Genomic DNA, 133,119 nt, shown 5'->3' with positions numbered 1-133,119 from the left:
AGACCCGGCCTTTTGCCTAAAATTAATAATAGAGAAAAGAAGAGAATACAATTTAGAAACACATATTGCATTTATTGACTTTGAAAAAGCATTTGACAAAAGAAACATATTATTTAACATATTAAAAGAAAGACAAATACCAAATAATATCCTGAAAGCTATCATAAGTATATATGAAAATAATCAAATACAAATAAGATTAAATCACGAGCTATCATATACGAGAGAGATAAACCAAAGGGTCCGACAGGGATGTCCCCTCTCAGCAACTTTTTAATATCCACTTAAATGAAATAATAATAAAATGGAATAAAAATTTACATCAAGGAATTAAACTTTCTCCTACAGTAAACTTAAACACTCTCCTCTTTGCCGACGACCAAATAATAATTACAAATTCTGAAGATAATTTACAAAAAGCTATTTTAGATTATGGTATGATAATATCAACAGAAAAATCAAAAACTATGGCCTTTAAAGGACAAGATCCAGCAAGAACTAAAACAGTAATAGATAACAAGATCTTAGAACAGGTGAATTCGTTTAACTACCTAGGATGTATGATCACATATGAAAAAGATATAAACGTAAAAATTTCAAAATATTTAAAAATAACAGGTGTAATTAACTCTATATTTAAACCAAACCCTAGTTCAAGAACAAACCAGACTAAAAGTATACAATACATTAGCCCTACCAACCTTGATGTATGGAAGCGAAATCTGGACAATAAAACAAAAAGACAAACAAAGATTAATAACAGCAGAAATGAAGTTTATGAGAAAAACTGCAAAGTATACCCTATTTGATCACAAAAGAAATTATGAAAGAATTAAACCAAGAACCAGTAATAGAAAAAATTAAAAAATATAAACATAAATGGATGGAACACGTTCAAAGAATGAAAACAGAAAGATTACCAAAACAAGCCTTAAAGTACAAGCCATTAGGAAAAAGAAAATCAGGACGTCCTCTTAAACGATTCAACGATGACTTCTAAGGCCGGAACAGGCCATGCTATTCCTAAATCCTTGATACGCATGATGATGATAAGTTACTTTTTCTGAAAGATTTTTCATGTACAAAACAACGATCCTATTATGATTTCAATCATAATTATGAAGTACTATGTTAATAGTATATATTTTGTAACCATTAAAACATTTTTTAATGTGATTAAAATATGATTACTGATCAGAGGAAATAATACGTCAAACTCGCTGTTAAGTATTTCTTAATCAGTTTAATATCCTTAAAGCATGAAATAAAGTAAGTATTTTTTATGTAGAAAGAATTTATTTCATTCAACAGACGAGAATAAATTTTACAAGAAGTTTTTTGTATAAGTAGGAGCGATGCTGCTGGCTATAGAACATAGGAGAGATTCTAGTCGAATGAATTTTGGACAATCCCTAAATTCTGGGTGATCTCTCATGAATGAAAATTACTAAATTAAATGACATTTAAGGATCCTTTTACTTCATAGTACTTAAACGACTAGATTATTTAAAGTAATATAATATACCAGGATTTCCGACATCAGCCATATTCTAATAAGACTAATTCTATATTACATATATATATATATATAATAAACCCAAGGTAAAAAAACTTTCAATATATATATATATATATATATATATATATATATATATATATATATATATATAATAAACCCAAGGTAAAAAAACTTTCAATATATATATATATGTGCCGAAATGACGTAAATAAAGCATTGATCTGTGTCAGTAACGCAAACGAAAAATTTAGAGTAATTTTTGCAAACATTTTAAGTTATTCTAAAAGTTTTTTTGTTTTTTTTTTCATTTGGGCAATGAATTGTCGCTTTTACGGATAACTCTACTATTAATTAGTGTAGCATTTTTCACTTTATATTAGTTTTTAACAACTGTAACGAAAAGTAGTGCAAAATAAGTTTAGCCTGCGGCCTACCCCAGTATTTAATACATCATTATCATTAAATTTAATAATTTTAATATTAATATGTAATGTAATAAATAGCTTTATGTCTTTTCTTCTTTTCAATGAAAATAACAGCACCCTTACTTTGAATTTTATCCGCCATTTTGAACAACAACAACAAAAAATAATAATAATAAAAGTAATAAACAGTTTATATATTATGTGTGTGTACTGCAAGCCCCTGTCTTACGACATGTCAGGTTCCAGACTACAACCGTATACCAAATTTCGTCAAATAGCGAATCAATGCATTGTTTTCCCCACCTGTAGTCGCACGTAATAATTTAATATCGTTTTGTAAGCAGTCATAAATGCCGAAATGACGTAAAGAAAGCATTGATCTGTGTCAGTAATGCAAACGAAAAATTTCGAATAATTTTCGCAAAAAAGTTCTAAAAAAAAATTTTTTTTTTTTCATTTAGGCAGTAGAATTGTCGCTTTTACGGATAACTGTAGAATTAACTAGTGTAGCATTTTTCACTTTATATTTGTTTTTAACAACTGTAACGAAAAGTAGTGCGAAGTAAGTTTAGCCTGCTGCCTGTCCCAGTATTCAATACATCATTATCATTAAATTTAATAATTTTAATCTTAATATCTGTACACCGGAGGTAAAGGGCACTATGTCCATTTTTTACACATCCGAAGTAAACGGTTACTTGTCCACTTAGTGCTCTTTACCTCGATACCATGATAGTACATAGTGCCCTTTCCAATTGGCTAATCCACTTATTATTATTATTACACACAGGAGATAGTGCTTTGCACAACCGAAAAGAGCGCGAAACAAAACATTAAAATATACCTAAAACTCAATTCCGTAAAAAAATGGACATGGTGCCCTTTACCTCCGGTGTAGAGATATGTAATGTAATAAATATCTTTATGCCTTTTCTTCTTTTCAATGAAAGTAACAGCACCCTTACTTTGAATTTTATCTGCCATTTTTAACCAAATGAAATAATAGTTATAAACAGTTTATAATTTGCAACTAAACACAATTTATATATGTAGCGAGCAACGACGTCGTAAACCAACAACTCACGAAAACTGCCTATAGGTGGATTTACGAAAGCATCATGTTGTTAAAACTTAGTATTAACGAATCCAGTGTCATATAAATGGGTACTAGTCTTAACTGAGAAGCATCATATTCGCAGATCGTCGTAAGGCGGGAATATACAGCGTTTATATATGTATATATATATATATTTATACAATAGGTGGCGTACCGTTGCATTATATCACGAAAATGGATTATATATATTATTATTATTACAACTTATTACAAATTCGTCACCAACACGCGAGATCATGTACGTTATACGTAAAATTTTTCAACTGTTGTACAGGCAAATAATATTTATCACTTTTAAAAACTAGAATTTTCATAAAAGAAAAGCTAAGTTTCCGACGTATAATAATAAACACTTATCGTTCGTTATCTTATTATCGGAATGGATTTGCCTCCTTCATGCGCCAAGTGTCGAGAGGTCTCGCATCTGTGATCGGACATTGGAGGCCACACATAATAATTTATTATTATTATGTCAGGCCTCCAAGGAGTCCGATGACTCACCGCGGGAGGGAACTCTAATCTGCTAGAGCTACACTTAATTCTACACTTCTCTTCTACTACTTAATTCTCCAACTATTACCATAAACACCATTCACCGCCCAGCGTATTTTTTTTCTTTATTTTGCGTGTGTCCTCCTGGCTAATTTGCATGTATGCGGGATGAAAACCCGAGTTTCTGGAAGAAAAACCCTGCTACATGCGTATAAGATCGGCTACCTCACCTTCAATTTAAGAAAAAAAAAAACATATAAAGAGTCCTCTCGTTACGACGAGAGTCGAATGCAAGTCTTTTGGAATCGAACTACGCAATGTTCCGTTATTCTTCGAATCGCGCTATACTTATTATTAAGAGAGACCTCCCGGGAGTCAGAAACTCATCGAGGGAGGCCATACTATTCGCACCAGCTGTTATACCTGTTCTTGAATTCATTCATGCCACGTGCGTGTGTGGTACACACATGCAAGTAACATGAATGAATTCAAACATCATTCAATCCAATCACACAACACTATTAGAGAAAAATCTAGCCATAATCTCCCTTATTGACAGCATTCATTCTCAACTTTAAAGTATGTTCTCGCATCCCTTCCCTACCTTCATAAATTTATTTAATTATACAAGATTTATAATTACTGTACACCCACAGATGCGAGACTCTTCGACACTTCTGCGCATGTCAGAAGAAGGACAATCCATTTCGATAATAGAGTAATCAATCCGTCTAGTGAGATGAGTTGTTTATTATTACATGTCCGGAAATTAACTTTTCTTTTATGGACATTGTGGTTTTTAAAGTGATGACTATTTTGCTTGTATAACAGTTGGAAAATTTTACGTATAAAGCACGTGATTTCGCGTGTTGATGATCAATTCGTACATCCTTTATTTCTTTCTCCCCTTCAGCATAAAATGACTGTTCTTGGCAATCTGCAAGTCCAGGTTCTATGAACTGTGGGCGTACAATAAATATATAAATTTATTTAATTAAAACGCACCGATTACCTCAGCTAATAGTTCAAGTTATCTTATGCAGTAATATAATAACTTTAATCGACTAAGTTCAATAACTTTCGCATAAAGTATTTCAGTTTGGCATTTTAATTTGAAATATACAAATTAACATGTTAGATCGAACATCCAAGTAAGTAATCAGTAGACTTGTCTTTCTTTATAATCACTTGTGAAATTAGAGTTATGTGTATTATGAATATGTTTGCCGCGCCACAAAATAAAATAAATAAATAAAATAAAAATCGCATTCGGATAGTTCTACACAATGTGAATTAACATGTCAGTATACGCAATAAATAAGTTTCTTTGGAGGGAGGTGTCACCTATTATTATTTTTTTTTTAAATTTTAAATATTTATTCTGTTTCAAAGAAATTACATGTACTCAAAAGTAGTTAAACAGAGATTAACATTATGATATAAAAGTTACAATAAGTAGATTTAACATATGTAAACGAATAATAGTGATAATAATACACTAACAGTTTCAAAATCTGCTAAAAATATCAAGTGAAATAACTTCCGATTTTAGGAAGATTATTACAGAAAAATAAAATTTTTCGTTAATTTATACTTAAATTTATCATCATCATCATAAATATGGATGTTGACCTTATGATCTGTTCCGGTATGTTTTTTAATCTAGTAACCTCTTTTGAGGTTTCTACCTGGTCTTCTCTTTCCATTTGGTTTATATTTTATTAATTGTTTGGAATATCAGGTGTTGGCCATTCGGGTTACATGTTCTACTCAATTTTGTTTTATATAAGATAAATATTATTTGAGAAATCAGAAAGAGACAGAGAGAAAGCTGGGAAAAATTTGTATCATACCCAGAAAATGATAATATACACAATAAGACCCAATGCCTATAAAATACTTAAAACTAATTTAAGCATAGTAATAATTAATAAAGGGGAAGAACAATATTCTGGAATATAGTATCGATTTGATATTATTTACATTTGGCTACTACGAGATTCAGATTTCATTGTGTTACTTTCCTCTGAATATCGTAAAAAATAAATAAATTACGATGATCTCGTGATGGAAAATAGTACTTATTACTTAAATAGTTGATTTTCAGGTAACTAGCGTGTATTTCGTGCTAATTAGTGAATCATCAGTCAACCACAATCAGTTAAACATCAAGAATCACAAATCTGTTATGCTCATGTTTTTTTTGCTTTTGATTGTTGGCGAAACATTGAACATAATATGACTAAAGAGAAATCACAGATTTCTGTGTACAAAAAAAAAAAAAAAAAGCTCCATGTCAGCTACTTTACACTATTGTATGCAATTGTCATAAACACTGTGCAGAGAATGCCAGAAAAATTATCCAAAAATAAATGATCGTTAAACGTTAGTTTAGTGTAGCAATGAAATTGATTATTCGAATAACATAGATTCAGTTTCAAAGTTATATATCTAAAATAGATTTAAATATAAATAAAATATTTGTGAAACTTTATTGTATTTGTTTTCTATGACTTGTTTTACCTTGACAGGACCCAATAAGATTTGAACTTAATAAGTGTAGGTAAATGTTTACTTTTACAGATATCGTTTGTTTTTCTCTTTCCTTCACCCTTATTTCAGACAACCTTTGTTTACGGAACTAGGCTGCAAAACAATGTCTTATAAGGGAGGGAGAAAAGAGGAGGGGGGAGGGGGGGTCTGCGGATAACTTTATTGGCCTTCGGAAGCACCTCAGGAAAGAAGTGGGGGGGGGGTGAATACTGTGTACAATGAGAAATTCCAAAAAGAATAATCTTTTCCTTGCCGCAAAACTCTCGTAGCCCATCATATGGTACCTAAGTTAACTTCCCAAAAAAACATAAAAGCGGAGAAAAGTGTAAACGATGAATATTAATTTATTCATAATATTTGCAGTTCAAATATTACACTATATTAATACTGTATCGTATTAATATATTAGCAATGCCTCGAATGCAGTATTCTAAACTGTATCACAATCTCATATATAATCTCTTTGGAATACTAGACAAGCTACTTAGACTTACAAGATTAACAATGGACAGCTCAGAAGCACAGAGTCCTTTCCTATAATTCAAGGATTAAAGCCAGGAGATAATCTCCTCCAATACTTTTTAATTTAACTCTGAAATATATTATCCAGTCGTTGCCAATAGAAGACGAAAGACACCTTAGTAAAGAAATCAGTGCAGATTGTAGCATATGCAGTTAGCATTAATTATGTCAAGAACCCAACAGAAAGCAGAACAAACGTATTAGAAATTATAAAAATCAGCATATGATATAGGGCTAAAAAATAATCAAGAGAAAACTAAAGTGTGAAAATTAGAAGCCTTGAAATAGAACAAGTAGAACGATTTAAATAAATATTTATTTAACACTGATTATCACTAGCCAACCAAATGAGATGGTAGAAGTGCAGAATGGTATTCCATTCAATAAAGAGTAATCAGGCTTTTTATTCTCTCTCTCTCTCGTGTGTATTTAGCTCAAAAGATATCCAGTGGAAGAATAAAGTAAAAATATATAAATCGATAATCGTTGTTACATATGAAACGGGGATATTTAATAGCGAGGATGGAGTATCTGATTTCAGCTTTTGAAAGGAAAATTCTAAGAAAAATAGTTGGCTCAGTGAATGATAGTGGTTTCTGGAGGATCATATACAACCATGAGTTATATACAACCATAACTCTACAAAGAACCTATAATATCTTAGTATAATCAAGTTCAAAAAGTTGCAGTGGGCATGACATGTTTTTCGTATGGAAAATGACAGCATGATCCCTCTCTCGTAGACGTTTAGTCTGCCTTGTGTCTCTTCTACAGATACTTTCATGAACAGTGCTCTGCTGAATTGGCCACTATTATTTCTCCGCTCCCCTCCAAAAATCATTAAAACAAGAGCCACTACTAACCAACACTCTTTTACAGTCCATATTAAAACTCACCGAACCAACTTCACTGCCTCCTCTTTTATTCTATCTACTTCTGTCCTTTGGAACAGTCCTCCCCCTCTCCACTCTGCCTTCCCCAAAGATTACAACCGTCAGCAGTTCAAGCAAATGTGAAAACAAATTCTTTCTTTCTTCTATTCCTCTTGCCCACATACGGCACTAGTGTGCTATACGTCTTGTGACTTTTTGTATGTGGACCAGATATTAAAAATAAATAAATAAATTAGTAAAATTCTTGGTAAAAGACCAAAAGGAAAATCAAGAATAAGATGGACACATACCATTAGTCAAGATAGCAACATATTGCAGTGTCCAAACTGAAGAAGTAAGGCCCTAGACAGAGTTGGAGGTAACAAATCCAGGATCCAGGAGGACAAGACTCGATTTTGGCTGTAGAGTCATACGAAGAAGAAGAAGAAGAAGAAGAAGAATGCCTCATATTTACTATCCATAGAAATGAAAATTGGCTGGATAATAAAATGAATGTTACACTTACGGAAGATATGTGTTCATGAAGATCCGGATATTACTTCATTTCTTACTCGTCCCTCCCCCCCCCAAAAAAAAAATGCGCATATCAAGTAGCGTGTATTTGCTCTCCAACCAACGGGCTGCAGGTTTAGAATTCGGCCGTAGGCACGGATGCTTGCAATTATTTTCAACTGAAAGATGAATTTCATCTGTCTGGTGTGAGACCACGGCCCTGCTTATTAGAGGTCAGAAGTAGCTCAAAAAAGTTTTATGCTTGGTCTCTATAGAGCAGTATTAGATATATAGAGCAGTAAATAAGGATCATAGCTCCCCATAACCGTATAATAACTAATCACCTTATTACAATCTTAATACTGTTACTTGACATTTTCATGGAAACTAATGACTCATCGTGGAGGGGGGGGATCCTCTCCTGCAATACGACAGCTCATTGTTTTCCTTACTCATCCAACAACACAGCGCCATCCCCCCCCCCTCCACCCCGCACCACCACCAAAAGCGATAGTGTTTTGTGTCTGTAAATATAATAGCTTTGGGATATACAGTACAGTCTGGATAAAATGGGTAACACGCCTTACAGGAAACAAAGTTTGAACATGACTTGGATATATATATATATATATATATATATATATATATGTGTAGAAAGTATTTTACCTTGGGTATAATAAATGTTAAGAATACCAAGCAATTTTTAAACCTGGTTTTACTCCATTTCCCAAGTAAGCAAACAGACAAATAAGTCAAATTTGCGCCTGCAAGTGATGCAAGTCTAGCTGATCCTACAGGTAGTGCAAGACCAAGGCAACTCGTGGTAAAGGTGGCATGAGCTCTGATCACTAATCTTTATATTTACCCTTAATGCCAAAACACATCTCCAAGAAGGAGATGCATGATGTTTTGTATTAAAGGCAAGACATCATGCATCTCCTTCTTGGAGATGTGTTTTGGCATTAAGGGTAAATATAAAGATTAGTGATCAGAGCTCATGCCACCTTTACCACGAGTTGCCTTGGTCTTGCACTACCTGTAGGATCAGCTAGACTTGCATCACTTGCAGGCGCAAATTTGACTTATTTGTCTGTTTGCTTACTTGGGAAATGGAGTAAAACCAGGTTTAAAAATTGCTTGGTATTCTTAACATATATATACAGGGTGTTCGGGATAAATTTGACAGTTTCGTAAGGAAAAAGAAAATCTTCTTTGTATCTATTAAATTTAATGAATTGACAAAAAAACATTACAGGCAGAGTTAATTACAATACTATCAACAAGATTTACTCAAAATAACCACCATTAGCATCGATCACAGCTTCAATTCTGCTTCGGAACCTCGAACAAGCTGATGCTACAGTCTCCCTGGGAAGGGCCGCAAAAACTGTTTTAATTTTATCCATTAACTGGGCTTTTGTATTACTGGAAGTGCGATTGGTGTCTTTTTCAACTGCGCCCCATACAAAATAATCCATGGGGTTAAGGTCTGGGGAGTTTGGAGGCCAAACATTTGGACTGGTGAAGTCGTAGAAATTTTCAGACAACCATTTTTGACTTTTCCCAGAGGTGTGGCAAGGGGCCGAATCCTGCTGCCATACATACGGCCTACCATTGGCTACCCTTGTTATCCAGGGCTTGACTACAGTTAGCAACTCCACGAACAAAGCCCGAATTCCAATGCCAGGGTTCTTCAACACCTGTTCCTGCAGATTTGCGAGGAATTCTGCTGTACGAACGCAATCAGATCGTCTGCTAGGGATCTTTCTTCTTGCTACATCCTCGTAGTCACCATTGCAAGTCTCTAGTTCATGCCTGATTGTTTTTACTGTATTCAGGGAGCATTGGGCAGCAGTCGTAATATCCTTATTTTGATGGCGGGCACGAATCATCATGATACAAGTTATTCTCTTCCATGATTCAGGTGGGTTCCAGCTATCCATCCTTTCTGACATCTTGTATATGAATGAAGAAGGGTCCAAACTTTTAAATGAAGAGAAGTGTGTGTTAATACATGTAACTTACGGAAAAATATAATTAATTATAAATATGTCAAATTTATCCCGAACACCCTGTATATACCGGATGTCAACAAAAATGGTATTTTTACTACAAAAATAGTTTTAGCAATAGTTAATAAATAAAAATTATTAACTTGCGTATTTTTTTTAAATTTCAATCTTCATAATATCATCATAATATTTAAATGTATAAGTATTGAATGTATATTTTTTAAATTTTATTAATTTATGTGCATTGTGATTTTTGAGGGGACATAATTAGACAAGGCAGATTTACGCATAAGCTAGACAAGATCATGTGACACGTGACAAAGCCTTCTTATTAGTATCGCAAAAATGAAACGTCTTTCTTTTGTATTGGAACATTTGATATAAATGTTATTAATGAAAAATTGAAGGTAAATTATAGTTTTATAAACCCGAAATCTTAACTGATAAATATATCTCATTCTGCAGCTGAGTATTTGCAAAACTAATTCATTTGTTCGTTTATTCATGAAAAAATTGGAATAAAGAAAAAAAATCATTACACAGAAATTGCATTCGTTTTAGAATCAAATTCAAAAACATTCAGCAATAGAATGTCTTTTCTGGGGAAAAAAATGCAATCTTATCTAGTATCGGCTTACGAAAATTTTGTTGAATGCTTTATAAAGTTTTATTTTGCATGTAATTTTTGCTGTTATTTGTTTCATTCCTAGTTTATGAATTTATAATTGTTTTTTTTAATTATGCTATGGTAATATTGTAATTGCGCAGTTAATAACTTTATTTATAATTAAATATAAATACACTACTGTATAAATAATAAATAAAAATTAACTTTTCTAATATTTAAACAAGAAAGAAAAAAACCAAGTAATCCATATTAGCATTAACAATTTCTTAGAACCGCTTTTTGTAAAAAAAAAAAAAATTATATATATATATTTATTTATTTATTTAGTAACCACAGCACTCTTGAAATGCATGCTTAACTGATTTAACACAGTAATACACATTGGATGATGTCATATTCTTCCCCTTTACGTTCTTGTCTCAATAGACTACATTACTGAGAAACTACTGTGTAAACACCATTTGGGTGTTTACACTAATAGCGTTAATAGGATTAATAGCATTAATAGGATTAACTTGTACAATACTTGACACAAGTTGAGATATTCCTGGAATTTCCAACCTCGAGAGCTTAACTGTAAACGTTCTCCTTTTGGGGGTTGACTGTTGTATGAATTTTATTTCTAAAATGGTACACAAATAACTTCGTTCTTCATCATATAAAAAACGAAAATTATTTTTTTTCGGCGCCAAGTAAATATCTGTAAAATAAAAGATGCGAGTAGCAGAAAACTGAACGCCTGTAGAAGAGTGCGAAGTGAACTGGTGATAGACGAATCATAAATCGAGCCTAATTGTTCTTTTATGTACTGAGATGAATATTTGCAGACAGTCTGAGAACAATGATTGAAAGAACATTTACAATTTGTAAATGATTAAAGTTGTTCAGAGCTAGCATATTGAGCGAAATCGAACACTTTTTTTTTTTTTTCATGCTAAAGAGAAGATATGTTGTATGCTTATCATAAGAAATTGAAAATGACATCTAGATATTTGGGCTTTATCAACAGTAATTCATTTTAGACAAATTATGGAAAGTACAACTACCTTAGAAATGATTACTTTAATTTCCAGACGTTTCGACCTTCATATGAACGTCATCAATTACACAGAGACAAGTTATATTACATTTCAAACAGTATGCCAAAGAGACAATGATTTGATCAACCGTTATTCTACTGGCCTGACCTCGAGTTAAAATAAAATAAAATAAGTAAATGAAATAAAATAACTACATCAAACCTATATTCTATTTAAGACAACATCAGAGAAACATTCTAAAAAAAAGTCAAAGTACGGTATACTTACGGTGACCATACGTCCTTTATTTAAGAGGACAGTACTTTATTTCACTGCTCTGTCCTTTAGGTTTTTTTTTGTTTTTTTTTGTCCTTTATTTTGTGAATTGAAATAGTAAATTGAATATTGGCGCGCAGCACACGCCCATAGAAACATGAAACTGTCATTTCACGGGCACTCGATGGCGGCGCGGCATATATGGCTGCGTCATTGATGTGCTTATTAAAATATTGTAAAGCTATGTCACTAGTGAAAAGAATGACAAGTCCTGTCAACGTAGATGGGTTGAAAATTTTAAATATTTCACAGATAAACATGTATTTTTTAAAAAAACATTTTAAAAATAGTTGAATTTTGCTTATGTGTCTCCCTGGATCTAATGCCCCCCACTGAACGAGTGTTTTCATTAGTGAACAATACGTGGCAGTGAAAAAAAAAACAATTAAAAATCGAAACATTGAAAGCCTGCATTTATACCAAATGCAACTTTCACATGAATTGTATAGTTTTATGAATTTTTAAAACAGATTTATTAAAAAAAAAAAAAAGTTCATTCTTGTGAAAAGTATCAAAATGAAATTTGTTAAGTAATAATATGATTGTTTAAAATGCTATGTATATGCTTATACTGAGAAACTACTGTGTTATTTAAGCACAGTAGAAAAAACTACGGTGTTTTAACACGACTTTATATATAACTCACGTATTATATATAAAGCTTTTTAGTTTTAGTGACACAAATAAATACAACCTGCTTTTTTTTTTATTATTATTATTATGAACCAATTTCTGATTTGTCCTTTATTTTCTCCAAAACAATGGAAGCTGTTCCCCAGTGGTCAATTGGTTAGCGTCCGGTACTTATAAGACACTACATGTGAGTTATGCCGGCCTGGTTGGCCGAGTGGTTAGCGTATCCACTCTCCAGCCAAAAGGCTGCGGGTTCGAATCCTGCTGTGGGCATGGATGTTTGTGATTGTCTGTGAAAAATACTGGTGGTGGTGGACAGTAGATGGCGTTGGTGTAGATGATGCGATTCGCTGTAGTTGGCGGATTGAGTGGTGGAGATGGAGAGTTGTAGAGTAGGTGCCTCCCTCGATGAATCTTGGACTCCCCCGAAATGTCAAATAATAATAATAATAAAATATGGTCACTTTATTCAGTGACCATATTAAAGATGTTTCGTCCTGTTTCAAGTATATAGAGCAAATTACAAGCGCAATGAATTCGGTATACTCCAATGTGGGCCAGCGGAGGAAGTAGATCTGTGGATGACTTGAATAAGTTCTTTAATTTTGCAGAAGGTTTAAAGGTGACATGAAGGTTGTATTTCTGTAGTATTCTGTTTACTTTATCTGATATCCCTTTAATGTATGGAATGGTTACCGTTTTATTGTATTCTAGTTTATTTTTGTTTTTAAGTGAGGTCTTGTGAAGCATTTTGTTGATAGTATTTTGGCTGTAGCGATTTTTCAGGAACGTATTGCTAACTTTTAATTCATCTTTAAGTGCTTGTTCACTGGAACAGACCGTCAAAACCCTGTTTCTTAGAGTATTAATGACACCTAGTTTTTGTGTTGGTTGGTTGGTGGTAGGAGTTCATGAGTATATATTGGCCGATATGTGTAGGTTTGCGGTAAATAAACAGTGAAGGAAAGACTCCAGGAAGGAAGACGTGTGCCCGTGTGTATCTAAAAAAGAAAGTGTGTTCTTACTTTCAATCTCAGTTGTGAATTGTATCCGTTTGTGTTGTTTGTTTAGGTGGCTGAGTTAAGTGTCTAATGTCTAGCGGCCATGGCCGTCAGATAGCGAAACACATCATCAACGTTTTTAAGCCATACTTTGGGTTTTAAAGTAAAGGAATTTAGAGCATGTTGCGCAAAAGCTTCCTTATAAAAGTTAGCAGTTCGGGGGAGGGAGATAACCGTGAGCCCATGGCTGTGCTTTATTTTTGTTGGTAGAAGTGTTTTGTCACACAAAATAGCCAAAACGTAGTACATGTGCAAAGAGCACTATGATATCGGGAGGGAATTTGTTCTGTAAAAGAAGAATTGTGTCATTGATTGGGATGTTTGTGAAAAAGGCAGAGACGTCAAAACTGACTAACAAATCACTTTTTTCCAGGGTGATGTCTTTATTTTTGTTTACAAAGTGTTGTGTGTGTGTGTGTGTGTGTGTGTGTGTGTGTGTGTGTGTGTGTGTGTGTGTGTGTGTGTGTGTGTGTGTGTGTGTGTGTGTGTGTGTGTGTGTGTGTGTGTGTGTGTTTAATAAAAAGAAAAAGAACTAAAAAAATAAAGAAAGAATTAAAAGTTATCAGCAATACGTTCCTGAAAAATGGCTACAGCCAATATACTATCAACAAAATTCTTCACAAGACCTCACTTAAAAACAAAAATAAACTAGATTACAATAAAACTTTAACCATTCCATACATTAAAGGGATATCAGATAAAGTAAACAGAATACTACAGAAGTACAACCTTCATGTCACCTTTAAACCTGCAAAATTAAAGAACTTATTCATGTCATTCAAGGATCCACTTCCTCCGCTGGCCCACCTTGGAGTATACCATATTCATTGCACTTGTAATTTGCTCTATATACTTGAAACAGGACGCACAATTCCTATTAGAAAAAAGAAACATAAACGACACATTACATTTAATAACAATAGTAAATCCAACCTTTCTGACCACACCCTGAATACTCTGCATAGAATTGACTGGAAAAGCACCAGTTGTTTACATCACGCCAAAACGTAGTATGAACGTAAATTTAAGGAGGCTTGTGAGATTCTTATCAACCATCCTAATCTGAACAACAGTGATGGTCTAAAAAAGTGAAGGCACATATTCCATCCACATAACCTTTCTCCCTAAGAGTTAATTATAAATAGGACTGCAAGTAATCCAGGATCGTAATTCTAATATAATAACTGTTTGAAATATAATATAACTTGTCTTTGTATATATATGTGTATACTCCAGATGACGACCTTAATATGAAGTTCGAAACGCTGGGAAATTAAAGTAATTATTTCTAATAGGGTTGTAGTCTCCATAATTTGTCTAAAATGAATGATGATCACCTGTAACACTAAAAGAATGGATTTGTCGATAGTAAGATGGGAAGAAAAAGCTTTTTTGTTATTGTTTTTTTCCAGTTTAAGGTTTGTAAGCACTGATGGTAGTGAGATTGAAAGAAACAAGTTTGACAAATCTCACTGAAGAATAGTCGGAGGTTTAAGGTTGTAGAAGTAAAAGGTTTAGAAGTTTTAATAATTGGTACAGTGCACATTTTTTTTTATTTTTGTTGTTAAACCGTACATGAAAGGTAGAAGACCCTATAACTCATGAATGACGTGTGTTGTGTGTATATGATAGTTGGGAAAGAAGTTTGTTCACATTTGTCTTAAAGAGATGGAGGTTGCAGTTGTTGGTGAACACTTCACGATGAAGACTACTCTAGAGGGCAGAGGTAGATGGAATAAAAGAGGGCGAAGAGAAACAAGTTCAGTTTGTTTCCAATTGTACCGAAAAGGAATGTTGGACAGCTGTTCTTATATTAAATGGATCAGTAGGCCTGTTAATACAAGTGCACCGGTTGAGCAGTGTCCATGGAAATACCTGCAGTAAAGATACAGAACTGAAACAGTGCATCTGTGAGACAATGATTGAAGTGAAGCAGTGAGATAGGGATCATCTATTGCTCTCCTCTAGACAGTATCGAGAATTTTTAGGTATCCCAAAACACATGATCAGCATTCTAAATGGGCGAGTTTAGGATTTGTAGAGTAAGTAGTAGGAAGAGCGAAAAGTAGAATATCGAGCAGAAAAGACTGCCAATATTTTAGAGGCTTGGAAAGTTACTGGTGTGGTCTGTTCGTGCTAGGAGAATTCAGAGGTAAATGCCAGCTTAAGGAGGAAGATCTGATCCTCCTCTGGTGTTTTCAGTATTACTGGGAGTAAGGGTCGCTGAGCTGGGATTCCTTATACGAGAGAAAAGGTACGACTTTGTTTTAATGGCATCGAAGATGATCAGGTTATCCTCACCCCATTGAAGGATGGTATGGAGATCGATATCAGGATGCAGTGTACTGCCACCCTTTTTATAGCATTAATGCTTAAATATATACAGTTTCATAGATAAGTGATCACTGCAATCAATGCTTTTAAACTGCAATTTTGAATAATCCCACAATTATACAAAACATTCTATATCACCAATCAGTGCCTATATTATTGTAGCAATAATATAATAATTAATGATAACTGTAATAATATCATAACTAATCTGTGCTTTCTAAATATTACGGAGATCACTTTTTTAAATAAAGTAGCAACTGAGATGGATAAGAATTGTAGCAATAATGGTTACAAATGACAGGACTGTATTATATTGGACTTTATAAATGACAAAATACTACACTCTGGATTACTGTATATATATTCTGTTGTTGTCTGTTTGATAGATATCAGTGTATGGAGGAACACAGTTAAAGAAAATAAAGTTGACAACTGGAATGTCTCACAGCTTCGTTCTTCTTGACTAGAATGTTTTCTTATCGACTTCCAGAATTCGATGGAGTTACCTAATCAGTAATAACAGTAATAATAATTTATGCATCAAGTAACCATAAAGTAATTATAACTAGTTCGTGTTGATTGAAAATAAGTACACACTTTGTGATTTTTGTAATTCTTTATTCCATAACTGAAATACACCCATCTTTAATTAAGACATTGAAGTAATTATGAGTAACAAGTTTAGAGTTTGTATATCAATTGGGAAATAGTTTTATTTTGGATGAGCTGTATCCATCGTCTTGGCATATATTTTCTATCCTTGAATTCCTTTTCATCTTAAGATTCTCGATATTTTCTTTTAAGGAATACGTGAATGAGTGAAGTGGATTGCCAGAGGTGGTTGTGAACGACAATCCACAAACGACAACAGTAAATAAGTTTAAGAAGATGTATGATAGATATTGCGTTAATGGATATTGTGGGTCTCCCGCGATGAGTCTTTTAACTCTATGCAGTACCCGTATATAATAATAATAATAATAATAATAATAATAATAATAATAATAATAATAATAAAGATTACACCAGAACTGTCACTGCGTTGGATAGTTGTTAATTGAATTCCTCGGCTTCGAAATATCTTTTTGGTTGTCTACTTAAATGACAGTTTGCATTTTCAGGAATCTCAAATCTAAAATATAATATTTTTTTTTGCAGTTTGTGTTAATTGTCGAAAATTACTTAAGCTTTGATAGCAAGTCTTAACAGAATGTCATCCATGGTTTTTTTTTTTTAGTATATATTAACTGGGTTGTATTAATTTTAATAACTTTGAGCTTAAGCATTTATAGCGACGTTGTTTTGGATAGAACCGGATCAATTCTGTAAGTACTTTTAATTGCAAAGATTTAATTATAAAAAGTATCAGTTCACCAAACGTAATTATAAGCGATGTTAATTCTTAAATATATAATTATAACGGGTGTTAATTATAAAAAAGTAAGTATATTATGCAAGAATATATAAATTCGCAAAAAAGCAATTATGAAAGTGTAATTAAAATAACACCAATGTTTAGATCACATTTAAATTAAAAATAAAAACTGCTATGTGACTTAGGAAAAAAAACAAGGAGAGAAAGAAAAAAGAAAAGATAAGAGGAAAGAAAGAAATATAAAAAGTGGAATGTGTCGATTTACAATAATAATAAATAAATAAAACTAGAAAAGGCACCAATTTACAAATTTAACTTAAAAGAGGCACTTCACCACCTGAAGCTTAGTGTTTAAGGAATTTATGTTGAATTCTAGAATCATAAGCAGTACAAGAAAGATATTATCCGCAAATTATACTTAGTATCTTAACCTGTGTTGTGGTCAACACAACTAGATTATAAATATATAATCTAAGTCAAATACGGAACAAATACTTAGCTAGACTGCTTAAATTTCTTCATCATGCTTTGTTTTAATATCATACGAAATGGTGTTATAAGTACAATTAAAAATAAATATTCCTGTTTCAATAATGATCATACATGTAAGATACATAAATACGCTTTGGATAATTGTACTTCGCAATTAATATTTCCGGTTTCTGTAAAAAAAAAAAAAAAAAAAAAAAAAAATTAAAAATTAAAAAAAATTAAAATTCAGCTTCGGCACTGATGTCACTTGTAAAAAATATTCCTTCCACATAAGGGATTACTTATTGTGTCAGAAGGTATTCATGAATTTTTGTTTTTTTTGGGATTAGTCATAAAAGAATTTTGACTACTCCCAAGTGCAATCAATGCTAAATTTTTGATATCCGCCAGATATCAAAGTTTGCTTTGAAGAATTTTGAAAACGATGAAGTAAATATATGGAAATAAATACTACAATAAGCGAAACAGTTATCATTGGGAGCCAATTGAATAAATTTATGCGGAACATTGAACACTAAACTAATAGTAATTGGATGAGTGAAAAAATGACCTCAATGGCAAAATCATATTTAAAACCAAAATATCACAAGCATTATTAGTATTCAAATATGTGTGAACAGAGCTAATCTAAGCTAGTTTGAGAACACAGGTGTTTGAAGCAAGAATGGTAGAGCAGAATAAAGATCTAGAGGAAGATAAAGATAGAGGTAGATCGATGCAGTCAGAAGTGCTTAAGATCGAAAAGTAAGACTTAGTTAAATCTGATGAGAGGAAACTCATAATATCTGATACATTTCTTTCGAGTCTCCTCAGTACTAAGAACACCAAAACGCGATGATGAAAACGGTGATTGATCTCTCTGTCCTTCTCTTTTATTTTCCTCTAACTCGCTGAACAGAGACGGCTGTATATCGAAAGATGAGCCTTTGATGTTTGGAATTTTAGAACCTAATGTAAGCCTAAACTGATCGTCCTGGGATTAAATCGCAACATTCAAGAAACAAAATGTTCTGCATTACAACTAGTATTTCAGGCGTTCCTGTATTTTATGTCCCTAACTGGACAAAGCAGTTTTAGTGTCCGATTTTTTTTCAGACACCATTTGAAAAGAACTTATAAGAGAATATGAAATTCGAGTTCCCAGGAGAAAATAAAGCCTCCATCACAGTATGCAAATATCATCGAAGGTCAACTCACTTTCTGTTTTTTTTTTTTTTTAAACCTAACATTGAAATCAAATACAAGATTACAAATTAGCACCATTAATGTAATATTTACAAGTATTTTTAAATTAATATGCAACGGCTAAAATGCAAACGTTTTGTGCTTTCGATATTAAAGAAGCTAAAAACTTTTAAATTTAAAATTTAAATTTAATTATAATAATGTTTATTATATTTTTTAAAGCCTGACACACACACACACACACACGAATTCTGTGAATAGCTGAAGTTGTGGTCTTTAGGGAAGACAAAGTAAGGGATCTGTTCCAAAGAACAGAAGTAGTAGAACGAAAGAGGAGGAAGGGTTGGTTTGATGAGTTTGGAGGTCAATGGTTTCGTGCTTCTCGGAAAATATATCACTGTAGGATTCATTTTATCAGTCTTCTGCAAATCCGTCAGTTTATCACAGGTAATGTCTCCTGACTGCAACCATTTGTCATAAATTCTTAACACTCAAAACATAATCAGGCAATACATTCCACTCTCCGCGTAATAAAAAAAAAAAAAAAAAAAAAAAAAAAACACTCTTCATTCTATTATTCACCACTTCCTTGGGCAATAATTAATAATAAAATTTAATAAAAAATAAAATGTAAATTGTTTATCATTTTATAATAAATTTTAAAATTATTTTATAATAAATTTTTAAAATGTTTTAATAAAAACCACAATTACCAAAACTCTCATGTTTCGTCTCTGCAGCTGTCTTTCCGGATTATGTAAAAAATAAAAAAAAATAAATATTTTAAAAATAATACTTCAAGATAAAAATAAAATCGTTGTCTCCCTCACCTCTCACAGTAATGATATACCGTACTTAGTTTGCCTTTCGTGGTAGGACTGATATAAAGAAAATGACAGACACCACTTCTGGACATTTTTATAGCCACCACCACAAAGTAACTAAATAGCTATATTTGTATATTGCATATTTGTATATTTTTCTAATCTTGCTTCCGACGAAACTGAAATTAAGGTTTAGCCTTTGCAAATATTTCAGTAAATGTCAACCTTTAAAATAATTCCTGTTTTCATTTTTTGTCTGTAATTTATACAGCATAATTAATTGCTTATAGTACATTCACTTCAGTATCACACTCAGGATTTAATCTTGGGGGGGGGGGGGGCGAGTTGAGTAGACGATTTGAGAATACAAACTACGCATCGCATACGACCTATGACTGAACGTCTGAAATGATCGCTAATTCATAAGTAGTATAGAAATAGAAGACACGGCACAACACGATTTTTTTAATAAAATGAATTTTAATTAGGAAAAAATTTTTTGGAATCTTTTCTAGTGTTTTTTTTCCTTTTTCTTTGTGGGGGGGTCCAGGTCCCCCCTCTGGGTGCGCCACTGATTCACTTTACCATCGTTAATTTACGTACTTTAAATTTAATGTATCTACAATGTAAGCCCTTTAAGTCCAGAATATTCGTCGTACCTAAAAATGACTACACCATTTCCGCAACAAACACGTTGACCTTCTGTACAGCACTTAAAGGATTAGACAAATTGAGGGCAGAGTGCAATTAGCCAACTTATCCTAGTCACGTTGGTTTAATCAGTACCGTTATTTGACAGACCATGAAGTGTTCAAAGACACATCCTTCGTTCTCGTACAAGCCACAAGGGAAACAAGTCATTTCCTTTTGCCGCTACCCTGTCGCGTGCAAGGGGTTGGGCAAAGGTTCCCGCCAAACACATCCCACTAGCAATTATGACAAGTCACAGGTGGTGTTACAAAGTTCAAACACTTCCGACTGGGATCACGTGAGGATTGGAAAAGTCATTCTGTACTTGTTTACGCAGTATATTCGGCAGAAAGATGTGCATCTAATGTCTAAAGGGTTTGGTCTACTCCCCCTTCCCTTCGCCATCCCATTAATGGTAGTAGCTGAAAATACGAACATCTGTAAATAAGCTTGTTTTCCGACGAGCACGCCGATTTTGCTATTCTACCAGGTCGTCTGAGAACAATAAAAATTTGGCCTTGTTAGATTGCCAAGAAGCAACGCATGCGCAGTATTGATGCTAAGATACTGTTTACTTTAAGAACTTTCGCTTGAGGAGAAATTATATTCTTTTTATTTTTAATTAACTCATTTATTTATATTTTTGTATTTTTTATAACTTTTTGTTTTTAATTTTCTTTGTAACCAAGCGAAAAAACTTCCTGCAACGTTCATTATGGCTGATAGTACGATTATAATACACTCACATAAGCAAAAATTTTTTTAAAAAAATAATATAATAAATTTCAGATTATTTACCACTTCAGACTTATTTCTGAACCAAGTAAGTTCTATCTAAACCTGAACGAAATTTACATTCGAAAATAACATAACAATTTGAGCACAGTTATTTATCTTTTTGTAGTCTGAATTCATTTCAAATACATGCAGGAATGAGTCGCACATAAACAATAAAAAACGAATGTTTATGAATTCTGTTTCGCATTCCTTGTGTTTATGGGATCAAAAGTGCATAATTTAAGATATTAAAATGAGAAGCAACTACAACATTCGAACAGTAACCATGAAACTTGATTAAATACCATATAAATGTACATTAGTTCGTTCTGATTTTAACACATTAATTTATGTACTTTTTCCGCAGAAAAGCTTTCACGAAAAACCCGAAACCTGCCAGAGTTAAACATCATTTTATTTTATTTTTATTCTTTCTATGTGGCTAATATGATAAAAAACGTTTCCTGTTTGCATTACTAATGTATAATCCTGATTTGCCTAAATGGGAACATGTAGATCAGTGTTTCCCAAACTTTCAGTATTCGCGTATCCCTTTTGAAATTTTAGTAACACTCCTCTGAGGCAAAGGCAGTTTGAGAGAAATTATAAACATATTTCCGTCAAACACGGAGAACTATAAAGGCATCTATTATTCAATATTTGTGTTATAATAAATTACGAACATCATCATCAATTGCCTGATATGTATTCTCAAGGGATGTACAGGCCACGCTGAGAGTTCATTATTAAATTACAAATACATAAAACCATTTTTTAAATTATTAAATATATTACAATAAATACAAACATGATTAAACACGTATAGATGCACGCATGGGTGGGGAAACAATCGCTGAGAACCGTTATAGTTTAAGATACGAATGATTCCGAAATTTATCTGGGAGTTCCGACTGCGTGATTCGAATTATTTGAATTTAAACTGTTAATGAAAACTATTTGAAGCACGCGGTTGGACACGACAGGGCTTTCATCCAAATACTGCCCTCATGGTGGTACGTCCATACATGCTAAGACACACATTTTATTTCAAACTTTCTTTAAATAGAGCGGTGCTGTAACTTTGCATCAAGTGAATGGGTAAATGAGTGGGGATGTCAAATCAGTGTTGCAAAGTGTAAGGTTTTGAAATTTGGGAAGCAGAGATGGGATGTAAAGTACACAATCCGTGGAAATATCTTTGAACTGGTAGGGGAGATGAGAGATATAGGAGTGATTGTAGACAAGGACCTAAAATTTCGGGGACCTCTTACTAAAATTGTGAGGATAACACGGCGGATAATGGGAATGATGCGAAGGGCACTGACTTGTAGAAGTAAGGATGTTATGGTTCACTTGTATAAGGGTTTGATCAGGCCACATATGGATTACTGCACAGATCTGGTCACCTGGTTTTCAAAAAGATGAAGATGTATTGGAAAAGGCTCAGACACAATTGACTAAGATGGTTTCTGGTCTCTGGAATGTAGAGTATAAAGACAGTTTGACAAAATGCAATTTGCAGAAATTAGTGGATAGGAGAGGGGTTATGATCGAGACATATAAACTGTTCAGGGGTTATTACTAGATTAATGTGGAGGAGGTTTTGCATAGAATGGATGAAGATAGGGAGAGAACAATAGGTTATCCCTGAAAGCTTTACAAGGAGAGTGTGAGCAAGGTAGTGAGAAGCAGGTTTTTTGCATGGAGAGTGGCGTGATTACAATGCATTTGTCCGAGAGCGTGGTGAGCGCAGAGACGGTGAATATATTTAAGGACTGTGTGTGTAACAATGGGACCTCCCATGATGAGTTTTTGACTCCGTGGAGGTTTTTATAATTTTATTTTATTTTACTTTATTAATATTAATAATAAAGTTTTATAATTCATTTTTGATTTATTGAAAAATGAATTATAAAATAGATGACATGCACTTATATGCGAAAATACGCATATTTTTATTTTACTTTATTTATTTTATAATTTTATATTACTTTATTTAAAAAAAAAAACGTTATTTTTATACATCAGTTCAATCCTTCGTTTCAGAGATGTCAACGCTACATAAATTTGGAAGAAGCAAGACGGTATACTGTCTTTAACAATTTTTAACTTGACCTCATATTCTCTTTTTAAAAAGGTATACGCAAAATATCTTCAACACTGTCTTCAGTTGTCAAGAATAAAAATTATTGTCATTTCAAAACAAATACAGTTATATAAGGAGTTATATAACTCCTTGTTATATAATATTCAATTCAAAAGGAAATAGTTATATTTCCTTTTGTATTGCATTAATGAAAGTAACTAATCCTTAACAGCTTTTATTGTTATTTAGAGCTCTTCAACCGTGTTCAATACTGTATTCGGTACGACGTATTCCCCACCTCCAGGTGAATTAGCCGATTTTATACTAAGGTATAAAGCATTTTTTCTAACTGAACTTGAGTTTTTGATCCCCTAAAACAGACACATCTTCCAGAGAATATACGCAGTTTACTGATAAAAATTACATACCAACCAATAACATTATATTAGTTTCATAAGATGGTGCCTTAGCTATCCCAATTAACTTCATTGCCGTTGGATCATTCATAATCTAAATAAATTAATTATAATCATTCATAAAGCTTTTTCCCTTCACTCTATCTTATCGGACCATTAAATAATATTATTTCTTCACTAATTGAATACATGTTGTATATAGAAAAATTCCTAATTTATGTTCACGCGTAGACCTACACTTTTTACCGTGTAGGCATTCGGAACCGAAATCCTACGGAATAGGTTGGTTATTCATTATTCCTGGAGGTATCCTATGAGTGTAGCCTGTGTGTTCAGGCTTGCCTGCTTGCAGGATGACTCCCTCCCGGGGGGAACCCTGCTGCCCACGCCCAAGACCGGCTAACTTGGCTATGGCTGAGGAAGATCATTGAGCTTCTCGCGTCGTCGACGGGAATCGAACCTAGGACACTCCTTCCCGAGGTATATGGTTTCGAAGTGCATAGCCACCAGGCTAACCGCGCGGACTACAAAAAAAAATACAAAAGTTAATTCTTTTATTTAAAAAAAAAAAACACATGCATTTATGAGTTAGCCGATCTCATACGGAGGTAGCAGGGTTTTTTCTCCCGGAAACTCGGGTTTTTCATCCCGCATACAGACAAATCGCCCCTTCAGAACACACGCAATTTACAGACAAAACATACTAGCTGTGGTAGTGGTGGAGGTGGGCGGTAGATGGCGTTGATTCGTAGTAGTGGTTCGGTGTAGTGGTTGAGCCAGTTGTAGGTGTCCTCCCGCGATGAGTCTTCGGACTCCTTGGAGGTGTCAGGAATAATAATAATAATAATAATTATCTGCCAGGTGTTATGTTCATATAAAGACATAGAATAAATTTAGTGCATATGCATTATAAATGATTATACAATCAATACAAAAAAATATTTTTTTTTTTTGTATTGATTGAAAAAAATGAAAAGAATTGATGGAGAGAAAAAAATTTTTTTTTTTTCTCTCCATCGTATATGTACTAAATCCAGCTTGTCTGTTTAGCGGGTGGAAAAAAACCGAATTTCCGGTAATAAAAAAAAAAATAAATAAATAAAACTGCTATGACCATCTGATACTGGCTAACCCAGCTTTGGTTGAAAACATCCTGGAAAATGTTCCTCTCATCGTTTTATACAATATTGGATTTATACAAAATACGTCATTTATACGAACTAAGATATTTCAGCTTTGGTTATAGATATGTTGGAGATATTATTATTATTATTTGACATTATTATATGATGGTGGCATTTGGACACCTTCTGGAAGTCCAAAGACTCATCGAGGGAGGGCACTTACTCTACAACTCTGTCTCCACCACTCAATCCACCAACTACAACGAACCGCAACTACACCAATGCCATCTGTCGCCCACCACTAGTATTTTCATAGACAATCCATGCCCACGGCGGAATTCGAACCCGCAGCCTTTTGGCTGGAGAGCGGATACGCTAACCACTCGGCCAACCAGGCCGACCCAGATTCGAATCCGATCTAGGACGCGAAAAACGTTTATTAGGGTTTTTCGAATGAAAGTGATACGGAGTAATAGGGTTTTCTTTGCAGAAACTTTTTTTAATCCTGTAACTAGGCAAACGAATCAGGAGAGAGCACATATATGTACATCAGTGCCGTATGTGGGCAAATTTAGGCATTTAAGTTAACTGAATATCACATACATTGCGTTAGTAGTCGATTTAGTGAACAAGTCAAGATTTCGCAATGAGGTTGCCAGAGTAAACCGAATATACAGCATATGCACTCATGCAGAGCACGTTAAAATGCTCTAGATTTAATGGTATTTACCACGCAAGCACGCATACACAGACGCACGCGCGCACGCACACGCACACGCACGCACACACACACACACACACACACACACACACACACACACACACACACACACACACACACACACACACACACAATTTGTTTGATGTCTGTTAAAATTATCGAACTTGGAAGAATATGTTGACTACGCCAATACCGACTTCGCTATCATACACACAAACATAAGAAGCATAAAGAGACACTGGCTTACATTGATAACACCGCTCAACTACAACTTGTCAAACATAGACGTGCTAATTCTCACCGAAGTTGCCATAAACGACACAGAAACTTATGCATACAATATTAATGACTACCAGTGGCACACCTTATTTAGACCAAACAAAACAGGAGATGGCATTTATCAACGTAACCGAAAAACAAACTCGTTTCGAACATGCGGAAACACTAAATCACAAATAACAACAAACATAGCATCAAATACACAATAAACATAATATACAGACCCCAAGATAATAATCCACTCAGCTTTCTGCATAAATTAGAACATGGCTAAGCGGAATTGAACCCTGTACAACGCATCGGCTCCTCCTAATAACAGACATTAACATAAATACTCTTGACCATTTCTTCAACGACTAATACCTTGATACAGTAGGTCAGTATAACATAAACCCGACAATGGTGACATTCTAAATAGTATTACTCTAGCGGAAAATTTATGGAAAGGACTAAAAACGTCATCCAGTAACACTCATCTATAAATATTATACAAAAACACAAGAAATCAACCAACAAAAAAAAAAAAAATCTCCGCAGGACAAAGACACTACTATTATCAAAAGTTTACAGAATATAATGAATATATGAAACAAACATGGACCTTCCTAAACTTCGCCACAAAATTTTATTGCAAAAAGCTTTGGTGAGGATAGAAACCAAAAGGAACTAGCAGACTTAGTCAACTACTCCTTCACAAACAATATCATACACTCAAAAAAAATAATCTACCAACGATCAACAAAAAATTACCAACACAAATTCAACAGCAAACCATGTATTTTCAACCAGTAACAAAACAGGATCTGAAGGAAGCACTCTTACAGCTAAAACCAAAGACCACTCCAGGAATAGACAAAATAAGACTCACAGACCTTTTAACACACTTTGAACAAATAAATCCAATACTTTTGAGACCCGTGAAAATAATATTTTAGACTGATATTATTCCACGACAATTAAAAACTGCAATAATTACGCCAATTTAAAAAAAAAAAACATGACAAAATAAATGATACACAGAACTACAGAACAATAGCCAACTTACCAGTCATCTCCAAAATTCTTGAAAAAATAACACACTAGACTACAGAACTATTTACAGAAGTACAACATTATATCACTAAACCAACACGGTTCCCAGAAAACAAAAAACACCATCACCTTGTTAGTAGATATCGCCGACGCCATAAACATAGCTCTCGATAAAAACAAGTTCGCTGTCCTTATACTTATTGACTTAACTAAAGCTTTTCACACACTTGAACATACTGCTGACCAAACTACATTCAGTCAGAATAAGAGAAACATTGCATACCTGGTTCAAGAACTATCTCACAAACAGAACACAAATAACAAATATAGGCTCACATTACAGCGGGGCTATACAGATAAAACACGGAGTCCACAAGGCGCCATATTATCACCTACCCTGTTCAACATATACATTAACAACGTTCACAACTTGGCCACACGAAGTAAAATATATCAATATGCGGACAACACCGCGCCACTAACATTCCACAAAGACTCTTTCAAAGCACAATTAGATCTAACCGAAACTACAACTTACTTCTACCAAAACTCAATTACAATGAATAGCACCAAAACGAAGATATTAACTACACATAATACGATAATCATGCCCCGCACCATGATTCGTTACACTATCCCGAATACCGCTGCATTACAGACAAAAATAGCTGCCAATATCCCTAAATCACACCCGTAACACATGCAAAATATCTTGGCCTTTACATAGATTGCCACTGTAAATTGACAAAACATACGGAATACTTAGACCTATGTAGGTATTCCATGCTGACATACTAAACTCCATGTATAACAAAATCTTTCCAAGTAAAAGACATGATTCCATATAACGTAAAAAACATCTTAAGGGTAGTCTAAAAAGTTCTCGACCTCGACCATAGATGGCAACACTATCGGAGCGATTTTTTTTTTTTCTAAGTTGGTACATCTGTCATTCTATCATAAGCACCCATGTGAAATTGCAAGTAATTCTATCAAGTAGTTTGTTTTATGCAGCTGTCTGAAGCGAAAGTGTAGTCTGTATCCCTTGAAATGGATAAAATTGAGTATCGTGCGGTTATAAAATTCTTTGTAAAAAAAGGTTTAATGCCAAAAGAAATTCATTTGAAGTTCATAAAAGTTTATGGACACTCTTCTCCTTCGTTTTCGACAATTAAGAATGGGCTGCCGAGTTTAAACGTGACTGTACCAGGCTTGAAGATGATCCACATGAAGGACGTCCAAAAAGTGTAACAACACCAAAAATCATTTGCAAATGAAAAAGCTTTGCGCAAGATGGGTGCAGCACTTGCTCACAGCACATCAAAAACGCACTCATGAAAATCTCTGAACAGTGCTTGGAACGTTTTAACAAGAATAAAACTAATTTTGTGCGTCGATTTATTCTATGGATGAGAATTGGATTCACCTTTACACACAAGAATCAAAACAGTAGACAGAAGCTGGTTGTTCAGCGCCAAAGAAGACAAAGTCGGTTTCATCAGCAGGAAAAGTCATGGCATCGTGTTTTGGGATGCTAAAGGCATTTTATTTATTAATTATCTGGAAAATGGTAAAAAAATAACGGGGAATATTATTCCGGTCTTTTAACCAGATTAGACGAAAAAATTCGTGAAAAAAGACCCGGTTTTCAGAAGAAAAAAATCATCTTTCATCAGGGCAATACACCTGTGCACAAAGGTGTTTCGGCAATGGGAAAATTAAGGGATCTGCAGTATTTGGAACATCCACCCTATTCCCCAGATTTGGCTCCCTCTGACTTCTATCTCTTCCCAAAACTAAAACTCTTCTTCGCTGGTCAGCGTTTTTCTTCGAATCAAGAGGTGATTACAGCTAGCGGGGTTTTGCAGATCTTACTGAGAACCACTACAGGGACGGTGCAGGAGCATCTCTGGAATAAATGGTGCAGGAGCATCTCTGGAATAAATGTATTAGTCTTAAAGGAGATTATGTTGAAAAATAATTTTGAAATTGTAAGCCTATCCTGACCATCAAAGAGAATGCTGCTGTTCTCAACCCAGTTCTAAGTCTTGGTTTTCGAAGTTTTATTCTTATCACCTCCCTTATGAAGAGGAAAGACTTTACCGTCTTTGAAACTGCTCAATGCAAGACTAATGCGAAAACGGTAGGTGAAAATCGATACAATATGTTCATAATCGATAACCCTTCGGTAGGTTACAGAAAACTGCACTTAAAACTTCCCAGTATAAAAAAAAAATCGTATTGAAATATTTCAGAAACTGCTAACATCGAGAATGAAAGCAGGTAGGATGGAAAGAGATTTCCTCCTCTGTTTTTTTTTTTTTTTCAAAAATAAAATAAATAAATGAATAATATGATTTTAACAAATTTCGAATTTAAAAAGTAAAACCCTTATCAGGCATATTTTAGACAACACTAATTTTTTTTTTCTCCAAATACTTCTCCTGTTCCGATTCAACAAAAATTACATAGCTACTTCTGTGGAATTGTTATGAATATGTGCTCAAAATTTTATGAAAATCTGACCAATGAAGCAGTTACGTTGAGTACAAGGAAACGTTTCTTTTCAATAAGAGCCAAGTAAGTAAGTATTTATTTACTTATAGAAACGAGAGAGGTGTGATACTGAAAAGTAGAGTAAATAAAGTTATCCTTTATTATTGTATTGTTTTTGAAGAAATGATCTCTAAATAATTAAAAATAAATAAATAAGAGGCATTCTTCAATTAGGTGTGAGGTGAATTTCATAGCCGATGTGAGACCACCTCCTAGCTTATTGCAGACCTGAAGTGGCTATAAAAGTGATTTATAATTCGTAGATAAATAGAATTTTAAAAAAAATCTTTAACCTAATATATATCTATTTTATTCTCCGGATGATGTTTCATTTATTATTATTTCTTTAAAATTTCCTTAATGTCTTCCATTTTTCAATTAAGTTCTCTTTATTTTCTTTCCCTACTTATACAAAAATCATCATAATCATTTATTCATATATGAATAAGGAAATATATGCAGAAATATTCATATATCAATTCATGTAGATAAAGTCTAAGAGAGCCAAGTTTCTCTCTTTTGTAACAAATAGTAAATGTCAAATGGCTCATTAGTCTCATCTTGAAAAAGAAGTTTGCTTATGTATTGCTGAAACTGTTTTCTTGGTCTTCTTTTTCATCGTATCGATTAGTTGGGCTGTGGAGAGCAAGAACACTAAACATGAGAGTGGATGTATAAGTTGGTGTCTCAACTACCGCAGGTGACTTTTTTAAATTATTTTTATTAAAAATCTTTACCGGCTTTCTTCAATAATAAAGTATTCTTGATGATGCTAACTGCTCGTTGAGTAGTGATGTTCCATGTGGTGTGGGAACTATATGGCTTAGCTGGTGGCCTTGTGCGGACGAATTTAGGTATTTGTGACGATGAGATTGGATTTCCAGATATTAGCTAGACTTTTGTGGAATTGAAGAGCTTACTTTCTTTTCACTATGTCAATTAGAGTATCGATGTAGGAATCAAGGTACTGAAAATCATTTACTTCTTCAAGAGTGTGATTATTTAGCCAAACTATTTCTTTAGGACTTTATTCTTACTGCTGTTGACTGCCAACCCAATCAGTGTTGTATTTTTAGATAAACTCTCTAAGTGGTTTTTTGTCAGTCTTAACTTTAGAATCAATCAGCACAACATCATCTGCAAAACAGACTGTTTATGTGTTTTTATTCTGCCGAATCTTCGAGAGTTATTCTGTATCTATTTCCTATAAGTATGAATTCATAATCAAGTGTAATAATAAAAAGATACGATGCCAAAGAGTCTCCCTGAAGAACTCCAGTGAAAATAGGAAAACTGTCAGTCATCTGACCGTTATCCATTGCTCTTGCGTGATAATTCTGTTACGGTTCTGTTATTGAGAAATCTATCAAGTTTTAAGATTAAAGGAAGGATTATTTCTTGCTCCTTCCAGCAGCCTCCTAAGGTGTTCAAAAGTGCTTCTGTTTTTCAAGAAATCTACTTGATTTTTGCGCATAACAGATATTGCATATGGTTCAATTCAGTTTAGAACAGTGGCGGCTTGTACATAAGCACTGCGATACTGCAGAACCTCCAAGGGTAAAAACGAAAATAATTAAATTTTGTTTGTGTTTATAAATAATAACAATACTTATAACATTATATAAATGCAATACAACATGCTGAAGGTTACAGCTTATGGTTCGACATTGATTGAATAGTTAATAATTGGAATTGTTCGATTAACGATTTAGATTACGAAACAAATGCACTGCGATCTAACGGAGTGTCGGAATTATCACGTTCGGTCAGTTAGGGCTAGACTGCTCGTTGAGCAGGTAGCTACAGATAAATTGTATGCTTACGCGCGTTATTTCTGTGAGATACGAAACTTTTATTATTGATGTGTGTTCGTGGTGAGGGTGAAATATTTTTATTGAAAAATTTTGTCAAGCAAATATAGAAGAATGGATTTTATTTTCAAATAATATTTTTAATAAAGCAATTTTTTAATATGTAAATTTACTTGTTAATAAATTGGTTACTGATTAGGATAAAATGAATTATTTTTCTCATTTTGTATATGCAGCACCCCCACTTAAAATTTCACCGGCAGCCACTGGTTTAGAAGAATTCTATTATTGATTTTCAGCTTGGTAGGAAGTAATTTAATTAATTTATAATTCTCTGGGTTGATAGTTGTTTCGAAAGCTTTGTCCCCCCCTCCCATGTTTAATAGTCTCTGCTGTTATATCATCCAATCCAGGTGCTTTCTCATTCTTTTGGATTTTTAGTGCGGCTTCAAATGAAAAATGAAAATGAATCTCTTCAAGTTACATATGATGAGAATAATCTTTTTGGTTATAATTCTGGCAGTTCACGGATGAATTAGTGAACATTTTTTCAAAGTAGTTCTTCCATACTAAGAGTTCTTCACTTTTATCTTCAAGTATCGTTCCGTTTTTATCTTTTATTTTTGGGTCTTCTTTTGCTCTTCCTTTCTTTGGTGCATAAGGAATTAGCTACCTGGAACATTTCTGTGATTTTGATATGGTTTTTCTGGTTCACGTGGAAATTTTTTCTATAAATTTAGAAGGTTATAATATTCCATATTTCAACTAGAAGAGATTCATTTTCATTTCTTGAATTGTGGTACGTGAAACACCCCCCTCCATTTTTTTGCGATTCCTGAAACATCCGATCCTATTTTTGCATTAAAATCTCCATGTGTGATGTTAACGTTACGTGTTGGGAAAGTGTCGAGAAAGTCTGAGAGTTGATTGTACAGGGTGTCCCAAAATTCACGCAAGATTTAAATTTAGCGCCATTTGTGCGGTCAAGTGTTGCCAACGAGAAAAAAAAAACGACAGCGTGTCAGCTGACAGTTCAGGGTTATTAAAAATGGAGCGCTACACGAAAGAACAACGTATTTTCATTGTTGAGCAATATTTTAAAAATAATGAAGGTTTGGCAGCTACAGTTCGCAATTTTCGTACAAAATATGGTCGGAATAGTGATTTAACTTCATTAACTGTGAAAATATCTTTCAACAAGTCGTTCAACAGAAAACATCGAAGCAGTTCGTGAGAGTGTTGCTGAGAGTCCAGGAACATCAATTCGGCACCGTGGTCTTGAATTGGGCATTTCGAGAAGCTCTCTACAGCATATTCTCACGAAAGATTTGCATCTTTATGCTTACAAAGTTCAATTAGCTCAAGAACTAAAGCCTACTGACCACACACAGCGAAGAGAGTTCGTTGAATGGATTATGGAACAACAACAAGTGCATGCTTATTTTTCGAACAAAATCATCTTCAGCGATGAGGCTCATTTTCATCTTGATGGCTTCGTTAATCGACAAAATTGTCGCATTTGGGGTTCAGAAAATCCACGAGTGATTGCTGAGAAACAAATGCATCCACAACGTGTCACTGTTTGGTGGGGATTTTGGGCTGGAGGCATCATCGGTCCATTCTTCTTCGAAAATGCGGCTGGTAAGGCAATAACAGTTAATGGTGTTCGCTATCGCGACATGAAAATCCAATTTTTTTGTGCCTAAATTGCAAGATATGGATGTGGACGACATGTGGTTTCAGCAAGACGGTGCCACATGCCAAACAGTCCGAGAAACAATTCAATTACTGCATGAGATATTTCCTGGTCGTGTAATTTCCCGTTTTGGTGGCCAGAATTGGCTGCCCAGATCATGTGACTTAACGCCGTTGGACTTTTTTCTTTGGGGTTTTTTGAAGTCTAAGGTTTATGCCAACAAGCCCACGCCTTGAAGGAGGAAATTGAGCGCTGTATCAACGAAATTCAGCCACATTTATGCAAAACGGTCATGGAAAATTTCGACAAAAGAGTGCGTATGTGCCAGCAAAACTGTGGAGGCCATTTATCCGATATGCTATTCCATGCATAACCCTATGCTGTATACTTTATGAATCAATAAGAAATTACAATTTTTAATTAAAAACCTGTGTTTTCTATCAAAATTACTTCTTGCGTGAATTTTGGGACACCCTGTAGAAAGCATTCGTGGAGTTTTTACCTGAAGTCTCAGTGGGTTCATAGGTAGAAGTTATTATTGATTTTCGGTTTGAGTTTAAACTTATGGTCATTATTCTATCTGTGACGCTAAAGATATATGAAATGCAATTATAGCTGCTTTTGTTGACTAGGATTACAGTTCCTACATTATCAGATTTGTCTGCTGAGGTGTAGATAAAAGTTCATTTTTTTGCCGTTTGTGACATCATTCCATTCAAAGTCTGTTTTCCATATGTGTTCTTGGATGCAGACTACATCGAGGTTTGTTACAAAGTTCATGATATTTTCCACATTTCAAGAGTTTGCGAACATTGTAAGTAGATACAATGAATGGGTTTCTCCAGAGTTCTTGTTTTGAGTGTGCATACCTTTCCTGCTTTAGCTTGTGGATTTCCCTCGAAAGCTTTCGCCGACAGGCTTCATAATTTCTTTTTGAGAAGAAGGAATGGAGGTTTTCAATACATGATATTTGTATATCTGTCATTCCTTTCCTAATCTACAGAAATCCACATTTTGGGTGATTGGTCCTTACACTTCACCAGCTACGTTAGCTTACTCAGCGTTTCCTGGGTGGCACCAACAGAGATGCGACTTGGGGTTTACCTCCCTCCAAAAAGGTTATTATTATTATTATTATTATTATTATTATTATTATTATTATTATTATTATTATTATTATTATTCCAATCAAAATGGCAACTGCATGACCTCCGAGGATGACACAGAAGTCATGTACTTGCCATTTTTGATTCTCATCTTTATTTGAAGTCATCATAAAATCTTTCCCATCTTTATTTGAAGTAAGCATGACATTAATGGGGAAAAAAAACTATTGGATATCAGCTTTATATTTTTGAGAAGAAAAAACCTAAACACCAAAAAACTATCGAGGAAGAAAAAACAACAAAAATCGAGTTATAAGCAGCGCCATCACCAGGCAAACCTGGAAAGCTACATAAAAAGGTAAGATATAAATGTATCCAATCTTCGTTATTGTTTGGTTTTTATCACAAGAATAATGTTTGTTATTTATTTTTCGTGATGTTATATTTAGTTCATACAATTTGTGATTCAATAACGATCATCCTGTTCTGTTGTCAATAATTTAAATATTTTAAATAATGTATAACTGATTAAAAGGTTTTTGGAAATTTCACGCAAAAACATGATTCTACTTTTCGTCTCTTGTTAACTATGTTTACCATATACCGGAAGTATACATTTCACACGTCAAAGTTCGGCTTTGTGAGAAATAGTTCTTACCATTTATGGGAAGTAACACTAATGCAAGAAAGGTCGTGTTTAGGATCGTCGAGATTAAAGCTGTCATAGTTTTCTATATTGGAGTGGAGAACAGAGATACGCTAGTAGTAAAGAGCATTCTGTACGTCAAAGGTCAGAATGCTCGTAATAGCAATAAAGATCACATGTTAAATTTGATCTATTGTGATATTACTCAACTGCAAAAGTTATTACTAAACAAAATATTATCCTTAATTAAGGAAACTGTACTGAACTGGGGAGGGGTATGTTGAATTTCTATTAGCAGAAATAAAGATTGCTTGTAAGGAAAAAATAAGTAGGCAAAAATGAATTTAGCGTATCTTTCACTTAAAATAACGGGGAAAATAATTATTACTACTTACGTGGCAGGATCGCAAGATACACATACAAATGAAATGAAAGATGAAAGCAATATATATAATATTTCTACATAAAATTTACTTTATTTGTATATTTTGTATATATTTGTCCATGGGAATCAGGAAAATAATAATAATTCACATCTCATTGTCCAGCTGGTTTAGTATAATTGTTATTCACGTAAAAATGAATAAAAAATAAAAATAAATCCCCGAAAGAAAACAAATCTAGATTATTCAAAGTTTGAGAACATGCATTGCGTCTTTGACTGATTAGCTAAGATGTATTAACATAATTTATGCATTTATTTATTTATTTTATGAGTTCCATCTCAAATGGTAGACTTATCATACATTAATAACGGGAATGTGCGAAGTGTGATTTCTGGTTGCATAAAATGATATTAAGAAGGATTTGACAGGCGACATACATCTGTTTACTGATGATGCAAAGATAGGTAAGGTAATTAGGAACGCTGCTGATATGCAGTACTTGCAGAATGATTTGAATAGGCACGGGAAAATGGATGTCAGTAAATGCAAAGTCATGCAATTTGGCGTGAAATAAACATTATTTGGGCGGTATTATGCGAGAAGAAACTGATGAGGCTAGGGATCTTGGAGTGTTAGTAGATAGCAATTTGAAGTTCAGGGCAATGTATCAAAGATTGCAAATACAGCTCAAAAGATAATTGCAACGCTGAAACGAACTTTCACATGTAAGATAAGGATGTCATTTTGCCTCTTTACAGGACCTTGACAAAACCTAATTTGGACTATTGTGCGCAGGTCTGGTCTTCTGATTTCCTTTGTAATTCTGATACAGTGGAAATTGCAAAGGAGAGTGTTAAAAATGATATCAGGATTGAGGAATACTGGTTATGAAGACAGATAGAGAATTTGTAGACTGCGGACACTAACAAACAGGAGAAAGAGGGGTGATATCATCGAGACTTACAAACTTCTGAATGGTTCATATAGGATTTCTGTTGATGGTGGGAAAAGGACAAGAGGGCAACCTTGGAAGCTAGAATGAATGTCGCTAAGAAGGGGGTGAGGGCTAGATTTTTCTCTCAGAGAATGGTGCGTAATTGGAATGGATTGCCATTGGATGTTGTGTGCAAGCAGTGTGAATGAATTCAAGAACAAGTATGATAGCTGGTGCGGGGTACTATGTGGCCTCCTTCAATGAAGCTCTGGCTCCTTTGAGGCTTCTCTTAATAATAATAATCTAGAAATCTGTTCCACTGTCTGAACATGAAACTGTTCAAATCACTTCAGAAGTCTTAAAAATGCAGGGTAGTAGTTTCACACTGGTTAATGAAATTCATCTACCGCCTAAAAAGATTAACAAACAATCATTATCCATTTCCATATGTATCCTTAAGGGGGCATGTAGAGGATAGTATGATAATATCACTTAATTAACTTAACATTATCACTTGCTTCTTCTCAATAATTTTATTTCATATACATTTCTCGCTTAGTAGGAATTTCGGAAAAATTAATGATACTGGGGCAGTTGCTAAGTGTCGGTGTTATAATGCATCAGTGGGAAGGTATTTTGCCACTTATCAAAACTGTTACATTAAAAAAAAAAAAAAAAAGGGACTCGCTTAGCTACGAATTTGCCAAGGGCACCAAAATCTAGCTACAGAACTGCAGAAAACTATAACAATCTGGATCGCTACGGTTGATTACGCCATCCATAAGTCGCTGGATGGCGCCACTCTACACAAGGAAGATCATGTGGGGTATTTGTTGAAAATAAAATAAAATATTTTATTTTCAACAAATAGCGTAATCTTCTATGTGCAGAGTGGCGCCATCTAGCGAGTTGTGAATTAAAGTGAAAAAGATTATATATTATTATTATTATTATTATTATTACGGGCGACTCCAGGGAGTCCTTAGACTCATCGAGGGAGGGGCCCTAAACATCATGTCCACTCAACTATACAACATTCTCACAGTATCTATCATACCTTGCCTTGAACTCACTCACCGTCATAGCACCCGCAACAGACTCTGGCAGCTTATTCCACTCATTTACCACTCTATAAGTAAAGAACCCAGCTCTAACACCCCTGCTAACCACACTCTTGTCCAGCTTCCATAGGTGTCCCCTACTCCTAGTTCTCCCACCACCAGTCCTGATCTCAAATGTGCACAGTATACAGTATATGTTTCATGAAACAACCAGAGGCGGATTCAGAACAGGAGTGGATTTCATGGAGCGTGAAACGTCTACAAAAAGTTATAGCAGTTCTAAATGTTCAATTATACAATAAAAACGTTTATAAAATCATAATACAAACTAAAATTGGAAATAAATGGTATATATAAAAATAACATATGAAAGTTAGTAATTACTTACTGATAATTACAATTAATCATTTAATTATAACTGAATTATATTAATGAAACCATTTTAAATATTCCATTATCGCTCTCCATAATTCCCACGAATTCTCCTGAAAGTAATCATATTGTTTTTAAATAAAGTTTGAGTTGTTAAAGGATAAAGTACGCATCAAAAACGACTTTTGATTTGTACAATTTGGGATTTCTGTAATAATTATTTGCTCTAGAAATGTTGAAGCGCACAAGGGAAGCGCTGAGTTTCGGGTTGTGTGTGTTGTATATTAATATATTGCTGACATATTCAAAAGATAAAATGTATTGCACAGCGTCAACTACAACAACAATAACAAAAGGAGAGATAGAGACTTATAATTGGTGTAAAATGCTATCGTTTATTTTTCCGTAACGTAATTTTATGAAATTAAAAATGTTTCCCCATTAGGCAGTTTTTCCCGATACTGAACTATATGCTCTAAATTTTCATTAAAAGTTTGAAATGTACGATTCAAAACTGCGATTTTGAAATAAGATTGAATTTTTATATTATATTTTTATAACGGGACTCTATTTTTATAATAGGAATGCTATGACTGTATGATGGAACGATGATAAATCTATTGATTTAAGAGATAGCTTTGATGATAACATGACGGAGTGGAAGTGTCACTCTGATTAACCTATAGGGTTATGTATCCAAATGAAATTAACTGCGTGATTTACATCCCTTCTCAAAGAAAAACGAAAAAAAAAAAACAGTTTTTGACGTTTTTGCTTGGGTCTGTAGAAATGGCATTTGTTTTCATGGTATCAGGAAGTATGACCGTGTGCGAGTTCCATTCTAGTCCCGAACAAAAACTCATAATGGACTATAGGAACTTTTGTAGATTTTTTCAGCCAATTCCTCAGCTAGTTGATTTTTGTCACAGACAAGTAGGTTTATTTCTACCAGAAACTCGGACCTTTAATCCTGTAACTAAAGAAAACGAAAGGTAGAGCACACATAAATATGGATAATGGAATACAATGATGGCAGTAGTTGTTTTCTGTACTATCCTTCTGCATTTCCATGAAATCATTTATTGTTTTCTGCCACTATCAGTGATGGCTAAAGATGTAGTTGTACTGCACATCAGCCTACAAAAAAGTTAGGCCGCTAAACGATCTCATCTACTCCTCTTGAGAAATAAAAGCTGTTAGAGGATTTTATTTTACTTGTCACTGCTTCATACGGTCCACTAGAGCATCCATCCCTTCACGCATGGAGAATTTCCGTTATACATTACTCCCACTGAGAGGTTTTTAACTTTGTCGTTCCCTAATCAGTGTGAATTCAAAAAGAAAAAGTTGCAGATGGTGATTATTTAAATATTTTGGAAATACTTTCTCAGTTACTTCTATATCTGCGACTTAAAAATATTTCGTTGGCAATTTATGAATTTAAGAGGTCGGAAAATATGAAAGTAGTATAGAAGTTGATTTAATTAATAAATTAGTAGTTGACATGAAATTCATAATAATGTAGTTTCATTATGTTCATAAACATAATTTTCTTGCTGGTTTGCTGAGTGGATAATGTGCCTATTGAATGCAACCGATAGGCTATTTTTTCATTCATTGAAATTAAAATGAGTAGCAAATATCATATTCAATTTTGGAATCAACTACAGCTTGAATTAAAAAAACAAACAAACAGATTAATAAAAGTCTACGTTTCGACTATATATGTTATTTAATTATTATTATTATTATTATTATTATTATTATTATTATGAAAAAAAACAATTAATAATAACCAACTGGTGTCATCCTCAGATAAGCTTACATATAAGCTTCGAGGATGAAAGCAGAGAAATTAGTTCTCATCCAAGATGTATCATATGTAACCAAGTGCATGTAATGTACGGATCACATGTAAACCAAAGTATGTAATGTATGTATTATACGTAAACAAATGTATGTAATGTAAGTATCATATGTAAACAAATATAAGTAATGTATCATATGTAATCAAATGTATGTAATGTATAATAACTGTAACAAAAGTATGCAATATAGAGTGATTATATCCATTGATATTATATATAGAGTGTAAAATTGCAAAGAAACATCTGTAATAATCATCATTATGAATGCTATAATAATATATGTTGTAAACAGTTATTGTTATTATTATTATTTAAAAAAAAACTTTATGTACGAGAAAGTATTTGTTATGCATAATTGTCTTCATATATGTCTTCATCAATAAAGTTGTAAAATTGTAAAGTTTCATTGTTCATTGATGCTGCTGTCGATTTTTTTTTTTATTTTAATTATGATTGTGAAAAGTGCATAATGTTAATATACATTCAGCATGTTAATAAAAAAAAGTAATTGTTAATGTGAATTGTGAATAAAAATGAATTGTAAAATTAAAATGTAAATGACAAAATGCAAAAATAGCTGTTTATCTGTTTTAATGTAAAACTGTAAAAATGTTTTTGTTAGGATTACTATTAATTTTAACTTTAATTATGGTATTACATTGTCCTAATCATAATAATTTCAATAACACTTAACAAAATGTACCCTATACTCATGTAATTTCTACGAAAGATAATAAACTGTGTTAAAAATATATATATATATATATCACTATTATTATGGACAACTGCAGAGTCCTTAGACTCATCGAGGGAGACCCTAAACATCATGCCAAGCATTATCTAACATTTGCGCAGTATCTATCATATTTTGCTTTGAATTCATTCACAGTCATGGCACCCATAACAGACTCTGACAACCTATTCCACTCATTCACCACTCTCCAAGCAAAAAATCTAGTCATGATACTTCTGCTAACTACAATCCTGCTCAGTTCCAAGGATGGCCCCTAGTTCTCCCACCACTAGACCTGGTTTGAATATTTTCTTCTCTATTAATCTTATAAAAAACCCTTCAGTAATTTGTATATCTCAATCATATTACCCCTTTAACGCATGCCAACCAATTTCTGTAACCAACAAATCTTCAACCTGTTCTTGTAAGGTTCATTCCGTAGACTTGCTATCATTTGATCACTTGCCTCTGGATCTTCTCCACCTCTTCTTCATCGCCAAGAAACCCAGGTGACAGTTCTGTATGCAGTAGTCAAGATGGGGGGTCTTATGAAGGTTCGATAAAGAGGAACAATAACCTGCTTGTCTCTGCTCGTCAAACTATTCTTCAGTAACTAAGTAATCCAATGAGCTGCTGTAGCCATTTTTGCTATGTGCCCTCAAAACTTTATCTCTCTATCCATTACCACTCCTAAATCTGGTTTCATCAATTTCCTGGAGTACAGTTCCATCAATGTGGTACACAGCTGGTAATCTTCACTTCAAAGTGCATAACCTTTCACTTTGCCACATTAAGCTAACATCCATTCGCCTCAGCCCCTTGCGGTTTCACATGCCATGGCACTAATCCAAACAAGCTCCTAAGCTTGTCATACTTACCAGCCTTGTAATTCCACATAACGATGGTGGTGGTTTTTCCCTTTAGTCGTTTTGTCCGAGCCTAAGTGACCTTTCAAACAAGTACTCTTGCCCACAAAGTGTTCCTGGTGAGATTTTTACAGGGTAGATCACCATTGCTCTCCCCAACTTCCCCATTTTATCCAGGCTCGGGACAGGCATATAACTGACAAATCAGATCTATGACTGTAATCCATTTGCCGGTTTTCCCGTTTTGGGAAACGAAAAACCCGAGTTTCCGAGTAAAAAGAAGAAAACCTACCTCAGTATGAGACCGGTTAACTCATATTTCGTCGAAAGAGACCAGATAAAGGTTCCTCACGTCTTGGAGAATCGAACCCAGGTCTTTCTGACCAAAGAGCTTTGTCTATACTGACCTATGGAGGCTCCAATTCGACATATACCCCCCCTCTTAACTGAAAATTCCATACATTTAGCTACCTCCCAGGTCAAGACCATATGATCAGCTCTCACCAGTTGGTGGCAACATGGTTATATTAGCTATAGACAAATTCTCTGATGCATTTACTAGATCTGGCACTCTCGAAGCGCTAGTATATTCCATCACATGCTGCCTCAGGTAATTATTCCTTAGTAACTGGATAAATTCAATTTCCTTCATCCCACGTGTCCTCTCCTCCTTCTAATCTATATTCCAGTAGTTGAAATCCCCCATAATAATTTCCCACCCTCCAGTCGTTGAGCTTATTTGTCGATGTATACTATTCCCATCATCCTTTTCATTCCCTGGTCTAAAGAAGCATCCAATTGTATATTTTATTCTGCTGGCCTCCACTCACACTAGATAGCCTCAAACGTGCCATTTTCACTAATCTGCAGTTGAATGTATACTCTCTTTAGCTGCAGTTCATTGATTATCATCAATATCACTCTTCCCCATTAATTTCTCTCTATCCTCCCTGAACACACTATATCCTTCATATTCTGTCCCACTAACTATATCATTTTCTGTCTATCCTGATGCTTAAGAGCTATCTCATTCTGATTTGTTAGCGTTGGTAATTCAGGCATTTTATGCACATTCTTACACTCAACTGCCTCACTGATATCTGCCTAGCTTTTCCTCTAAAAGCTCTGAACACTTTTTTCAGATTCTGAACACCAAATCCATTCAGATACAAACCATCCTTGTATATCTCCTTTCGCCCATCAAGTAAAGATACCATCCCCATTATTCGTCCTCCATTATTCCGCCTTCCTCCTCTCTCTCTCTCTCTATCTATCTATATCTGTGTATATATATATATATATATATATATATATATATGTATATATAGTATGCTACTTCACATCTAAAACTACCTAATTCGTCTGGCCTGACCTCTTGTGGTAAAAAATGAAATAATTATAAACAAATATAATTTTGTAAAAAATTTAAGTAAGATTAATAATTACTTACATCAGGCAATCAAAGTTTTCTTGATTATAACATCTGGTTCTGGTACCATACTTTTAGTGTTGATACTTTATTGTAATCATAGATTCCTTTTTATATATCTATTAAAAAACTAGGATCTTTTGTTGGAATTTTTGAATCTATATTTACTTTAAAGTTGTCATTCATCTGTGGCATACCATGCCATACCTAGCAGTACACTATTGGTGACTATGATATATCGCTAGTTGCTGTAATGTAGCCCTGTGTATTTAGATGTATATATTACTGAAGATGACCTTAATGCAAAGGTCGAAGGGCAGAATTTTATTATTAAAGCTTTTTTTTTTAAACATATTTGTGAATATGTTTTGATGATAGATGAATTCACCTGGTGGGAACCCACCGCCTTGCTTATTAGAAGCCCTAAATGGCTTAAAAAAGTTCAATGTTTAGTCACTAACATCCTGAAAATCTAACTTTTAATCGATCAATGTTTTTCTTTTCCTTTTTTTATGTTCGTCCCACATATCAAAGGTCACAAGACCTATAATTCTACAGGTGCTCCATCAAAACTGATGGATAAGTGATTAAAGTGACAAATTTAGCCTAAAGATATTGATATATTTCGTAAAGGGTGGGAGGTTGTACTCAATGGGGAAATCAGTATGCAGGAGACTATTCCAAAGAATAGAGGTGGATGGAATGAAGGAAGATGATGAGAAGTTACTTCAGTGTGTTCGGAGCTGGACAGCGTATGGGTGTAAGCCAGTGGCTGCTATCGTGTAAAATCCTTGCTGTTGTTTTTCGTTCTAAACATTACTTCTCTTCCTCTCAATTCCTGACACTTTTTATAAGTCGCAAATCCGTCTAACTTTGGAGTACTGTTCCAACATTTGGGATGGAGCACCCAAGCTCTCTAAGAATTCTTGATGATATTAGAGAACGGAAATCCGCTTAATAAACATCTCTTTCCTCACATACTGTATTCTATTTAGTCTCTTTATCATAGGCAGTCTGTTTCAGAATTGTGCCTGTTCTATAAGTACGGAACTTTCATGGGCACTGCCCCTATGAATTGACTGTTACCATTCCTCCACTCTCTTCTAACCATAGAAGAATAGAGTTAGAAGAGAGTGGAGGAATGGTAGCAGATCATCAAGAATTATTAGAGAGCTCTTGGGTGCTCCATCCAGAATGTTGGAACAGTACTCCAAAGTTAGACGGATTTGAGACTTATAAAGTGTCAGGAATTGAGAGGAAGAGAAGTAATGTTTAAACGAAAAACAACAGCAAGGATTTTAGATGATAGCAGCCACTGACCTACACCTATCCGCAAGTTTGTTTCACTTGGTAAGACTATAGATTATATATTCAGTTCAATCGTCGATCCAAGTATAAGCAAACAAAGTTTGCGCTTGAAGTATCTTCAGGACTGGCGCAACTCGTGGTAAAGGTGAAATAATAAACTTAGTTTGATCCTTTATCCAAGTGTGAGCAAACAAATTTTGCGCCTGAAAATATAGTATGGGTAGTGGCCCTTCCCTTAATGCATAACATCATACATATCGGCAAGGAGATGTGTTTTGCATTATGGGAGATACTGAGATGGGAATGATGGTAGCTTGGCCACCTTCGCTACGAGTTGCCTGGTGTTGTACTACCTTACCCCAGTCCTAAAGATATTTTCAGGCACAAACTTTGTTTGCTCACACTTCGATAAAGGATTAAACTAAATTTATTATAGTCTTACTAAGTGACAAATACACTTTCAAAAGGTGGAAAAAGTTCTCATCACTTGCCTTAGTATCTTTCATAATGCAAAGTACATCTCCTTCCGGATATGTATAATACTATGCATTAAGGGAAGGGCCACTACCCAAACCGGTTTCGGCTTTTATTGAGGTGCTGTTTAAGTAAAGATCTCTCTAAATAATAAGTGGTCCTCCAGACCACTCCCTACGAGTGACCGAAGGCCCGTTCAACTCAGCGTTGTTCCACTCAGTGACAGGCTCACCTAACCGAGAACTTAGCGTTGTTCCACTCAGTGATAGGCTCACCTAACCGAGAACTTCTCAGCGTTGTTCCACTCAGTGACAGGCTCACCTAACCGAGAACTTCTCAGCGTTGGCTCTACCCAATGGCAAGCTCATCCCCACCACCAGATAGAGCCATAATCTCAGCGGCGGACCCACTCAGAGACAGGCAAAAACCTACTCCAAGCAGAGTCTCTCATACCACAAGGAAAGGAATTACTTCCACCTTGGTATGACCACCTCTGGTCATACCAAGATGCAAGACGTTGCTGACTATAAGGGTGAAGCAAAATGCTTTTATAATCCCTGCTATCTGATAAGGTTGCTGTGTGAGGAAAAGTTTATGCGCTAAGTGCTCTGCCTGAGTGGGTGCGATTTAAAGATCTTCATTTGGAAGTAGGATGGCCTTGGGTCTCCTATATTTGGAGAAGTCTGTTTCATCATAATTTGCTGCTTGTTGCACTAATTCATTTGGATGTGAAGAGGATGCTGAGAAGAACTTTACTGCCGAAGACTGCAGGAAAGAGTAGATGTAGAGGATATTTGTATCCCGGTGGAGTTGGACATTTCTGACATACCATGGTGCATTTAAGATCATGCGGAGACATTTGTTTTGCACTCTCTGTAGTTTGAGGATATTTGTACTTAAGGTATAGCTCCAGGCTGGGGACGCATAAGTAATAATGGGTCGAATCATCAACTGATAAAGGAGCAGTTTTATTTTGGTATCCAGCTTGCTATTCCTATTGATAAGAGGGTAAAGCTGTACAATGACTCTTGATGCTTTTGTACATGAGGCTTTTATATGTGGACTGAAGGTTAGTTTTCTGTCCAGCAGCACACCCAGATATTTGGCTTCTGCTTTCTAGGGAATCTTGATATTGAATAGGAAGATGTCATCTTTGGGAGATATTGAGTTTTTAGTGAAGAGCATGGCGATACTCTTCTGAGGGGTTACTTGCAATCTCCATTCCGAGAACCAGTGCTCTAATCTCTGCAGGTTTTCTTGCAGTTTCTTGGTGACAAGATGCGGTATAATAGATCTGGTTAGTATAGTTGTGTCGTCTGCGTATAGGGCAATGATGGATGACATTGGATTATGCGGAATGTCCGCCATGTAAATCGTGAAAAGTATCGGTGCCAGTAGGGACCCTTGAGGCACTCCTGCCAAGATGCGTCGCTGGGTAGATGATATATCATTTAGTTTGACTTGCATTCGTCTGCACTAAGAAATGACTTTATAATTTGGACTAGATCTAATGGAATGCCAGCTAAAATCAACTTGTATAGTAGTCCAAAGTGCCATAATTTGTCGAACGCCTTTTTTAAGTCAAGAAAAACTGCTCCAGTGTATTGGTGCCAATTGTAACTTGTGGTAATGAATTCGATTAGTCTATGAATTTGTTGGGTGGTACTGTGAAACTGGCGAAAACCAAACTGTTCTGAAGGAAGGATGTTTAATTTTTTTACTGAAAGTTGAATTCTGGAAAGGATAGCTTTTTCTGCTATTTTGCCCAAATTAGAAATCAGACTTATGGGACGATAACTTTGATGCTGCTGAGGATCCTTGCCCGGCTTGTATATAGGAACTACGTCTGCCAACTTCCATGCAGAGAGAAAGTACTTAAACCTGAACATAGCATTTATTATTGTTGTAAGATATACGATGGCCTTTCGGGGTAACAGTTTAATAACTTTGTTGGATATGCCGTCAGGCCCTGCAGCTTTTTTATTCTTTAAGTTCTTTATAATGTCATAAATGTTTTGATGGTGGGTTATAAGTGAGTTGGATGGTACAGGTATCAGGCCGTTTTAACACGTGTCTGACGTGGCGGTGGACTTTGTAAATATGATTGAAATTTAGATTATTGTATGAAGGGCTACACTGTTTTTCTAAATTTTTAGCTATAGTTTCGGCTTTTTCTGCATCTGTGTAAACAATGTTCAGGTCAGATTTGAGAGGAGGAAGAGATTTGTTTTTGTTTTTGATGTTTCTCAGGAACTTCCAGACGGTTTGATCACCAGGTGATATGGAAGCTAATTTGTCTTCCCATAGTTTGTTTCTGTGGACTTTAAGTGCATCTCTCACTGCACTGTTTATTTTGTTGAGATATTTTTTGTCTTGGAGTGCTCTGGTATTGTGGTATCTTTTTCTTGCTTTATTTTTTTCCATGATTAGGTTCATTATGTCATCTGGTAGTCGTTTAGGCTTGAAAGCAAATGTTTCTGTGGACTTTAAGTGCATCTCTCACTGCACTGTTTATTTTGTTGAGATATTTTTTGTCTTGGAGTGCTCTGGTGTTGTGGTATCTTTTTCTTGCTTTATTTTTTTTCCATGATTAGGTTCATTATGTCATCTGGTAGTCGTTTAGGCTTGAAAGCAGTTGAATTTGAGGTGATAGATGCTATGGCTATGTTGATTTGATCAGTAACTTTATTGACTGCAGAATCAATTTCTTCCTTGAAATTAATATGAGGGACTGGATCAATGTAGTTTGGAAGCATTTTGGATAGTTTTTCCAATGGAATGAAGGTGTAAGGCGAAGCGGGAAGTTCCCTCTGATAACCCAGTTGGAGCAGAATAGGATTGTGGTCTGATGATAATTCATTCAATGATTCCAGGGTGTACTGCAGGTTGACATTCTGAAGGACAGCTATATCCAAGACGTCGGATGAGCCAGTCGGACTGTGGTGAGTTGGCACTGAGGGGCCAGCCACAGCTGCGCAATTTGAGCTTGTGTAGTTAAAGAGGATGCGACCATTCCTATTTATAGACTTACTGTCCCAGGCGTGATGTTTTGCGTTTAAATCTCCAGCGATAATAACCGGTAGTTTAACTCCGAGGATAGCATCCAGATCTGTGGTCAGCAATGTTTTTGATGGTGGGTTATAAGCAGCATAGATTTTTATGTTTCCGACAAAGTTTGTGATGACATTGATACCTGCGACTTCGAGATTAGTGGTTGTAGGAATGGCTACAGCATGATGATTGATGTGATTTTCGATGAGGATGGCTGTACCACCACCGCTGTAATCCAGCCTATCATTCCTGTAAAGTTGATATCCTTTGAATTTAGGATTGTCAGCAGGTCTCAGATGAGTTTCATTAATTAATAATATATACGGATTATATCTGTCATCGAATTCCTGCACTTCTAGTGCAGGATTTTATTTTTAAAGCCGTTGGCATTCCATGCAATAATCATTAGAGAATCCGGGGTAAATTTTTTCCTATGCATTGGAGAGTGCAGATAAAATGGACTGTGTTTGCTACAAGAAACTTTTTGTAGTGCTGAGTGATGGATTTGCGTTACTGGAATCCTGTAACATATTTACAAGAGAAGACGTGATGATGGCTGTTATATTTGAATGTGGATTTGGCATATTCTGGTCACAGACCTCTTATTTGGGGCGTGCCACGTCAGCATATGTTCTTGTTTAGTGTTGAAGATTTATTTTTTTTGGGGGGGCTCAGTTGATGGTGGGTGAACACCTGTCATCTTGTTCAAACTAATAGGAGCCTGATGTACTTGAGCTTCTGGGACTCTCGTTTCTGATAGTGAGGTAGATTGACTGATTAACTCAGTTTGCCTGTTTTTGGGTGGCAAATGCATCCTCTGTAATTTGCAGGGTGGGGGCCACCACCACAATTAGCGCACTTAGCCGGGGTGGGTTTTGGCTTGGAGCAGGTATGTGTGGGGTGGGTGTCACCACATTTTAAACATCTGTATTGAGCTTTGCACAACTTCTGGGCATGACCAAATTTTTGGCATCTATGGCACTGCCCAGAGGAGGCCCTCTTCCTAAGTGGCTCCGGTGAGATCTTAAGCCCACAGATTGTCTTCAAGTTATAAATATTTTTATAGATATTGTGTATTTCCACCAATACTAGAGGCATAGGGGTCTTGTTTGATCTGTACATTCTGCTAACCTTTATGGGAGGCAGATCTTGCATGTTGAGGTCAGCAGCTATTTCAGCTGTTTCAATGTCTTCATATACTCCTCGGAGTACCACTTTTAAATTTTTTTCCGAGGTAAGTGTGAAGGTATGGTATTGTATACCTCTTACATCCAATTCCTTGGTTAAATGTCTATAGTCAGTCACTGTAGCGGACTAAATTTTGATGCCCTCCTTTGTGTTCTTGGCAGTAGAGTAATTTATCTGCAGGTTGGCCATGGTGGCTCTTAAGGCTGTCCATCTCTGCTTTTCCCTAAGAATGACTGGAGGCACATTTTCATTGGTGGAGGCAGAGGAATTCATCTTCATCCATGCCATTTTCGTTTGCTGACTCCGAGCGAGAGTTTTGCGTTTTTTGCGCGCGTGCGTCTCTCCTTGATCTGAATGAGTAGAGTCCGAGATTACTAGATTTAATTTTTCCTCCCTTTTGAGGAGCGTCTTCATTTTGATCTTCATCAGTCGCGGGCAAAGAGTAAAAATTTAGGAAGCCGGGCCATTCAAGCTCGAACGTCTTAAGGAGTTTCTTTATGAAGCTGAATGCCAGTCCTTTATCTAGAGAGTCTATAATGATGTCAGGATCTATCATGTTTGATGGCCATTTGAGCTTAAACTTCCTTTGAAGTTTCTTTACAAGAATAAGCGCTGGCTCTTCATTCAGAGAATCTGTGAGGGCGTCCAAATCTAACGCATTCATCATTAACGATTTGCGTATAAACGCAAGTAATTCCTGCAAATATATGGATCTGAAATAGATGTGCTAACAATGGCGATTCTAACGGCTGTTAGGCCTAACGAATCTCCCTCGTTGCAATTACAATCTACTTACCTTTGCTGCTGTTCTTAAATACAGTATAATCCGTAATTGAATAACTTTAATCACGTCTCTGCTAGTTAATCTAGCTGCTACACTACAAAACTAAAGTTTTTCATATTTGATTAACACGTTCTACCGAGAAGAAAATCCACAACTGTCATCAACGAAATGCCATGCTGATCTGTGTGCGCGCATAAGTCATACCAAGGTGGAAGTAATGGAGAAGTCATATTTATCTATACAAGTTGCCAAAAGGTGTCACACCTTATTATTAAATTACTCTGGATTAGAGAAAGATGTTGGAAGTGTTTTCACTTGGTTAAACTATAAATTATATATTTAGTTTAATCCTTTATCCAAGTGTAAGCAAACAAAGTTTGCGCCTGAAGTATCTTCAGGACTAGGGCAACTCATGGTAAAGGTGGAATAAGTTCTCATCACTTGCCTTAGTAACTCTCATAATGTAAAGCACATTTCCTTGCGGACATGTATAATGCTATGCACTAAGGAAGGCTCACTACCCAGACCGGTTTCCCTGTAATAAGTGTGGGATTACCTCTCCAAAAACTTCTGGGATCCCCAGATCACCTAATTATGAGCGACCCTCAGGATCAAAAACTCAACGTTGTTTCCTCAGTAACAGGCTCACCCTGTCACCGAGAAGAGCTCTCAGCATTGGTTCTACCCTGTGGCAAGCTCATCCCACCACCACCGAACAGAGCTGCTCATATTTTTCATTTGAGGGGTAACAGCAACAGCCGTGCTGCCTCAGTAAACTTCATTGGCTACAGAACGGCTATTCACCAAACAGGCGTCCAACCGGATTCGAACTAGAGGTTTTGTCAGTGGGAGGCTGACCCAGAGGTGGTGATACCAAGGTGGAAGTAATGTGAATTGAAAACTTTTTTCAATCAGCTATTTTTCAATACAAACAAAAAATTTCAAACTAACAGGAGGTGCTGTAAATTTTTGTGATGGTTATTAATGAGAGTTTATACTTTTTTTTAGAATGTATAAATATATAAATATTTGATTTATTCAAATAAAATTTAATTTTTGTTTAATTTGGATTAAATGCTATCTATTGTAAATATTAATATAAAAAAAATATTCTTTATATTGTTATTATTATTATTTTTTTTTCTTTTGAGTTGTCATAATCATTATACTATTATTTTATGTCTTGTAATGACTTAGAATAAATAAAATTTTTGTTATTAATTTTCCAATTTATTTATATTCAATTTTTCACTTCCCTTCAATTCTAATTAGTGCGGATTTTTTAGTCGAAATTTTTTTGCGGCCCACATGAGATACAGTTTTATAGCAAATGGCCCGCAGTTCATTGAGTTTTACACTCCTGACATACACAGTCCCCTGCAAAATAGTTCACTTAAATATCACGCACACTTGTAAAGGCTGGCTGAAGTCCGAGAAATCTATCTATCTATGTGTGTGTGTGTGTGTGTGTGTGTTGTCCACCCACTATATGTTATAAACCTATAGTGCATTAGTACTGTGGGCGGGTTAAGGACTTTTTTGTATTTTTTTATTTATTTTTGCATAATCCAGATCTACAAGCAAGGCCTGTAGATCTGTGTGATCAAGGAGCTGGTTTCCCTGTTTTGAGGGACGAAAAATCCAACTTTCCGGGAGAAGTCTCTCCACCTCCATATGAGACTGGCTATTAAACCATTTGATTGAAAAAGCCTCATTTAGGACACACGGAATTTACAGACAAAAAATACTAGTGGTGGTGATGAGCAGTAGATGATGGAAACGGAGAGTTGAAGAGTAGGTGCCCTCTCCCGATGAGTCTTTGGACTCCTTGGAGGTGTCACGAAATAATAATAATAATAATAATAATAATAATAATAATAATAATAAATGTTCCCTCACGTCATAGACGAGATTTGAACCTGGATCTTTCCAATCAAAGGACTTGTCTATGCCAACTGAGAGACTAATTATCCATCTTTAATTTTGTGATTATCCGTTTTGGATTCTAGAATAATTGGTTATGTTAGTTCAATGTTTCTATTAATGTAAACTCGAAAACCAAGTAGTAATATTAAGAATCTAAGATTTTGAATGCAATCAGTTTATTTCCTTAATGTAGATAATTGATTTTTTTTTTTTTGTAATTCATTCAACTGAACAATTTATTTGATATAACTGTTGAATTATTATATATGCGCAAAATTTCTTTAATGAATTTTATTTAAATATTTGTATTTCAGAATTTATTTAGTATCCTTAGTACTTGCATATTCCTATAAGAAAATATTTGATGTATAAGGCATCTGTATACGGACTCTGTTGCATTTGTGAATAAGCCCAATAAAAATAAGTAATAAATATTATTTATAAAATGTGAATACCGTCTTTTTAACAATCAATATTAAATGCTGTTTATCTAATTTAAAAGTCAAATGAACAGAATGACTCTTCTGAATGGAAGCGGATGAGGTGTTTTCTTCTCTTCTTCACGAAATCAAACCTAAATGATGCTGTGAATTTTCAGTTAAATAATTAATGGAACTTATTTGTATGCTTTTTTTTTTTTTTAATTACATTACGAACTAAGTTTATGAAATGAACATTATTGGCAAACAGGTCAAATAAGTTATATTAATAAGATAATAATTGTCATGAAACTAAATAAATATTTCTCAGTCCCTCTTTTCATATCAAAATAACTTAATTCTTAATATTTGTTAATTGTTTCGTCTGCATGAATAGCATTTAATTCAAATAATTATATGTATTAAGTTGGATGAAACGAAATGCTCTAAATGAAATTCGTAAGAAATAACGTGTATAAATTCCATTGTTTATAGTATTATCATATCTTTAGAAATTAACATAGTCATTTTGCGAGAAAAAAATAAAAAATAAAAGAAAAATAAAAGTAAAGTTATGCGCATCATAAAAAGTTTCTGTCAGGAGTGGGATTCGAACCCACGCCCACATACGTGGACCAGAAATCACAGCCCATTTACTGGGAAGGGTTAAACCTTGAGTCTGGCGCCTTAGACCGCTCGGCCATCCTGACAACTGTAAAATTGTGCATCAAATTGATATTTATAATAAAATAGATAAATACAGTATCATTCTTTATTTTATGTGATGAAAATGTAAATATTTTATTGCATATCATTATGAAGCCAATTAAATAAGATTGAGTTATAAAGAAATCTAAAAAAAGTAATCGATGATTATTAATAAAAAATTATGTTGCTTGTGCATCCTACATACAGCACATACTAAGCCTAATTTGTTATGGCAGTTTCTTCTCTGTAAATAAAAATTTGTTTAACTTTTTTTAACTTATTAGATATCATTTCACGTGACCTTAGAATATAAATAATACTTTTGTTTTGTGCCTTGTTTATAATAACGAGAAAATAATTCAACACTTATGCAGAACATTTGTTTAGCACCAAAGTCTTATTGCTGGTAGGTACCACCTGCTTCTTCTAGTTTATTGCTGTTTCGTTCTTATCGTCGTATTATTCAGAGTGAATTTTACAAGATATAGAATGATTAACATTAAAAGCATTTTTACGATATTTGATATATATGCATTCGTTTATTTATTGTTTTAGTTAGTTCTCAGTTGTAATTTTTATAAATACAAAATGTGTTAATATCTTTGAAACGTATTAAGTTTGTTACACCTTCATATTTTACTATCACATATTTATTTCTGATCAAATCACTTTAGATTGGATGATATCATTCATAATAGACATATAGTGAAGGGGCAATATTCACTGAATTAATTTATTTCTAGAACTTGTAAAACTCAACAGGTGTGTTATAATTTCAAGATGAGTAGTTAAGCCTCCCACATACATGGATATTTTTAAAACTTTTCTGTGACAGTTTATTCTTACAAATTTTTAACATTAACATCATAATATGTGACATTTTAGAATATGAAATGGCATATAAAATTTTTTAGAAAATAAAATAAAAGTTGATTATGGAAAACCACCAGTATTCTTATTCAAATCAAATTCTTTCTCTTGCTTGACACATATCATAAATTTCTTTGACTTGACTGCACATCTCTTCCCACTGTACCTTTCCTTTCCTTATCATTCTCTGTCACTTCTGGCCATTCCTTTTATACTGTTCATATATCTGATAATGTAGGAATTCTGGCAACCCTTTACTTGCTTTGATGCAGTTTTTTTTTTTTTCTCTCACAGCATTCACCTAAATTTATTCTTCTTTTCTTATGACCTTATTTATTTACATACCTCTTGCTATGTTATACATGGCTTGTCAGCTGTGTTTTAACTGTTACTTATGCCCTGTCTGCCTTCTTCCTTTATAGCTCATAATTTCATAGTGCTAATGAAGTTTATTAGGGAGCATTTCCAAAATCATTTACTTTACAGTTCCTTATATTTTATGATTGTCCTCTAGGTTATCAGAACTATTGGCTACTCTGTCCAATCTTTATATCTTAAGTAAAGAGAGAAATTTTATTCTTAATATTTGACCTGAAATCATTTCTGAATATGTTAAAAGAAGGTCCTAATCAGCGATGTGCTAGTGGCTTGCACAATTCAGTTGGTAAATTTTCAAGAATTTTGCATCTAAAATGTCACATATTATGATTTTAATGTCAAGTCAGTTGTTAAACCAACAATGGCTATAAACTAAGATGAAAAGCCAAAACAGCTATTTTTTTCTGGCGAGGTTGATAAGTTAAGGGGATAAAAATCCCTTATTGTTTTTCAGCCAGTAAGTGAAACTAAGATCGAAAACTACGATCTGAACGTTTCATGTCGACGAACTGTCTGCGGATCCAAGCATAAGTGACCACTTGGTAGTGCCACACCACGGCAACTCGTTGCAAAGGTGGAGCAAGATCCCTCACTATTCTTGATATTTTCTCATAATGTAAAAACACACAGCTCCTAGGAGATGTAGGTCTAGCTACTCACTGATGAGACCTCAAAAAAGGTTGAAACCGGTCTGGGTAGTGACCTCTCCTCATAATGTAAAACAGTACTACATCTCCTAGGAGCTGTGTGTTTTTACATTATGAGAAAATATCAAGAATAGTGAGGGAGCTTGCTCCACCTTTGAAACGAGTTGCCGTGGTGTGGCACTACCAAGTGGTCACTTACGCTTGGATCCGCCGACAGTTTGTCGACATGAAACGTTCAGATCGTAGTTTTCGATCTTAGTTTCGCTTACTGGCTGAAAAACAATAAGGGATTTTTATCCCCTTAACTTAATGGCTATAAACTATAGTGCAGCACTCATGTCAATCAACAATGACTAGCTGCATAGGAAAATGAACAAAATTCATCCAGGGTGCACTCATTTCAACATCCTTTTTTGCATCCTTTCTCTTATTCAGTTCTCTATTGCCACAGCCTGCGTAGCGATTATCCCTGCTAGCAGCTTTACAGGAATATTATTTTCCAACAAACATTTATTATTATTAGAATGGGGCAACTCCAAGGAGTCATCAGACTCATCGAGGTAGACCCTAACATCATGTCAAGAACAACTATTCAACATTCACACAGTATCTATCATACCTTGCCTTAAACTCACTCACCGTCATAGCACCCACAACAGACTCTGGCAGCTTATTCCACTCATTTACCACTCTAAAAGTAAAGAACCCAGCTCTAACACCCCTGCTAACCACACTCTTGCCCAGCTTCCATAGGTGTCCCCTAGTTCTCCCACCACCACCAGTCATGATCTCAAGAATATCTTCTGAATTAATCTTATAGAAACCCTTCAGTAATTTGAATGTCTCAATTTCCACCTATCAGCCAATTTCTGCAACCCACAAATCTTCAACCTGTTCTCATAAGGTTCATTCCATAGACCTATCATCTTGGTCACTCGCCTCTTGATCCTCTCCACCTCCTCCTCATCAAGAAGAAACCTAGGTGACCAAATCTGGGCACAGTAGTCGAAATGAGGTTTTATCAAGGCTCGGTACAGAGGAACAATAACCTGTTTGTCTCTGCTTGTCAAAGTATCTTTCAGCAACCGAGTGATTTGATGAGCTGATTTAGCCACTTTTGCAATGTGCCCCCTAAACTTCAACTCTCTATCCACCAACACTCCCAAATCCCTGGCCTCGTCAATCTCCTGGAGTGCAGTTCCACCAATGTGGTATCCTGCTGCTAATCTTTTCACCCCAAATTGCATAACCTTACATTTTGTCACATTAAATTGACATCCATTCTCCTTAGCCCAGCCCTCCAAACTATCCAAATCATCCTGCAAAATTTTGACATCCTGTGCATTCACTATTGCACTACCCAACTTTGCATCATCAGCAAACAAATGAACAGTTCATCTCAGATCCTTTCCTATATCGTTAATGAACAAATTAAACAGTAGTGGTCCAAGAACAGAACCCTGCGGCACACCACTAGTCACAGGCTGTCTTTTGGACTCTACTCCTGAATAAACCACTCTCTGATATCTCTCCATCAACCACCCTCCTATCCATCTCACCAACCCTATATCCATCCCCATATGCTGCAGTTTACTAATTAGAATTCCATGTGCTATCCTGTCAAAGGCCTTAGCAAAGTCCAGTAGGATCACTGTAAACCCATTACCCTTATCCAGTTCAGCCGTCACTACGTTATAAAATGTGAGCAAGTTACTGAGGCATGATCTACCCTTCACAGAACCATGCTGTCCCCCCCCCCACACACAGTATCCCGTTTTCATATGTCCATTCCTGTATTTTCTTCTTGACTATTTTCTCCAAGACCTTGACAATGATTCCTAATATGCTAATCAGGCTGTAATTTACAACATCAGTCTTGGAACCTGCTTTATGCAATGGAACTATTTTCCCCTCCTTTCACCCCCTTGGGACTAACCGAGACCCAAGACTCAAATTAAACAAAATGGTTAAGGGCACTGACAATTCTTTAGCCGCTTCACATACGACACGAGCTGGTATATCATCCGATCCCACAGATGTATTGACATTGAGGTTTTGTAATAGACTATTCACCTCCACTTCATTCACCACAATTCCAGTATAAGCTGTTGATTCTTTCATTCCTGCATCACCACCTGGATGATATACTCTTGCAAAGTGCTCGCTCAGTAATTCCACTATATGAACTGATTTGGTTACCTCCCTACCATCAGCATTCTTTAAAATCATTCTGCCATATACATTTTTTCTTTTACTTGCAACATATCGAATGGGATTCTCTTTAGCCTGCATGGCTAATTTTCTTTCATAATCCACTTTTGCTTTTCTTACGACATTTGTTACCCTTCTGGCCTGCGCTTTATACCGTTCATGTGCCTGCAGGTCACCTTTCTCCTTAAATTCCCTCCACAGTTGTTTCTTTTTTTGCAGCTCAAGCTTAATGGTGTTATTCATCCATTTAACCCCTACTTGATTTACTATTTGGACTTTAGGTATACAGTCAGCCATTGCCTCCTGCAAACACTCCTTAACTGCCTCCCATGCACTATCAACATCCAACCCTTGTAGTTTTACATGCCATGGCACTAAACCAAGCAAACTCCTAAGCTTGTCATACTTACCAGTCCGGTAATTCCACATGTACCCTGTCTTAATTGAAAATTCCACACATTTAGCCACCTCCCAAGTCAAGACCCTATGATCACCTCTCACCAATTGGTTGCAACGTGGTCATATTCGTTACAGCCAAATTCTCAGATGCAATTACTAGGTCTAGCACTCTGTGACTGCTAGTATTTTCCATTACATGCTGTCGCAGATAGTTATCCCTTAATAACTGCATAAAATCCAATTCCTTCCTCCCATATGTCCTCCCCTCCGTCCAATCAGTGTTACCATAGTTCCATGGTGATGAACCTTTTTATGTGCGCATGCCAAAAAATTTACTAATTGGTTTGCTGACGTGCTGGGTAGTTTTTAATAGGGGAAAAATTAATAGAAAATTAATCTAACTTAATTAATTCATTTATTTATTTATAAATTTATAATATATATATTTATTTATAATATTTTATAAATAATTATTTCTAATTTTATAAATAATATTTTATTTATAATATTTATTTATATGTAAATTTTAATATATTTATTTATTTATAATATTTTATAAATAATTATTTCTAATTTTATAAATATTTTATTTATAATATTTATTTATATGTAAATTTTAATATATTTATTTATTTATAATATTTTATAAATAATTATTTCTAATTTTATATTTTATTTATAATTTTATAAATATTTTATTTATAATTTTATAAATATTTTATTTTATTTATCATATTTATTTATATATAAATTTATAATTTATATATATTTATTTATAATATTTTATAAATAATTATTTATAATTTTATAAATAATATTTTATTTCTAATATTTATTTATAACATCTTGAACAAATACTAAAATATAAGCCAGTTGGAAAGAGAAGGCAAGGTAGACATAAAAAAAAAAAAGGATATTGGATGGATAATGAGACCTGAACAGACCAATATGGTCTATGCCCATAATTACTGTTAATTTTTATATTTAAATAAATATTATAAATAAAATAAAATATTTTAATATCTACTTAAATGAAATAATAATAAAATGGAATAAAAACATCAAGGAATTAAACTTTCTCCTACAGTTAACTTAAACACTCTCCTCTTTGCCGACGACCAAATATTATTATTATTATTATTACGGGTATCTCCATGGAGTCAGCAGACTCATCGCGGGAGACCCAAACTAGCAAAACAATATCTGTCATATCTCTTCTTGAATTCATTTACAGACGAAGAGCTCACAACTAAGTCAGGCAATGAATTCCACTCATTCACCACCCTCCAGGCAAAAAACCTTGTTCTGACACCTTTGTTAACCACACTCTTCTTTAATTTCCAGAGATGACCTCTTGTTCTTCCATCACTATCACACAGCTGAAACATTTCCCCTGCATCAGTCCTATAAAAACCTTTTAGTAATTTGAATGTTTCTATCATATCCCCTCTTCGCCTATCAACCAATCTTTGCAATCCACAAGCTCTCAATCTATCAATGTAGGGAGCATTTTTTATATCACTCACCAACTTGGTCACTCTTCTCTGAACCCTCTCCACAGCCTCCTCATCTCCAAGGAATCCAGGTGACCAGACCTGAGCACAGTAATCCAAATGTGGAAGTATCAATGCTTTATAAAGGGGAATAATAACCTCTTTATCTCTGGATGTCAGTGTGTTCCTCAACAACCAAGTAATCCTATGTGCAATCTTGGACACCTTAGCAATGTGTCCTCTGAACTTCATCTCCCTATCTACCAATACCCCTAAGTCCCTAGCCTCATCAATCTCTTGGAGTACCTTTCCATCGATGTAGTACACAGCTGGTAATCTTTTAATCCCAAAATGCATGACTTTACACTTTTCCACATTGAACTGACATCCATTTTCTTTTGCCCATTTTACCAGCTTATTTAAATCCTCCTGCAAACTTTCAACATCAGCTTGATTTTTTATTGCACTACACAACTTTGCATCATCAGCAAACAACTGAATATCTCCCTTTAAGCCGTTTCCTATATCATTTATATACAAATTAAACAACATTGGCCCAAGCACAGAGCCCTGAGGCACACCACTGGTCACCTGCCTCATTCTGGACTCGGCTCCTCCATACACCACCTTATGGTATCTCTCCCTGAGCCATTCTCCTATCCATATCACCAATTTAATATCCATTCCCATCTGCTCCATAATAATTATTACAAATAATAATTACAAATTCTGAAGATAACTTACAGAATGCTATTTTAGATCTAAATGAGATATCCAAAGATTATGGTATGATAATATCAATAGAAAAATCAAAAACTATGGCCTTTAAAGGACATGATCCAGCAAGAACTAAAATAGTAATAGATAACAAGATCTTAGAACAGGTGAATTCATTTAATTACCTAGGATGTATGATCACACATGAAAATGAAAAAGATATAAACGTAAAAATTGCAAAATATTTAAAAATAACAGGTGTAATTAACTCTATATTTAAACCAAACCTAGTTAAAAGTATACAATACGTTAGCCCTACCAGTCTTAATGTATGGAAGCGAAATCTGGACAATAAAACAAAAGGACAAACAAAGATTAACAATAACAGAAATGAAGTTTATGAGAAAAACTGCAAAGTATACCCTATTTGATCACAAAAGAAATGAAGATATTATGAAAGAATTAAACCAAGAACCAGTAATAGAAAAAATTAAAAAATATAAACATAAATGGATGGAACACGTTCAAAGAATGAAAACAGAAAGATTACCAAAGCAAGCCTCAAAGTATAAGCCATTAGGAAAAAGAAAACCAGGATGTCCTCGTAAATGATTCAACAATGACTTCTAAGGCCGGAACAGGCCATGCTAGGCCTAAATCCTTGATAAGCATGATGATGAAAATAAAATATTATTTATAAAATTATAAATAATTATTTATAAAATATTATAAATAAATAAATATATATATTATAAATTTATATATAAATGAATATTATAAGTAAATATTATTTATAAAATATTATAAATAAATAAATATATATTATAAATTTATATATAAATAAATATTATAAATAAATAAATATATATTATAAATTTATATATAAATAAATATTATAAATAAAATATTATTTATAAAATTATAAATAAATATATATATTATGATGATGATGCTGTTTATTTATATATACATTTACAATGTTATTCAGTGTAAAATTGATTATTGTATTATTAAATATAATTTCATTATGTTGGTTTAAAAAAAAAAAACAGTAGTGAGAAAAATATTTATGCATTGTAAATCACCATCGGACTTAGCTGAGCAAGGGAAGCAGCAGAAGGATGTCAACTTCAAAAATTGCATGCTCAGCCTCAAAACAACTAGGATTTTTTTCCACTCAAGACATTACTTTACCCCTGAACAGCTACTAACATTATACAAGTCACAAATCCACCCAATTATTGAATACTGTTCCAACATTTGGGGTGGGGCCCCTAAAAGTTTCCCAAAATGTCGACTCATTATAGAGGAGGACAATTAGACTTATCAATGATCCATCCCTTACCAATTCTCTCCCCCCACTTTCACACAGACGTTTGTTCTCTGCAGTAAGTATATTCTACAAATATTTCCATGGGAAATGCTCATCCAAAATAACATCAATTATTCTCCCGCTCAGTACTATGCTCTTTGGAACACATGCAGCTGCTGCACAACACCTCTTCACAGTACACCTAGAAACAAACAGAACAAATTTCTTTTCCTTTTTCTTCATCCCTGCAACTGCTGCACTGTGGAACAGTTTCCCACCTGTTTCTCAACGAATACAATTTAAAGTCATTCAAATCAAATGTAAACAAATTCCTCCTTTCCCAACCCACCACCCATACATGGTACTAATGTGCTATAGGTTGACCAATCAACCTCCTGTGTATGGCCCAACATAAAAAAAAAAAAAAAAAAAAAAAAAAAAAAAAAAAAAAAAAAAAACTTGTTGGCGAAACACTTACCATATTTACTGGAAAATAACTCGCCCTCGCGTATAACTGGCACCCTGATTTTACTTTATGAAAAAAGACATTAAAAAGTGTTGCATATATCTCGCACACAAAAAATGTTTAAACGTGTTCACGTCGAGGCGATAATTAAACAACACCCCAACAGAGAATAAGCATTTCAACTCAACAATTGTAGGTTGCCTTTGTCTTTGGGTCATGCGATCTTTTGTTAATACCGCACCAATCATATGCACATCTTCATAGTTGCTCTCTGGTGTAAAACAAAATTTAACTTGTACGTATTGTAACAATTAAAAAAAAAAAGGTTGAATAATTTATAAGCATATAAAAAGATATCACCTGTAAATCGTTGACATGCCAGCTTAATTCTCGGACGTGCCACTTCTGGCACACGTGTCATAGGTTCGCCATCTATGCCATAGTTGAAATCCCCCATAATAATTACCCTTCTTCCACTCATTGCTTCTATTTGCTTATGCATACTATCCCACCATCTATTCCATCAGCTGGTCTATAGCAGCACCCAATTGTATATTTTGTTCTGCTAGCCTCAATCTCACACCAAATAGCCTCAAATGTGCTCTTTTCTCTATCCAGCAGTTCAACTTCTATTCTCCTTGGCTGCAGTTCATCAGCTATCATCAATAACACTCCTCCCCCCATTTTATTCTCCCTGTCCCTCCTGAACACACTATACCCCTCACATTCAATCCCACTAGCTATATCATCTTCTGTCAGCCATGTTTCACTAATGCCAATAACCTGTGGCCTGGAAGAGCCAACCAAGACCAAAAATTCTTGCTTCTTGTTCCTAATACTCCTGGCATTAGTATACCATGAAATGCAGAGGTCTCTTTGTCCCACCCCTATCTTGATGCATTATTCTAACTATCCCATTCTGATTTCTTGTCCTTAATACTGGCTCGGGTACATTATATACATTATTACACTCAACTGTCTCACTGATGTCTGCATATCCACTCCCCCCCTCCTTGGTAGCTCTAGTTTCTCTGGTTCTGCACATCCACTTCATTCAACAACACTTTTTCAAGTCTCCGCACACCAAATCCATTCAAATGTATACCATCCATCTTATATAAATCCTTTCGCCCATCAAACTCCACACCACTCCTCTTGCATAACCTGCGCATAGAGTCGTTTGCAATTATGGCCCTCCTCATCTCTTCTCTGTCATACCGAGGTAACAGACTAACTATCCTAACTCTCTCACTCTTTTCTTTTGCTACTTCTAGTAATTCCTTCAAGTCCTCTCTCATAGCCATTTTATCTCCATTTAAGTCATTCATTCCCACCACTACTATCATTTCTTTCACCCCGTGCATTTGCACTCTGATAGACTCACTTACATCCTTAATTTTTGCACCCGGTAAGTACGATTTTAACACACTCATCTATTACACCTCTTACTAAATTACCTCTCACCTTTTACCTTGCTCCTTCATTTTGCTTATACTCACGATCATACTCTTATTTTTCTTATCATACTTTTGCCTTTTAGTAGCTGATTCGCTCGGTATAGAATTTGCAAATGTTCCACCTGCCGATTCACCCTGTGTATCACTCCGCACAACCATGCAATCTCACTCATTGCAACTAACTCATCATTTTTATTATCCTTTAAATCATTCACTCGTTCTGTATTTTTACCTTCATTCTCACTTTCAATGCCGCTCTCAAAGCAAACTGGTACTCCATCACAAATTTCTATCATATCACTATTTTCTACATTCTGACTTTCCACAATGATATCACTCTTGACCTGAAACACACTTTAAATCCTCACTTTCTGCACACATTCACTCCATTATCATTAACCAAACTCCAACCACTCTCCGTAAAGCATACATCTCGCAGACATTGCACTGAATAAACTCCCTTATGTTAAAATTTTTGAACAAAGATGGCAATTTGGTTATCATTGTTTTCCTTCTTATCAGTGCCATGTGCATGCTACCTGTCTTATCTATTATTATTATTATTCCTGATACCTCCAGGGAGTCTGAAGACTCATCGCGGGAGGACACCTACAACTGTCTCAACCACTACACCGAACCTCTACTACGAATCATCTCCATCAATGCCATCTACCGCCCACCTCCACCACAATTAGTATTTTTGTCTGTAAATTGCGTGTGTTCTGAAGGGCCGATTTGTCTGTATGCTGGATGAAAAACCTGAGTTTCCGGGAGAAAAAACCCTGCTACCTCCGTATGAGATTGGCTAACTCACCTTCGATTGAAATCGTCCAGATCTATCAAAATACTAATTGAAAATAATGTAGAAAACACACAGACACGCTAAGATATGAAACGTAAACAATCTATGTAAGATTCAAGCAATATTGCTAATTATTATTAGAAATAACACTTATCTTTTCAGGAGCTCTCTACAAATACTACATACCATGTTGTCTGTCATATCATTTATGACAGTTAGTCTGATATATCATATGATATGATATGAATTGTCATATCATTTGCTTAATTTTGCCTGAGCAGATTCCTCTTGAGGTAATAATATTCCCATGCTTGGCATCTGTGAATGATTTCATGTTTCTAGAATTATTGTGAACTTAGCATTTCATTCCTTAATATTTGATTAATTTAGTCTGGGCTGCTCATCCTAAGAAGAAGTGGCCCAGGCTAAATCAAGCAGATATTTGTTGCTAATGAAATTCATTTATACTTTTGGGTGTTTGTAATTCTCACAAAGTGAGAACCTGCTTTTTTTTAAAATTTTATTTATTATTATTATTTTTTAAGTGAGCCAGTTGTTAAAAATTTACCAGCACACCTCTGATTCTAACACCGAATTCTGTGGTACCCTGCTTCTAACAACCTTGTCCTTTGAAGATGCTTCTCCAAACACTACATCCTGTCATGAGTCTGTTGACCCCCACCCCCCATGGAAGTTATCAAATAATAATGATCTCACCAGATAATAATCAGTACTTATTTGATGCAGTTTAATCAGTAGTCTCTTATGTTGATCATTATCAAAGGTCTTCTTCTTCTTCTTCTCCCGTAGTCCTAAATGAACTGTTGGGTCATTCGTGGCTGTTAGGTTATACTCTTTGCTAGCCTCCTCCAGTTGTCTCGTCTCTTGTTCTTGATGTCAGTTGAGAAAGGGAGGAATTTGTCCATTTTTTGATGTTATCAGTCCATTTTAATCGAGGGCGGCCCCTAACCCTTGATCCCAGAACGATTCCTTCTAGTGCTTGCTTTGGAATGCGATTAGCCCTCTCCACATGTCCGAACCATTTCATCTGTCTTCTTCTGATGACTGTTAAAGGCCTTACTCAAATTAAAATAAATCTTATCATAAACCCATTATTGGGTATTCTTATTCTTTTCATAACTTGACATAAAATGTAAGCATCAGCTTACATTGATTTATCATAACTGAGTATTAAGGCTTAAGTGCTGGTAGGACATCATGTTGGAGGTTTAATGGAGTACCAAGAAAGGATTAAAAACTATTTCATCTCAGTCACTGACACATCTTAAGGGAGTAGAACTACCACTTATAACACACACACACACACACACACACACACACACACACACACACACACACACACACACACACACACACACACACACACACACACACACACACACACACACACACAATATTGAATAAAACATGTGGATATGACTCCAAAATCATATCTGGATGGTGTACTCTCTATGGGTGTTTGTAGGATGACTAGGTTGTAAATTGGGATCGCTGATTATTAATGGTTTCCAAACGTTTTCCAGGTTGTAAATTGGGATCACTGATTATTAATGTTTTACAAATGTTTTCCAAAAAAAAAAATGTTTTTTGGCAAGTTTCTTGTAATCATGTCTGTTTAAATTCAGTTGATCAGAAATCAACACAAAATGTATATACCCAAGGTCAGGAGGGTAAATTGGATATGGAATAGACTAATGAGTAGTATCATTAAGCATGAGCTACAAAAAAAAAAAAAAAAAAAAAAAAAAAAAAAAAAAAAAAAGAAGAAGAAAGAAAGAAAATGCTGTGTAGAGTATATAAGGAGAAAGGTGACCAGCTAACTCATGAACAGTATAAGGATCAGGCAAGAGAGGTGGCCAGCATGGTAAGAAAGGTAAAATCGGATTATGAGAAGAAATTATAATAAATTTAGTTTAATCCTTTATCCAAGTGTAAGCAAACAAAGTTTGCGCCTGAAGTATCTTCAGGACTGAGGCAATCTGTGGTAAAGGTGGACCTAGCTCTCATCACTCTCCCTGTCTTAGTATCTCCCATAATGCAAAGCACATCTCCTTGCAGACATGCATAATGCTATGCATTATGGGAGGGACCACTACCCAGACCGGTTTCAACCTTTATTGTGGTCTCATCAGTGGGAACCAGACCCAGAAGAGATGATACTGGGGTGAAAGCAATGGAGAAGTCATATTTACCTATAAGAGTTGCCAAAAGGAGTCTCACCTTATTATTAAATTACTCTGGATTTAAAGAAAGATGTTGGAAGTTTTTTCCATTTGGTTAGATTATAATAAATTTAGTTTAATCCTTTATCCAAGTCTAAGCAAAGTTTGCACCTGAAGTATCTTCAGGACTGAGGCAACTTGTGGTAAAGGTGGACCAAGCTCTCATCACTCCTTGTCTTATAATGCAAAGCACATCTCCTTGTGGATATGTATAATACTATGCATTAAGGGAAGGGTTACTATCCCATATATCCTTATGGAATGTATAATGCTATGCATATGCTATTGAATATGCATCCTGTAATGCAAAGTGCATATCCTGACCGACGTATAATGCTATGCTATAACATTAAACAAAGAATATAATTTCTTGGTGCATTAATTTATAGTTTAACCAAGTGGCAAAACTTTCACCGTCTATCTCTAATCCTGTGTATTTTAGTAATAAGGTGGGACACCTTTTGGCTACTCATTATTATTATTATTATTATTGTCCCGGGAAACTCCAAGGAGTCGACAGACTCATCGAGGGAGGCCCTAACATCATGTCTGGAACAACTATTCAACATTTACACAGTATCTATCATATCTTGCCTTGAACTCATTCATGGTCGTAGCACCCACAACAGACTCTGGAAGCTTATTCCACTCATTCACCACTCTCCAAGTAAAAAACCTAGCTCTAACACCCTTGTCAACCACCCTCTTGCCCAGCTTCCATGCATGGCCCCTAGTCCTCCCACCACCAGTCATATTTTCAAAAATATCTTCTGGATCAATCTTATAAAAACCCTTCAGTAATTTGAATGTCTCAATCATATCACCCCTCCTTCGCCTATCGTCCAATTTCTGCAACCCACAAATCCTCAACCTATTCTCATAAGGTTCATTCCACAGACCTGCTATCATCTTGGTCACTCGTCTCTGGACCCTCTCCACTTCCTCCCCATCACGAAGAAACCCTAGTGCCCATAACTGGGCACAGAAGTCCAGATGGGGTCTTATCAAGGCTCGATACAGAGGAACAACAACTTGTTTCTCTCTGCATGTTAAAGTATTTTTCATAAGCCAAGTGATTTGGTGAGCTGTTTTAGTTACTTTTGCAATGTGCCCACTAAACTTCAATTCCCTATCCACCAGTACTCCCAATCCCTGGCTTCATCAATCTCCTGGAGTACGGTTCCACCTATGCGATATACTGCTGCTATTCTTTTCACCCCAAAGTGCATAACCTTACACTTTGCCACATTAAACTGACATCCATTTTTCCTAGCCCAGTCCTCCAAACTATCCAAATCATCCTGTAAAATTTTGACATCCTGTGCACTCACAATTGCTCTACCCAACTTTGCATCATCAGCAAACAAGTGAACACTTCCTCTCAAATCCTTTCCAATATCATTGATGAACAAATTGAAAAGCAGTGGTCCAAGAACAGAGCCCTGCGGCACTCCACTAGTCACAAGACGTCTTTTTGACTCCACTCCTGAATAAACCACTCTCTGGTATCTCTCCTTCAACCACCCTCCTATTCATCTTACCAACCCTATATCTATCCCCATCTGCTCCAGTTTACTGATTAGGGTTCCATGTGTTATCCTGTCAAAGGCCTTGGCAAGGTCCAGTAGTATCACTGTAAACCCATTATCCCTATCCAGTTGAGCCGTCACTATATACGAAAATCCAACGTCTGGATTACTTCAACCTTGGTACCACTTCTGGGTCTGGCTCCCACTGATGAGACCAAGGAAGGTTAGAAAGAAACAGGGATTTTAAAAACCAGTAATAAGATATCCAAATATTTTATAATATTGAATTGTGGAAATTTTATTGTTCAGTCAGACAATTTTTGTATTTAGAAAGAAGCATTCTAGGAGATATCAAATTTTTGACTAGATGGTGGTGACCACCCACATTATTCAATATTCACTAGGGGAAATAAAATTCTGTCTGTTCTTGTTATGAGAGGTTTTTTAAATAGTTCCATCCTCATAATTCAATGCGGTCTCATAGTCAATTGCAGGGATGACTGGTGAGCAATCCCAGGAAGAGAAGGCCAACTCAAGGCGGTTAACTGAGATAAAGCTGACCACCTGGGTATCACTCATCTTTGCACATTAGTTTCAATTGGTCTTTTGGTTGTTCATCTATATGATATTGGTGAAAAAGGAAAACTGATAGCCTTTGGCTATATGATGATATAAAAGAGCTGAGGCCTTTTTTTCTCTCTCTCTCTTTCATACTATCTGTCTTTTCTTTCTCCTAATACTATCAGGCTCTCTTGCACCCCTATACCAACTACTCAGTGCCTGTGATGAGCACCCCTTTATTTATTCACCTCAATGAAGATGAAAACAGGTCTGGATATTGACCCTTCCCATAATGCATAGCATTATACATGTCTGTAAAGACGTGTTTTGCTGGGATACTAAGGCAAGTGATGCTAATGACTTGTCTTACAAGTTGTCCAGTCGTGAAGTTACTTCACATGCAAACTTTGCTTAATTTGGATAAAGGATTAAACCAAGAATGTAATTTTTTTGGCATCTTTAATTTAAATGAGTAATTATTATGGGTGACTTAAATTATACGAATATTGATTGGATATCAGAGAACAACTCATGATATGAATGAAGGAGAATTTGAGTTGTTGTGTGACAACTTTCTCAAGCAGCATGTTAAAGAAGCAACTCAAGGACAAAGAGTTCGAGATTTGATCATAGCATCAGAAGGTGTCTCATTTAAGGATGTGACTATTTTGCTACCAGTTGGCGACAGTGATCATGCTGTGCTGACTGTGGATGTGGCCAAGTGTATCGATGTTGTGATCAGGACAGATTATATGCTGAGCTATAAATCAGAAATATAACAAACTCAGGATAGAATAGATATCAGCAATGCATGGGAAGCTTTGAAAAGATGCATAAATTATTACTATTACGTGACACCTCAAGGGAATCCAAGGACTCATTGTGGGAGGGCACACTACTCTACTTCACTAAGTATATCTGATCCTCTCCATTACTATTTAATTCTCTAACTACGATACTACTACCATCAATGGCATCTAAATGATGCGGTAACTGAGTGTGTCCCTAGAATTTGAAGAACAAATGGAATGGGAATCTCCATAAGAAGATGGTGATGTGGAAGGAAAATCTTGAGAATAGTTATGAAGCATATGAAGCTGAGCCCAGAAAAGTTATGAGCATGTACAATAAGCTAAGTTGAAATATGAAAAGAAATTGGCTGCACAGGCTAAAGGCAACCCAAAAGAATTTTATCATTATGCTGCAAGTGAAAGAAAGCATGACTGTGGAAGAATAACTTTCCTGAATGCAGACTGTGCCTTAGTATCAGAAGCAGATGAGGTAGTTCAAATAATGAGTACTAACTTCATCAAGGTCTGTCAACCTGGTATATGTAATATAGTGCTACCACTACATTGGATGAAGAGATAAAGGTGCATGAGAAGGAAGTTCTAGAGCCGTTGTGTAGCCGGGATAAGAATTTGGTAATAGGAAAAGATGGGATATCAGTAGGTGTGCTAAAGGAATGTTTGGTCGAACTAGCCTGGTTCTTGACATGTTTGTATAATTTGAGTTAAAAAAAAAAAAAATCTCACAGGAATGGAAAGAATATATGATAATCCCATTGCACAAGAGTGGTGCTAAGACTATTGACAAACAATATACTTTGCAAGGAACAGCATGAGTATGATAAAGGGAGATCATACTTTCAGTCACAAACTTTGTTTACTCACACTTGGATAAAGGATTAAACTAAATTTATTATACTCTAACCAAGTGAAAAATAAACTTTCAACATCTTTCTCTAAATCCAGAGTAATTTAATAAAAAAGGTGGTACACCTTTTGGCAACTCCTATAGTCAGAGATGACCTTGCTATTGCTTCTGCCTGGTATCTCCACATATGGGCCTGTCTCCCACTGAAGAGACCTCAATAAAGGTTGAAACTAGTCTGGGTAGTGGCCCTTCCCTTAATGCATAACATCCGCAATGAGATGTATTTTGCATTATGGGAGATACTGAGATAGGAGTGATGTAAGCTTGCTCCACCTTTGCAAGGAGTTGCCGGTGTTGTACCACCTTACCCCAGTCCTGAAGATACTTTCAGGCGCAAACTTTGTTTGCTCACACTTGGATAAAGGATTAAACTAAATTTATTATTGACTTATCAGTGTCTTTGATCTTTGATGTACTTGTAAAGATTTTAGAGAGGTTGATAAGAACTCACACACAGAAATGGGTGGACCAGCAATATACTTTGCAAGGAACAGCATGAGTATGATAAAGGGAGATCATGTCTGAGCAATTTCTTCATATTTTATAATAATGTTACAGCTGAGTTGGATAAAGGAAATGCAAACTATGATACTGTTGGACTTTGCTAAGACATTTGATAAGCTAGAGTAGAGGTGACATGGATGAACAGTGAAATCAAGCAAGCTGTGTTGGAAAAGAAATGTTTATGGAGGAGGTACAAGACAAATTGTGGAAATCAGATCCATGAGGAGCATAAAGTGCAGGCTAGGAAGGCAACAAGTATGATAAAGAAAGAAAAGGTATAGTACAAGAGATTAGCTGGTCAGGCCAAGGTTAATTCAAGGAAATTCTTCCACTATGTGGCAAGCAAGAGGAAAAATAAATATGGCAGGTTAACAGCAGGTGGATAGTCATGGCAACAGAGTGACTGTTGTAAAGAGTATAATGGAATTATTGAATGAGCAATTGTGCAATGAGAAATTGGTTAGGAATCAAATACAAGATTGGATTGATTGACACAGTATTGCTTATGATTGTCAGCTTATAAAGCAGTAGGTCTTGTTTTAGCAATTTACTTGCATTTTATGATAGGATAATGAGTGTGTTAGATAGGGGAGAATCATTCACAGTGATATTCTTGGACTTTGCAAAAGTGTTTGATAGGTCTTTGCTAGGAATCTTCAGTTGTTTGCTGATGATAATTCTCTTCAGGAAGATTTGAATAGACTTTTGACTTGGACAAAGTAGTGGGATTGTAGTTTTAAGAGTGCAAGATGTTGCATTTTGCAGTGCAGAAATATAAGTCTGTGTATTATATTGATGGTGCTCTACTGCAGGAAGTGAATGAAATTTGAGATTTGGGAGTGATGATTGAGAGTAGACTGAAGTTCAGAGGGCATATTGCAAGTGTTGCATAAACTGCACATCATTGTGCCACAATGATAAGAAGTACACTAATGTAGAGATAAGGAGGTGGTTGTGTCACTGTATAAAGCACTGGTTAGACCACACTTGGACTATTGTGCTCAGATTTGGTCACCTGGTTTCATTGTGATGTGGAAACATTGGAGAGGGTCCAGAGAAGGGTGACTAAGACAATAGCAGGACTCTGGAATGCTAGCTATAGAGAGAGAGAGAGAGAGAGAGAGAGAGAGAGGTGTTGAAGAAATGTGGATTGCAGTTTGGTGGATGAGGGAAAAGAGATGATATGATAGAAATGTTTATGTTAGTGAGGGGATTTTATTGAATTAATCCAGAGGGGATTATAAAAAGAATAGAAGGCAAGAGGGGAAGAACCAGAGGCCATCCCTGGAAGTTGTGTAAGTGTGGTGAAGAGGGGGGGTATGAGAAATAGATTTTCTACATGGAGAAATGTGAGCGAATAGAATGCATCATAGAATATGTTGTTAATGCAAGAAGTGTTAAGCATTGTAAAATCCAGTATGATAAATATGTTGTGAGTTGAATGATTCTTCCATGATTAGTCTGCTGACTCCATGGAGGGTGTAACGATAATAAAGATACAACATGAAAGGCTGTTGGATCAAGTAGATAATGTGGGAGTGGAATGTAAACTTTTGGCTTGGACAACCTGATTGCTGACAGACAGCTATCGGAAATTAGTATAAGAGAGAGAGAGAGAGAGAGATGTTAATCTGTCAGATTTAAGATGCCACTGGTGTGTCCCAGGGTTCAGATCTTGGACCATTGTTGTTTAATCTATACATTAATAATATTGGAAAGGGCTGACAGGAAATCTTCAGTTGTTTGTTGATGATGCAAAAATAGGGAGGGCAGCCAGAGATGCTATTGGTATACAGCATTTGCAGGGTGATTTCAATAGGCTGGAAATGTGGGCAAACAGTAATGACTGTTAATTCAATGCTAGTTAGTGTAAAGTGATGCACTTTGGCGTGATGCGATATCCAACAAAATATTATGCCAGCATGGTTGGCCGAGTGGTTAGCGTATCCACTCTCCAGCCAAAAGGCTGTGGGTTCGAATCCTGACATGGATGTTTGTGATTGTCTGTGAAAATACTAGTGGTGGTGGGAAGTAGATGGCATTGGTGTAGATGATGCAGTTTGCTGTAGTTGGTGGATTGAGTGGTGGAGTTGGAGAGTTGTGGAGTAGGTATCCTCCCTTGATGAGTCCTTGGACTTCTTGGAGGTGTCACGTAATGATAATAATAATAAAAATATTATATTGGTGGGATTATGTGTGGAGTAACTGACAAGGCTAGAGATCTTGGAGTTATGGTGGACAGAAAATTGAAATTCAAAGGTCATATAACAAAAATTGCAAATACAACTTAGAGAGTAATTGCAATGTTGAAACAAACATTGGCATGTAAGGATATGGAAGTCATTTTGCTCTTTACAAGGCCTTAATATAACTGCACATGGAGTGCTGTGTGCAGATTTGGTCTGCTGGATTATAGATGGATAAAGAAACTGTGGAAAAGTTCTGAAGAAGAGTTACAAAGATGATATCAGGATTATGGAATGCAGATTACAAGGAATATGTGAACTGCAGCTGCTGGTTGACAGAAGACAGAGTATCAATATGATAGAGGTCTGTAAACTTTTGAAAGGTGCTGTAGAATATTGGTTGATAAAATTTTTCATTATATGGAAGGTGGGTAGAGGACACGGGGGGTATCTATGGAAGTTAAGTGTATGTACTTAAGGATGCGGTAAGAGCTAGATTAATTTTTCATAGAGCCATGAATGAGTGGAATAGTTTGTTGAAGTAGTGGGTGCATCTAATGTGAATGAGTTTAAGAAAAGGTATGACAGCTGGTATGTGTGATGTACAGCCTCTCTTGATGAGTCATCGACTCCCTGAAGGTCTAATATCCATATAAAGTTGTAAACCTGTAATACATTAGTATTGTGGCTGGGCTAAAGATTTCTTTGATGATATTTCTTCATTAATATTATACTTGTTTTACTTAGTCGATCCTTGCATCATTCTATATTACTTCCTTTTCTTTAAGTGTATTTTGCATTCTCCTCTTCCATATCTGAAAAAGTCATTATCAGGTTCTCTTGCTATTATATTTGGCAGAGCTTTCTTTGAATATTTCCTACTTTCCATCATGTGCACATGTCTCAACTGTCTAAGTTGTGCTTCCTGGATATAATTAAGTGATCTGATACATTAACTTGTTCTTATTGTCTGGTTTCTTATTTTGTCTTCATCTGCTGTCTTTCTCAGAAATCTCTTTTGATTGTATAATGCTAGACTTTTAATATTATTTTGTGTATACTTTTAAGCACTAATAATAATATAGAAATAGTTACATAATATGCATAATACCTTTTATTTTATTTCAGGATAAAATGTGTACTTAGACAGATTTGCTGTATCAGATCCTCATGCATATTAAACTTGCAATACATGGTGAATTTATGAAACATGAATTTCATAAAGACTCTGTTCGTTAAAATTGGCCGTCTCTTGCTTACTATTATGGGTGCATTAAGAAGAGCATTATGTTGTAGAAGGAAACATTATGGTAATGATATGTTGCTGCCGTTAACAGTCAATATATCTAATCATTCTTCCATCCAGGAATTTCATTATGCTACTAGGGTAAGACTTTCATATTATATAGTTACATCCAGTCATAAAACTAATTACACTTGCTGTTTTATTTGGAATATGTAATTTTTAATTGTTATCTATAAAATATCTAATTGAATGCTTAATTTTGAATGTAGATAATCTGCAGCGAATTATTCTGATGTCTAACCACTTAGGGATAAGAGCTAGATCACAAGAATGTGGTGTGGATAGATAATAATAAGATGATAATAAGTATCAGTTCAGTGTTGCCAAGTGCATGATTATACATTTTGGATTGAGGATATTGCAGTCTAAGCATATTAACAGCAAATAGTTAAGGCTAGAGATCCAGGAATGACAATAGATAGAGATGGGCCAAATTGCTAAGATACTCAATGGATAACATTGATTCTTAGTGAGTTAAAGTGAATGTGTAGGATCAAGGATGTCAAATCTTTGCTTAAACAATATTTGGACTATTCATTGAAGTATGATCGCCTGTCTTTCATGGGAATCAGAATAAATGATATTATTTTTAGGCTTGGCCCTCAGGTAGGATCCTTTAGGGCAGAAATTTGGGAGCATTTTAGTTTGATCACTTGCGTTTGGTTGATAGCAGCTTTAGCTTCCCCTAATGGGTACTAACAGGGTGCAGGAATGAGAACCTAGCTGCTGCGCACCCCCCCCTTTTTTTTTCATATTTAATTATTATTCCCTGTATAATTCAAATCTAAGCTGATCTCATTGTAATGTATCCTAATTTGTTGTAAATCATGTTGTACCACTTACTTACTACTGAACTACTTGTGTTTGGATACGAAATAAAAAAAAAATCAGAATAAAGTGGAGAAAGTTCAGAAGTGGGTAATCAAGATAATGTCAGGCCTATGGAATGTTGATTACAAGTATGTGTTGAATGAATGTAGGCTTTAGAGTTTAGTAGCCAGATGAAGGAAAAGGGATATGATTGAAACGTATAGGAGGATTTTATAACATAGTTGCAAGGGAGTGCAGGGCCGTACTTGCATTTTTCCCAAGGTGGGCAGGGGCTGAGGTGCTGAAGTGCTCTGAGGACCTAATTTTTGGGGTCCCTAGCTAGAGCCTCATGCATCTGTGCATAAGTATGGCCCTGAGGGAGTGTTTAGAACTCACCAAGTTTTTGCTGTGTATTAAATATCACGTATTGGAAAATGAATAGCATCGTTGCTCCTCAACTTACAGTCTGGAGGTTTAATTCTACTATGGCACAAAATGCATAAATATTTTGAGATGATAGATGATTTTCATTACCCAGTGTGAGCCTACTGTGCTACGTGTTGGAGGGCTGAAGTAGTTGGAAAAGGTTTGATTTGATTGGAATTATTGTTAAGGCGACCAAGATCATGAGGCTAGCATACTGTGGTGGTGAAAGTTGAATTTTATCACTCAGTGTGAGACCACATCCCCACTCATGGAGACTTGGCAACGAAAAATTCCACCTTTGGTCTCTAGAGCAGAGATTTCAGCCTGTGTACAAAAATGAAATTAAAAAAATTAATTAATTAAATTAAAAAAAATACATACCCCACTCATTGGTACTTGTAAAAGGTTTACAATCTTTCATAGGTGGGAGTGACAAAGAAACAAAATTCTCCAGTTGTTTTGCCTTTATCGTGATGAAAAACTTGAGGAGTTTCTAGGACAGAAAACCTGCCGACTTGCCTTCAGGTGATAAGCTTTTATAAAGGTTCCAGTCATCATAGATGGGATTCATATCCATGTCTAACTGAAGGGCAAAACATCATGCTGTCCCTGTATCTATTCTGGGGAGGTGCACTGTACAAAAAAAAAAAAAAAAAAAAAAAAAAAAAAAAAAAAAAAAAGGGTTGGAGAGAGAACCAGCTGGGACTTTGGTAAGGTGAATTAGAATTCGGTCAGTAAGGCTTTGATGTTTAGGTTGTCCTGATGATTTGTGGTGAATGAATGGAATGGATGCTATTAGGATGGTTAACACTTTTTCAGTGAATAAGTTCTTGGAGTGTAACAGGTACTGTGTGGATTAAGGGACTTTCCACAGTGATTTTATGGATGTTTTCAAGCCATAATTATAAAATAATAATTGATGATGATGACAATAATAATTAATAATATGATAGGGGGAAAAAAAAACATCAGTGTTGGAACAGCTAGAGATCAATAGGGAAATTGTGCTTGTACTTCTTGATTTACCAGCATGGTAATTGCAACATAATTAACAGCTGTTATAAATTCATTAATTTTCACGTTTTATTGTTAATGAAATATAATCACTAAAACTTTTAATTTTGATCATAATAATAATAATTACTAAATCACTTAAGGAATTGACAACATAGATAAGAATATAAATTAAATTACACTTTAATAAATATTTCTGATGTTTTGGCAATGTCACGTTGCCATCTTCAAAAGGAACTTACAAAAAAGGCACGTGCATGTAGGCACTACAACAAAGTAACTGAGAATGAAGTGATGAAGCTAATGTTCTCTTAAAAGTCCTGATGGTTCCCCCTAGCGGGCTATGTAGGTGTTATTGGCCGTTGGGCTGAAGGTCTGCTGATGTAAGCCTCCCAAATTTGGGGCAGTCTGATACAACCAAATTTGTTGAGGTTTGGATTTTCTTAGGGCTGAGGCTGATTCCATGAATAGTCTTTCGAATTTGTATTTGCTACGGTGTATTACTGTGGCATGTATCCAGAGCATGGTCTGCAAGACCAGAGTGACTGTACTTGTGAAACCGGATGTAGTCCCTGTGTTCCGAAATTCTGATATTCGCTGTCCTGCCTGTTTGGCCAAAGTAAAACAGTTTACAGCTGCAAGGGACCTGTTATACACCAGATAGGTCTAGGGGAAGTGGTTGGGCTTTAGTGGAGTGGATAAGGGATGCCAATTTTCTGTATGGTCTGTAACAGGAGGTCAAGTCATGTTTTTTTAAGATTTTGGTAATTTTTTCCGAGGTGCCTTGGATGTAGGGAATAGTGATGGATTTAGAGTAATCCTTCTTTTGAAGGGAGGGGGCAGTTGTGGTTTGTTGGTTTCAATATTTTTTGGATTTTTTTTTTTGGGGGGGGGGGGGGGTAGCCATTGGCTGAGAAAGTGTTGAGGATGTGATTTAGTTCAGTGTTTAGGGCCTTGTCGTTAGAACAGATTAGTTTAGCCCTGTTGTATAGTGTTTTCACCACTCCATATTGTTGTGAGGGCGGGGGGATTGTTGGTGAATGTACCTGCCTGTATGAGTGGGTTTTCTATAAACTGAGAAAACCAAGGTTCCATCAGGCTGCTGGGTGACTAGTGTGTCTAGGAAAGGGAGGCTGTTGTTTTCCTCTTTTTCCAGAGTGAACTTGATTCTGGGGTGTTGGTTGTTTAAGTGTGTTAAGAAGGAGAGGAGTGTATCAGAGCCATGTGGGCAAATAGCGAACACATCATCAACGTAGTGAAGCCATATGGTTGGTTTTTGTGGGGCAGAGGATAAGGCTTTTTCTTCAAAGGTCTCCATAAAGAAAATTGCCAAGGGTGGAGAGAGTGGTGAACCCATGGCTGTCCCCTCTATTTGTTTGTAGAATTTTCCCTGCCAAATGAAATAGCCTGAGTTCATTGTGAACTGAAATAGGGCTGAGATATCGGGAGAAAATTTAGCTTGGATTAGCTCTAAAGTTTCCTTGAGTGGACATTTGTGAATAAGGAGGAGACGTCAAAGCTGACCATTATGTCAGTATGTTGGAGCGTAAGGTTTTCTATGCTGGCTTTGAAGTGGGCTGAGTTTTTTATGTGTGATGCCAGTATAGTGTGTGAGCGCTTTAGACAAATGTTTAGCTAATTTGTATGTGGGGGAATCAGTGCCATCCACTATGGGACGTAATGGCACATTTTCTTTATGTATTTTTGGGAGTCCATAAATACGGGGGGGAGGGAGGGGTATAGAGTTAAACTGTTTTAATCTGTTAGTAATTTCTACAGGCCAAGAAGTGACTTCCTTAAGGAGCCTGAGTAAGTTTTCTGATATGTGAGTTGGTGGGATTGTATTCGATAGGGAGGTAAGTAGCCCGATCTAATTGAAGAGCATTAAGCTTACCTGTGTAGTCCTTTTGGTTAAGTACTATAGTTGCATTTCCCTTATCCGCTTTGGTGATAACTATTTTTTTATTATTCCTCATTTCCTGCAGAGCTTTATATTCCTTGTTGGATATGTTGGTAATAATAAAAAAAAAGATATAATTTTTGAATAAGTAACATAACGACAACGTGACATCGTTTTTGAGTCTTATTACATTTTATAAAATATTGTATTTCTACTGGTATGCCTGTGATATCTTTGCTATAAAAATAAAACTTAGATTTTATTAGACATGTTTCAGAGTTAAAGGTAGGTAAATGGGAGGAGTCCTTCATATATCTGTAAGAAATGCAGTGAATTGACAATGTTCAGTCATCACTTTTTTGTGGTTCCTTTTTTACTAGTTATTCACCTGAGATAATGAATGAGAATGGGCTGACACTTTGGAGCTTAACATCAAATTTTATTCTCTATTGTTCGCTTAAACCATATGCAAATATCATGGTAAAAAATAAACAAAATGTTATGATTTGCTGGGATATTGCCTTGATAAACAAGGTGTACAGGAAATCAACATATGAATAGTGAAAAGCCTACTGGAACAATTTCAAATCCAACACAATTGTAGATAAGTACTACCAACATAAGCAGCATTAGTGAAAAAGAAGTAGAAGTAGCAGAAATGCCATGTTAATATAATTCATGTTACTGAGACAAAAAAAGAGTAAAGTGAGATATTTCTAAATAATAACTTTATGATCTGTAAGTATTAGGGAACTTTTATTAGTCATTGTATGATAGAACTAGAGATTAATCAAAGCAAACTTTGCAAACAGCTATAATCAGGCAGCTTCATCAGAGTTTTTATGAAAGAAATAAAGAAAGTAATTGATGGTAAAAAAACTAAATAAATCGTAAGTAGTGAATAGTTCAACAGAAATTAAATATGACTACAGTGATATGTGGTGGGTGTTACCTGTATCTCTGTAGAGTGTGTAAGTAATTGTTGGAGATGTTCAAACCTATTATTTTGACATATCTGATTAGTTATTTCCAAACATCATTGATTTCTTTTAAGTAGTGGATGTTTCTTAGTCTCATCTCTGTAAACAAGGCCACAGAAACATGGTATTCCATAAACGCCTGGATGCTTGTAGAGGGGAGTACTGTCCATCAGAGATCTGAGGAGATTGATTGATTGATTTGGATTAGTTTGAAAGCTATCTGAATGTTGTATTCTTCAAGAAGGGCAGCAATCTTGTTGGACAAATTACTAATATATTGGATGGAAATCAAATCTGTGTACTATAGATACTAAGAAATTATATTCTTGGTTTAATCCTTTATCCAAGTGTAAGCAAACAATGTTTGCATCTGAAATATAATCAGGACTAGGGCAACTCATATATAGAAGCTAAGTGATGTGAAGTTATTAGCTTCTATATACGAGTTGCCCTAGTCCTGATTATATTTCAGATGCAATCTTTGTTTGTTTACACTTGGATAAAGGATTAAACCAAGTATATAATTTCTTGGTATCTTTAATTAAAAACTTCCAACAAAAATCTGTGTACTGAATATTATGGTTTTGGAGAGAAGGATTATCTGAAAATAATATCTTGTTTGACTGTTTCTTAAAATTCACACGATAACACAAGAAAAGAATGAATGAAGTTTAATAAAATGCTATATATTTCAATCTAAAAAGTACAGATCATTTTCCTAGAACAATGGACAAATTTAAGAGAGCACCACATTTTTCACAAATGAATATAACCCCACAAAACTAGACTTATCTAGGCACTTGTCAGCTCTGGAGGACTTTTGGCCTCAAGCACCACGTGATGCCACTGGGCACGGTCCTCTGCGACTGTCCACCCCGTTTCAGTCTCCAGCCTGACAACCTGCAGGTCGGTCCTCCTGATCCACTCATCTCCTTCTCGGTCTCCCTGGCGGCCTCCCACACTTGTCTCACAGTCCTTTCAGGATCAATACGGTGCAGGTGCCCCAGCCACTGAAGATGCCAGGCTCGCAGCTCCATCAAGACATCTGCCGAGTTGTACAAAACGTGTATGGCAGCATTAGACCGCCTCCTCCAGACTCTGTCTGCCATGACCCCTCCATAGATACATTGTAACATCTTGTTCTCGAATACTCTCAGGTGGTCGGTTTGCCTCACTGTGAGAGTCCATGCTTCAGCACCGTAGAGGAGAACAGGTCTAATCAGAGCCTTGTATAGTCTCACCTTTATAGTCCACGACAGTATATGCAAGGCAAAAAGGGGACGCACTTAGTAGTAGGCCACATTCGTGGCATTCACCCGATTCTGGACATCAGCTTCAACTTTGTTGTCTTCATTCACGATAGACCCCAGGTACCTAAATTCCATTACCCTCTCAAACTGAGCAGCTCCCTCCAAATCTTGGGCAGCATGGCGACTCATGAAAAGGTACTTCATCTTCTCGGCATTTATCTTCAGGCCAACGTCTTCTGCAGCTTCCTCAATGGCGGTAAACCAGTGCCACTGCATCATCCCGTTGATGCGCCATGATGTTCAGGTCGTCCGCATAGCCAAGAATCCTAACTTGCATCCCCATGTCAACCCCACCTGCCACTTGCTGTGTAGTTCTAATTATTTTTTCTAAATCACTAAATTGAAAATTATCGGAGAAAGCCCATCGCCCTGCTTCATGCTGGTCTGTACTTGAAATGGGTCCGACAGATCACCCTCTGCTTTCACTCTTGCTCTTGAGCCAGCCACACACACACCTGCACCATTTTTCGAAGTTTTCGAGGAATTCCCAGCGCTTTAACACCTGCCACATTTTTGGGCATATAATTGAGGCATAGGCTTTAGCAAAGTCTATGAAAATATTATGAACTTCCTGGTTATATTCCCAGCACTTTTCAAAAACTTGGTGCAGTGTGAAGAGTTGGTCTATTGTAGAACGGTTCCTCCTGAAGGCCGTCTGGTAATCACCAAGACGCTCTTTTGCATATGGTGTGAGGCGCATTAGCATGATGTTAGACAGCACCTTGTAGCCCGTCGTCAGCAGTGAGATACCCCTATAATTGCCGCATTGAGACTTATCTCCTTTCTTATATACAGGGGTGATCAGTGACTCCTTCCACTCGTCTGGCAGCCGTTCTTCTCACCAGAGCAACAAGATGAGCCGGTTCAACTGCTCCGGCTCATCTTGTTGAAGATTGGTGGAATCCCCACCATTCTTCAGAAGCTCTGCTGGAATGCAGTTTACTCCTGGAGCCTTATTATTTTTCAGCAGACAGCATGAGTAATCTCACTAAGCGTCGGCTCTTCAATATATGGTTCAGCAGTTTGGTAAGGAGTATAGTTCTCCGGTATTGCCATTCTAACATTGACGTTCAGCAAGTTCTCAAAATATCTATGCCATTGAGCGAGGGTGTCTTTTGAGTTTGTTAGAAGATTTCCACTCTCATCTCTTATGGTTGCCGCTTGTGTCTGGGCACCTCGCATTGCTTTGATCATCTGATACGTTTCCTGCCCATTATTCGTCACTCTATTTCTCTCTATGCTGGCCACCTTCTCATTAAGATACTTTTGCTTTTCCCTGTGTAGACATGTATTCACCGCTCTTCTCACCCTCTCATATGCAGCCTTCTTCCTGCTGTCTGCTAGGTAGTTTAATAGTGCTTCCCTTCGTTTCACTACAGGTTCTTCACACTCTCTATTAAACCATGCCTTTCTTCTTCCCTTTCCCACAGTTTTTGAGGCAGCTGATACGACCGTATTTTTGATGGTGTTCCACATCCCGTCTGGGTCACCCTCCTCTTCCTGTTGCTCCTCAAAACAGTTCTGCAGCTCTAACTGGAAAGCTCGCTTGGCTTCCACTTTTTTCAACTTGTCCAAATCCCATGCAGGTTGTGTGATAGGACATGAAGGCTTCTGAACCGAGATTCTCTGCCTGCCTGAAATCGTAGGCTACCAGATAGTGGTCGCTATCTCCGTCTGCTCCTCTGAAACTCTTCACGTCCGAGATGGAGCTGTGGTGACGTCGATACATAGTACATGGTCTATTTGGTTAGCTGTTCTACCATCCGGCGATCTCCAGGTCTGTTTGTGGACGTCTTTATGCGCGAACTATGTTTGCACATAAAGACGTCTTTTACAAAACATCCCATGGCTGAGGCAAAACTCACAAGTCAAGTCCCATTATTGTTTCGCTCCTCGTGTAGGCTCTCACTACCCATGAAAGGGCGGCATGCATGCTCTCTCCCCAGCTTCGCGTTGAAATCTCTCACCACTAACTTGACGTCATAAGACAGTAGATTAGCACAAGTACACTCAAGCACTTCATAAAAACAGTCTTTAGTTTCCTCTGAGCTCTCTTCCATAGGCGCATAACAGTTCACAATAGACATATTTTGAAAACGTCCCTTAACTCTAATAGTGCACAGCCGATTGTTCACAGGTTTAAAATCTAAAATATTACACAAAAGTTTATCACTGACTAAAAATGCAGTTCTGAGGACTCTTCATCCTTTGTCATCACTACTATAGTATAGCGTGTGCCCCTGATTGTGGGTCGAGCCATGGCCTGGCCAACGCACCTCTTGTACAGCACACAGTCCAATTTTATACTGTCATAAGACATTCATCACATTAAAAAGAGCACCTTCTTTCATCATACTGCCTATGTTCTAGGTCTCAAAACGATTAATAGTCATTGTCGCAAAAGCGTCCAAAATCCGAGGCTTCTGTGGTGCTTGTTTCATAACCAGAGGTATTTTTACAGGAGGGGTGGTTGGCCCCTCGCTGACCTTCCCCATTTCTCCGGGCTTGGGAACTGGCAAGGCTTCAACGGTGTTCTTTCTTGACTCCTCCACCATAAAACTAAATTCCATTCCCTAATACACAAGACTACAACATATTGTTTGCAAGGTAGATGTCAACAAATCTTGACAGAATACCACGTGCATTCCAGCAGTATCATAGTGTAGCCATTTCCTTTATCCAGTTCAGCTGTCACCTTATTATAAAATGTGAATAAATTATTGAGGCAGGAACTCTCTTTTACAAAGCCATGCTGCCCGCTATAGAGTATCATTCCTATCCACCCATTATTCCTGAATTCCAAATCTTTATGTAATGGAACTATCTTACCCTCTTTCCACTCCCTTGGAACCTTGCTGGAGCTCAGACTTAGATTAAACAACTTTGTCAGAGGCACTACTATTTCATTTCCATGTTCTCATAGCACATGAGATGACATACCATCCAGGCTCACTGCTGTGTTCACATTGATATTTTTCAATATGCTGAGTATCTTCAGTTCATCTACCTTAATTCTCACATCACTTTTTACCATGTCAGTAACTGCAAATTCATTTTCAGTTACTTTCACTTTCTTACCATCAGCACTGAGTAAAGTTATCTTTCCAAGATCATCCTTTCTCTTACTTGCTATATAGTGAAAAAACTCTTTTGAATTTATTTTGGCTTTCTGAGCTAATTTGCTCTCTAAATCTCATTTAGCTTTCCTTACCATACTTGATACAATATTTCAGCATTAAACTAATTATTATTATTATTATTATTATTATTATTACGGGCAACTCCAGGGAGTCATTAGACTCATCGAGGGAGGCCCCAAATCATATTCATCACAACTATTCGACATTCATACAGTATCTATCATACCTCGCCTTAAACTCATTCACTGTCACAGCATCCACCACAGACTCAGGGAGCGCATTCCACTCATTCACTACTCTAAAAGTAAAGAACCCAGCTCTAACACCTTTACTAACCACACTTTTGCCCAGTTTCCATGGATGTCCCCTAGTCCTCCCACAACCAGCCCTGTTCTCAAAAATATCTTCTGAATTAATTTTATAGAAACCCTTCAGTAATTTGAATGTCTCAATCATATCTCCCCTCCTCCGCCTATCAACCAATTTTTGCAACCCACAAATCCTCAACCTGTTCTCATACGGTTCATTCCACAGACCTGCTATCATCTTGGTCACTCGCCTCTGGATCCTCTCCACCTCCTCCCCATCAAGAAGAAACCTAGGTGACCAAATCTGAGCACAGTAGTCGAGATGAGGTCTTATCAAGGCTCGATACAGAGGAACAATAACCTGCTTGTCTCTGCTTGTCAACGTATTCTTCAGCAACCAAGTGATTTGATGAGCTGATTTGGCCACTTTTGCAATGTGTCCCCTAAATTTCAATTCCTTATCCACCAACACTCCTAAATCTCGTGCCTCATCAATTTCCTGGAGCACGGTTCCACCAATGCAGTAAACTGCCTCCCATCTTTTCACCCCAAAATGCATAACCTTACATTTTGCCACATTAAATTGACATCCATTCTCCCTAGCCCAGACCTCCAATCTATCCAAATCATCCTGCAAAATTTTGACGTCATCTGCATTCACTATTGCCCTACCCAACTTCGCATCATCAGCAAACAAATGAACTGTTCCTCTCAGATCCTTTCCTATATCATTTATGAACAAATTAAACAGCAGTGGTCCAAGAACAGATCCTTGTGGTACACCACTAGTCACAGGCCGTCTTGTGGACTCTACTCCTGAGTAAACCACTCTCTGATATCTCTCCGTCAACCACCCTCCTATCCATCTCACCAACCCTATGTCCATTCCCATATGCTGCAATTTACTGATTAGAATTCCATGTGGTATCCTGTCAAAGGCCTTAGCAAGGTCCAGCAGAATCACTGTAAACCCATTACCCTTATCCAGTTCAGCCGTCACTGTGTTATAATACGTGAGCAAGTTACTGAGACATGACCTACCCTTCACAAAACCATGCTGTCCCCGATACAGTATCCCATTTTCTTCTATCCAATCTTGTATTTTCCTCTTGACTATTTTCTCTAAGACCTTGATAATGATTCCTGTTATGCTGATTGGCCGGTAATTTTCAACAGCAGCCTTGGAACCACCTTTGTGCAGTGGAACTATTTTCCCCTCTTTCCACCCCCTTGGGACTGACCCAGTCCTGAGGCTCAAATTAAACATAATGGTCAAGGGCACTGACAATTCTTTGGCCGCTTCACGTACGACACGAGCTGGTATACCATCCAATCCCACAGATGTATTGACATTGAGGTTCTGTAATAGACTAGTTACCTCTACCTCATTCATCACAATTCCAGTATAAGCTGTTGGTTCCTCCATTTCCGCAAAGCCACCACCTGGATGATATACTCTTGCAAAGTGTTCGCTCAGTAATTCCACAACATCGACTGATTCAGTTACCTCCCTACCCTCAGCATTTTTTAAGATCATTCTACCATGAGCATTTTTCCTTTTACTTGCAACATATTGAAAAAACTGTTTGGGATTCTCTTTAGCCTGCATGGCCAATTTCCTTTCGTAATCTGCTTTTGCTTTTCTTACCACCCTTGTTACCATCCTGGCCTGAGCTTTATACTGTTCATGCACCTGATGGTCACCCTTCTCCTTAAATTCCCTCCACAATTGTTTCTTTTTTTGCAGCTCAAGCTTAATAGTGTTATTCATCCATTTAACCCCTACCTGATTTATTATTCGGACTCTTGGTATACAGTCAACCATTGCCTCCTGCAAACAGTTCTTGACCACCTCCCATGCACCATCAACATCCAGCCCTTGCAATTTTACATGCCATGGCATTGAGCCAAGCACACACCTAAGCTTGTCATACTTACCAGCCCGGTAATTCCACATATACCCTGTCTTAATTGTAAATTCGACTCCTTTAGCCACCTCCCAAGTCATGACCTTATGGTCACTCTCACCAATTGGTGGCAACAAGGTCATGTTCGTTACAGCCACATTCTCAGTTGCAATTACTAGGTCCAGCACTCTCTGCCCCCTGGTATTTTCCAATACATGTTGCCGTAGATAGTTGTCCCTTAATAACTGCATAAAATCCAATTCCTTCCTCCCATGTGCCCTCTCCTCTTTCCAGTCAATATTACCATAATTGAAATCACCCATAATAATTACCCTCCTTCCATTCATTTCTTCTATTTGCTTATGCATACTATTCCCACCATCCACTCCATCACCCGGTCTATAGCAGCACCCAATTGTATATTTTGTTCTGCTAGATTGTATCTCACACCAAACAGCCTCAAATGTGCTTTTTTCCCCATCCTGCAGTTCAACTTCTATACTCCTTGGCTGAAGCTCATCAGCTATCATCAATAACACTCCTCCCCCCTTTTTATTCACCCTGTCACTCCTGAACACGCTATACCCATCGCATTCAATCCCACTAGCTTTATCATCTTCTGTCAGCCATGTTTCACTAATACCGACAACCTGTGGCCTGGAAGTGCCAACCATGGCCAAAAACTCTTCCTTCTTGTTCCTAATACTCCTGGCATTAGTGTACATGAATCGCAGAAGCCCATTTGTCCCATCCCTACTTTGATTCCTTATACTAATTATCCCATTCTGATTTGTTGTCCGTCGTACTCGCCCGGGCATAATATACTCATTCATACACTTAACTTCCCCCCCTAAAGTCTGCATATCTACTCCCCCCCCTCTTAATAAATCTAGTTTCCCTGAGTCTGTACATCCACTTCCACATCATTCATCAACACTCTTTCAAGTCTCCGTACACCAACTCCATTCAAATGTAACCCATCCATCTTATATAAGTCCTTTCGCCCATCGAACTCATTCCACACATCCACAAATTCCACACCACTCTCCATGCATAACCCACGCATAAAGTCATTGGCAATTATGGCCCTCCTTCTAAACACTTCGCTGTCATACCGCGGTAAGATACTCACCATCCTAACTCTCTCACTCTTCTCTTTTGCTACCTCAAACAACTCCCTCACATCCTCTATCATTTCCATTTTGTCCTCTTTCAAATCATTCGTTCCTGCCACTATTATCATCTCTTTCACCCTCTGTTTTTGCAGTCGAATAGATTCGCTGACGTCCTTTATGTTCGCACCCGGCTGGTACGACTTCGTTAAACTCTCAATTATTACGCCTCTTAATAGCGAATCCCCATACAGCACTCGCTCCTTCATTTTATTGACGTTTACGTACATTCTATTATTTGCCGTCACAGACTTCCGCCGGTTGCGGAAGGTATGGTATTGCACTGTATACCCAATGCCCTGGGTATGCAGTGTGATACTGCCTCGTTCAAGCAATCCCTGACTGCTTCCCATGCACTAATAACATTCATTCCATGTAGCTTCTTATGGCATTGCACTGCTCCAAGTTGCCTCATAATTGCCAGCTTTGTAGTTCCACATAAACTATTTCATGACTGAAAATTCCAGACATATAGCAATCTCCTAGGACAAGACTGTATGGTAACTTTCTCCAATTGGAGGTAGAGTTGCTACTGTAATTATAAATAGGTCTTCTGAAGCAATTACCATATCCAACACTCTCAAACACCTCTGGTCCCCTCCATCCATGCTAATAACTGATTGTTAGTGCTTGCTTACTGTGACAAACTATATGTGCTATGTGGATGTTGGGTATAAAACTAGTGAAATATTAGCAACTAAATAAATTTCTTGTTTGTTTTGTTCCTTTAGCATTGAATTAAGCAGCAGAATTACAGATAAGATATGGGTAGGTTAATTCATTTTGAAGTATTTTAATCAATTGAAATGTAAGAAGAGCTAATGAAATCAGACACCTTTCAAATAACAGACTAATTTTGGAAAAATTGGAAAAAAGCTGTTGATCAGAAACTAGTCATACCACATATCATAATATGTGGTATGTTCCATTATGAAATAAATCAGCAAATCTTACTGCCTATCAACAGTTGCCTCAAATGATATGGTACACAATTTTTATTTATTTTTAAAATAATTTATTCCTATCAGCAGAGTCATTTCTTCTGCAACCACTCCTTTCTTCTTAAAGTGTCACTCTCCTCTGATACTCCAGATAAGCATTCTTTCATCTCACATACTGCCAATCTTGGAATCAGTATACATTGCTGTCAAGAAGCAGTATACACAGCTTCTTTCAATCCATTTTCTTCTTCAGATATCTAATTTTATTCTATATATGCGTCTTGAATTCTGCTCTTTTCTTCACTCTTCTAAATATGCACTTGCTTAATATTTAACATGCACAGTATATTCCACTTGATCATCTTATCTCTCAGTGGAGAGATAAGGATACAATTTATATGTATCCTTGTTACATATTTCCTCCCTTTTTATTATATCTATAAATCTCACAAACCACAACTTACGTTTCAATTGACCCAGGGATTCAGTAAAAATTTTGAATTTAATGGTCACCAATTTTTCTTTATTCATTTCAGAATACAAGTAAACCAAACTAAAAGTAGCAGAACTCATAAAAAAAGAAATAAATACTTATATTTAAAAATAAATAAATATATATGTGAAATATTATTCCATGAACATTAAAAAAAACTTTGTATTAAGAATTTAAGACAAAAATATTCTTTGTTATAATGTAACAGATTGTATTTGCAGGCATCGAATCATACTGATCTTCAGAGTTGGGAGGTTTGGAATGAAAATGATCATCCTACCTCTGTATCTGTTGAGACAAGTCACAGGAAATTTAGCAATGGCTCAATGCGAACATTAGATAAACATGAAGAGAGTGAGGAGGAAAGTGACTATTTCAAAGATATGGTGCCAGAAATTAAAAGACCAAAGAAGGTAAGTAAATTTTATATATATATATATATATATATATATATATTTTTTTTTTTTTTAATTTGCATCATAAGGGTTTATCTTAAAGGTTTGCATCTTAAGAGTCAAAGCTAGATAACTGGTAGAAGATTTCCATTTAGCCTGTAAAGAATGCAGAGAACTGACTTACCCAAAGTTTTGATTCAATATCCAATCAGCACCTTCTTGCAGGGCCGGCCATCTCAGGGGTGTGATGTGTGCAATGCCCCCGGGCCCCACGATCGAGTGGGCACAGTCGGTACATGTTTGCGGAAACATGTTTTTTTTTTCTTCTTCTGATTTTGCTTATAACTAATGGGATTTCATCGACAGAATTTTAGGGCCCCAGGTAATAATAATATCTTTGTGTTTCTCTATTATATTAGGGTTTTTGCTTAACCCCTTTGATGCGTTTATGCAGTGTATAAAAATTGACAAACATTATTTCGGTTTTACCCTAAAATGCTAAAATGCTCGATTCATCATTAGTTTTTTTCTAATCTGTTATACATTTATATCATTTGGCTTGTTATCGAAACCGTTGCAAAAATATTTATTATATTCTTTATATATGGTTAGTCTAGAGCAGGGGTGGACAACCCTTAACATGCCTGCCAAACGTGGCACACCAATGACTTTTTTCCGGCACGCAACCCAGGACTCATCTTAAAAAATAATTAAATAAAAAAATACATTTCAAACATCTTCGTTGACATACTTTAACTTAATATAATACAATTTTATTAAGTACAGCTATACCAAATAAAAATGCAATAATTAATTAAACTCTACCAACTGTTTCATAATAATAAGTAATAAGAAAATTAGAAACAAACATCCTATTTCCAAGCCATCGATATATCTCCGCGATATACTAATGTACAAGTTTTGTCCAGTTCAGTTGTTGCATTATTCGTCAGGCAACCAGACGTGGCGTGACTCCTTTAACATCATTTGACATATCTTTTCATGTTTCGTAAAGAACATATCCGTTTTCTAAAGTGTATTTGGATTTTATTAAATCGTAAGTCATTAAAATATGGATTGGAAGTATTTATTGTCAATTAATATGTTTAACTTATTAGATATAAAAGCAAATTTCCTTTATATTGATTTTCGGAAACTAAAGTTTTCAGTTTTTTTTTTCGTAAAATCTGGCATATATTGCAATTGCTATTTCCTGCCTAGAGAGCAGTTTCCTTGTGTGCATCCTACCTAAATAGCATTATCTGCTTTCTCATTATTTCAAGCAAAAATTAGCAGTAATTTACAAGACTTGAGATACTTAATGAACAGACAGCCATGATACTAGGCCAGTAAAGATATGTGCATATGATTGGTGTGGAATTAACAAAAGATCACGCGAGTCAAAGATAAAAGTCAGCAGACAATTTTTCAATTGAAATGCTAATTTTCTTCAATCAAATTCAATATCTGAAAGTGCCATAACAATATTCACTATATATTTCTAGCTTTAACACATTTACGAAATTTAACACTTTCTGTTGATTTTTATTGTTGCTCTGCATTGGAGCTGGGAGGGACAGACTCCCACACATCTAGTTTTTAGTGTTTGCCAGTGCAGCATATGGTTTTGCTTGTGGCTAAATAGCATAGTTTTTGAGGGGAGGGACATGCGATTCATTAGGTAGTGCCATTTTTATCCCAGCTGTCTCTAATTGCGCTATTTGTTGAGAAATATATTACACAGACTGCAAATGTTTGTACCTTATTCAGTGATACAATAAAATGACCTGCTATTACTTGCGTCTGCAGACGTATTGGCTAGTATGGAGGGCCCATGGTTTTTGAAGCGAGTCACTATTGCCATGAGGTGAACATGATTAAACTATTTTTATCTGTGCGAGGTTACGCGAAATTTTCAATTTCTTTTTTTAGCAAAGTAAAATCAGGGGTGAGAGTTATACGCAAGGAGCAGTTATATTCCAGTAAATATGATAAGTTATTTTTAAAGCGATGTGAAATATATTATCAATATTTAGGATTAAGAAGTGTTGTCTGCACGTGATTAGATCTCAACTACGTTAATTTTTAACTCAGTTAATAGTGATAGATAAGGGTGAAACTGATGTACTGAAGTAAACAAACGAAAAAAATAAACCAATTCCTTGAGTGTTTCTAAAATTTTGTAATATTGTAAAAAGTATGTACATATTTAACTTTTTTTAATTCATGGGATAAAAATATTTAATATTATTTACTTATTCGACAGGCAAAGCCTAATCCATAATGTCCATGCCAAGAAAGTATTCCTCTGGGTGTCAAAAAAGGAAATCAGCAAAAAAGAAAAAAGAAGAAAAGCAAAATCTCAAAAAGTCACAAGTAGATTTGTTTTCATGGCTACAAAATAAATCTAACAACGAAATTGCTACGACTTCAGCAGTTGCGATTCAAACTTCAACTGAAGAAGCAAACTCCAAACAAGCTACACAACTTTTCAACAAAAATGTAGAAACTGTGGAATTCGTCAAAAAAGATGCGTCTGATTATACAAACGTTTTGGATACAGCAAATAACGATGGTGATCAAGTGAATATAAATGATCCAGGTTTGTGGCCAAATATTATAACTGATAAATTTAGATTATTTTGTGTTAAAACCGAACCTAGACGACAACATCAAGATGCATTCATTAAGAATGTTGAAGGTAGATCATTTTCTACATCGTACTATTTAAAAAAAATGCCAAATGGTGAAACTCAGCTTCGCAGCTGGTTAGTTTACTCAAAAGCTCAAGACTCAGTATTTTGCTTTTGTTGTGTATTATTTTCCAAAAGAAGAGGAAAGGATCAATCAACACGATTTATATATGGTTTTAATAAATGGAGAAAACTGTCATCTGTAATTCGAGATCATGAGCTTTCTGTTGGTCACTTTAATTCTTTTATTGCTTGGCAAGAATGTTCGACTGTTGACAGAAGAAATCAAATTAATATAAATAAAGAAACGGAACGTCTAAAATTACTATTCCAAAGAATTGTAGATGTAATTCTATTTTTAGCAAGTAATAATCTGTCATTTCGAGGATCCCATGAAACAATAGGAACGCCGAATAATGGAAATTTTTAAAGTTTAATAGAATTATTAAGTAAATATGATCCTATGCTAATGGATCATGTAAACAATTAAAAATACGAAAAAAAGAATTGTGCATCATTTGGCACATAGATTTCAAGAGGAAATTATTGCTGTATTAGGTAATGAAGTCCTTAATAACATAAAAGAAATATAAAAGCAGCCATATATTACAGTGTCCAAATGGATTGTACTCCTGATATTTCTCACAAGGAACAAACTTCAATAATTATTAGATATGTAAATTTTGTAGACAAAAAATTAATTATAAATGAGTCATTTATAGGATTTATTGAAGTAACTGATGTGACTGATGAAGGACTAGCAAATTCGCTTTTAAAAAGAATAGGTGAGCTTGATTTAGATATTATGAATTGTAGAGGACAAGCATACGATAACGGTAGCAATATGAAGGGAACATATAACAGCATACAATCTAGAATGATTAGTTTAAACCCTCATGTGATTTATGTACCGTGCTTATCACATTCTTTTCATTTGATAATTTGTGATGCTGCTCCAGTAGTATATATTGTAAAAAAATTTTCGGAATATTGCAATGTTTATACCGCTTATTTTCTGCATCTATATACAATTATACAAAAGCATTTAAATATTATGCTTAAACCATTATGTGATACTCGATGGGAAGCCAAAATAGATGCAGTCAAGGCAGTGTATACACAGTTTGAACAAACATATAATGCCTTAAAAGAATTTATTGGTGCAATTAACGATAACAGTATTCGAAGCTAAAAGTCTACTAGATTCATTACAAGAAATGCCATTTATTTTAAGCTTATCGGTGTGGTTTGCAATATTGTCAGTAATTAATAATATCAACAAACTATTTCAAGCAAAAACAATTGTTCTTGACTCTGCTTTTAATTTAGTGAATAAAATTAAAAATGAAATCCAAAATTTAAGATCAAAATTTAACACATTTTTAGACGACGCAAAAATGATAGCCTGAAACTTGAATATTTCCGAAGACTTCCATGAAAAAAGAATTCGAAAAAGAAAAAGATTATTTTCTGAACTAGCAGAAGATGAAGTTTTACTAAACCCAGTAGAGGAATTTAGATGTCACTTTTTCAACGTTGTGATTGATACTGTTATTGTACAAATAGATGAGAGATTTAAAAATATACCCAATGTTATTTCTTATTTTAAATTAATCACTGATATAAAAACATTAGAAAAAAATGAACTAGAAACCGCTCAAGGGATTTTGTAAAATATTATAGTAAAGATGTAAATGAAGACTTAATCCAGGAAATTGATTTGTTATGAGAATTGATTTTGGACCAAAAAAATATAAATAATGCACAAGACATATTGCAATATATATTAAATAATAGTTATAATGAACTATTTCCAAATGTGCTAACTGTATTGAAAATTTTCTTTACGTTACCAGTTACTATAGCAAGTGCAGAGCGTTCTTTTAGCAAATTAAAATTGATAAAGAATTATCTTCGGTCAAGTATGTGCGAAGAACGCTTAAATGCACTTGCTGTATTAAGCATCGAAAAGGAAATTGTCAAAAATTGTAATTTTTCGAAAATGATTAATGACATAGCAAAAAAAAAAAAAATCGCATATTTAAATAAATACATATTAAGCAATATACCTGTTAGTAAAACTAGACCCCTAAAAAGTAAACCTATTTATTTTTTTTTATTACTTTAAACAATAATTAATTGTAAATAGTTTTTGTGCGCTAGTTGGTGAGCCAGGTTACTTTTGTTTGTGTTAAACATTTATTTATTTTAATTATTTAATACTTCTGTTTTGTGTTCAGTAAATGTTATGCTAACCTGTTATATTTCAAATGTGTTTTTTTTTGTTTTCCTGTGCCAAAATCATTTGCAGGTAAGAGGTTTTACAATACATTTATTTCGAATCCTTTAATTTTTACCTTTGAAAAATATTTTAGGGCCCCAAAAGGTTTCTTGCACCCAGGCTCTTTATAGAGAAGGCCGGCCCTGCCTTCTTGTATTAAGTATCTGCTTGGATATTGAATGAACAAGGATGGGCTGACAATTTGGGACTTCATTGACCAAATGGCAACAAACATCATTTTGCAATAATGAAATATCATGTCAACTGGAGCATTGCCCAATATAACAAACCCCTCAGTTTTTGCCAGGGAATCAGGGAAAATAGCGAAACATTAGCCACTTGAAAGACTCACTGGTAGCAGAATTGAAGATGAGACTGTTAACGTGAAAATATCACTAGAAAAGAAGTGGAACTTGTCAGCATTAAATAATGACTTGTTGAAATAGTTGGTGTTATAGAAACTAAGAAGTCTAAAAAAAAAAAAAAAAAAAAAATTAATACTGCTAAATAATAACTTTAAGATCATATTCTGGCAACCAGGCTGGTAGTAGTTTGCTAGCCTGTTTGGCTGAATGATTAACATATACATTCTCTCCAGCCAATATATATATATATGTGTGTGTATTTTTTTTTTAAAATAAGTTACAAAATTTATTGACCTTTTTTTAGTTATCTTATATTAGCCACTTAGGGTAGTTCCTTTTGGAATTGTTAGTTATTGTTTAATTAGCTTTATACATGTACTGAAAATGCCTGTGATACTCAGGCAAAAATTCTACTAATAAATAATATTTTATGTGAGTTAATTCCGTTATTAAAATTTTAATTAATATTAATTAATTAAGGAATAGTTATAGTAGTCAACACTATGATGGAAAGCAGTTTTCAAGTGGTAATCTAGGCAAATTTCAGAATGGAAAATTAAATGTTGTGACTTGCCTGTGATCCCACAGAAAGCTTTACTGAGCAAGAAATAGAGAAATTTATCTTTGGAAAAGGCAGCTGACATAATTAAAGAAAAGCTGATTCTTGTTGGAGATCTGAATAGCCTAACATTCATTTCTACTATTAAGGAATGAATGTTAGGCATATAATGGACAGACAGACATCTTACTGTGTGCAGACAGGAAGATTTGTTGATATCCTCCTCAGAGGACATAAGAAATATATTTATTGCCATTGTTATCGCAAGTCAAAACTAGCGAGCTATGCAGTAATCAATGGACATCATTACAGAAAAGCTGTGTACACTGAAAGCAGGCTATTGTGCACATGTGGAAAGGTGGATAGTGTCTAAGGAAAAAGAAAGAAGTCAAATAGTTTTGAGAGTACAACCATTCCCTGCTCTAAAATTTTTGCTGAAACATAGTAGATGTTTTGTTAGAGTATAGTAATTCAGATAATTTAATACATATAGCACTGCAATGTCGTATACAGTCAACTCTGTGACAAGCTTATTGATTATAACAAACTACAAGTCCCAAACGAAACATAGGCAAGTGCTGTGCTAAAAAATAAATTCACTATAACAAACTGTTTCTGTGGTCCTTTCAAGTTCTCTTTAGTGCAAGTTAGCTGTATCTGTATAACATACAGTCAGTGCTAAATGAGTGACTGAAATTCTGCAAAAACCTTAGTTTGTAATAATTATTCAAAGAGAGACAGAGAAGGATTTCAGAAAGAATTAAGAAAATTTATTCGAGAGTGAGGTATGGAAATCTAGAGATTTACATACCTCTCTTGAATTTTAAATTAACCGCCTGGTGCTTAGAATAACAACAACGAAATTTATTGCCTGGCTGAAAAGGAATCAGTATTTAGACTTAGATACTAGTATAAGCTCATCTTTTAAGTTTAAGGGAATGAAAATAAGAGCACATTTAAATAATTAAGCACAGGTTTAATAGTTCCAATTTTAAATACAACATAAAAATTGTAATAACACAAAAAAACCCACACACAGTAAATGAAAAATGTTAGATTAGGGACCTTAAGTTGTAAAGAGGGCTGCCTTCTATGTGCTGGTAACTGGCCTTGGGTTTTGAGTGGGAGGTTTAAGAATTACTGTTTTTCAAATCTTGGGAAGCCTCATACAACATATTTATATAGATTTGGCTGGTTTTATAAATCTGCTGTGAAGGGTAGCAGTTTTTTTTGCATTTGATTCTGAGCAAAGTGTCGAAGGTATGGTCAGCTAGACCTAACTGACCATAGTTATGGCAGTGGCTATATTTCTTGTATTCTTCAAGACAGATCTATGTTAGCAAGATGTTAGCAAGATGTTAGCAGATCTATTTCATGGTTTGACATTAATACAACATATTGCAAGAACAAGAGACCTTGTACCCACCTGGAACAGAGAGGAATGGAAGTTGATCCCTAGAAGAGCAGATAAGGGAAGCCATCTTCTTTATAAAGTTTGAAAGCAGTACAGAGATTATATATATTTTTTCAAGTTCTAGTTTTTTTTTTTTTTTTTTTAGGTGCCCCAGATATATATAAGGAATAATAATAGCATGATTATAATCTGTATGTTGAGAGGGGAGGAATATGTGAGGTTATAAGAAAATCAATTAAAAATGAGGAATCTGTAAGTGGGTGCAAGCAAGTGCAGTAAGCATAGTTCAGAGTGATATACAAGAAATAATAAATTGAATTAATTTTAAAAAAATAAATATAAGGTGAAAAACATATTGCAATAGCTATGTTTTAAGAGAATGTTCAAGAGAATTTAAGGTAACATGCCTATTTAACAAGAGCCTTTCCAAAATTGATTTGCATCAGCATCATATATATTTTAAGTGGCATTTAAGAGTATTAGAAGAGATGATAAGAATTCTGAGCAAAGGTCAGCTTTGAGATTTTTTTTTTTTTAATTTTTTTTTTAAGAGGTTTGGTATGTTTTAGCAATTTATATATTACAACAAGGTAAGAGATGTATTAGATAAATGGTATGTATTTTTTTTTTTTTATTTATGTGACTCCCATCCCTGAAAGATTGTAAGCTTGTAGTACATTACTATTACCTTGGGTACTAATGTGCTATTTTTTAATTTTGTATTTTTTTATTAATTTTTGTTTCTTTTTATATATTTTCTTTTATAGAATCCAGAAACCCTGCTCTAGAGCAGTGCTTCCCAAACTTCTGGATGTCAGGGCCCCGTTTGGAAAAACTAAAATATTTCATCCCCCACTCGAAAAAAAATCGTAATATAGACATATATTATTATAATATTTATTGTATTTATATTCAATACAAAACATACGCAGCAAATATTGCAAACATCAAATGCAAATATTACATTTTTAGCATCTTACATACACATTTGACATGGCACATTATTTCATAGTTTTATATAGATAGATATATTGTTATTGTACATTTGCAGTACAAGCACATGAAACGTAAAATGATTAGTAATAAAAAAAGAATTAAAAACATAAAAGAAATTTACTAACAATTTAATGTGATGGGTGTGTTTCAATACTGCTACACAAAAAGTCAATATCAGGTGAAAAATTTGAAACTGCAATTCTTAGATTTCTGCTTTGAAATGAAACTTATATGAATAAGCATATATTTACTAATATTAATTAAGTGCCAAAATACATAGGAAGCAAAATTTGCGAATCTGCACCAATGTGTGATTTTTTTCCATTAAAATATAAAAATATAACAAAAAAGATATAATAAAAAAAAAAAATCAAATACGTTTCTTTTAAGATTAAAAAAATCTACTTAGTCTTAAAACATTTTAAATTTGTTTTTATTATTTCACGGTACCCCCCCCCCCTCAACAAAACCTACGGCCCACAGTTTGGGAAGAGCTACTGTAAAGGATGGATCAGTAAACCATTCAAGAATAAAAATAAATCCATACCATTCGTAATATTTATAATTCGTAATTATAAAATATAATAAAAATTAAATACGTTTCTTTTAAGATAAAAAAACTACTTAGTCTTAAAACATTTTAAACTTGTTTTCATTATTTCATGGCCCCCTCAACAAAACCTATAGCCCCCAAGAGGGCCATGGCCCACAGTTTGGGAAGCGCTGCTCTAGAGGATCTTTTTTCAATCCACTTCAGGCTTCTATTAAGTGGGGGTGTTGGTCTCACACCAGGTGATGAAATTCATCTCCTATCTAAAGACATTGACAAACATCCATGATGGGATTCCAACCTGCAGCTTGTGGGTTGGAGCATACATGGCCAAAGTGAATTTAAATAATGTCTGGTTTCTGGAACGTTGGGTATTAGTGTGCAGATTCAGGAGATGCAAACTACGGAACTTGGATAGGAGAAGGGGTGGGTGATTAAGACATAATTTTGTGATGGATTTGTACCAAATTAAATATAAAATATTTGATATAGCTAGGAGGAAGAAACTTGGCCAGAACTGGTGGCTGTGTTATTGCTGAAAGTTATATAAAGAAGATTGTATAATAAGAGAGGAGTATATGAGGAGTAGATCTTTTTTACTTGAAAAGTGGTGGATGAGAGGAATGCATTGACTGTGTGTTTAGTGTAGAATCAGTAGCTTAAGGTATGGTGTGATGAGGAATGGGTTTGATAGCAAGATCTCCCATGATAAATGTTTACTCCCTAAGAAATTTTGGGTATTTTATTATTCACTTATTAATCTCATTCTGCATGAAATCAAATGTCAGTATTGAAATTACTACTGAACAATACAAAAGGCAATAGCTATGAATAAAGAACAAAAAGAGACATGCTGGCATTAGCATGTCAGCATGTCTCTATCCACAGTGACATGTGGATAGTACTGCTTACGCATATAATTTTAAAACAAAAATGAAGTTTGGTAACTTTTGGTTTACAAATAGTACAAAATCATTGCCAAAAGTATTCCATACTTTCATTATAGCAATTATAATGGAATGTGAGGGAGTGTAGGAGAAGGGGGGGGAGTTGCTGAAGACCCCTATGCCCACACAGTAATTATTATCAGAAACAATCAAATATTTAATCATTATCATCATGTGTATCAAGGATTTAGTCATAGAATGGCCTGTTCTGGCCTTAGAAGTCATCATTGAATCTTTTAAGAGGACATCCTGGTTTTCTTTTTCCTAATGGCTTGTACTTTAAGGCTTGTTTTGGTAATCTTTGTTTTCATTTTTTTGAACATGTTCCATCCATTTATGTTTATATTTTTTAATTTTTTCTATTACTGGTTCTTGGTTTAATTCTTTCATAATTTCTTCGTTTCTTTTGTGATCAAATAAGGTATGCTTTGCAGTTTTTCCATAAACTTCATTTCTGCTGTTATCAATCTTTGTTTGTCTTTTTGTTTTATTGTCCAGATTTCGCTTCCATACATTAAGACTGGTAGGACTAATGTATTGTATACTTTTAGTCTGGTTTATTTATGAACTAGATTTGGTTTAAATATAGAGTTGATTACACCTGTTATTTTTAAATATTTTACAATTTTTACATTTATATCTTTTTAATTTTCATATGTAATCATACATCCTAGGTAGTTAAATGAATTCACCTGTTCTAAGATCTTGTTATCTATTACTATTTTAGTTCTTGCTGGATCTTGTCCTTTAAAGGCCATAGTTTTTGATTTTTCTGTTGATATTATCATACCATAATCTTTGGCTATCTCATTTAGATCTAAAATAGCTTTCTGTAAATTATCTTCAGAATTTGTAATTATTATTTGGTTGTTGGCAAAAAGGAGAGTTTACATGTTAAAAAGATTACATGTTGGCTATTATCATCATTATCATTTCCTGATATGTACCCTCACACAATGTACAGGATGTTATGCAAATATTACATAAGTTTACATTTTTAACAGCTTTCTATCAATGGTTTCTGCTAAGTTAGTGTGCTAATTATCAGCTCACCAATTTTGTCAGATTTTTAACTTCCAGTCAGTGTTGTTTAAGAGTCAAAGCTAGATAAACCCTTTAAGACAGGAGTTCTCAACTTGATTGTGCTTGGGGCACATTCCAGATTGGGAAGAGAGTGGCAGGCACCAATATTTTTTCTATGAAAATTTATACTTGCTTATCATATCAAATGATAACAATTAACAAATTAATTAACTATGAAAGTAGGATAAATACATCTGTAACATTTATTATACAACTAAATTTAACCAACGCACAATAAGCAAAAACATTTCTCTTTACTTTGGATAAAACAACAGTCTTCTTCCCAATCGTTGAATTTATAGGTTCGTTGTATTTTAGTTGGATTACTCATTTTGGGGCAAAATTTTTAATATGGTCTAAGCGTGCTGACAATCAGTGAAGTGGCGACATATCTCTCAAGTGTATGGTTGCCAGTAGATTATATACATAAAACATATTTACAAAATTGGTAACGCTTGCACTCTAAGACAGAGGAATTAAAAATGTTCATAATATAACATAAATGTTAACATTTTTTATGATTTCAATAAATATTATTACTAGGAGAAGATTAGGTATAGTTTCTGGGAAAATTCCCATGCTACTCCTCTTAAACGCTATTATTATAATAACGTCTATTATAGCCTGTTTTTGTTTAGGAGTGTTCCTTATTTTAAATACATTGACCCTTATTACTCAAAAAAGGGGTATATATATTTTAGGGCATTATGGGTGAGTATAGAAGACAATTATAGCAGAATAAAAGAGGCAGAAAAATTTTGTACATACCTTGTTTTGATTCCAGCATGTCTTCTAATTTCATGATCCTGCTTAAGGTTGTTTATAAAGAGGGAGGGTAGGAAGGAGGAAGGGAGCGTGGGGGTGTGTTTTTGATGTGGGAAAATAAATTTGGAAACCCGGGTTATGTATTAATAATATATATATAAATATATATATATATATTATTGTGTTTAGGGGGTGCATTTTGTGGGGGGGGGAGGAGAGAAGGGGAAGGGTTTACTTATGTGGAAACTGGGGCAGGGGAGGGGGTTAACGAGGTGCAGACTGTTTCGGTCGACTGACCATCATCGGAACTTTTTCGGAATGAGTCTCATTCCGAAAAAGTGGTCTAGAACTAAGTTTACTGAATTGTATTGGCATGAAACCTAAGCAAATTCATGGTACAACATGGTGAAATTTCATGTTCTCAGAGATGTTGCCTTGTTCAACTTGTTTTTGTCAGAGAAGCAGGCGAATGGTTAAAAGTTGGGTATTGAAACAAAAACTCAGTGTCAGAAAAATTCAAGATAGGCAGTATGAATATAAAAAATATCAACAGAAAAAATCTCAGACGGGCAGAACCAGAGAAATGCCAAATGGACATAATTGGTATTATCAAGATGAAGTCTAAAACAGGTGAGATCCTGCTGAACAATAAATATAGGATGTTTATATTTGGGCAATAGTAATCAAGGAAAAGGAGGAGCAATGACAGCATTCAACACCAGTAAACTTCTTGACTGGCAGGCAATTTCAAATAGTTATATGGGCAGATTTTAAAATGGAGAATTGGACAATGGACATTTGGACATTTTTTTTGTGCCTGTTGTTCCACAGAAGTTTCTGCTAAGAAAGAAGTGGAGGAATTTTTTTTAGTCATCAGAGAAGGCAGCTGACATAAAGGAAAAAAATTGATCCTTGTTGGTGATTTAAACAGCAGAGTATGAAATGAATCCCAGACATACAGAAATGTATTTGGGAAAATTTGAAGAAAAGAATAATTGCTAATAATAATGATAAATACCTGCTGATTTCTCTTAGGACACGTATCATTCATCACTGGCATCGTGTTTCAACTTACCATTTGCACAAATTCACATAGAGAGAGAGAGAAGGCACAATAAACTAGAAAATTCTTATTAAATGTTATTATTCATAGTGATATATTTATACATTTGACAAAGTAAAAAGAGATATACTTTTGATATATTACAAAGAATAAATATACTTAATATTTTACTACATTCAATATTGAATATATACAAAGATAATTTAAATAAAAATAAATGAAAAAATGTCTGAAAAACAATCTGTAAACCAAGGAGTAAGACAGGGATGCCCTCTGTCTCCAACACTTTTCAATATTTACATTAATGAAATATTAATACAGTGGAACACCTTAAACAATCCAGGTATAGAAATTTCCCAGAATAACAAAATAAATTTGCTGTTTTAAAATTTGGAAAACAATAATGGGATGCAGAATTTATGCTTGGTGAGGATATATTGTTGGAGGTAGAGGAAATAAGAGATCTGGGGGTGATAGTGGATAAGGATCTGAAATTTAGGGGACACATAGCCAAAATTGTGGAGACAACACAAAGGCTTCTGGGAATGATACGGAAGACACTGACTTGTAGAAGTAGGGAGATTCTTGTTCCATTGTATAAGGCTTTGATTAGACCACACATGGATTATTGTGCCCAGATTTGGTCACCTGGTTTTCAGAAGGATGAAGAAAGATTGAGAAGATGCAACTTGCAGAGTCTGGTGGACAGGAGGAGGAGGGGAGATATGATAGAGACCTACAAGTTATTAAGGGATCGTTATAGGATCAATGCTGCAGAGGTCCTACAGAAAATAGTGGGAGATCAGGGGAGAACCAGAGGTCATTCCTGGAAGCTGTATAAGGAGGGTGTGAGAAGCAGGTTTTTCTCATGCAGAGTAGTGAATGATTGGAATGCTTTGCCTGAGAGTGTGGTGTCTGCAGAGAATTTGAGTGTGTTTAAAGCACGGTATGATGAGCTGTGTGTTTGATAAAAGGACCTCCTAGATGAGTCTTTGACTCCATGGAGTCTTGGGTAATAATAATAATAATAATTATTTGCAGATGATCAGATAAGGAAGACAATTTACAAAGAGCAACATATAATTTAAACATTGTAGTAGAACAGTTTAGAATGAAAATTTCCATAGATAAAACTAAAACAATGGCATTTTATGGACAAACTCCAGTTAGAAGTAAAATAGTTATTAATAATAAAATAATAGACCAGATAAATACTTTCAGTTATCTTGGATGTGAAATATCATATGAAGAAGAAAAAGACATAAAATTAAAAACTTCAAAATTTTTACAGATTATAGGCCTGATAAATAGAACACTCAATCCAAATATAGTACAAAAAGAAACATGCTTGAAAACACGTGGGCTGTTCAATAAGTAATAAGACTAATTTTACTGTGGCGAAACCACTCATCACAATATTAATTTCTGTGGAATAAAGAAATGTTGCTGTCTGTATTAACAAAAGAGGTTGATAGATGGCGTATACAGGCTGATGTGCCAGAGCGTCACGTGACTAAACGCAAGTTTGTTTCGGTGTGCCTACGAGGCGAGACCAGTCATTGAAATGGAAGTGTCCTTGGAACAGCATTATGCGATTAAATTTTGTGTGCGTTTGCAAAAATCGGCATCGGACACTTTTAACATGATACGCGAAGCTTTCCACGATGAAGCAATGTCGAGGGCAAGTGTTTTTCGCTGGCATAAAACTTTTAAGGAAGGAAGGCAAAATGTGGAAGATCTTGAATGTGAGGGAACACCTTCAATGTCCATCACAGAGACAATGATCAACACAGCAGCGATTATCATCAAGCACGTCAAAAGGAAGCATCCATTGCTGAAGAATGGCTTCTTATTGCACCACGATAATGCAAGGCCACATATTGCTGGTTGTGTAGTGGACGTTTTGCAGAAGAATAACACAGATATCTTACCACACTATCCATACAGTCCTGATTTCGTACCGTGCGCTTTCTGGCTGTTTCCTCAGCTCAAGAAACCACTAAGAGGCCGCCGATTTGAAAGCAACAAAGCATGTGTAAAAGCTGCAGAGGCGGTTTTGAAAGAACTCTCAAGAAACGGACTTTTACATGTGTTTAAGAAGTGGACGCAACGTTGGGACAAATGCATCGCGTCTCACGGTAGTTACTTCAAAAAGACCATGTAAATGATGACGATTAAACGTAATCTGTTTTCTGTATAAATATAGTCTTATTACTTATTGAACAGCCTACGTATATAATACTTTAGCAGTGCCCACATTATTATATGGCAGTGAAATTTGGGCAATAAACAAACAAGATAAGCAAAGAATAAAAACAAGTGGAATTAGATTTATTAGAAGAATTGCAAAATATACATTATTAGACCAAAGATAAAATACTTTTAAAATATCTTCATTCCTTTTACAAAAAAGGAATGAAGATATTTTAAAAGAACTAAAAACAAAATCAATAGAAGAAAAACTAAACAATTATGAACAAAAATGGATAGAACATGTAAACTGAATGGCCAGCACCTGATATCCTAAACAAATACTGAAATATAAGCCAATTGAAAAAAGAAGGCAGGGTAGACCTCAAAAAAGGATATTGGATGGATAATGAGACCAGTATGGTCTAAACCCATCAGTAGCGTTATGATGATGATCTTTATGCTTGTTCAGAATAGATACAGGAGTATACAGAGCATTTGAAATATGAAGTGATCACTATTTAGTTTTGAATAGTGATCACTGAATAGGATAAAAACAAATATCATATCGAAAAGAAAAATATGTAAGAAAGTTTTCAAAAACATTGAAGTTGAACAGCTTTTGAAGTGAACTGTATAGACACAAATATAGAAATTTTATGGAGAACGAATGAATTTGAAGACAGACACCAAACCTTAGGATCTCAATGGCAAACTGAAAAAAAAAACATTTCAGCCAGGAAGGCATGTAATAAGGTTGTTTGCAAGGATATGAAAATTCAAACTTCATGATCGACTGAGTCTAGAAGTTAAAGAAGCAGTCCCAGAAAAGAAGAAAGCAAATCAAAAGTTCTTATTGTAACAAGTAAGTAATCATGTGCTCTGAGAGAATATAGGAAAAAATGTAAAAAAGCAAAGCAATGCATGAAGTAGCTAAACAAAAAACAAAATGTTTAGGAGGCTGTAGAAAAAGCTTTGAAATTGAGGAAAGACTACTGTAAAAGGAATCAAAGGTGATAAAGATGATATAGAAACTGCAAATTAAGATATTCTGGATATCTGGAGTAGTTACTTTTGAAAAATAGTTAAATGAGAATGACAGCGGTGTAAAAGATACATGAGAAATGCAGTCAGGAGCTTATCAATACTTAGAAAAACTCATTAGAAGCCTGAAAAGCAGAAAGGCAGCTGGAGGAGTAGATGATGCTTAACCAGAAATGTTCAGATATGGAGGGTTAAAAGCTATAATATCATTATGCAGAAGTTTAGTCAGAAGATTGAATTTCAGATGATTGCAGAGAAGCTCTCATAATACCATCAGTAAAATGAAAAATAAAACTGAAGATAAGGATTACAGAGGAATTTCTTGACTGAATATTCCAGTATGATTTCTGCATGCATACTTTAGAAGAGGTTTTAAGGATCACATTTTTACTTTAGGTTAGATAGTAGAGAAATAATGGGAACACAAATAGAATCTCTGTTTCACTTTTCTTGTAGATCTGGAAAACTCATATGACAACGTACCAAGAGAAAAGCGTTTCAGAATGTTACCATCGTATGGACTAAATTCTTTAAGATATGTCAGCAGTTAGGATTGAAGCAACTATACAGACAGATGGTTTAAAATAAAAGCAGATAAAGCAGATATAAGACAAGGATGCACACACTTATCATTTATATGGATGATATTATGAAGCAAAGTGGCATCAAGCCTGAAATCAGAATTGGTTACATCATTTCTAACTTAGCTCTTTATGTTTGCAGACGACGTTATGCTCTAAAATAAATCTAGTGCAAATCTGGATTCACTGACTAGTTGAATAACTGTTGTAACAATTTGGCATGATAATCAGCAATAAAAAAGACAAAAACCAAGAGAAATTTGCAAAAACAGAGAATCTATAGAACAAGTAAAATATTTCAGCTGTTCAGACAGTTTTAAGTGAAGATGGCAAATTAAATAAATATAGAAATAGACAGTGCAGTTAGTAAAGCAGGTGGGTGTGGTAAGAAACTGAATAAATTTATATGGAATAAAAGAGCAATTAGTCAAAACACTAAACTAGTTATATACAAAACAGTGTTCAAACCAGTTTTAACTTATGGATCTGAAAGCTCAGTTAGAAATAAAACACTTGATCAAAGACTGAAAGCCACAGATATGAGTGTTCTGAGAAAGATTGCGGGAGTGAACATATGTCATCACCTGACGGTATCATATTAAAAATGAAGATATTAGGAAAGGACCTGACATTATTATCATTCAAGAATGTTATACTCCTAAATAGTTATTAGGAGAATTTATCATTGTTAAATTCTTGACATGTAGGGGAGGGATGTACAAGATATGATAGCATACATGAAAAAAGTTACATCATTACTAAAATTGATTATACAAAAGATTGAGAAAATATGAAACACTATGTGTGATAATAACTCACCGTAACATAACCACATGAACTTGCAAAAAATAAAATTTAACATTCCTTAAATTAAATAATAATTTGATAAAAAATAATTAAATAAATAATAATTTGATAAATAAAATAATAATTATATAATAATTAAATAATTTGTCATGTTGTACCATCATTTTTTAATTGACAGGCAGTCTCAAGTAGAGTGATATAGGCAAATATCAGAATGGGAAACTGGACAATGAGACTTATTTGTGCCTATGGTCCCACAGAAGGCTCTAGTAAGGTAGAAGTGGAGGAATTTTTTGAGGCTCTAGAGAAAGCTACTGACACAATGAAAAAGGAAAAGTTGGTCCTTGTTGGGGATCTAAATAGGAAGTGATTGTCAGTGATAGTAGGAAGTGATTGTCAGACATACAAAAATATTTTCGGAAAATTTGGAGAAAAGAGCAAAGCTAATAATTATGGCAAATATCTGTTGGATTTATTATTATTATTATTATTATTAAACAAGACCTCATGGAGTCAAAGACTCATCTATGAGGTCCTTTTATCTCACACACATCTCATCATACCGCATCTTAAACACATTCAAACTCCTTGCAGACACCACACTCTCAGGCAAGGCATTCCAATCACTCACAACTCTGCACGAAAAAAACCTGCCTCTCACTCCCCTACTCACACCCTCTTTATACAGTTTCCAGGGATGACCTCTGGTTCTCCCCTGATCTCCCACTATTCTCTGTAGAACTTCTCCACCATTGATCCTATAACAACCCCTTACCAACTTGTAGGTCTCTATCATATCTCCCCTCTTCCTTCTCTCCACTAGACTCTGCAAATTGCATCTTTTCAATCTTTCCTCATACTCGACATTCCAGAGGTCAGAAACTACCTTAGTCAGTCGCCTTTCCAACATCTCTTCATCCTTCTGAAAACCAGGTGACCAAATCTGGGCACAATAGTCCATGTGTGGCCTAATCAAAGCCTTATACAATGGAACAAGAATCTCCCTACTTCTACACGTCAATGTCCTCCTCATCATTCCCAGAAGTCTTTGTGTTGTCTTCACAATTTTGGTGATGTGTCCCCTAAATTTTAGATCCTTATCCACTATCACTCCCAGATCTCTTATTTCCTCTACTTCCAACAATATATTCTCACCAAGCATAAATTCTGCATCCCATCCTTGTTTTCCAAATTTTAAAACCTTACATTTTGCAACATTGAACTCACATCCCCATTTGCTTGCCCAATCACTCAATTTATTCAAGTCTTTTTTGCAAGGCCACAACATCTTCACTACTCTTTATGGTTCATCCCAACTTTGCATCATCTGCAAACAACTGAATATCTCCATCCAAATCTTCGCCAATATCATTAATATACAAGTTAAATAGTAATGGCCCTAAAACAGATCCCTGAGGCACTCCACTAGTGACTTTCCTTTTCCTGGATATTGCACCTCCATACACAACTTGTTGATACCTATCATATAGCCAGTCTCCAATTCAATGCACTAATCTAATATCCAACCCCATCTGCTCTAGTTTCACTGTCAACTTATCATGAGGTACTCTATCAAAAGCTTTTGCGAAATCCAAGTATATTACTGTGTATCCTTCTCCTCTATCCAAGGAAGCAGTCACTTTATTGTAATAAGTAAGTAGATTACTAAAACACGACCTCCCTTTAGCAAATCCATGCTGTCCATCAAAGATTATACCATTGTTGTCAACCCAACTCTGGATCCTAGTTCTCACAAACTTCTCCAACAACTTAACCACAACACCTGACACACAGATAGGCCTATAGTTTGATGCTTGATTTCTATCACCTCCTTTATGAAGTGGCACAATCTTGCCCTCCTTCCACTCTTTAGGGACTTGACCAAGTGCAAGACTTGTATTAAAAAAATATGTCAAGGCAAGTGTCAACTCTCTGGCACATTCCTTCAGAATACGCGGTGATATATTATCAAGTCCCACAGCCTTATTTACATCTAGTTTACTCAACTCCCCAAACACCTCTTGCTCACTTACAGTCAGTCTCTCCTCCCCATCATCAACTGCTCTTAATCTCTCCATGAAGTCACATTCACAAGATTGAAAGATCTTTATGAACTGCTCATTAAGTATCTCCACCACACATTCTGCAACAGCTGTCTTTATACCATTTCCTCCAATCAATGTCATCCTTCCATAATCATTCTTTCTTTTGCTGGCTACATATCGAAAGAACTCCCTAGGATTCTTTTTAGCTTCATTAGCTAACTGCTGTTCATACTTCTCTTTAGCTACTCTCACCAACCAAGTCACCCTCCTTGCCTGGTCTTTGTAGACCTCATGAAATTGGTTACTTCCACTTCTCTTATGCTGCCTCCACAATGCCCTTTTTCTCTGTATTGCATGCTTAATCTCTTTATTCATCCATCTCACACCTACCTTATTTAACCTTCTCACCCATGGTATACATTTAGACATTGCATCTACTAAGTAGTTTTTGAAAATCCCCCAAGCTGCATTGATCTCTTTTCCAGCTAACTCCTCATTCCATGCTACACCTGCAAGCTGTCTCCTGAGCTCTTCATACCCCCCCCCCCTTGTAGTTCCACATATACCCTTTTTTCACAGGGGTCCTTGCACTGCTGGCAACCACCCAAGTAATCACCTCATGGTCACTTTCACCAATTGGTGGATGATTTGATACCTCATTGATAATTACATCCTCCGATGAGATGACCAAATCCAAGACCCTTAATCCTCTTGTGCCCTCTGTTACATACTGTCTGAGGTAGTTGTCCCTCAAAAACTCAAGAAACTCATTTTCTTTACTTCCAGTTGCTATCTCTTCATTCCAGTCTATATTGCCATAATTAAAATCACCCATAATGATCACCCTTTTCTTATTTGCTTGGTTTATTTGACTATACATTTCATTATCACCACCATCCACATTACCAGGTCTATAACAACATCCCACCAAGTATTTGATTCTATTCACCTCTATCTCACACCATACTGCCTCAAAACCACTGGCCCCATTTCCCTCTTGCATATCTACCTTGTATGGACATAACTCTTTCTCTATCATCAATAGCACTCCCCCTCCCTCTTTACACCTTCTATCCTCACGAAACACATCATACCTTTCCTTCTCTATTCCTGTCAGGATGTCATCCTCATCTAACCATGTCTCACTTATTCTGACAATCTCTGGGTGCACAGACGCAATTAGTACAACCATTTCATCTGCCTTGTTTCTTATACTTCTAGCATTTGTATACAAACACAACAGCTCATTTCTGGATCTACAGCTAGTTCTACTGATACCACTCACTCGATGTGATCTCTCCATGCTGGACTGGGGCCATTTCCCTTTCTGCTTCTTCATTTTAGAACCTTTTGCAATTCCATCTGTTTCCTTTTGATCCCTGATCATCCCATTACTTTCCTGCCTACACATGCTATCACCTCCTCTTGGAGCATCCACCTTTCTCACGCTGTGTATCCCTGTCCACCCTGATCCTCCCCATTTCCCTGCTCCTCTTGCACACCCATTCTCTCATTTTCTATACTCATACCACTCACTTCCCCATTTATTTCCACTTCTTCAATCTCTCCTGTCTTACTCTCCTGCTCTTCCACATCACTCCCCTCTCTATCTGATGCATTCTCTCTATTCACTTCTCCACTTTCCAGCAGCAGTCTCTCCAAGCGACTCACACCATAACCACTCAAATGCAGTCCATCGCTCCCATACAGCTCACTTCGTCACTCAAACTCATTCCACACATTAACAAACTGTACTCCCATCTCCTCACACATTTCAGCCAGAATATCATTCATAATCCTTGCTCTCCGCCTCATTTCACCACAATCATACCTAGGCAACACACTGACTACCCTTCCTGTCACACTATTCTCCTTTATCTTTCCAGGCAGTCTCCTGACATTCATTTTGTGCTCTTTGTTCTCTATCAAATCATTTGTACCATTAATGCAATTAACTCTTTTGCTTGTTCCCGCCTCATATTCAATGCCTATCATCCACATTACCGATGAGATGGATGAGATGAGATTTCTGCTCAGGACATGGACTGGTTATTACTAACACCATGTTCCAACATAAAAATGTGCACAAATTCACATGGAGAGAAGAAGCAAAGAATAAGAAAAGTCTCATTGACTATGTTATTGTTGATAGTGTTGTTTTCTCCCTGGTGTAGGACATCAGAGTGTACAGAGGATTTGAAATTGGAAGTGATCACTATTTAGTCTTGAGCAGGATAAAATTGAATTTCATATTGAAAAAAATGACATGTAAGAAAGTTTTAAAGCGAATAAAAGTTGAGTAGCTCTCAGATGTGAACTGTAGACTAAAATACACAAAGATTATTGAAGAAAAAATGAAAGAGTTTGAGAACAAGAACCAAACCTTGGAGATTCAGTGGCAAACCTTGAAGAAAACCCTGATTGATTCAGCCAGAGAGGCATGTGGTGAGGTTGTTTGCAAGGATAGAAAAATCAGAACTCCATGGTGGACACAGGAAGTTAAAGAGGCAGTGAAGGGAAAGCATATCAAAAGTTACTGGCAAATAAGTCAGCTTGTGCTCTTAAAGAATACAGAGACAAATGTAACAAAGCTAAACACTGTGTAAAACCAGCTAAACAAAAGTCATGGGAGGACTTTGGCAAGAACATAGAAAATAAATATCAAGAAGGTGGTAAGATATTCTGGAGGTTGTTGAAGAAGCTTAGAAATGGAGGAAAGAGTGCTGTAAAAGGAGTTGGAGATGATAAAGGTGACATGAAACCGGGAGAAAAATATATCCTTGAAGTAATTACTTCGAAAAATTACTAAACAAAACAAGCAGTGACAGCACAGTGGTAAAAAACACTGACCAGGCATGTAGCCAGGAATACATATCCATACTTGAAGTAGAAAAAGCCATCAAAGGATTGAAATGTGAAAAGGCAGCAGGAGTAGATGATATTCGACCAGAAATGCTGAAGTATGGTGCTATAAAAGTCTTACAGTGGCTGCACTGCATAGTTCAGAAGGCCTGGATAGAGGAACGAATTCCTGATGATTGGAGTAGAGCTTTAATAGTACCCATATATAAAAAGGGAAAATAAAACTGAATGTGAGAATTACTGAGTGTTCCAGGCAAGATTTATGCCAGTATACTTGAGAAATGGTTGAGAAGAATTGTGGAAAAGCTTGGTGAAGAACAAGCTGGATTCAGGCCAAATAGAGGCTGTCAGGATCAGATCATCACTTTACGACAAATAGTTCAGAAAGCATGGGAATATAACAAAGATCTGTATTTAAGTTTTGTCGATCTGGAAAAGGCATATGACAAGGTGCCAAGAGAGAGAAGCTATTCAATATGCTACAGGGTGTCGATGGAGCATTATATCTAGCAATACTTACAGTAGTCTTTATTTGAGTTGCAAGTCAGCAGTTAGAATTGAAGGAAATACAGGAAAAGGGTTTAGTGTTAAATCTGGTGTGAGACAAGGATGTACATTATCCCCTCTGTTATTCATTATCTACATGGATCACATTATGAAGGAAAGTGGTATTAAACATGTTATCAAAATTGGAGATGTTAATGTCAGCTCTTTGCTTTATGTGGATGATGTCATACGTCTAAATAAATCTGCTACAAGTCTGCAAGATTCCCTGACTAAATTGAATAACTCTTGTAATAGATATGGTATGAAGATCAACAATAAAATGACAAAGACAATGAAAATAAGTAGAATCGTTGAATATGTCAGCTGTGTTTTGAATGGAGAACCTGTGGAACAAGTAAAACTTTTCAGCTACTTAGGCACGATTTTTAATGAAGATGGTAAAGTAATCAACAAAGCTGGTATGGTAGGAAGTCAATTGAATAAATTCATATGGAATAAGAGAGAAATTAGTCGGAACACTAAGTTAGCTGTATACAAGGCAGTGTTCAAACCAGTTTTAACTTATGGATCTGAGAGCTGGGTCAGAAGTAAAACACTTGACCAAACACTAGAGACCGCAGATATGAGAGTGCTGAGAAAGATTAGAGGTGTGAACAGATGGCATCAGTGGCAATATCATATTAAAAACGAGGATATTAGGAAAGACCTTGACATTGTCATCATCCAGTAATCTCAGGTGGTATGGTCACTTAAACAGAATGGGCAAGGAAAGATTAGCAAAAGAAATGTTCTCTGCCAGGTTGACAGGAAAAATGACCCAGAGGAAGACCAAGATATAGGTGGATTGATACGGTACAAAGTGCCTTAGAAATATAAGATCTGATAATGTTGGCATCTTGACAAGTAACAGACTGATTTGGAGGAAAATTGTAGATAGGAAGTTAGTAATGATGTAAATTTTTCATGTAGTACTATCATATCCTGTACATCCCTCGAGGGTACATGTCTGGAATTTGATGATGATGATTATGATGATGATGCTAAATTAAATAAAACAGTCATTTTATTTCAAGGAACATTTATTAAAAGGAAGAATACAGCAGAAAAGTGAGAAAAACTTTGCTCTTATTTCCTTAATTAACAGTAATAAAATAAAAATATTAATGGAACTGATTTTAAATTGTTAAATACAGGATAATTATGGATTTAATAATCAAAATGAAGTTGCTATAAATTGTGATGCAAGAAAAGTAGATTTTTGGCATTTTTCGAAAGAAGTCTACTTCTGGTTTCTTCATAAATATTTCCAACTTCTGAAAAGATTCTTTTGCCGTATACACTTGTAAACTGGTGCTGAAAGAAATTTTCTTGCTATTACATTCAAAATGGATAACACGATTTTTCCATTCTTGCCATCAGTTCTTTTTAACAGTGGTTTATTAACTTCTTAATGCACCAATTAAAAACCAGAAAGTGGTTGTTTTTCTGCCAATTTTTTGGGCGAGGGTGATTTGCTGGATCAAATTCATCATTTCAGCAGGCAATAGTGGACAAAAAATGTGCAAAAGCAAACGAAATAGCTGATACATGCCGTTGGCAACTTTTCTCGGCTGAAAGGAAATAGGCACAAAATTGTTTAGCGTGTATATTCGGTTGTATTTATATGTGAAACCAAAATTCATGGTCACACGTATTAACTCGGGTACGCAGAAAAAATTCAGTTTTTCGGACTCGAGTTAAGTCGGTTGAGTGCGTTAAGGGGTTAAAATATGTAATCATCTCATCACTAATATTTTTCTGCAGATGATTCTGCTTTTGACATAATGGCGATATAACTGCAGAAGTAATATCGTCAAAACTTCCATAATTTACTACAATTTTTCTTTTCACTATGAATTTCTGATAAGCTCACCTTTTTTTTTTGATAAAGGAATGCTATCAACTTCATCACTTGATATGTCTGAATCAGATTTCTCAATTACCACATTTTTCAGATGATAAAATGCACCCCATATTTATAAGACAATTTTTAGATAAAATATATTATTATATAAAAATATTCATAAACCTTATATTTCATTTGTTATTACCATAACTTGTACCCCTCCATCCGTCACGTTACTTATGCCACATTTTTTAAAAAACTTAATTATCGTCTTGTCTGTTCAAAACCGCATACACTTGCCCACTAACTAGTATTGATGCCAGTAAAGTTTTCGTATGTAAATCGGGGATTCCGACATATGCAGTAAGACATGTTTGACTTGCATCGAAAATGTGGGAATCCAAGACTTACTCGGTATCACTTACCTTTGGAGCATAAGATGCATCCCAATTCTAAGTCAATTTTTCTACATTAATTTTTCTTATGGTCCGAAAAATACAGTAATTAGAATGCTTTTAACCTAATCACTGTTGACTGACTTGAAAAATGCTTGCCGAAATCTTGGATCTAATATTGTTGAAATTATATAATATTTATTTTCAAATAAAGTATCAAATCTGCTAATTTCTTCAGAGAAGTTTTTTTCATTGTTCCCATTTCGAAGAAAGTATTAGATAAATACGTTTGCAGAGTCACAAAATTGCGAGCACTTCTGAAATTACAGCAAAATTTTGAACTCATTGTTTTAGTAATTTCCTCGAAAGGCTCCAATAAAATTAGCAATGGTTCCATTAAAGACCAATGATTTGAGCTTAATGTATTTAAATCATTATCGATTGCATAGATATTTAATGTCTCTTTTCTGTTCTTCTATTTGTTGTAGCATATAAAAAAGTAGTTCCATCAAGTAGGTACGTCAAGAACTAATTTTATGTTGATGAATGGTTAAAATGTCCACCACACCATTTTCCTACACGCTGAAATTAAATTATAAATCGGCATCTGTGCATTAATAGAGTCGATTATTGTTAATTGCAGTGTGTGAATAAAACATGAAACACTTGCAATTTCAGTATCATTGCATCTCTTAACAATATTAGCACCATTGTCTCGAACCATTACATAAATCCATGAAATATGTATATCCCGCATTTATAACATAGCAGAAAACTTTTCTATAATCATATCACCTGTATGACTTTCAGGAAAATGTTGGAGTTCAAAACTACCGAATATGATTATATTGAAAATGTATCAAGTAACCTGTGAAGCTAATGAAACTTACGATAGAAAGTTTCATTAGCTCGTATGCTGTGTTTGTATGCTGCTACAACTAATTGGGCATAAATATCTGGAATTACTTTTTCTGTAAAATATTTTCTGTAGAGCAAGTTTGCTCATCAGCCTAGTAACCCCTTCGTTTTGAACAATTGCATATGATGTTATCTAAAGCAATCATTTCAGCTATGGAATAAAGCAATGTTTTTGTGCATTTGTTGTCTGCACATCTGTTTTTAAATTTTTCTATAACGTCAAATAATTTTTGTTGTTTTAGTGAATTTATTTTCAATTCTGACTACTTACTTGTTTTTGCATTCTAGCTTGATGTTTCAGTTTTTACTATTTTGTTTTACAAATGCATTTACTATACTTCCATTGAACATTATTAATCATAGAAGTTGTACTTATATTTTTTCCTCTACCACCCCAAAATATTTGCTGTTTGCATATTTTACATTTTGCAAATTTTTAATCTTCACATGAATCATAAAAGTTCCAAATATTGCTTGTTTTGTTATTTGTGGCACAAACCTATACTCATTTTTAGCATTTTAAGGCTTCATAATATAAACTTAATTGACACAGAGAACACTAAAATAAACACCTATAGCAAACAGTATGAGCTTTGGTTATGCAGTTGCACAAGATAAGAATAAGCATTTTCAGGATTCATTATGTTTTTGAATGGTCGTACAAGATAAAGAGAGGCTTTTCCTGATTAGTTGCATTTGTTATGACACATTAACAGGAATTTTTCTGCTTTGGTTGGTCAAATACCGAGTCTATTGGTATTTGGCCAGCTTCAGTTGAAGCCAGATATCTGAAAAACATGCAATTTGGTATTCAGTCAAGTGACTGAATACCAAAGCAAAACCAAATATATTTGGTGCATCCTTACTAAACATTCCAATTTTGATATTAGGCACATAGTCTCAACTGTTATTCATCATCTATATTCATTACATTGTGGAAATAATGTACATCCTTGTCTCACCTGATTCAACATCAAACCATCTTCCTGAACCTCCTTTAGATCTAACTATTAACTTATAGCTCAAATATACGCTGAGTTAGCTTTGCATTAGGAACACCCACTTAATAATGTGTTGGTTCATCACTCTGTGCAATCACTGCTAGCAGACACCTAGGAACAGATTCCACAAGGTGTCAGACTTCCTCCATGCGTAACTTGACCCATATTCACTGCAGCAACTCTGTCAGTTCACACTCATTTCATGGAGGAGCATCAGCAGTTCTCACACCCCATTCTAGCATATCCCACATGTTCAATTAGTCAGGAGAGTTTGGGGGCCAAGGCAATGTGGCAAATTTGTTATTGTGCTCCTCCAACACTCAGTAGTAGAATGAGTCTAGTGACAAGGTGCATTTTCCTGTTGAAAGATGACGCTGTGGTCAGGGTAGATCTCCTGCAGATGGTTGGTTAACAGGTCCCTGTAGCTTTCGCCATTTAGTGTTTGTGGGATGATAATCAACGGACCTAGGGTGTACCAGGAAAAAGCTCCCCAGGCCATAACACCACTTCCACTGACCTATTGAACCCTAATTGTGCAATCAGGGGATAGGGCTTCATTCCGTTTGTGCCAAATGTGAACCCAGACATTAGCATGGTGTAGCAGGAAGCAGGACTCATCACTTCAGATAACCTTCTTCCATCTGTTGAGGATTCCATTGGCAACATTTGTTTGCGATGCCTGGCTGTCATCATGAATTTCTTTTTTTTTTTTTTTTTTGGACTCCAACTGTAGAACCCCAGGGGAAGCAAGGTATCTTCAGTATCATATGCAACAAGGTATCATATGGTGAATATTGAAATGGGTCATACGTCCCTGCTGTTGTACTGGTTGGTGAGCTATGTGACTATTGCATGTTGTTGCTGAGATAAAAGTCGTGATACCCTCTAGGATTAACCACATGTAGCTGACCAGTGTGAGCCCTTCTGCTGGATGTCTGTTCATGGTTAATCCAATCTTGGTACACCCTTGATACAGTAGTACAGGAGCATCCAACAAGTGCAGCTGTTTCCAGAATACTAACACCTGCCCTCCAGACTCCAACTATCTGTCAAACTAGCTTATGCCGCCACGTTTCCCAATTACTGGCAAACATTTATTGATTATGTACGGGGGTAAGTGTGCCATTTATAGTAGCCACACCTGATGTTGATATCACGTGGTACTTTATTGTGCCGAATATGTAAATCAGGGGTGGTGTTCCTAATGCAAAGCTAACTCAGTGTATACTAAGAATTGCTTGATATAATGTCCCATTTACACCATATGACTGTAGTACATTCTGAACAGGTTTTCTCTTGGCTTTGTCATATGTCTTTTCTAAATCTACAAAACTTAAGTGGAGATCCATGTTATATTCTCGTGACTTCTCTGCTTAAAACTCTTTAAATCAGTTTTGATTCTTTAGATCAGGGTTCCCAACCTTTTTGTTTCTTAGAGCACATTCTAAAATACCGATAGGGCGACGGGCACCATCTATTTTTTCAAGCACATTTTTTGAATTCATTTGTTAAATGAATACATCCAAAGTTTACATTATATAAAAATTTAAATATATATATGTAAGTTAGTGTGATCTTTGGCATTGCATTTCATTGGCCAGCGCTTCATAATTAGGAGAATATGATGATATTCCAGTTTTTAAACTGGAATGAACAATTTCGAATGCACGTCTACTTTACATTGTATGCATTTAATACTCGTCATGTGTCATTAACGCATGCGTCATATAGCATGCCATGAATTGTTGTGTGATTATTTCAAACTATATGGCACACGGTTGAACAGCGGCGGGCACACACAAATTGGTTGATGGGCACCATGGTGCCCGCGGGCATAGGGTTGGAAACCCTGCTTTAGATCATATCATCAACTAAGTATATAAAGGTATTATTATTTTGATTATTGTCTTGTGTTGTGAATTAAAACCCTTAAAAAACTCAATATGAGCAGCAGCTGCTGCCAGCATCTCTTCTCGTTCAACTACAAACACAGCGTATCTGCTTCTTCTCATCCTCATTTGTTCCATGCACATCTGTCCTCAGCTTTCCTCATGATGTTTTTCCCAGCAACTGCAACACATTCAATATATTTTTAATTTGGAGGAAAGTTATTGATAGAAATTACTATTAACATAAGTTAATCATGTAATACTATATTGCACACTATCTTGCACATCCCTAGAGGATACATGGCCAGAGTTTGATGCTGAAAGTGATATTTTAGTCTTCTGAAGCACTTTGCAGAATCACTCCATTTAGATATGATATTGGTTTTCCTCTAAGCCTTTTTTTTCCTAGTCTATCTGGCATCACACTGTTTATCAACCTCTTCTCTCCAATTCTGTTTGTGACTTCTTCCTTAGAGTAGTTCTACTCACACTTTCTTGAATGATAATGTCATATTCTTTTCTAATTTCTTCATTTGCATAGCTTTTAATTTTCCAGGAAAAGGCAATGTATACTAGAATATTAATTATAAAAAATCTTTAATTAATACTTTCCTATATTTTGGCAATATTACATTGCCATCATCAGAGATCACAAAAAAAACAATGATATGTGCACTTAGACCAACACTGAGCAAATGAGGCTGAATAAAGGCAACAGAAGTTGGGCCTAGAGTTCCTAAACAGTGTACCTGCCCCTAATGGGCTAAATTGGGTTGTCTTGGTCATTGGGCTGACATTCTGAAAATGAATGCTTCCTAAATTTGAGGCAGTCTCATGCACCCAGATTTGTTGAGGTTTGGAAAATTTTTCAATGTTGAGGCAGATTCAATGAATAGGCTTTCATGCTTGTATTTGCTGTGGTGTAATATAGTGGCCATTCTCCAGCATATCCTATGGTGGATGTCCAAAGCATGGTCAGCAAATCCTGAGTGGCTGTATTGGTGTAACTTGATGTAGTCCTTGTGTTTGGATATCCTGGTATTGGCTGTCCTGCTTGTTTGGCCATAATAGGACAGTTTACAAATGCAAGGGACCTGGTAGGTCTAGAGGATGTGACTGGTCTTTGGTGGAGGAGATAAGAGATGCCAATTTCTTATGTAGTCTGTAACTGGTTATAAGGTCATATTTCCTCAGTCACCCATTTCCTTAAGAACTACTAGGTGAGACTGATGTAGTTGTGAATGGAGAAGAGAATGTGAGGACAGGAAAATAGGATGGGCCACGGGAATATGGTGTAAGGAAAGTGGATTCTGAAAGTGATGATGAATGCATGTATGTGGATAGTCAGCATTAGAAATGCAATGGAGAGTAATGCATGGGTGTTGAATCTGGGAGGCTATGTGAGGCAGAAGAGAGCAGGTGACAAGAAGTCACAGACTGGGAACAGCATGATTAGAATTGGTTATAGGCCAAGAAATGAATTGTTATGTTTATTTATGGCATTTCTTATGTGATATGTTTACATGTGGAAATATTTACATAATGAAAAACTTATTTAGTGTGGCATAAGTATTATTCTATAGTTATGGATACTCCAAAGGTTTCAATGTATAAAAAAGCATCATTTAATAAAAGTCAAAGATGGTGTGAACGAGCAGGAGAATGGACTAGGTGAGACTGATGTAGTTGTGAATGGAGAAGAGAATGTGAGAACAGGAATGCAAGTTGGACAGGAAAATAGGATGGGCCATGGGAATATGGTGTAAGGAAAGTGGATTCTGAAAGTGGTGATGAATGCATGTATGTGGATAGTCAGCATAGAAATGGAATGGAGAGTAATGCATGGGTGTTGAATCTGGGAGGCTATGTGGGGCAAAAGAGAGCAGGTGACAAGAAGTCACAGACTGGGAACAGCATGATTAGGATTGGTTATAGGCCAAGAAATGAATTGTTATGTTCATTTACGAATGCCAGGAGTGTTAGAAATAAGGGAGATGAAATCGTTGTATTGATTGAGTTTATGTGCTTGAAAATAGTTGGAATAAGTGAAATATGGTTGAATGAGGATGACATCTTGACAGGAACAAAAATGGAGGCTATGATGTTTTTCTTGAAGATAGGAAAGACAAGAAGGGAGGGGGAATGCTGTTGCTGCTGATGATAGCAGGGGAATTATGTCGCACAAGAGGTTGAAATATAAGGAGAAAAAGTGGCAGTGGTTTTGAAACAGTATGGTGTGAAGTGGAGGTTGATACAATGAGGTATTTGGTAGAGGTGTTGCTACAGGCCAGGGAATGTGGATGGTGGAGACAAAGAAATGTATAGGCAACTTGACTTAGTGAGCAAGTGAAAAGTGATCATTATAGGTGATTCATTTATGGCAGAATTGATTGGAATGAAGAGATAGCATGAAATAAGGAGAATGAATTTCACAAATTCTTAAGGGGCAACAATCTTAGGAAGTATGTGACAGAGGGCACATGTTAAGAGTCTTAGATCTGGTGTATCATCAGAAGTAGAGTATCTTATCTTCCCTCTGGTGATGAGAGTGATATGCTTACCACTCGGCCAGCCTGGTTGGCATATCCGCTCTCCAGCCAAAAGGCTGCGGGGTTCAAATCCCGCCGTGGGCATGGATGTTTATGGTTGTCTGTGGAAATACTGGGTGGTGGTCGGTAGATGATGATGATGATGGTAGTTGCGGTTCATTGTAGTTGGTGGATTGAGTGGTGGAGACAGAGAGTTGTGGAGTAGGTGCCCTCCCTCGATGAGTCTTTGGACTCCCCTGGAGGTGTCACGTAATAATAATAACATTTTTATTTATTTTTTTTCAGTATAAGATTCAGCATACTGAAGAAGCAAGATATAATGCACAGGACCATTCTAGTCGTCTAACTTTGGATCCTAATACTCCTATTATACAGGTAATGTTTAAAATTTGCGGCCTAAGTTGAATTAACAGTCATGTTATGCATTTATTACCTTTCATTTTTACATTCATGCATATACTATTATAAAAATGTTTTAAATGCTATGTGGTTTTGATTGGGACTGGGTAGTTTGTTATAGTGAGTGAGTTCTGTAATGGTGTTTGCTATAGTGAGAGTTGAATGTAGCTTCAGTTGTTTTGAATTTGTATATAGATTGATGTCTAATTTAAAATAAAATATTTTCAGTAGATCACTACTCTGACTCTTTTAGCAAGACATTAGAATCACTATTCTCAACATCAGCTAACCAGAAAATACATTATACAAACGACCCTGATATTAGTTAGAAAATATAAAATTTTAACCTTCATGCATTCCTCTAAGGACAGTTTGCCATCTTTTTCATGCTTTCAAGCACGTGCTCTTTTATAAAGAGGCATGTTCTTAATTACTTTACATAATTAATATTCTGTTATGTGCTGTACTGTTCTAAGTTGGTTCTTCTTCTTTTCTTTAGCTTGCTGAACCTCTAAGGTTCTTTGCTGCATGTATGAACTTCTTTCATTCCTTTTTGTCTTGAGCTTTGTCATTCCAGTTCTGAATTCCCATCTCAGCTAAGTCATGGATTTCATCCTCCCAATGCATCCACGACTAACTCTAGGCCACTTTCCACCAGGCTTCATCTTGCATGCTTGTTTAGCTATTCTCTCCTCACTCATTCTTTCCACATGTCCAAGCCATCTTAATCTGCATGCTTTAATTTCATCAGCTAGAAGTGGGAATCTATAGAGTTCATATAGTTCTTGATTGTGTCTTATCCTCCATTAATCTGTTGTGTTATCTCTTACAGGTCCATAGACTTTTCTGAGGATTTTATTTTCAAAGATCTGCAACACCTGCTTTTGGTCTATTATGCTCTAGGTTTCTGCTCCATATAGAACAATAAGTCTAATAATTGTCATGTATATTTCTGTTTTAACTCTGCTTGATAGAATTTTGGAAGATAGTGAATGATGAGATCTATTGGCAGCATGTATTCTATCTTTTATCTCTATACTAATTTTATTATCTTGAGTAATCAGCATTCCAAGATATTTGAAGGATGTGGCACTTTTAAATTTCAGGTTATCAATGATAAACTGGCCATTTTCTGCTGGATTATGATTTCTGCATACCTATTCAGTTTTATCCTGGTTTATTTGTAATCCTAGTTTTTTCAGCAGCAATTTTGAGTTTTCTAAATATTGTTCTAATGTTTTTGGCATTTTCTCCAACCAGGCATGTATCATCTGCATATACTGATATTACTGTTTTTTTTGTGTTATCTTTGACAATTTCTCAAATATATATTTCTAATGCCAAATTAAAAAAGGATGAGCAAAAGGTCATCTCCTTGCTTCAGTCCTGTCTTAATATCAAAAGGTTCCGATCTAATTTCATTAGCTCCATGCTTCAGCTGTCAGTGGTCAAATTTTGATTAAACATATTATCTTATGAAGTATTCCTACTTCATCTAATACTCTTCCAAAGGTCCTCTCTATAAATGTTATCATATGCTTTTCTAAAGTCTATAAATAAAATATGGACCTGCAGATTATATTCCTATTTTTTACCCCCCAGTATATCATCTAAGTGTAAAAATTTGGTCAACTGTTGATTTATTTCTTTGGAATCCTGCTTGATATTCACCTGTAAGGTAAGATTCTTTTTAGTATAATATTAGATAAGATTTTGTAGCCTGCTGACAGCAACAATATCCCTCTGTAATTTTGACATTCATTTTTGTTTCCCTTTTTTTTATATATTGGAATGATTAGCCATTCAGGTATCTCTTTTTTTTTCTCATATTAAAATTACTAGCTTATGTACTGTATGTGAGTAGTTAATTCATTTTCCTCCATATTTAATAGTTTGGCATATTTCATCAGTACCTGGTGCTTTGCTGTCTTTGAGATGCTTTATACCTTCCTCTACTTTAGCTAGTGAAGGTTTAACTATTTCTGGGTGGCAAGTAGGATAAGACTTAAAAGACTTAGCACATTCATCATAATTTAGGAGTTTGTTAAAGTCCTCTCTCTGCCTGTTTGCTATGTCATCTCTAGTGGCTAGTGCTTGTCTGTTGCTATTGTTGATTATTGTTGTTTTCATGTGTGGGCCTGGTTGTTTTGGTATTTATTTTCATAGAAAAGTTTTCTAGTGTTATTTATTGTAAAGTATTTTTGGATTTCTTCAATCTTTTCACATAAAATTTTTCTTTTCTCTTATTATTTTATTGGCTTCCTTGCAAAGAGAGCACTCTTTGTATCTCTGAGCAGCATGCATATAAGTTGGGCAATTAAGCTAAATGCTTCCATCTTTTATCTTTTTCTTTACTGCCAATTCACATTCTTCATTAAACCATTTTTTATGCTGTATTTAACTTTGAATTCCAGTTGAACTAATGACAACTCCAGCCTGGTTGGCCAAGTGGTTAGTGTATCTGCTCTCCAGCGAAAAGGCTGCGGGTTTGAATCCCGCCAGGCATGGATGTTTGTGATCGTCTGTGAAAATACTAGTAATGGTGGTGGTGGGTGGTAGATGGTGTTGATGTAGCTGTGGTTTGTTGTGGGCGGTGGATACAGAGCTGTAGAGTAGGTGCCTTCCCTCGATGAGTCTTTGGACTCCCTGGAGGTGTCAAGTAATAAAATAATAATAACTCACAATGAGAACAAATAAATTATTGTTCTAGTTTTATTAAAACTTTTTTCTTTTCTGTATAAAATTTTTATTTCTCCAACTTTTGAAATGTGACTCGAAATCATACTTTCTTGGTCCTGCTGCCAAGAAGAGGATGTCTTCCCTAAGAAAGACTAAGAAGTCTTAAGTGTAATAATTTTTGTTGACAAATTTAACTTCTTAACCAAACAACTTCTTGCAACTAAAAGAAGTGTCTTTTTTGGTGATAACCTTACCATTTTCTATCATACTTGTCGAATGAGTATCATTGAAAAATAACTGCAACAATCTGTTCATCAACTCATTTCATGTGCACTGACTAATAGGTTTGTTTTCACTCCCCTGCTTCAAAAACAAAACAAACAACAAACAAAAAAAATCTTTACCATGATCAGAATTCAAGTCAGGAGGCTGGTGAAAATTAATAGGCTATCAACAGAGACTCAATTCCTGGGACTCCTCTGACAAGAAACTAACATTCTTTGTATATGTTAGTCATCAATTAAGAGACAAATATGAGAAAGTGAGAACTAAGCGTCCAACCCCCTTCCCCCTCAATACCCTATTTTTTTACTACATGGGTACAGATCAATACTCTCTTCTTTGTATATAAAGCGCACTTGCCTGCTCAGAGCTAGATTACAAGTTGTAGTATATGCTTCTGCAAGGATTAGTAAAAATCCAGCATAATCATTATTTACTTGATGTTTGTTTTTTACAGTATTATATGCACCGACTATAAATTTCATAAATAGGATTTTAGTTCTGTTATATGATAAATTTTTTTTGAAATTTATATGTTCAGTAAAAGCTTCTTCTTCATCATATTCCTAATATGTACCCTCATGGGGTGTATATGATAATTATGATAGTACCACATGAAAAAGTTACACCGTTACTAACTTCCAATCAATAATTTTCTTTCAAATTAATCTGTTATCTGTCAAGACTACAATATTATCAGATATTATATTTCTGTCTTTTAAGGCACTTTTTACTCTATCGATCCATCTACATCTAGGTCTTTCTCCTGCCAAAGAACACTTGAATCCTTTCCTCTCCCATTCTATTTAAATGACCATACTACCTGAGATTAGCTCTACTTACACATTCCTGAATGCTAACAATCGCAGGTTCTTTCCTAATATCCTCTATTTGAATATGATATTGCCATTGATGCCATCTGTCCACACCCTAATCTTTCTCAGAGCTCTCATATCTGTGGTCTCTAGTCTTTGATCAAGTGTTTTATTTCTAACCCAGCTCTCAGATCCATAAGTTAAAATCGATTTGAACACTGTCTTGTGTACAGCTAGTTTAGTGGTTTGACTAATCTCTCTCTTATTCCATATCAATTTATACCACTCAGGATGCAGTTGATTTTTTCAATGTTTTTGCCTGCATTCTTTGTCATTTTAATGCTGATTTTTATACCAAATTTATTACAACAGTTATTCAATTTAGTCAGGTAATTGGAAGGTTTTTCCACTTGGTTATACTATAAACTAAACCAAGAAATTATATACTTGGTTTAATCCTTTATCCAAGTGTAAGCATACAAAGTTTGTGCCTGAAGTATTTTCAGGACTGGGACAACTCGTATATAGAAGCTAATGACTTCACATCACTAGCCTTAGTATCCCATAAAGCAAAGCACATATCCTTGCAGACTTGTATAATGCTATGCATTATGGGTCCTTTTGACTACTTGTATATGAAAATATACAAGTGGTCAGTCACTTCCCATAAAGGGGATAATGGTCACCTCCCATAAAGGGGATAATGTACATCCTTGTCTGACATCAAATTTAATATTAAACCATCTTTCTGTACTTCCTTCAATTCTAACTGCTGACTTACAACTCAAATAAAGATTAAGTATTGCCTGATATAATGCCCCATATAACTGTAGTGTTTTGAATAGCTTTTCTCTTGGCACCTTGCCATATGCCTTTTCCAGATCAACAAAACTTAAATACAGATCCTTGTTATATTCCCAAGATTTTTCAACTATTTGTCTTAAAGTGAAAATCTGATACTGATAACCTCTCTATAGGTCTGAATCTAGATTGTTCTTCACTATGCTTCCCTTCCACAATTTTTCTTATCTCTCAAGTATATTTGCATAAATCTTACCAGGAACATTCAGTAGGGAAATACTTCTGTAATTCTCACATTGTTTTATTTCCCTAGACATATCAGCACTTAAAAAGTTCTACAAAAAATTATTATAACCAAAGCTGATAAAGTATTTGCAACTGTTTATGGAACAAATGGATTATAACAGATTATAGATTGGGATCCTATCCAATCTCAAAAGAAAAAAGGATATAAATTATTTTAAAAAGTTAAATCTTGGCCTAAAAAGATTAATAAAAGCTAAAACCTTATGTCAAACCACTCAGGATATATGAGGATCCCCAGAATTCACAAACCTAACACCCCCCCCCCCCCACATCCTTTGTCCAGTAATTGACAGCATAGTCAGCCCCATCTTACAAACTGGGTCATACATTTATCCCCCTTTTATTAAAAATTCTTTGCACTTTAAAATTGGCATCATGGTTAGCCTTGATTTTGTATCACTGTTCACTAATCTACCTTTGACAGAGGCCCTTGACCTCATTAAGCCACATTTCCCCCCTCTGATATAATTGAATTATTCAAATTCATCATTTATTCTGGTCACTTCTTATATAAACAAGAAAAAATATATAAACAGCTGGATGGGACTGCTATGGGTTCCCTTCTCTCCCCCAAATAGCCAATTTTGACATACAGCATTTTGAAAACCAAGCACTTACTTACTTTACTTTCTGAGTCCGGAACACCAATCATATCCTCTCCATCCAAAAAACAGCGACTTGTATCGCCTTGTCATTGACTGTCAGAATGTCATCCGTGGAGCACACATCGATTAGATCTGGGCAACATAAAAGATGTTCATCGGTTTGGATGTCTCCGCAGTCACAGCTGTCATCATCTGCATAACTCCATTTCATCAGGTTACTTCTGCATCTGGACACTCCCACTCTAAGACGGTTCAAAGTCCTCCAGGTGCTATAGGGTAGGTGATATCCCTTGGTTAACTCTTCCTTAATTATGGGGGCTTCTTGAAGTTGAACCGATTCCCTCCATAGAACAAGGCATCGCTCCTCAGGTCTGTGGATCAATGGTTTAGTTCTTTGCATAAAACTATGCCTCGATTTGAGTCGAGAAGTCGTGATAATATGGCCTTTCATTGGATGTCTTTCATCTGTCATCTGCTTTTTTTTCTCCATCTCACTGGCCTCTTGATGTCTTATGCCTGGTGGCACTATGCCTGCTAAGGGATACAGCTTGTTGACTGGGATTGGTCTTAGGCATCCACTGGGGCAGCATACTCCCCTGCAGCAAAACACAATGCCAAAGCCGTCGAGTGAAGTACCTCTGGTTGAGCTCCCCACGTCATGCCAGTCATTTTTCTTATGATGTTCTTGTATAGATTTTTCCTTTTAGTTCCTGGCAATGTATCTTATATGACAAGGTACGATCCAGCTTAACTCCAAGATGTTTGGGGTTGCTGCAGTGTTCGAGGCATTTTCCTCTCCAGACAATGTTTAACTGCCGTTTTGCTTCCCTGTTTTAGCACAGCGGTCTGGTTTGCACTATGTTGATAACATTTTTGCTATTTGGCTTCATGGTCCCAGACACACTGGATACATTTTTAGTGCATCTCAACAGCCAGCATCTTAAAATAAACTTCACAATAGAAAATAAAGTAACAGTCTTCTCCCCTTTGTAGATACACTAATGACATGATTTTCTAATGGCTTATTATCCTTTTCCATTTACTGCCCCCCGCCCCCCCCACTTCCTGGAGGATATTTACATAAGCAATCATGCTGCCATACATCCCCAGTATGGCAACCTCAAAAGCTTAATCACCAAGCCAGGACTATTTGTTCAAATGATACAGCCCTTGAAGCTGGCTACAACCTGTATAAAATAGATAAACTACTGCATATGCCCTCAATCCCTCTTGCAACCAATACACAGCAAAACTATTCCCATCCCATATATTAAGGGTATATCAGAAAAGATAGCTAAAGTTCTCTGCAAATATGATCTCCATGCCACTTTCAAACCACTTATTCAGCTAGCTACCTTCATCTGTTCTCCTAAAGATCAACTTCGTTCTCTTATACATCCTGGAGTGTATGAAGTTCCTTGTTTTTATATATCCCACATCTGAGAGATATAAGAGCCTAAAGCACATCGGTGTTGTGTGTGTGTGTGTGTGTGAGAGAGTGAGAGTGAGTGGCCTGCTTTGTGGGAGACCAGTAAGAATGCAAATAAAAATTACAGCCGTGATCACATGTATGGCAAGTCAGGACTAGCAGCCCATGCTCTGGATATCCCTTCACATAGGATTAAAAGGAAAAAGACATCAGTATTACATAGAAGCTACTATAGATCCAAAAGACTATTTTAGAATCAGCATGTTATGAAGCACTCATCCAACCTCAACAAGTATGGTTGCATTAATTTGCCAAAGATCTAGAAGATAGTCATTCTGAGACTAGAGAATTTGACTTCTCCAAATTAACTTTATGATTATCTGGCCCATAGAGGGTACCATATTAAGACATTAGTTCTGTTTCAGTTACAGTTTAAATCATGTCTATTTATGTTTTGTGTCACAATTATAATTTGTGCTGTAAAGATGCTTGATAGAAAACTAGCAAAATATTAGTAAGTCCAGTACATTAATTAATTTTTTTTTTCTCTCTTCGTGTTGTTTTATACTATGAAATGCTATTATGAATAATCAACAACACCTAAGCCTGTCTTTACATTTATTGGTTTAAAAAAATAGTTTTTTTTAGTCTCTTTATTATTTAAAAATTTTTATGCAAAATTATTTTTCTATCTAGTCTGTTTTTTTAGGACAACTAAAATGTAGCCAGAAACCAAAACATTTATCTTCTGGAAACAAAGATGCTTCTGAAACTTTTTTTTTTAAATATATATTTTACTTTTATTTATTTATTATTATTTTTTTGTATAAAACTTATAATGAGGCAGTGTTTAGCAATAACATGCAGTTTGTTACTTTTCCCATTTAGAGTGAATTAGGAGTTCTTGATGAAACTGTTCCAAGTTGGGAAGATGCTGCTGCCTTAGATGATGTGTGGGATACAGAAAGTGCTATTAAAGACAAAAGGTATGCTGAAAGACAGAAAAGACTAGCAGAACATCAGCGTAGAAAATATGACAAAGAAAATAAAAGAACGGGAAAACAAGACCATCAAATAATTGCTTCTAAATTCAGCTGACAAATTATTTTAAGTGATTGTGTTACGTATAAAATGATTACAGCATTTTTGTATTACATACTAAAAACTGATCAAAGAAAGAAAGAACAAAAGAGCAGTATGTGACTCATTGCAAATGCAGAATTAACATCATACACTGGATGACAGTGAAGTAGTCAAGAAGAAAGTTTACCTAATTTAAAATTCCTCTTTAAAAACTATACATGTTCAGTTTTCCATGTTACTGGATTTGGATGGTGGTAATAGAATTACACTGAAATCATGTATATCTTTGTTGTTTTTTTAGGCTTCTCTAACATGAACTAATCTTATTAAATACTATTTTGAGTTATCTACATAAGGTTTTCTCTTATTAAGATATTACATAAATTAATATTTATGTGGATAACCAAAAATAGTATTTCAATAAGAGATGATATATAGTATATATATCATCTTATTGAAAATACAGTATAACTTTTTTAATTGAAATACAGTATATCTTTTTTAAAATATTTTGTTAATGGATTACACCACATCAAATACATATACATAAGTCATTGTGATTGCCAGAGCTGTGTTTCTGAATTGATGGTTTACAAACAAAAAAAAAAAAAAATTCTTAATCTCTTCTCTCCCTATATTAATGTTTATAAGTCACTGTGATCGTCTAATTACAGTACTGTAAAATATGTATTTTATATTATTATGTACCACTTTTAGTGGATAAAACATTGGGAACTGCTGATCCAGATAATTTTTGAATAAAACTTTAAAGTAATCAATGCAGTATATGCATACACACTTTACAAATCTAGAATTATATCAAAACGCTGTTTTCCAGATGTAGATTATTATGGTCTTCTAAGTCATAAATCTTGCTTTTACGTAGGATATTTCTTCTCATATATTCTTTCATTTATTAAAGCTTGTTTTCAGTCTGATTTTACTAAACAAGGAATAAAATTTTATCACATTGAAAATAATACTGTTTTCTTTATTTTTGGTATATATAAATATAATTCTGCTATTCAAATAATGACTTTGTGATCAGTGAAAAATGTTTCTCCAAGATAATATAATTACAATTAATGATTGTAATTAATTTATTTTTACATAGTTCAGTAAAGGGTAATATAAATAAAGCATTTATCTTAGTTTATTGCTATAAAAATATTAAATTTATTGAATTAGTTAATTATCTAAAAGGCTTGATGACTAGAAATGGAAAGGTAGTTATTGTAATGACTATTTGAATTACTTGGCATTACAAATTGGTTAAAGCTTTGTATATTGTTGGGTTTGGGTAATGGAATTGCAGAACAAACATAAAATGCTGATGTTAAAGGTGGAGGATGTTTTCTCTTTCCAACTTAATTTTAATATCTTTACAATTCTGTGTGGGCATTTGTAAAGTTTGTGACTTTAGAAGTCCGTCACTTGTAAATAAATGTTTTTTTATACTTCTATCATAGGTTGTCTTTTAGATTTTTTGCAGATAATTGTGAATAAAAAATAATTTTATAAGAAGCACACTATAAGAGAAAAGCAAACTAAAATCTTTTTGTAAGTTCTAGTAGACCTTAGGTTAATAATATTATAAACTTGCCATGATAAAACACTACTTTAAAGATGTTAATTTGGTTGATATGCATATCAGGAAGCTCAGTTTGTTTTCTTGCTCTCTCTTTCTGACTCTAATGTAAGCTCTTTTTTTTTGTGGGTAATTAAAGAGCAGGATGATCATCTTTCTTTGCTATGCTTAGGACATCATGAGCTTACTAATTATTCAATATATTAAACAATTTAGAAAATGAAATCTACTTATTATTGACTTTTTTTCACTTCTGTTTTGACTTGTGAGAATGGGAAACATGGTGAAGTGTCTGATAGTTATGTACACTCACGAACTAAAACATTATGACCACCTACCTAGTAGTGTGTTGGGCTTCCTTTGGTTGAGATAACTGCTTGCAACCTTCTTGATATTGACTCCACTAGACCACAGAGGATGTCCTAAGATATTCTGGACCAACTAGACAGAATAACATCCCAGAAAGGCACTGATATTGGTGAGCAGATGCTGCAATCCACATAATCCCACAAATGTTTAATGGGATTCAAATCAGGAGAATTAGGTAGCTAGGGAAGCAAATGGAATTCTTGGTAAATTATACTTGGCAAGAAATTTTATTCTTTTTTAATCCTTTATCCAAATGCAAGCAAACAAAGTTTGTGCGTGAAGTATTTTCATGACTACGTGACTTGTATATAGAGGCTATTGACTTCACATCAATCACCTCAGTATCCCACAATGCAAAGCACACTTCTTTTCAGGTGTATATTGCTGTGCATTATGGGAGGGTTACTACCTAGCCTAGATCAGTTTCAACCTTTATTGAGGTCTCATCAGTGGGAGCCAGAGCCAAGAAGATACCAGTGTTTGAATGAATACAAAAATCATATATTTTCCACGTACAAGTAGTATTCAACACAAAATATGAGGCTAATCTTCTTGAATGGCAGTCAGTCTCAAGTAGAGTAATGTGGGCAAATAGAGAATGGGGAACTGGACAATGAGACTTATTTGTGCCTATGGTCCCACAGAAGGTTCTACTAAGGTAGAAGTGGAAGAATTTTTTGAGGCTTTAGAAAAAGCAACTGACACAATGAAAAAGGAAAAGTTGGTCCTTGTTGGGGATCTAAATAGCAGAGTAGGAAATGATTGTGAGACATACAAAAATATTTTGGGAAAATTTGGAGAAAAGAGCAAAGCTAATAATAATGGCCAATATCTGTTGGATTTCTGCTCAGGACATGGACTGGTTATTACTAACACCATATTCCAACATAAAAATGTGCACAAATTCACATGGAGAGAAGAGGCTAGGAATAAGAAAAGTCTCATTGACTATGTTATTGTTGATAGTGATGTTTTCTCCCTGATGCAGGACACCAGAGTGTACAGAGGATTTGAAATTGGAAGTGATCACTATTTAGTCTTGAGCAGGATAAAATTGAATTTCATATTGAAAAGAATAATATGTAAGAAAGTTTTAAAACGAATAAAAGTTGAGCAGCTCTCAGATGTGATCTGTAGACTAAAATACACAAAGATTATTGAAGAAAAAATGAAAGGGTTTGAGAACAGGAATCAAACCTTGGAGATTCAGTGGCAAAATCTGAAGAAAACATTGATTGATTCTGCCAGAGAGGCATGTGGTCAGGTTGTTTGCAAGGATAAAGAAATCAGAACTCCCTGGTGGACACAGGAAGTTAAAGAGGCAGTGAAGGAAAAGAAGAAAGCATATCAAAAGTTCCTGTCAAATAAGTCAGCTTATGCTCTTAGAGAATATAGAGACAAATGCAAGAATGCTAAACACTGTGTAAAACTAGCTAAACAAAAGTCATGGGAGGACTTTGGCAAGAATATAGAAAATAAATATCAAGAAGGTGGCAAAATATTCTGGAGGTTGTTGAAGAAGCTTAGGAATGGAGGAAAGAGTGTTGTAAAAGGAGTTAGAGATGATAAAGGTGATATGAAAATGGGAGAAAAAGATATCCTTGAAGTATGGATTAATTACTTTGAAAAACTGCTAAATGAAACAAGCAGTGATGACAGCACAGTGGTAAAAAACACTGACCAGGCATGCAGTCAGGAATACATATCCATACTTGAAGTAGAAAAAGCCATCAAAGGCTTGAAATGTGGAAAGGCAGCAGGAGTAAACGATATTTGACCAGAAATGCTGAAGTATAGTGGTATAAAAGTCTTACAGTGGCTGCACTGCATAGTTCAGAAAGCCTGGACAGAGGGACAAATTCCCGCTGATTGGAGTAGAGCTCTCATAGTACCCATATATAAAAAGGGAAATAAAACTGAATGTGAGAATTACAGAGGTATTTTGCTGCTGAGTGTTCCTGCAAGATCTATGCCAGTATACTTGAGAAATGGTTGAGAAGAATTGTGGAAGAAAAGCTTGGTGAAGAACAAGCTGGATTCAGGTCATATAGAGGCTGTCAGGATCAGATCTTCACTTTACAACAGTCGAGAAAGCATGGGAATATAACAAAGATCTGTATTTAAGTTTTGTCGATTTGGAAAAGACATGACAAGGTGCCAAGAGAAGCTATTCAATACGCTGCAGTTATATGATGTCAATGGGGCATTATATCAAGCAATACTCAGTCTTTATTTGAGTTGTAAGTCAGCAGTTAGAATTGAAGGAAGTACAGGAAGATGGTTTAATGTTAAATCTGGTGTGAGACAAGGATGTACATTATCCCCTCTGTTATTCATTATCTATATGGATCACATTATGAAGGAAAGTGGTATTAAACATGATATCAAAATTGGAAATGTTAATGTCAGCTCTGCTTTATGCGGATGATGTTATACTTCTAAGTAAATCCGCTACAAGTCTGCAAGATTCTCTGACTAAATTGAATAGCTGTTGTAATAGATATGGTATGAAGGTCAGCAATAAAAAGACAAAGACAATGAAAATAGTTAGAATAATTGAAAATGTCAACTGTGTTGTGAATGGAGAACCTGTGGAACAAGTAAAACTTTTCAGCTACTTAGGCACAATTTTTAATGAAGATGGTAAATTGAATATGGAAATAGACAACAGAATCAGCTTTGCTGATTCTGTTGTCTATTGCTGATTCTGTAGACAACAGAAATAGCAAAGCTGGTATGGTGGGAAGTCAATCGAATAAATTCATATGGAATAAAAGAGAAATTAGTCAGAACACTAAATTAGCTGTATACAAGACAGTGTTCAAACCAGTTTTAACTTATGGATCTGAGAGCTGGGTCAGAAGTAAAACACTTGACCAAAGACTAGAGACCGCAGATATGAGAGTCCTGAGAAAGATTATAGGTCTGAACAGATGGCATCAGTGGCAATATCATATTAAAAACGAGGATATTAGGAAAGAACTTGACATTGTCGGTATCCAGGAATGTGTTAGCAGAGCAATCTCAGGTGGTATGGTCACTTAAACAGAATGAGCGAAGAAAGATTAGCAAAACAAGTGTTCTCTGCCAGGTTGGCAGCAAAACGACCAAGAGGAAGACCAAGATATAGGTGGATTGATATGGTACAAAGTGCCTTAGACGATAGAAATATAAGATCTGATAATGTTGAAGTCTTGACAACTAACAGACTGATTTGGAGGAAAATTGTAGATAGGAAGTTAGTAATGATGTAATTTTTTTCATGTAGTACTATCATATCCTGTACCCCCCTTAATGGTACATGGCAGGAATTTGATGATGATGTAGCAAAAAAGTATCACCTTATTATTAAAATACTCTGGTTCAGAGATGGTTCTTTTACTTGGTTACCAAGTAAATTATATTGACAAGAAATTATATTT

General features: G+C 35.4%; 1 protein-coding gene and 1 non-coding gene across 2 annotated transcripts; one reads left to right on the top strand and one right to left on the bottom strand.

Moving 5' to 3' along the window:
- Nucleotides 1–52,246: 52,246 nt before the first annotated feature.
- TRNAL-CAA (transfer RNA leucine (anticodon CAA)) lies at nucleotides 52,247–52,361 on the bottom strand. Its single transcript has 2 exons — nucleotides 52,324–52,361; nucleotides 52,247–52,292 (listed from the first exon to the last, which is right to left on the bottom strand). It is a non-coding gene; the product is annotated as a tRNA-Leu (tRNA).
- A 221-nt stretch (nucleotides 52,362–52,582) lies between these two features.
- LOC150106879 (receptor-binding cancer antigen expressed on SiSo cells-like) lies at nucleotides 52,583–129,203 on the top strand. Its single transcript, XM_090392788.1, has 5 exons — nucleotides 52,583–52,765; nucleotides 72,979–73,237; nucleotides 87,779–87,970; nucleotides 119,627–119,716; nucleotides 127,546–129,203. The coding sequence occupies exons 2-5, from the start codon at nucleotides 73,061–73,063 to the stop codon at nucleotides 127,753–127,755; spliced, it is 669 nt and encodes a 222-aa protein (XP_090248914.1). The 5' UTR covers nucleotides 52,583–52,765; nucleotides 72,979–73,060; the 3' UTR covers nucleotides 127,756–129,203.
- Nucleotides 129,204–133,119: the final 3,916 nt, after the last annotated feature.

The sequence above is a fragment of the Typopeltis vanoorti genome, chromosome 5 (assembly GCF_054136105.1).
Source record: "Typopeltis vanoorti isolate ZY-2024b chromosome 5, IOZ_Tvanoo_1.0, whole genome shotgun sequence".
Taxonomy (NCBI): domain Eukaryota; kingdom Metazoa; phylum Arthropoda; class Arachnida; order Uropygi; family Thelyphonidae; genus Typopeltis; species Typopeltis vanoorti.
The sequence above is the reverse complement of the archived record's forward strand: the minus strand, read 5'-3'. Positions and strand labels throughout refer to the sequence as shown.

Coding starts and splice junctions, on each gene's coding strand:
- LOC150106879 (XM_090392788.1), top strand. CDS start 73,061: ATGAATTTCATAAAGACTCTGTTCGTTAAAATTGGCCGTCTCTTGCTT. Junction 87,971..119,626: donor AAATTAAAAGACCAAAGAAG/GTAAGTAAATTT, acceptor ATTTTTTTTCAG/TATAAGATTCAGCATACTGA. Junction 119,717..127,545: donor CTAATACTCCTATTATACAG/GTAATGTTTAAA, acceptor TTTCCCATTTAG/AGTGAATTAGGAGTTCTTGA.